Below are 108,696 nucleotides of genomic sequence, written 5' to 3'. Positions count from 1 at the left end.
TCACCTGTGATTAAACGTAACCTTTGCCCTATTGTTTTAAATATTTTTATTGCTTGGGGTCCAAACGATCTACAGGTGTCTGAGACTACTGAAACAAACAAAAGATTATTAAGGTGGCTATATTTATTTGTTTTTGTATTTTCAGCTTTCATGATGGGTTGACATTGGCAAAAAGATATACATTTATAATACTAAGCGAGGGATAAACCTTGTTTCCAGGGAATTAGCGACATTCCATCTGGTCTGATTTGATTATCAGGGCTGAGACAGAGGGTTATAGCGTAGGAATATTTGTGGATTTCAAGATTCTATTTATGATCGTAATGATGGCATTGTGCTTGGATAATATGCCTATTGAAAAATGACAGTGTATGGGGGTGGTGTTTAAGGTTATCGAAGTTTCGCATTGGACACATGATGGTGGCATTCGATTTCACAGCGCAAACAAGACCTATAGCTATTCTAAGTTATTCGTTAGTTACAAGTTTAAATTAGAACTAGGTATAGTGTCTAACCATTCAGAACCAAGATGGCATATGGCTGGAATTATTTGATCCGGCAAAAGAGTCTTATTGTTGTCATTCTGTATACTCAGGGTTCGGTTTAAGTAGAGAAAGAGAGATGAAGATTTTCTTCGAACAGCTTTGAAGTGTAAGTATTCGATGCAATGCTGTATCAATGGTACTGATCTTTTTGTCTTATAGAATTTGGATATGGGCGGCTTGGAGCATTTTTGCTCCAGATGTTTAATGCTGCCCTATGATGTGAATCGATAGCATCCATGTTTTAAAGTGTGTATCGAAATTTAGCAACTGAGGATAAGGCTGAAATGCTTAAGGATATGGGAAATGAATACCTATACCACTTATCTTTGGTGGAAGGGCAGCTTACATCCAAGAGAGTGATGGATATTTAAAATGGACGAGTATTTTAATGAACGTCAAGGTATATTTCAGGAGCATGAAAATTGTTGATGAACGAAAGACATGTAAAATTTTAGGAATGAATAAAAAAATTTAAATAAATAAAAAGCCTGATGAGCAGGTAAATGTTTTAAAATATTTTTCATTCTTTTGAATTTGTCAAGAAATTCATCTCTGAAATGAAATATAGCACTTTTACCTCCAATGGGTGAATCTAGGTGGGACTAGTTTTGTCACTACGATAAAATTTTCAGGTGGGTAAACCGATCAAAGGGCAATAATATTCACATTTATTAGGATTTATTCTTTTTCAATGGGTATTAATAAATCTCGCCACTACATAAAACAGTCTTCTCTCGCGGTTTTTTTGGACAATCGATTTATTTAGATTAATAATCAAGCATTGACAAATTAAAAATATTTATCTAGATACAGATAAATATAAGTATTTAAGGGTAAGGGACAAGATGTTTTGGATATTGTTTTTTAAAAAAATTGCTAAATATACATTTCGTTTAATATGTTTTCATATAGGGCTTATAATGTTAATGTAGTATTACAACGATAATTATATATAAAAAAATTTTGTTTTAAAATTTTATTAAAGTAATTTATTAGGACAATGTGATAATTCGTATATAAAAAAAAATACCTAAACTACATTAAAAATTTTATAAATAACTTCTTAATATTATTAATTTCTCAAAAAATTTATCTGACAATCTATGCCTATTATAGTCCATTGACAAGGTTTGTTAGCTAATAGCCATTCAGCTAGGGCTGAAGAGGGCAAAATAGTGCTATACTTGACAAAAATTTCTTTAATGTATTTATATTAATATAAGATGCTGAAGCATCTTTAGTATACTATCCCCAATTCAATTTCATTAACCTCATTATTTTTAAAAGATATATAATTAAAATAAAAATAATCATCTTCTTCATTAATTTATAGGCTAGTCAAATGCTTTAACCTTGTCCTTGATAATAGCATGTACTTCATCAAAAAACAGATGCAAATATTATTTTTATCATCATTATAACCCATCTGATTCTAAAATAAAGATTTAGAATGGTGGCTGAAAAGGCCATTTTTTATTTATAATTAAAATTAGTGAGTTTGACGTAAATCTATACTTCTTTTAATAAATAAAATTGGGACAAAATTCCCTTAATAACAATTATTTTGGCTTTGCAGCTTATCAATAGTTATTCTTAAGGGATATGCTTTAGCATATTCCTCAGAATTATATTTTATATTATTGGTTTTGCGTTGAAGCAGAAGAAAACTATAAATATTTTTATTGTATATTTATTAAATATTATTCTTAATATTTATTATATATTACCTTAAAAAAATATAAACATATCTAACTGAGGAAGAAATCATTAAGATGTTAATAATTATTGGTGCGAAATTTTAAAAAAATGTTTAATAGTTTGATTCGGATTTAAATTAAATATTTAACTTTTAAAATTAAATAAACGTTTAAATTTATATTAAAAAAATAATGAAAGATTAAGTTAAATAATCAAGAATTTTCTAATATTTTCAAGGCATATTTTTTTAAATTTATTATAAAAAAAATATTTCAAATCACGATTTTTATCAATTTGGTTTACTCTATAAATAGTTGAAATTTTTTTGTTATCCGTCAAGGTAAGAAGCAATTTAAAATGTCAAGATTATTTTTTTTTAAAGTAATATGTCAAGTGTGTAGCTATCACTAATTTACATAAGCCTGATGCGGCCAGGGGCTAGTTAGTCTCCATGAGATGACGAGGGTATAGGTCAATAGATGATTTCATAATTTAAAATGATGCTAATTTACTAACCTGCCCCTTAATTTTAACATACCTAAAAAAAAATAATCCACTTAACAAGACACCAATATATTTATTATAGTTGTTATCGTATAAAAAGTTTTAATAAATTTAAAATATATTATGTAAGTATTTTTTGTTTTAAAATCAAAAATTTGCGAGTAAATCTGCCAAATGTTTAATCCTGTCATCTATTTGATGAGATTTTAACGTGACATGGAATTCTCGAGAAAATGCTTGAGCTAAAGTCTGGTAAAAATTCGTATGGGACGTATGATTTTGCACACTTTTCCCGACAATTTCGCTAGCTCGAAAGTGTTTGTATTGCAACAATAGAAATTTATCCATCTCTTTCGTCCATACCAATGATAGGTCCGCAGCGCTTTCCTTCTTTCCGTGAATTTGATGAGATCTATATTATATAAACTACATGGTTACATTTTTTTTATTGTTAGCGAGAGATAAAATAAATAGGTGATTGGCATTTTTTTTATGTTAACTAAAAAAAATATCAATATCTTAAATCACTTTCTTCTTCTAAATTTCAATCATGATGATTTTAAGGAATTATTTATTATTAAATAGAGAAGAAAAATTGAAACTCACATTAAAAGATTTTATAAAATTGATCAGCTTTTGCATACAAAAATAGTAACGAGTTACTTTTACCGTTACTTCGTGAATGGAAAACATGGTATACTAATAATGATATTTCCATATACGTTATTTTTTGTCAAATGGCGGAGCTTTGACCAAATCTAAAACAGCACAGCCAGGTTATCATATTAGTCATATAAATCTTTAAGTTGAGACTAACTTAGAGGACTCAAGTCAATTTATTTGGGCCAAAATTTCAAACTTATAGGTTTAAGGTGTTTAATTGTTTTTTTGGATATTACAATATTCATACTCAATTTTAAAAATTTAATCGGGTTCGGGTTGGTTTAAAAAAATTCGAATTCAGGGTTCGGGTCGGGCTCGGGCCGCTAAAAAATCACCTTGCAAACCTCTAACCACACCCATTCATAACCAAAAGAATATGCCAACAAATATTAACCAAAAAAAATACAAATGCTTAATTAATAATTGCACACGGCTAAGAGATGATAAATGGACAGACCATAAAAAAAAGATATGGTTGATTATTCGGAGACTTACGATTCAAACTCGAAAAATTATTCGCTTATTTTACCTTTACTTTAAAAATATTCTACTTTACCTAATTTATCAATTTTATATAAATATTATTAGCCATTCCTACTGCCTCACATACTGCCAAAAAATTAACTGTTCTTTCGGGGAGGGGGAGGGGGGTATTTTGCTTCCATCACTCAGAAAGTGTAGGGGCCAATGTTTCAAGAATACTACCATACTATATAAATTAAAATTAAAAGTTTTTATTGGAAATAAATGAATATTGTTGCAAAAAAAAACTGTGAACTAGCCAAGTGCATATAGGTTGCTATAAAACAATTATTTAATAAATAAACATTACCATCAAAATGTAAAAGATTTTCGCTTTAAAAAATAGGCTTAAATGGCGATGTCGTGTGCCATATGTCTTAAGAAGATGACATTAACAATAACAAAGTTAAATTGGCATAAAACCCAAAAATATTTAGTTATATTTTTTTACATTTACCGGATTTTTAAATAAAATTTACCCGATGTGGTGATGGTCAGGTTTAGTTTGATTAAAATTTTGTGTAATACCCAATTTTTCGTAATCACAATAAGGAGCGGCAAATTTGAATTTTAAAATGGACTTTTGGTTTGAACAAAATGGATCGTAGCTATCTTCGAGATCCATCGTATTCTCCTTGAATTTTGAATTTGTTTTAGTTACGATATATCTTGTAGGCCAAAAATATGATTGTTTACTTAATTATTTTTTTTGATAAAATGGGATAGGCTAATTTTAAAAATAAATAATAATTCAGAAATAACTTTAAATTTTGAATATTCCATCTGAAAGTTGGAAGCAATCGGATTGATCCCAGGGTTGGGAGGAAGATTTGATAGATCGCGGGTTTTGTTAGTATTCTCCAAGTTCAAAAACTGGTGGTTTACTGTTTTTTGATCGTTGAGTACTCGAGGCGAGTAAATATTTATTTTGACGCCAGCGTCCTCTTTCGGAGTTCGCTTCACGCTAGGCTTCAGGCCACTTAAATCAACTTTAATAACTTTGGGCAAAGACGAGTCGGGAGATTTTGCGAGAGAGGAAGAATCCTGGGTGTAAGGACGGCTGACACCACCTTGAAGAGGATAGATTCTAATCTTACGGTCGTCGTCGCCGCCAATTTTTTCAGTGCCGAAAGATGATTTAAGAGAGGAAAGTTTTAGGATCTTTGCCTGTTTTTTTTTCCAGCAATTCGAATAAGTAAAAACCATTTTAGGTCAAACTCAATTAAATGTTTTTATGAAGTTTGGGTGGGTACATGTAATAACAAATATACAAAATACATTCATAAATAAATGCATAGTTAAATTTAGTAATATTATGATTTGTTCTCGAAATGATGTTTCGTTTTCACTTTCTCTGGCAGAGTCGTTTTCTGGTTCAATTAATCATTTTCTTTTTTTTGTCAGATGGACCAATTTATATCCAAAGAATAAGTTGACCTTGAAAAGGTTAATAAGACATTTGTCACTTCACTTAAAAGACAAGGTGGACAAAATATTTTGGTTTATTTCAATTATTTGATGACATTGCTATTTTTCGTTTTTCCATTCTTTTTTCTTTCTTTTTTAAAATTTTTTCCTTTGTTATTTTTAGCTATTTAGCCGATACTTAAAAGACGGCAAAATAGTCGGCTATGACAAAGCCTTAAAGCTCTTTTGCAAATTTATGTTTATTGCATATATTTTATTATTAACAAAACCTCGTTAAACTAATTGTAATTTAAAGTAGATGATATGGCATGATGGTGCACTTAGTATATATTTAACATTTATTTAATAATGGATACGTGAAACAAATAACTACTCGCTCAAGATATAATATTTAGGAGTATTTGACTAGTCAAATACACTTTCGGTCAATTGAGCAGCTTACCAACCCTGGTATAAACTAATAACTGGTATTAGAAAAAAATAGTATTAGGCAAAATCTTTGTGAGAAACGTCAACGTGATTGTTAATGGAGATGGATGATATGATCAATCATTTCAAAACGAAAATAGTAATCAACCTGAATGATTATTTCATTTTATTGTTGGTAATGAATATTTTAAAAATGCTCATTTGGATTGACTATTTATTCGCGAGAATAAAATGATCGTTTGTTATTATTTATCTTCGATGTACAATCGGTTTATGTCATATTTTTTTTAATCGAACGTTTGTCATAATTTTTGAGAGGAGTGAGGGAAAATATTCGTTACTTATGAGAATGCACTGCTTTAAGAAGTAACGCAGTTTTTTTTTCTATTAAATTACTCTATTCATAGCACTAAAATATTGAAAAAAAATCTTCTTTACATTTAAATTATTAATTTATTATATATATATATGCAAGGTGTGCATACTTTGGATGCCATTTTATTGTCCGCTGGATTGGTTTTTCCGCTCCCAACTTCTTTTCGATTATTGTCGCAATCAATGTCAGCGTTCCTTTTAGCGATACTCACGCCCGTATTAAATTTATAAGGAAGGTTACTGGAGCGATTGGAAGGTCTTTTCGATTGGGGGATACGTCGCTTGGTGCCAGTTTTAGCGGGGAGTCTCACAATGGATATAGTTTCAAAATCGGGGTCCGAATCGTAGCATTGTGGATTTGTATCGCAATCCCGATCATCCATGTTTTCGGGGTTAAACGCTACGAGAATTTGGTCATTTTTAAGGGGAAGACTAGGTTTCTTAAGAGAGGTCAAATCGATTTCTTCGAAATCTTCGAGATTAAAACTTTTCACGATATTTTTTTATCATTTAAATATTTAAAATGTTGATAAATGAGGTGGTTAAATTTTTTATTATAATATAATCTCAATCAGAGATGCGCTACTGGTATTAACCAATCCAATACTTTTTTATCAGCTGACACCAAATTATTAGACCTTACTAAAGGTTAGCTGAATAACTTTTCGATACAATTTCACACGTAATATAAATTACTTTTTTAGAAAATTCTTATAAGGTTGCCCCTCTCGCATTTCTTTTCGCTGTTTTTTTTAAAAAAAACTGGTTTTATTACTTTTCATTCTTTTTTTCTAAGAAATAAAATTTTTTATATGTCCTTTATCTGGCAAGCCACAGGGATATAAAGTTTGGTAATTCTAGTAATGGGAAACAAGAAAAATAAATTTCCACAATATATATTTTCTTTTGATAACACAATCATGATTTTGAGCACTTTAAAAAAATTCTTTTATTTAACTCCAAAATTGATTGCCTAAAGTTCATGTATAAAATGTCAGATTTAATTTGAAAAGAAAAAATGTTTATTTGTAAAGATCTTTGATAATCAAAAGTTATTGGCCTCAGCCCGCTGGTGTACTGGTGACAAACAAAAAATTTCAGACTTCAAGCCCCCCCCCCTCAAAGAAAATATATCGAATTCAAAAGTCTATATGTATTAATTTTTTCGATAATTCAAAGACGTTTAGGAAAGAGGAAATATAATATGAAGAGAGATTTGGGGTAGGAGCCTTTAGCGATAATCTTGTCCCGCTCATATCATTTCATAAATCCTATCTCCAAGAAACAAAGGTCGTGAACCCAAATTTGGGTTCGGAAATTATAAAAATCTATTTTAGCGGATATTTTGAAAAGAGGAACTCAATCGAAACAATTTTCTGAGGGTCCATATTACATCGGGTTCGATGGGTTGCCCATAAATTGGTCTCTGTATGGTCTGTGGTCTCAAAATGCCCAAACAAAAAAAAAATTTTATTCGAGTTAACACAGCTTTGAACATAAGGTTAATAAAAACGTAAATTGTCGCGTTTTTTAAATATTTTTTTTACTGTGATAATGGAAGCGGAAAATCGTAGAATATCTTATTAAAGCTCTGACTGAGGAAATTGTTGGATTTACAACTCGCGGATAAAATACTGTGAAGCTCTTTTAGGGTACCGGAAGATAGTCTCCACAAGTTTAATCTCCGGATGATTTTTCTGTAATAATTAGGAGTTTTGATTAGGTATACCTAATTTTTTTTAAAAATAAATAGGAAAAATCATTTGTGGAGACGTAAAAAGTGAGAATAAATTTCGCGAGAAACTAAAAAAATATCCGATGGAATATAAAATAAAATGAATACTTATTCTAGCCCTATCAATTAGTGATATAGACTAGTGATCTGCATCGCAGCCCGAAATTTTTTTTAAAAAGGTTTTGCCGGCCCGGTCAGAACCCGAGATTTTTTTAAAAAAAGTTTTGCCGGCTAGGTCTGAACACGAATTTTTTTTTAAAAAAATTTACCGACCCGACCCGGCCCAAATTAATTTAAATATAGAAATTAATTTTTATAATTACTCAAAATAAAAGGCATCTGTTATATGTCGTTTAGTTCCAATAAATAAAATCAAATATTTTTATTTTACATAAAAAATTCAATATAAAATTGATAAATTTAGATATATATAAAAATATTTCAAAATCCAACCCAACCAGGCCCGGCCCGAACCTGATTATTTTAAATAGAATTAGGTTTGCAGATATCTAATATACACTCCCTCTGCGCAAGTCTCCAATGACATACAAAATATATTATAAACCTATATCTTCATCATGGACCTTTTAAACTTTCCGGGACTTTCAAAAATGTCCAATTGTTTTTTTTAAAAGATTCTGGTATAAGATAATCAACTAATGACCCAACCCATAAATTTTGACTAATGTAATATTATAAAAGTCAGGTGGTATAATATTAAGTTACCTCCAATCTCCTTAAGAATGTTCGAATTTTATCAAAGGTCAAATTATGATACATTGCGTCACACTCGTTTGTATTTTTGGGAAGGCAGTTTTGATCTTCCCTGAAAAAGGTCTCAAGAGGAATAAAAATGGCGAATATAGAAAGCAGGTCTGGTTTATCTTTCAGGATGGTAGACATTTTGTTGTAAAGCTTTGTATAAAAAAAAGGTGAATAGTATTAGTTTCCAGAGGCAATGAACCTTAGAGAAAAAAAAATCTATCATGAAGAGCCCTGCAAAAACAAGAACAGGTCCAAAATATGGCGGGGAAATTTTTGGTCCAAAATCTTATGGAATAAATATTTTGTAAAATTATTTAGTTCGGGTAGTGTCAGGGTTTCAGATATGCTTATAAAGCTCTTGTAAGTATATATCATCATGCTTTTTATTTACTATTATTATCATGCTAATGTATCTATTTTAAAAAAAACCCCTAGAAGGAGTAAAATTTGGACCATGAGCTCGTAAGATTTATTGATCCAACTCATTCCCCTCATTCATAATTAGCGCGATTTCGCGGCGAAATACACAAAATATGGTGCATTTTTGAATTCTTCACCGCTAATTCACGCTGACTGCAAATGAGGGGTTATATAACTACTAGGGTACAAAGGACCCAATAAGGTTTTTAAAATCGTTACTTTTTTCTCAAAAAAAAATAAAACTAAATTTTAAAGGGGAGGGGGGAAAGGAGAATTACCTCCAAATAGCTAGGTAGATCGTTTACATTCGGGTTGGATATTATAGCGTCGAGGAAGACTTTATATACCTCTGGACTCAAATTTTTTTTGGCTTGACTCAGGAAACATCTGGCTATCGCCATTTCATTGTCTCTTTTCTAAAATCAAATATATATTTTTTATTTTAAAAAAAATGGAAATTAAATTAGTCATTATCCGTTTTAAACTTGAGAAGGTTAAATCGGACAGATCGGATTTTAAAAAAAGCCAAATCCACGAAAATTTTTTGGTCAGAATTCGAGTCCAAAAACCAGGTTCAAAATTGACCGTTGTTTTTTTTTAAATCTGTACTCATTTATAAGATAAACCAGCGTTTCCGATTCAAGAAAAATGGCTTTTGGACCCGATTCATGGTTCCGAGTTCGAAGCCCTGCTCTAAAACTTTATAAAATTATAAAAAAAATATGAACGGTCCGGAACGTTTCAATTTTATAAACCATTTTTAAGTCCGGCCCGTTCCCCTATTTGGAATTAGTTCGCTATTTCTTTTTAATCCTTTTCCCTCGTCTTTCATTAAAATTACATTGATGGTATCTTGATGAGTCATGTTCTCCTGGCTTAGCAATGATAATGTTTGTTCCAGTTCTTTCCTCGTTCTGTTGAGTCTCCTGAATTTGACGCCGCTCAAACCTTTGGGCAAAAATCCGACCGTGCTGGAGGCCTTGAAAAGCTGGTCCAAATCGGAAGTGGGGCCCTTTTTACAACTGACGAAATCGAGATTGCGTTTGGTGGTCCTGGTAGAATCTTTGGCCATGCTTTGACGCGAATTTTCATTAAATCTCCGGCGAATATTAGAGGAAAGGATCTTGGTCGAGGGTATATTTGAAGCTAAAATTGATATGTTGGAATAAATAATATTCAAATGTAGAAAATAAGATTTAGGTTTTATTTAAAAAGAGACGAAAATATTACAAATCGATTTTAATAAAGGAATAAAATAATAACAAAAAAAAACAATTAAAAAAATATAATATATGGTTCAAAAATTTTACATTTGATGGAATCCGTTATTAGGTGTTCGATTTTACGACTCCGCAATTGTCTGGGTAACTCATTATTGGCCAATCGGTGGCCCTCAACCTCCGCTATCACACACGATTCTTCAATACCAATCTCATTTTTGTCCCGAGTCATGGCGGTATTGGTTTTCTCGCTCAAGTTATCCGACGTTATTTGATCAGGATGATCCGTATTATCGTCACTTTCGATGAAATCGGGTCTATTAAGGAAGCGAGACGATCTAAATCGCTTGTACTTGAGTCGTATAGACCTGCACAATCCGAGTTGACGCTTGTTAAGGCCGCCGGGTATTATCGCTGACGATGGCTCATTTTCCTGGTCACGAGGGTCAACATAATTTACATTATTTCGGCCCGTTTTTTCGAAACTCGCGTTTTTGCTATGTTCGCTCATATGACTATCGTCACCCAAAATGGTACCATAACCGAAATTCGTGATTGGACCATTTTTCTCAGTGGTTCGATCGAATTCTTCCGTTTCTGGTTTATTACTCTTAACATCGAGAGTTAAGAGTTTATCCCCTTCCTTCATGGTGAAAGAGAATTGCAAATCTTCGTAATTCCTGACGGATGTTAAAGCAATCTCGCTTTTAACACTATCATCAAGTAGCGTATTTACCTTTTGGAAATCGCCATAATATTTGATCAACCATTTAGGTAAATATGGTTTACAAAGGCATCTGATGTCCTCCCGTTCCAACATGCCCCACGGATTAGAGAGTAAAGATGGATCGATGTTATACACATACCGAGTTATGTTAGGAATCCTACCAGTAAGCAAATAAATTCTTATAGGACCCCCGGCTCTCATAAATTCGTTATCGAGTACGACTTTCCCATTTTTCTGAATATTCCTAAATTTTTCCAATAAAGTCTTGGCCTCTCTCTCAACTCTGCCCAATATGCTTCGGCAAGATTTGCATGGCATCACCAAATCGTGAATTGCCTGGTAATATCGGTTCCAGTGACATTTGCCGGAATTTCCTTCGTTATTTGAGTACACATAAAATAATATAATAAAAACAATGATACTAATATAATTTCGATTTCCATAATTTTGCATTCATTTCGCCATTTTATTTTAAGTCCCGAAAATTCGAATTTACCATAGGCATCGTCATTGGAGTTGGATATGGTGGAGCTTGGGGAATCGGTATTTTTATTACGATGAGTGATCGGCACTATGCTTTCGATAAACTGCATACGTTCGACTGTAATTTCATTTCCCGTGATGGCTATAACGTCATCTTTCGAAATTTTCGAGTCACCTATGGAATCATCGGGGCAAGTGATGGGCTTGACCCAATAACTTAAGGCCAGGGTCAAGAGAGTTTCCTCGCAACCTAAAAACTTGGTTCTAGATGGGGCTATAACCGCGCGCATATCGTGCTGAGAACTATATGATACTTCGGAATCTTTGAACCTCTTCAGCTTATCTGGTCAGTAATATAGAATATAATATGAGAATAATTTAATCACCTTCTTAAGAAATAATTTTTTTTATATACAATTTTTATCCGAGATGTAAATATATATATATTATAAACATTTTTGAATTGCTATCGTTTGAATAATTTTTAGAAACATGATTATTTTTAATAATATTTTTTAAAAAAATAAAATTTACTATTAAATAAAAGGTATCTAACATATATAGTATAAGCATAGGAGGATTAAAACGTTTATAATGGATTTAGCAATTACAAAGTTTTGTAACGGAATACGAGATATCACAAAAATGCTTTATTTCACATAAACATTTAGCACCCTTTAATATAAAAAAAAATTAATACTGATAACAAAAAGAAATAATGTTATTAGATTATCAATGAAGGAAATAATATTATTTTGGCTAAAATCGGTAAAATCTACTTAATGCCATATCCATGCAAATTTTAGGCTGAACTAATAGATATTAACTGAATAAATGTATTGTATAATTAAATAATACGAATCCCAAGCACAATATATGCAGGGTTGGCAAGTCGGTCAATTGACAGAAGGAGTATTTGACCTGGTCAAATATTCTAAAATGTTATTGGTGAATAACTATATTTATTTAATGAACTAATATGTATTTAAAGCATATTTATCAATCTAATTTGTTTACAAATTATTTAAAAATATATTTATATCTTCAAGGCGTCGATTTAATTATAATTTTATATAAAAATATAAAATTTTCTTATTAAAATATTAGAATTTCAATTTGAAATATATATAAAAAAAAAATTTCTTATTATTAATTTGATTGGATCTAAATATATAAAAATATATAAATTTTACTTAAGAATGGTTTGAGACAATTACTAATTGCCAATTTATATTACATTATGATTATGTACAATTATCCTAACAAGATGGGTATCCTAAATAAAGTGTAATGAACAAATATAAATATGCAAGAAAGCACTGAAAGCAGCTATTGAAGAAGTTGGATATTTGTCCGTGAGAAATTATCAATAATATATTAAATGATATTTTGGATAGAAAATTTAAAATTTTAAACTATTCATAAACATTTAGATATCTAATTGACCTTGGCTTACGTAAAAAACGAGATGCTTAATTTAGAAAACACATAATACAATCATGTCCATGATTTTGTAATTTACCAACCTAAAGAAAAATATTAAAGATAAGTTTAAAAAAGAAAACAATCCAAATACATGTGCCCTCACTGCACTGCTGATTATTTATTGGATTCCCAATATAAGGGGAGTATCTTACTTTAGTTTGATGAAGCATATGACATAATACAAAAATTAGTAGTTTCATAAAGAGATGATCATAAAAATATTTTAATTGAAATCATAAATTTCAGAAATAAAAGCGGAGTATTTAGTAGCCAAATTATGTGGAAACCAGTAAACTACATAAAAAACAATCAGATTTCGGGCTTAAGTTGTTGGAATGGACTTTGTTCACATTGAATTTAAAAGAAGTGTTTAAGAAATTCGATTGAAGATCTCGATAACCAGAAAATTGGTAGGAGTATATCATAACATAAGATTGATTAAAAAATGTTAAAGAAAATGATGAATATAAATTAGAACAAGGCTCTACCATAAAAAGCGAAACATTCATTATAGAATTTAGAAAATAATTAAATATACATACATTTTTTACTATTATATATAAAACAGAATTAATATTGTCTTAAAAAACATTTATTTGAATTTGACCATATTTGACTGGTCAACCCTGATATATAGTTGTGACTACACAAATAAAATCAAATTTGAAAAATCATGATATTAGTGATGATTCATAAAGTATAGTTATTTTTTTTTAAATTTAACGACTCCCCCAAGTTTATAAATAGTTATTCATTTTGGTGTTTCAACAACATATATTTTGGTTCAGGATCACGTTTTTTTAAAGAAAAAAAATAGGCATTATTTAAATTTACTTGTCTTCATCTTGAAAACGTCGAAATACTTGTGATCCACTTTGCTTAAAAAGCAAAAATAACTTTTAGAAAGATCCAATGTCTGTTTTTTGAAGGCAATGGTAGGCAATAGTTCAGGATATATAAGAGCTTGGCAATGGGCCATTTCCTGCATCGTTTCCAGACTGATCGGTTTCTTCCTTCTGTTTGAATCACCTAATTTTTTTTTTTAAATATTGTGTTGAAGAAAATTTTTTTAAAGGGAAGCAGAAGAGAGAATATAAAATGGCAGCCAAATGTTAGCGGAAAATTATTTCTTCAGCTGATTAGAAATTTTTTTATACCTGCCGAAATGAAATAAAGATTTTTTTTTAAAAAATACAATTTTAGACCTGTCAAATTTTTGGACTGGCTCAATGGTATATAATATTACCTATACTTGACGATTCATATAAATGTGTTCCATAAGAATCAGCTGAAAACAATCCATTTTAGTTTTTTTTTAAAAGATTGCATTGTGGTTGGAAACTCTTTAATTTTTTTATCCCCTTTTTATTATTCAATGAAAGTTCGATACTCTATAATAATATCTTGGTTTATAAAATTAACATAAAATGAACGAAGAATATAAAATTCAAAGCACCAATAGTCACATTATTCATGAATGCATCCATCAGGTTTATCATATAAATGATTTATATTATATAAACTTTTTTATATGGGAAAACTAAAGACACCAGCTGATATCTATTCAAGGACACCTAAAATAAATGGAATTTATATATGTCGTTTGGGCCATACATAATTTATAACTCTTCCCAAAATAATATAAACATATATACTCTTAGCAGAAACCAGCCGACCAACCCGAAACCCGAACTTAGAACGGACAGAAAAATTATATGATTTTAAAAAATCAGGACCGGGCTTTTAATAAGTTAATATACGGTTCATATTTTTTTAAATTTCTCTTCGAAAACGATTAGCAAAATAATTCCCAATATATAAAATTTCAAAAATTTTAGACATTGGACTGGGGCAGAAAATTAGTCAAAAAAACCGGACCATGCCAAAATATTTCGAGCCAGGCTTAAAATATTCTTTCACAAGTCTAGGCCAAGCCTGAAATTTTTCCACCTATGCAAGTCCCTGGAATACATTATATAAAGGAATAGAAAACATCAAGCAATCTAACTGTTTATTGCCCTCTCCATTATTATCTTTTGCAAAAGGTGCATATGGGTGGACGGGTAAAAAAAATTTTAAGGGTCAAAATGTATACCTCCACTTTTAAAGATACTGCTATTGTACAGCCTCTTTTAAAAAAATATCACTTCATTAGAATAGATAACTAAGGTTAGAAATATATGTGGTAAGGTTAATATATATAAGTGCTTTGTTCTAATCTTTATTAAATAGAAAGGGGGGGGGGGGAGTAAAGAAAGAAATGAAAAAGAGAGAAGAAAGATTGAATGGAAGAAATAAATATTTTTAAAAAAAGAAATGATTATGTTTAAATAATGGCTTAATAAATTGCTAATTTTCCTACAAAAATGGTGGCATAGCCCGTTTTTTTAAAAAAAATACTTTGGTCCTTGGGCTGGTGATATTTAATCGCAACTCTATCAGAATCTGTCTTGATAATTTCCATGGCATGATGCAGATTAATCGGGTTAAACAAAGAATTCGACTCGGTGACCAATGAAGCCTTGGAAAATTTATCCAATTCTTTCTAAAAAAAATTTAAATTTATTTAATAAATTTTAAAAAAAAATTGAACTGTGTTTAGATTAAGCTAAATTTGAACAAATTCCCAATCAAAGATCGCGATTAACAATTAATTAATATATATTATTAATAAAAGACCTATCAGAGACCTTCGGAGGTACCATTTACACAGCCCGGCCCAGATTTTTTTAAAAAAAATTGTATTTATTCTTAATTTTTATAGCTAACCGGCGACTTTAAAATATAAGCCCGGTCTGGGTATTTTTTTGAATAAATTCTTTCAGAACCGGCCCGAGTAGTCTCTGAGACCTATACTAAGAAACTTAAATTAATAATTGATTACAATTATTCGGAAACGGATATTTTTTTAATAAAAAATGATTGCATTGCTAAATAACTTCCTCGAGAAAATGTATTGACATAGAGGACATATATCATTATATCTAAATTCCAAAAATAAACATCTGAACCAAGGGAATTCCTATTCCTCAGACAGAATATACGAATCAATATTTTCAAATTTAACCATTGTTTCTTTTTAGGAACTCAAATATGTTTTTTCTTAGGACTAAATGTTTATTTTTTTTAAGAATATATATTATTATTTTTTAAACACTCTTATAGATATTATATATAATAGTCTTAAATAAATGATTCAATGATAAAAAAATGGAAATATAATAATTTCCTAATATATAAATATGAATGAGAAAATGAAAATAATTTGTTTTATTTTCTAAAGTGGGGTGTATAATCTTTTAATTTTTAATAAACTACCTATGATAATTCTTAAATATCAACTATATGATAAGAAATCCAAATTTATTTTTCTTCTTCTGGCAGCCTTAATTATCGATATTTTCTCATGTGACATGGGTAAAATGTCCATTTGAATTTATAGCCAGTCCGCCAATGCTGATATATTCAATCAAAATCATTTATTAATAATCTTTAGAAAAGTCAGGATATCAAGAGTTTCAACCAGGTTTACAGACCTTTTTAAAGGTTCGGTTAATAGGAGGAATGTAAAAAAACTTAAAAAAAACTGTTTGTTTTTTTTATTCAAAAACGAGGATTTAAAAAAAATGGCAAATTTCAATTTTTTTTATTTAAACTCAACAACAAAATAAGCGAAAAATATGATTGCTATAATTAAAAATTTCCAGCAAAATAATTGGTAGATAGAAAATTTGCAATAAAATTTTGGTTGATTGGATTATATTTTCCATAAGGTTATAGTATCCATCCCTGTAAACCTTTAACGTGTTTCAGTTCTATGATTAATAAAATAAGCGGTGGAGTGCCAACGTCTTTTGGCTGCTAATGGAAGTTTAAAAGGTTCCCTGGGGTCTAGAATAGGATAACCGTCTCCTCGACAGAGTGTAAAACCCATTTAAAGGGGTTGATGTCAAAAAGGGCTCCGATAAAAACCTTGCTACAAAATTTCCTAATGATTAAATCAGAAGGAAAGCCAACCTGGGTAAACCTGGAAATCGCCATTAAACGGAGAAGAAAAAGAATATCGTCTTAACAATTTGGTACAGGTTTGCGTAAGCATTTTACATATTGTCGAAAAAAAAACATATTGAAGGCAATATATTATCATTAAATATATACTCTTTACCTTTATAAATCATAAAAAATAAATCGCTTAACTACGAATATTTGAATAATAATGATTTAAATAGAATGCATGTATAATACAATATTATACTATGAATGTTCTCGCCACTTCCTTGATCGGGTAAATACATTGACTTTCACAGCTCAGTAGGTAAGTTTGAGTCAGCAATTGAACGTGCTTCAGCATTGAATAATAAAATAACAAAACATTGCAATTAAATCTGAAAAAAATACGCTTGCGAGAAATTATTTGACTTTCGATATCATCCATTGGCTAGAAAAACATTAGCCTTAAATGCCTATGCCACTTTTTTTTAAAAAAAAATTCTTTATATATCAAAGATGTGTAGGTCCTGATGATCCAAATATAAAATGTTTTAAAATTTTCATCAAGTTAAAAAAAATCCCGAGTAGGGCCTAAAAAGCCTGCCTGAGTAGGGGCTTAAACATTTTTTTTCTTGCAAAACCCATGCTAGACCGCTTTTTTTAATAAAAAAATTAATTTAAATTATATCAAATAATTAGTTGGAAAAATTTATATAATGGAGGGTTTTATTAATATATACTCTATCGGCTCCTATTTTCAATTTCTATTAAAAATAAATAAATTATGAATCTATAAACCAAGGCCAAAATCACTTCAAAATAAACAAAATTTTAAAAAATTTGGAGTCTGGACAGTAATCCACAAAAATTCAGGCTGGGCTTAATACTAAAAACATATGACATGCAAACGGATTTTATTTTCTCTCTAAAATCTTGGCAGGATTGGGTCAGTGGTGTACGTATATATATATACTAATAGATTCACGATTCATTAATTAAAATGTCCATACATGGGAATCAACTGTAGCGCTATTTTGTGGTCAGCATGCCGATTAATTGTTTTTAATGATTATACGAATGCACATTAATGTTATTTTGATCGACGTGCAAATTACGAAATGGCACTACAGCTGACTCCTATATATGGACGATTTTTAATGATTTTAAATAAATGAATCGCCAATCTAGTAGTATATATACATCAATGGGTTGGGTCTACTCAATATTAAGTCTGCAGTTAGGATTTTGTATTTTCGATCATTTGAAAGTCCAGCATTTAATTTTTTTTTTCAAAATGAGAAATATCAGCAGTATATGAAACGGAAAACGCTTCTATGATCTTTCAACTGAACCAATTTAATATACAGTGAAACTTGTCAAATTTGGGCACCATTATGAATCAAAATTTTTGCCCAACTTAAATATCTGGAAAAATTATGAAGACCTTTTAATTAATAAGAATTTGATTCAGACTCAAAATTTTGTTCAAATTAAAGTTGTCCGAATTATAAAGAGCCCAAATTAGACAAGTATTACTGTAAATTTATTTTTTATTAAAAAAAATTGCCAGTCACAGGGTTTGAGTTCGACCAGGTGTTACAAAATATTTCCTATATAAGTGAATATAAAAGGCCACCATTTTATAGTTTTTCCATATTTTACGATTGATTAATTGAAATTATATTAATTCATTTATTTAGCACGTTGGTCTACAATCCGTCCTAAAAAGAACATAAATGACATAATCGCGCAGGTTTTTTTTCACAAAAAGCTGACCAAAATCTTGTTACCCAGATAAGGATAATAAAGGGAAAGGCACTAAAAATCCCTTAGTTGTTTATATATATTAAATTTTAATATATTATATAAAATCTAACAAAAATAAATTAGAACATTTAGAACCAAATTAATTATGCAAACAGTTATATAAACATTTTTCCTGAAAGCAGATGATATTCTCTGATAATAAATGTAAAATATTTATTTGTAAAAAAAAATATGCTTGACTCAAGTGTTTTAAAAAAAATTACTTTAAAGCCAGTTTTTAGCCAGGCACTCAGAGACCTGCAGAAGTACCATTTGCATGGCCTGACCTAGATTTTTTTAAAAAAAACTAAAATACGGTCCAGCCTGTGGGGCTGGGCCTACTGGACTCTGATATATTTAAGTCAAAATTGCTTAATAAATTTTATAATCAAATTTATTGAACTTTTCTCATCTGATCTTTCAATTGACTGATTTCAATCTCGTTCAATGTATACACTGGTTTTTCGGCCTTACTATTTTCGACAGATAGATCTGTTGTTAATTGATTATTCACTTCCGCCAACGATGATTGAACGGCTCCATCTTTTTTTGTAAGGACGGCGTCGACATCTTGGAATAACTCGTTCCAGAGCCTGTTGAGCTCTTTCCCTGTATAATATACGTTTTTTATTATAGGAATGAAAATGATAAATATTAACTAAACCATTTGAAAGGAAGGACAAAAAGCTAAATTAATAAATAATTTTATTTTTAGTGTTTAAAAAAAGTTACTATTTAAACACCCCCCGTCCCATCTTTTTCAAGTTGGTAAAGTAGATGGGATTGGGAGATACTAATTAAATGGCTTGCCGGATAGCTACAGAGGTTCTCCGTGATATGGAGTTGGTTTATATATAAGGTATGAGCAAGGTCATGATTTGGGCCAGGGTGGAACCTGCAATTTTAAATAAATGGGCAATGCTCGGTTTTCAAAAATCTGGTGGGGGGGGGGAGGGATTTATTTAATGTATAGAGGTAATTCCAAAAGAATATGTTTTATTAAAGAAAAAAATGTCTCAACTGATGTTTAAGAAATTAAAGAGCCAATTTGCCAAAAATTCCTAAGAAAGGTAGGATACTAACTTGAAACTACCGTAGTTCTATCGTTCCTCGTTTCTTCCGGATCCTCCATGTAATCTTCCAGTTCTGCAATAAGATCGTAATCTTCATCTGCCCTTTCCTCGTTTCTATCACTACTTTCGCAGGACAACTCATGACCAAAGTTACTGAAGAACTTGCTAACTTCGCTGTTCTCTAACAATGTGGTGTCCGCCGATTTGTTGATACTATTTCCTTCAAGACCAATCAATTCGGTTATTGAATTGCTTGTTTTTGAGACCATGGTTTGGTCAAGCGACATGCCGACTACAGTTTCCGTCGATGTATTAATGGCATCAATTTGAGAGGTGCGATATTTGTTGGAAGCTATTATTTATTTTTTGATAAAGGATGAATAGAATAGTGTTAAATATCGTTTGTGTTGTATGATAATGTAAGTATTTTGAATAATAATATAGGAAAATTTTAAAAATAAATACTCGATTTTGAATCAATATTTTAAACCCACTTGATGGCACAATTAGTAAATTAATGCATTTGAACTATCCTTTTATGCAGTTTGATTTTTGTAAGACCCATTTTGGGGATCTTTCTGAAGCTAATCAACACAAAAAGTTAGTATATATTGGAAAGATAGTAGAAAAGTTAGAAAAACATGGGTGTAGGGTTAATATATATATTAAAAGAGGTTCAATAAAATTTGTCAGAACAGTCATAAGAGATGTTTATCATCACTCTGAATAATACGGATATTAATCATATATTTTTTTTAAACCTGAATGGGTGAAAAATAAATTGTACATGTTATTACCAAAAATAATTAATAAGCTATTGTATTTAAATTAAGGATTAGAGCATAATTTATTAAATGCTATTTTTAGATCATTTTTTTCATGGTAATCAATTCAAAATAATTCATTATAAGTATAATTGGGTAATTATTATATTTTTAGCTATATAAGCTAATTTTTAGCCGGCTAAAAAATAGGAAAGCAAGTTAGTTGCCAAAAACTATCACTTTAGTTTCGGGGCTTTTCTTACAAAAATAGTAGTTCAAATTTGGAAGGAATTAATATAAATTAAAACGTTTTAATGCTAACGGATTTTCCCCGGCAAGCGCCTGAAGATTGTGCTGGCCGGCCAACATTTCACTACCCAACTATAATTATAAGAGATTGTTTAATAGAGTTTACTTCTTCTCTTAGGTGGTAGATTTTGATCAACTTTAACATCCTGGATAAACAATTCTTCAATCATATTATCATAATCATCTGTTATGGCTTCATGCGATTGATCAGAGTATTCAGACCAATCAGAATCAGCAAATCCTTTGGCTGTTACGATAGAATCTGGCCCAATATTTTTTTTTTAAAAACTTTTATAAAAATACTGACCAGGAATACAATTAGCATTATTAAAGAAATTAGTTGTAACCTCAGTCCAAAGTTTGGGTCAATTCTTTTGATTAGTCAAAATTTAGGACAATTTTTCTACTTTAACATAAAATATATATTTGACCTATTCTCACAAATTCATGGTTAATTTTTATGACACAATTCCAAAATTTACCCAGGCCTTATCATGATAATGGTAGGTTATAAATAAATAATAATGAAATGAATAAACATAATTGAATAAAATAATGCACTGTTTGACTTGATTCCATTTTAAATAGGCCTATGTCTAAGTTTAAAAAAATCTAAATTTCGTTTTCGGTTGTAGTAAAAAAAAGGACCAAAATTTTAGTTGGGGTCATTTTTGTCAATCAAAGTTAAATATAGGCAGTAGTAGCATTTTTTTTAGGTTCCCCCAAAAATTGGGGGTATATCAAATTTTCTAGGCGTCCCCAAAAATTGGGGATATATAGAATATTTTCTAGGTGCCCCTAAATAGATGCTTTTAAGCTTATTAGATACATATATTTAAATTATGGGGGCAATAAGAAAAATAGATACTTTTAGGCTTATTAGATGCATATATTTAAATTATGAGGGCAATAAGAAAAATAGATACTTTTAAGCTTATTAGATACATATATTTAAATTATGGGGGCAATAAGAAAAATAGTTCAACATTTAACGACATGTTGTACAAAAATAATAATTTTTCCGTGGTTTTTTTATAACACTTAAAAAAATGATACCAATTAAGACATATATCACACATGACTGAAAGATCATCATTTAACAATATATGACACTAATGACATAGCCATACTTCTGCTAGTATATTTTTATATAAAATATAAAGTAATTCCCATGCTTCCTTCGTAAAATGTTTTTCAAGAATAGTAACATATACATCATCTTTGCAAATTAATATTGTTTACAAATTTTTCTATAGCCTTCAATGTACATAATTTTTTTATAACCCACAAAATTTTTTCGATTTCTGATAGTAAGACATAAGCCTTAGGTTTAATTTCTGAAAAAAATATATTAATATTTTATAGTGCTGTAAACATTTTTAAAAAAATCGAACGCGTTCGCGTTCAACGTTCATTGACAAAAATCGAACGCGTTCACGTTCAAATTCAAAAAAAGAAACGCGTTCAAGTTCATGAACGCGTTCATGCGTTCAAAATTTTATGATAAATTTTTTTTAAAATTTAATTTAATATAAATAAATGCCTTATATTTTTCAACCCAATATATTAGCCATGATAAAAAATAATAGTTTTATTTTGATAATATAATTATAAATACAATATTATAGAGCGATAAAAAAATAAATTTATAAAAAAATTTTCTTATTAATTTTTAATAATAATTGCTTTTCAAAATTTTAATCTGATAGGCATGAACGCTTGGCAGTTAATACAGCGTTAGCTATACTAAAAACTATTGAATTACCTTTTGATTTTAAAACAGTGAAATATTTATGATATTTGGGCCATGGTAATTCTAATTCATCTAATATTGAATTTTGATTTTCAGAATCGATGATGAAATATTTATATCCATGCAATTAATAAACTTTAATCTTATCTTCTCTAGCAGTAGCACGTTATGGTACGTTAATTGCAATATGAAAGAGGAAAAAGTAAAAACAGCTGATTAAAAAATATAAGACTTTTTTGTTAAAAAATTGGATTAAATATTAATTTTTCAAATAAATAAAAATATAAGACTTTTTTGTTAAAAAATGCGGATTAATATTAATTTTTCAAATAAATAAAAATAAAAAGTGTTTTTAAAATTGAACGAACGTAAAATTGAATGCGTTCATCAAAGAAAAGGAATGCGTTCACGTTCAAAGTTCGTCAAAAAAAAGGAACGCCGTTCATCACCTTTTTTCAAAAAAACGAACTTCGTTCACGAACGCGTTCATTTTGAACGCGTTCGTTTACAACACTAATATTTTATAAAAATAAATTACTGATAAGCTTATTAGATGTATCTTGTATATTTTCCGAGGACTCCTGTAAAATGCGGTTATCTATATAAAATATAGCCAATAAAAAATAAATATAAATACTTGAATTTATTTTATCTTTTAAAAAGAAATCAATGAATTCTTTCTGCGAATTTGGTGGGTATGCTATCAAATAAAATAATGTAAATAATTTTATATAAAATAAAATACCGATTTCTATATCGGTACTTTCTATATTTTTAAGAATTTTCATCAGATATTTCAATCAACAGTCATACTACAAAATATAATCCCAAAAATAAATTATCACAACGTGACAAATATAATAAAATTTATCAAAAGCTAGTATCACAAGCTCAATACATATCACATCTACCGCAAGATAAATTTGATTTCTTTGATAAACAATTTGACATTATCAAAGAATATATTCAAGATGATCGTTTATTCTTTGTGATACAATCATTGACCTCCTCTCCAAATATTATAGGTATTTTGAAATATATATAATATAATATATTTTTTCATTTTACTTTAATTATTTCAGACCTCGCTCATATCCCAACTAAATTTTCCTCAGATATGACTGCCTCTCCAAATGAGAGAGGTTTTTTTATATATATTAATATATTATAATTTTAATTTTAATTAGACTTCGCTGATGTCCCATCGAATTTTCCATATGGCTTCCTCTCCAAATAATATAGGTATTTTGAAATATATATATTATTTTATAATAATCTTTATTAAGATCCTCAAATTAATGAACTTGATATAGAAGTATTTACAATTATCTTAAGTATTTTTTTCATTTATATTTATAAATCTCTATAGATCTTAGATATGATTACTGATAGAAGCAAACAACAAAAAGAGGAAGAATGTATATATTATTTGCAATTTGCACTATTATATTTATAATATTTTCTTTTACTAATTTAGATAAAGAAAATATGGAGATTAAATTAAAGAATATCAAATTGCCAGCTAGGATGAAAAGACAGGGAAGACATAAAAATTCTGATCTTACAGTAATAGGCTTATCAAGAAAATTTCACAAAAATAAAATTGTTAAAAATATAGAAAGTACCGATATAGAAATCGTTATTTTATTTTATATAAAATTATTTACATTATTTTATTTGATAGCATACCCACCAAATTCGCAGAAAGAATTCATTGATTTCTTATTAAAAGATAAAATAAATTCAAGTATTTATATTTATTTTTTATTGGCTATATTTTTATACAGATAACCGTTACAGGAGTCCTCAGAAAATATACAAGATACATCTAATAAGCTTATCAGTAATTTATTTTTATAAAATATTAATATATTTTTTTCAGAAATTAAACCTAAGGCTTATGTCTTACTATCAGAAATCGAAAAATTTTGTGGGTTATAAAAAAGTTATGTACATTAAAGACAATAGAAAAATTTGTAAACAATGTATTAATTTGCAAGGATGATATCTTAGTTCAAACATCATTTGATATATGATGCATAGAAAATAATGATGTAGATATTACTATTCTTGAAAAACATTTTATGGAGGAAGTCTGGGAATTACTTTATATTTTATATATAAATATACTAGCAGAAGTATGGCTATGTCATGAGTGTCATATATTGTTAAATGATGATCTTTCAGTCATGTGTGATATATGTCTTAATTGATATCATTTTAGGTGTCAAAATATTTTAAAAAAACCACGGAAAAAATATTATTTTTTTACAACATGTCGTTAAATGTTTATAAGATTAATTTTATGATTTTAAATAAAAATTTTATGAATAATTTTTTTATTGCCCCCATAATTTCAATATATGTATCTAATAAGCTTAAAAGTATCTATTTGGGGGCACCTAGAAAATATTCTATATACCCCTAATTTTTGGAGGCGCCTAGAAAAAATTTGATATACCCCCAATTTTTGGGGGAACCTAGAAAAAATGCTAGAATTTTTGGGGGCACCTAGCCACTGCCTACCTGAACTTTGGGTCAATCACTAAGTCATTTGAAAAAACTAATCATATATTCAATTCACAATATAATATCTTTCATAAAAAATAAGATTTTAGAATATTTTCAAGCCTCTATATTTATTATTTTAATTAATATAATATTATATTAATAAAATATGAATCTTTAATGTTTACTATTCATAATAATATTCTCATCATTAGTCTCTATTTTCTCAGTCTCCACTATAGCATGCTTTAAAGGAATATTTCATCAAAATGTACACATAATCTTTATTACTTTAGTAATTTTGTCAATATTCAATATATCATCAAACATAGTTTTTTCACAGTGGAAATCTATATCACTTTCATCTTCAGATGGATAGTCAACATCCCCAAATTTAATGACATCAACATTATCTTTATTTTCATTTAGAGTGTTATGATTATTAATTTCATTTTGATAATGTGGTATAACAACAGGTTTATGTAAATTTGGTGGTGAAATGGGCCACATAGAAGAGCAGAGTGCCTTAAATATGGATAAATTATATTAAATATAATTTTTGAAACTTAATATAATAAAATAGTATAGAATAGATAAGTTTTTCTACATGTAAAATAATATGCTTTATTTACTCCTTTATTTTTTAATTCCCTCATTTTTAATCTTGTTATTCTGGGCTGAAAATCACTATCACAAATATGCTTGACAATATTTAAAATTTTATTTTTATATTCAGATTTTTCAATGTGAATTGTTAAATTTGAGAAATAATTATCAGAGGTACATTCTTCATCTTCATTAATATATTTTTTTAAAAACTTTTTCACTTTATCATCAGTTATAAGACACTATAATATAATATATAATGCACATTATTATTTATATATAATATTGTACTTTTAGAATGTGTTTAACATTCAAAACACTCAAATTATTTTTACTGGCAACATCTTCAAGTAAATTTTCTAACTTTTCAAATTCATCTTCGTTTAATTCAGATCTAATATCATTTATTTCTTCTGTCATTGTCAGATCAATTTCGAAACCCTATAATTATGATAAAGGGATTTTATTACAAATAACAAATTCAAAATCTAATGTAGGGTTTTGCATACATGATAGTAAAATCATTTGATCGTAAAGTTCGCCCACATTTTTGATTGGTCTATTTAATCTTTTTTAAATTTTATTTAGCGGTAAATTAAAATGATTTAAAAACATTATAACACTTAAATATTCTTTATTCATAATTGAAATTGAAATTATAGCTTGTAAATTTAAATTATTGTTTAAAATTAAAAGTAATTTAATACAAATCTCGATCTAGAAAAGGATAGAACCCTAAGAAAACTTATCTGATGGTCGTTACGCCAGAAAAAGGTTCCCGAAAAATTTATAAGAAAAATAGAGGATATGTGTATGGGCCATATAACAATTGTCCGTAGCACAACAGGAACTTCAGCAGGCTTCACAATAGCCGAGGGAGTTCATCGAGGGTCGGCTCTCAGCCCACTTCTCTTCATTTAATAGATGTATTATCACATTCTATACCTCAAAAAGTCCCGTGGAATATGATATTTGCAGATGATATTGTGATACTTGCCGATTCCAAGGATGAAATGAAAGAAAGATTTGGATAAATCTCCTAGAAAAGCACGGACTAAAAGTAAATAGAGAAAAAACTGAGTATATGGTGATAGGAGGAGATGAAACAGAGAGCATTGATATAAATGAATGACAGATATCGGCTTGAAGCTGCAAATATTTGGGCTCCACTATACAAACAAACGGCACAGTAGAGAAAGAGATAAAGAGTAAAATTAATCAAAGGTGGTTAAAGTAGAGATCTTTATCTGGAGTGCTCTTTGATAAAAAAAATCCTACACAAATTGAAGGGAAAAATTTATAGTTCCATAGTACAACCAACTATTCTATATAGTTCAGAAACATGGCCAACCAAAGAATTAGACGAGAGAAGTCTAGAAACTATGGAGATGAAAATGCTGAGGATGATTGCTTGGGTAACAAGAAAGAATAAAGTGCGCAGTACAAGAATACTAGGAAGTTTAAAGGTAGTGCTCATTAAGACGAAGATAATGGTAAACAGACTTAGTCTGGGCACACAATAAGAAGGCCTATGAACTACTTAGGAAATTAGGTTGATCGTTTGGAAATGATGGTCAAACGTAAAAGAGGAAGACCAAAACTTCAATGGGGCTATAAAGTTAGAGCCAATATGAAGAAGTATAAATTAGATAAATGAGATAGTATGAATAACATTAAGTGTAGAATGATATTGAAGGAGCTTACCACCAGAAAAGGTGAAATCTAAATAGGAAAAAAAATATATCTATGTTATTTATAGGTTGGTTAAAATTAAATCACCCCTACTATATTTAAAACGATGTACATCTAAAAATGGCTAACAATTTTTTTGAAGCAAACCACTTGGCATAATTTTTAATCAAACATAGAATTGAATTTATAGGCCCTTTTTGAATATATATTAAGCATATTGGACATCTGTATTTCCCCCATAACTCTTAACTATAGCCATTGTAATATTATTCACTTTTTTATATAATAAATGCTCATTTGTATTTTTTCCTTAACCTTTACCATAACCGAAAAGGTATTGTATAATAAAAGTTTTAAAAAATATATAAAATAGATAGTTGCCATGTGTATAATTAAAATCCCATGTTATGTAACTCACCAAAAAATACCACAAATTGTTATAGATGTTTAAAAAGATTTAATTTTAATATTAATTAAATTATAATATTATAAAAATATACTATAAAATTAATCTAAATAAATTATAAAAATATAATATAAAATTATTTAAAAATCATAATATTATTTAAAATAATTTATAATAATTATAACAATTATAATAATCGTATGACCTTTTATAAAATATATCGCCATTTTTACTAACTTATTTCATTTTATTTTATATTCTAATTTATATTAAATAAAATTATATAAAGTGGAAATTTTGTAAATATAGTATCACAATGTAATTCTTTATTTTAATTTAATAAGATAGTTTTCTTAATCATACTTGCTAGTGTTTGCAATGGTCCGGTCCAAGGCGTTCTCATCAGACTCTTGTGTCCCACGGGACGGTCCGGTCCGATAAGACGGTTCGATAGTTCAGTCCGGTCCGACCGAAGACCGATTAAAGAAGATAAAAATTTACTATACTACGTTTTTAATGTGCATGTACATGAACACATAAAACAAGATTATTTAATTAACACTTTATGATATCTCATTCTCTTACTGTTTATATTCTTCCGTTTCATTCAATTCATTCGTCGTCAAGTAATTTAATTTAGTAGGGTAGGTGGTATTATATTTTTATTTTTAGAAATGGATATTTAAATCATAGAAGTTGATAATATTATCACCACACTCTACAGGGGGTGAAAAATGACTATTGATGTAAATGAAAAAAATCCATCAAATTCTTTACATAATGTTAAAGAATTATATATTTTAAAAAGAATAATGCTGGGAAAACATGTAAAATATTTCTACAAATCAAATATTTTCCAATTCTTCAAGCACAAGTAAATTAATCATATAAATGGAGCTCAATAAATATCTATATTATAATTTTCCGATGTCCTCACTACGTCATCGGGACGTCATGTCATCGCTACGTCATGTCATTGCTAAGTCATGTCATCGCTGCGTCATGTCATCGTTACGTCATGTCATCGGTACGTATTTATTTTTTATTTGTTTAATTAATTTATTTATTTTATACAAACAGATGATCCTATAACTTAAATTTTCTATGCAACTGTAGGAGCCCATATTAAAACCAAAAAGTAATACATTATTTACTATTGTTGATTTTATTTATTTATTTTATACAAACAGATGATCCTATAACTTAAATTTTCTATTCAACTATGGGCGGCCATATTAAAACCAAAAAGTAATACATTATTTACTAATTACAAATTATTAATATTTTATATCTCTAGGCTTGGGAATTTTTTTTCAAAATTAATGCAAATGTAGGAGGCACAATATTACGAAGCATATAATTAAGGAAGCATATAATTATAAAAAAAGTTTATCAAGCCCAGCTACCCTTAATAATTTGTAAAAGATATTCCCATGTCCATTGATCAAGTCTTGAGTTTATACCAATGTTTATACATAGGAAAGTAATACATTATTTATTAAATATCACAAATTATTAAGAAAGCCCAATGATGGGGAATGAGATTTTTATTCATTTTTACGATAGTGTCATGCCAGGTCCAAGCTCACAATATTAGGAAGCATACAATTATAAAAAAGTTTATCAAGCCCAGCTCAACCCTTAATAATTTGTAAAAGATATTCCCATGTCAGGTGCAAGTTAATATTAATTTTGAGGTTCCAAGCCCAGTCGTATCCAATATAATTTTGAAAATTTTTTCCCACCTCGGAGATATTTAAATTTTTAATTGATTTATCATCACATGAAGGGTAAATATTTGATTTACCAATTAGTTTAAAATGTAAAAAAAACATAATTAATATTAGGTCAGACCTTATTTTGTCATAATTCTCTTTTATACCAATGTTTATACATAGGAAAGTAATACATTATTTATTAAATATCACAAATTATTAAGAAAGCCCAATGATGGGGAATGAGATTTTTATTCACTTTTTACGATAGTGTCATGCCAGGTCCAAGCTCACAATATTAGGAAGCATACAATTATAAAAAAGTTTATCAAGCCCAGCTCAACCCTTAATAATTTGTAAAAGATATTCCCATGTCAGGTGCAAGCTAATATAAATTTTGAGGTTCCATGCCCAGTCGTATTCAATATAATTTTGAAAATTTTTTCCCACCTAGGAGATAGTTAAATTTTTAAGATTTATCATCACATGAAGTGTAAATATCTGATTTACCCATTAGTTTAAAATGTAAAAAAAACATAATTAATATTAGGGCAGACCTTATTTTGTCATTATTCTCTTTTATAATGTTTATACATAGGAAAGTAATGCATTATTTACTAAATATTACAAATTATTAAGAAACGGGGAATGAAATTTTTATTCATTTTTTACGATAGTGTCATGCCAGGTCCAAGCTCACAATATTAGGAAGCATAAAAAGTTTATCCAGCCCAGCTCAACCCTTAATAATTTGTAAAAGATATTCCCATGTCAGGTGCAAGCTAATATAAATTTTGAGGTTCCAAGCCCAGTCGTATCCAAAATTTTGAAAATTTTTTCCCACCTCGAAGATAGTTATATTTTTAATTGATTTATCATCACATGAAGGGTAAATATCTAATTTACCATTTAGTTTAAAATGTTATCAACAAAAAAAGGAAGCTTGAACTTATTTCCTGTTTGAGATAAGATTTTGACAAAGAAAAGATAGATTCGATTCCTTCCAAAAACAACACATTACAGATTATTTTATAATAAAGATAAAAAAATAATAATTGGATGAAAATATGAATGAAGAATCTTTTGATTATGAACTTAGCTTTTTACAAATTAAAGATTACTCTTAAATTTAATTTTTATTTATCGAATATAATATAACCCTCCCATTCTCTGTACCATTTGAACGGCACTTTTGTTTATCTGATCAAAATTTTAAAAATCAATTGTAAAAAAAATAAAAAATTATTACACAAATATCTTATCTTATAATATATTTTTTTTGTATTATTTTATTTATAAATTATATAATTTATTATAAAAAGATATCTTATTATATATTATTTTTTGCATAATTTTATTTATATAAAATCTAGGAGGAAAATTTTTTTTTTGTATATTTTTTTAAGAAAAGAGTAACCCTGTTTTTTTTAATAGCCAGTAATGTGCGTTCCTTTTTTCATAAGGTAGCGAGTAATGGTAACGCGTTCTATTTTACAGAAGTAAAGAGTAACGCGTTTCTTTTTTGAAGTAACGTTTACACCACTATTTTTTAGTGATTATTGGATATACATTTTTTTGAATTCTTGAATGTTTTTCACATTGAATTGCTGGATATTAAATTTTGTATCGTATTTTAAATTGCATTTCAACTATCTTTATCTTCTCTAATCCACAAATAGTCTAGGTATTTAGGTATATAACATGTAATTTATATATAATTTAAATTATAGGAATAAAAATAGAAATGAAAAGAAATTATAAACTAAGGGAAAATTTTATTTAATAAATCTAAAATCATTGATTACATAGGCGTGTCTCCAGGATTTTCCTATTGAAGAGGGGGGGGGCACTAATAATTGGGGGTTTATGCCATACATTTTATCGTAGTGGGACTTTGAATATATTGTATATATAAAAATTATTTTGGATTTTTACTTTTTTTTATAAAAATGCTTATTTTTTAAAAAAAATACAAATTATAGTCATTATTTTAAAGTAACTAAATTTTACTAATTCTTAAAAATTTATTTTTTAATAGTGACACATTGTATACATTTATGGGGGAGAAAGGTGTGGTGGGGGTTGAGATTGTATAGGGGGAATTTGCATAAAATGATATACGAGAACAGACATATTTGTGATCGATAATCGTGAGAAAGCGTAATTTAATGAATGGCGTATAAAAATCGGGACATCTGACAACCGGATTTTGCCCATGTACCCCCTCATGGTTTAAAAAAGAAAATTGAACCACTTGCTCATCATTAATCTATAAATCTTGTTTAGCCCGCCAACCTAATTTTTTAAGATTATTTTATTTTTCTTGCTTGTTGCACACCTCTTGTGTATATTTTTATTAATATTTAAATTATTTGTCGTCCTTAAACCATTTATATCGCTCTTCCATTTAATTTTGGACCGATTTCGCCAAAATTGTATTACGAGATGTATTTTTACCTTGTCAATTTTGAAAATTTTATTGCCCTTGAACTACCTTCAATTATTACTTATTTGTTTACCTATGTTTTCCATATAAATTAAAAAATATATATATTCATCTTAAAATTACGGGGTAGGTGTACTTTACACATATTGGCATAGATGTAGCTTTAACCGAGCTCCCTAGACTCAATATTTGCACTACCAACTGATTAGAACTTGAAGATATAAATTTCCTATTCCACTTAATCAGCTTACCTTAAAAAAAATAATAACTGGTCATAACACTTTTAGATGATCAATCTTAACAGAATATCTTTAAATCAATGAATTTTTACTTCATATAACAAAAGAGGCGAAAGTCAGCCATAGGAATCTATTTCAAGTAAATCAGCATTAAAGAAGATAAGAAAAATAAATGAATTCTTATGGTGTAAAATGATTATCATAATTTATCTAATCAGTTTTCTTTTAATTAAAGTTTTAAATGTAATTCCATCAAAAATAAAAAAACTGTAACCAGATTCACTTTTGAAATATTCTAACAAAATACAATTTATTTTATACATAGTAAATTATTATATGATGCCTGTTGGTCTGAAGTCAATTCCGGGGACGCTGCCCGGAACATGAAAATAAATGTAAATTGCCGGAAAAAATAATTTCTCAAATTTGTACAATATGGCTAAGATTATTTAAAATTTCTTATAGAAATATTCCGACCTGAATGTTGAAGAATGTTTTGTTGGGAGTGTACTGATAGCCCATCTAGCATGGACCTTTTTTTTCCTGTGGGATTTAGACTTATTTTCTATTTGAGTGTTCGAATTGCAGTGAAAGATGCTAAATAATTGAACGACGTAACATTTGAAATGCACCCATGAGATTTAGACTTGGGGGTTTAGATTCTAAAGACATGCGGGGAAAAGTCTAGTTTAAAATAGAATATTAGACGTCGGTCTTGGAGGAATTGCTTTGTAGTTTGGGTATTAGTAATAGGGATTTAGCTCAATTTAAATATAAGGAAGATTTCTTTATTTTATCAATTAAGTATAAAAATTGTTACTATTAAACAATAATTTTCTCATGAGCTTTATATATCATTAAAAATATATCTTTTTTTATAAAATTTAAATCAATTACTTTTATTAAACATAACTGCAAATTCATATTAACAATTTTAAAAGTAATATAAATTGAGTAATAATAAAAATAAAAGTTAATATAGTACATATTATGTAACAGATTCAGAATAAGACATTATTAAAAACGTAATTGGTCCATAAAATGTATCATAAACATAACCGGGGGAGGGGGGGGGAATAATAACTTTACAAATTTTTTAGTTTTCACAAATTTCATTTTAATATTTAAAAAATCAAATTTGTCCTATAAATGTATATTTAAATATGGCCATCCCAACTATAAATTTTTTTTTTTAGAATTTTAATTTTATTTATCTAATTTATCTTTAAAACAAGTAAACAAAATATAAAAATAAAAAATGAATATATATATATATTAAAAGTGAATGTATATTTTAAAAATATCGATGGCTCTAAAAAGAGCTTATAGTAAAAATGTTCCTGAAAAACAGGTATAATTATGTTTAAAAATTTCTAATTGGAGTTTTTGTTTAAGAAAAATTGATTCGCATTTTTTGTTTGTAATGTTAAAAATTTTACGTGCTAAAATTAAAAAAAAATAATATGTTGATTGTGAGAAATTGCCATTAGTTGCAATGACTATGGGTTGAAAAATAAAGTTATTTAGTATTGAGTATTTATTAATTTTTTTATTTTCCCCGCTAGTAAGAGGGTTGAATTAATTGATGAGGGAAAGGAAGAGACGCAGGTTGCGTCCCAAATTAGGGATTTCTCATTGGACCATGGGGTTCAGGTTAAACCGTCAGGTCTGAGACCATCTTGTAAAGAGAGGTTTGTTGGTTCTAAGATGTTAGGTATTTTAGCCTTAATAAGAGCGTTATGGATGATAATATTTATAGCTTTATGCCGGAGGTGGCGACCTTGTCAACTCCATTTTTATTTTGGAGTAATACTGTTAACTCGTATAATTTAAATAAATAGGTTTAAATATATTTAATATGACAATAATAATTACATATTTTTTATAAACAATTTTCATGCATACCTAAATTACTAAATATATAATGCCATCTTGAGAAAAAAATAAAATATTTTTTTAATAATATTTTATTTAAATTTATTTATCTAAGATTCATATTTTTTAAAATAAATAAGTATTAACAATATTTTATAAATATATTAAATTATTTTATATCTTTTAATTTATAACTTGTCAAAATTAAATTCACCAGGGGTTTAATGAAACATATATTATATATATTTCTTTTTAAATGACTAATATTTAAAATATAGATTACATGTAAATACAATTTCATTAAATATACATAATCAAAGTGATTTATCCTTTCAAAGAAAAATTTAATTTTCTAAAATCTTTAAGATAATCCTTGAAACAATGCAAAGCAAACCCATCAAATAAGAAGACTTCTTTAAATTCACATATTTTACACCTTATTAACGCAAGTTATGATGATATGAATTTAAAAATTTTATATCACATCATTACAACAAGTCATGATAATATTTTTTCCAATTTTCATGTCACATTTTATAATTAAAAACCAATCATATTGATAAAAAAAATTTAATTTAACTGTTTTGCACCTTATCATTACACAAATCATAATGATAAAATTTCTTTAAATTTAAATGTTTTACAATTTTTCATTTAAAATGAATCCGATTGATAAAATTTCTAAATTTAAATTCATCACCTCTATCATTTAACAATAAATAATCATATCATATGTTTCATTTTTTGTAAATTACCCAATTATACAAATTTATATCCTTGCCATAATTATAATCACTAATTTTACATTTCTATAAAATCATATATATATATATATAAACACATAAAAATTTTCTACCACAAAAATTTTATTTTATATATATTTTTATAAGAAATTTCCCATTTTCACCACATTAAATACTCCGTATAAATTCTCTACTTCTGTATTCTGATAATTCCTATAAATACCCCTTTCTGAATTTTATATCTCATTTAATAAATATAAAAATTTAATATACCTTTAAAATAACTCTCTATATACATGTGAAATCCTGTCATAAATTTTAACAAATTTTATTTTATTAAATTAAAAATATCCAGCCCTGTAACTCTTTTTATTCGAGTTAAAATTCTGTTTACAAAGATCAGACATATATGACTCTTGTTTCTTTTATAACAAATTTTAATTGTGACAATATTTAATGCTCTCTCCATATTTTGTCTAAATATATATTTTATCCCTTCCCTACTTGATAATAACTAATTTTACTTAACATAAATATTCCATTTAAAATAAAAAATATTCAAGTATTCATGACCAAAAATTCTTTAATTCAAAGGTTAGGTATACTCTACACATGCTGGCATAGGCGTAGTTAGAGTGGTAAATAGGACATTAGCTCACTATTTGTAAACTCTTCAAAATCACTACAGGCGCGTAACAAATGGGTGGGGGGGGGGGGGGATGGGGATTTTACCCCCCATCGCAAATTTGAGTGTTTTCCTAAATATCATTTTAAGCTAATAAAATATAATTATTATTGATTTATGAATAATTTAAAAGAATAGCTCAAAAATATGACCCGGCAGAAGGTGGGGGAAAAGCTGGCCGAAGGTCAGTCAAGGGTGGTTTGGGGGCTTTCTCCCCTTCCTATAGGAAAATCCTGGATACGCTACTGAATATCTATAAAGATGTGTGACCTTTGAATGAAGAAAAATATTCAAAATTTGCTATTTTTATATAAAAAAAATTTTCTTACATTGCCTTTAAAAGAAATGGTTTAATGATGTATGGAGGTGTTATTTATCTTTTTATGTGTTTGTATGTTAAATACTAGATAACGTCGCAAATTATTCTTATCCCTTTTTACAAATAAAAATCGCAGTTGTGACGTGTTATTATGTTGAGACGCTAGAGGCATTGATTGAGGGGCATTATAAACTTAGATCTGGATTAGATCCAATGCGGGACAGCTTTTTCTGAAGCGAATCCAAGTTATTTATAAAAATGGCATTTTTATCGCGCGATTACATTTTACCTTTTATGCGTTTATAATACATTAGTACATAAAAAATCAATGAATAAAAAGTTAATAAATTTTTTTTTGTGTTTAAATTCCTTCCTGCAAATAAAAATAGGGTTGCGAAATTTACTATTTAGGACTGGATATTATCACCTCATTTAGATTCTAGACCTTATAGAATATAATTAATAATCCAGTATTTTTTTTTTCTAGTACAAAAGTGATAAATTAAAAATTACTTTATTAAATGTTTCTATATCTGTATTTTTTATTACTCTCTCTGATTTGCGTTCCTTCGTTTTTTTTGGTTACGAGAATATTAATTTTATTCGATATTTAATTAAAAAATGATAAAGGAGGGTGGGCATTTATATTATCATATATAGCGAATTTGTTATTATAAAAATTAAATATTTATTTTATATATTTTTTGAAATATGGTTTTTTTTTAAAAAAAATATGTAATATTTGTAAGTATTAAAGTCCCAATTCAAAGTTACAAAGAAGTTTCATTTTCCGCTAGGACTGACATTCTCTTGCCAACTTGTACATACTTCAATCCATTATAGTTTCGAATATTTGCCGATTTATTTTCATTTTCAAAATATCTGTAAATTTTAATTATGCCCAAAACAAATAATTTTATCATAAAATGTTAATCGTTTAGAAAATATTTTAAAACATGTGGTGTTCCTTTAATTTATAACCAATGATATCTTAGACTGAGGATTTGTCCTTTAAAATGCATAAATAAGTGTGCATACATTGAAATCCGCAAGTGAAAAGATTTTAGTATTTCTTTCTTTCTTTCTTTCTTTCTTTCTTTCTTTCTTTCTTTCTTTCTTTCTTTCTTTCTTTCTTTATTTTCTTTTCTTTCTTTTCTTTCTTTCGACGAACGTATACAATAAATGAATTCGCAAGTTTAGCATTACATTGGGTCCAACAAGATTAATAAATGTGTATAAAACGCTTAATATTACCCTTTCGATATTTCCGTCATATTTTCCAATTGCTTAACTTTAACACCGGAAAATATCAATTCTTGTTTTAGCTTCCATATTTGTGTCTTGCAGGCCATATTATTGCATTTTTGTCCCACAAATTTATTTCGAATTTCGATGACCGTCTTTTCGAAGCTTAAGGTTCGGCCCATATTCTACCAATAACAAAAAAAATTTTGGACATAAATAGATCTGTTTAGTATAATGATATAAAATAAATAATGATCCTATTAGGATATATTTCTTTTTTTGAAAATATAGCTCAACTTTAAAAAAATTGGAAATAAATTATCTCGCATCGCAATGCCTGGCGGATCTTATTTTAAATTGATACGCGCCTCTAGATTCCGAATTCCCTATTATCCAACGTCCATTATTCTTAAAAGATGCAATTCCGAGTAATATATCACTTCTATAATTCCGCTTTTCTATGAACCCCTTTAAATAGTTCCCTCAGGGAAAGATGAAATATTTTGAAAAGTTCTTAATTACTAACCAGGGATATAAGGCTGCAAATTCCGTGTTTGTCAATTTTCTTTAAGTGCTTTCTCAGGAATTTAAAATAAATGTGCTCGAATCCCAAGAAAATGAGACTCAAGAATAGACCAGCCCCGAGCAACGTAAAGGCCGATATGAAATTCCGCAGTCCCAACGGGTGACTGGAGTCGTTTTGATTCTTTTTCAATTTACAATCTCCCGACAACCAAAAATGTTGCAATCTACCCATGTCCCCTTAAAAGTGATGTGCGTATACGTATATAATAGTGAAAGCATATTAAATATAATATGCGTTCTTAAAAAAAAATTAACCTATTTTACTCGTGGGTTGTTTATTTAATTTTTTTAGAAAATTAGATAAGAAGAAAAAACTTATGAAAACCAAACTAAGAGCACATACATTACATTACATTATATTATTTCACCGGTTTTGAGAAGTTTATTCCCCAGATGATTAAAGTTAAATATAATAGAAGTGATTAGGATAGGATGAGATGGGATAGGGTAAAATGGGAGAGGGATATTAGAAAATAAATAGTCTCTTGGTTATAAAAGGTTGCAGAGTTCCACATCAAATTAAATAGCACCAAAATAAGAAATTATAATTAAAAGCACCCCCCCCCCCGTATCTTAGTACATTAACCTTTAACTTGCTTACGAAAATTAAAGAAGGGCAAACAAAAGGCGTCATGATTTGGATTGTTCGAAAAATTATAAGACCGGATATTAGAATCCATTTTCTTTTTGACAAGGAAACTATATCGTTCACGTGATATTCGACTTCCGATCAATTTTACACATGAAAGTATCATAATATTTTTTTTTTTAAAAATAGACCCCTTTTCAAAATTAATTATCAATTTTAAATCTTAACCATTTTCTTGGTATTTCATGAGCATAGAATCAACAGCTGTTTTTAATTCCGAACTTTTGGGAAAAGCTATTGAATATCCGGTCATTGCGAACCATGACCCAACCGTTAGTATTTTGCACTCGTCATCTCGACCCACCAAATATTCCAATACCCTTCCATCGTAAATAAAAGCGTCTAGTGATCTTATCACAAATTTATTTTTTTTAAAATTTAGATTCTTTTAAAATTAACTAACGTTTATGTATTGTATAGTATATAATTTTAGTATCTTAGCTTCTTTTATTTACTTAAACCGGGTCCTGATTCGTCTTATTTCTAAACAGACATCTGTTTAGTCGTCTATATATAACTTATTCTAAACAGAATAAAAAGTAAAGAAGCTAAAGTAGATTTAGTATAAACTTGCAACTTAGTTGTTTCGACGGCTCGTTTTGAGCTGATTTTTAAAAACTGCTAACTCAATATTTTATCCAGAAAAAAATATTATAGAAGTCCCGAAGATTTTGCTCATAGATGGCACAAACAGTGAAATTCTCGAAGCTCAGGCAATATTTTTTTCTGGCTAAAATAATTGAGTTAGCCCTTTTTAAAATGGTGCTCAAATCGAGCTGTTTTAACAACGCTACCTTACAACAAAATAGAATAGGGTGTCCTAGTTCAGACTCTGAATAGACTGTCCTACGCAGAAACATGTTTAGGAGAAGGACTTGAAATTTTTTCTTAAATCTAGATAAAATTTTAAAGTATTTAGTTTTAAGCAGGGTTTTAGCTTCATGGGATCATTTTGAATATTTTTTTTTGCACAATATTTTAGCATGAAGATCAAAAATATATAGATATGAATACAATAATCTATGAAATATTTGTAGAGATTTTTCAAAAAAAGAAATTACTTAAAAATAAATATTTTAAGGAGTTTGTTAAATTCATCTTTTTTAAAATTTTATAATAATTTTATTTTTAAAACGTAATTAATTCCCCTCCAAAACTTTATTTTTTTATAAAAAAAATTTAACGGCCTGGTCGGGGAACTTGTGTGTTTAATGACCAAAGCTTCTCGGGTTTTATAGATCTCGAATATATATATATATATACCCATTTTTAACAGCGCTAATACCATTCTTAACGTGGGTGCGATTGTGTGTCTTCATATATGAATACATATCGGGGTAATTATTTCTAATATTCAGAGCCGATGAGCTAAACGATACTGTTCCATACTTAAATGGCGGTTCTTTGGAATAAGGATTTCTAAGCTTTATATTAAAACATATGTTTTTAGATTCGTAATTTTAAACAAAAATATTAACGATAAGTCTGCATTCATAGTGGCATCCGATCCGGATTTAACACCTGATCGATTTTTGAAATTTGTTTATGGGACCATTTTACTTATTAAAATAATTATATTTTAGATTTCTATCATGAATTGAATTGAAGATAAAATCTATATTAATAAAGAAAAATTTATCTGATAAACAAATTTTAAAAATCTATCAGCTGTTAAATTATGTAGAATAAGATCCCACTATGAATGAGGCCTAATTTAGGTTTAAGATTTACAATTAGTTCTAACATCATCCTCTCAACACGCATATTATATAATATACATTTGTACAAAATAACCGAAATTTAATTAGTACGATTAACTTAATTAATAAGATATCTCAGTATACAATGAGCCCATGTATCTGTTGAATTGTATATCTATCCACCGGGGAAACAAAATTTGAATTTTAAAAACGCTAACAATATTAGTTTTTGTTTTTATATCTTCAAATTTGTAAACCCCCCCCCCAACCATCTTGTATCTTATTATTTTTTAGCGGTTTTATTTTTTATTTTTACCCTGGTATCGTGAATGCCCACGAAATCGTAATGATCTTCTTTTGATATCATGAAGGCTGCTAAGTTAGCCGTGTAACTAGCTATAAACACCATGGCTACCATTGACCATATGGTAATTAAGTAGCGGCTCGTGTGACTTTTAGGTATGTCGACTTGAACCGATGCACCGAATAAAATCGCCCATGCTAACCAAATGGCTCTGAATACCGAAAAATTTGCTTCTCCTATGTTCATTATATAAAATATTAAAATAGATATATCGTCGGCTGAGTATTGTAATGTTCTATCTACATTTTTCAAAAAATATTTCAGGGAGAGCATTTTTTTAAGAAATAAAATATTTTTTGGGTGCCCTAGCTCAAAAGATCTCTAGCCTATACTAAAAAACAATTAAGTATCCAAGTTAGGTCGAACTAGGACACAGAATGAAGGATCGATTTATCGAAGAAAAAGAAGCATTTTGTAATTAAAAAAAAAGAAGCGAACATGGAACACTATAATACTCATATGGTTTAATAATTGTATTAGGTAAACCGAGTTAAAAAAAAATATATGAGGTGGAATTTGTCCATAAATCTTACATTTTTAAATTTAACTTGCGAAAACTTATATTTTGTCAGGAGGTATACAGACATCTTAATAATGGGGGTGGCCCCCAATGTCCTCCATGAAATTATGGTTCTAAGTTAGCAAATGCTACATTTTAAAAGTAACGACGACTAGTTTCGCGTTTGACATCATTGTTTATTAGACCTACAAAGGTGTGAATCGAATAATAGGCTTCATAAATTGAGCATTTACGTTTTGCCGTAATTTTTTAATAAAAAAAACGTAACGCATCCCTCGTGTTTAAATTAGGTTGCCTCTTTTTATTAATATCGTTGATTCAAAATTTTGACTAAAAAAAGGGATTTGTCTTTGAAAATTATATTATCGTCTGCCTTCTTAATTATTTAATTTCTAAATATTCCATTTTAAGATATGAGTTAATTTATTTATATAATAGTATTGAAAAAGCAAACCAGCTTGCAATTTTTTTTAAAAAAATGGCTGCTAATGTCATGGGGTAATTTTACCTATTTGCGCGAGGCCATTTGAATTTGCATTATTTACGCTTACATCGCATGCGCACTAAAATGCTATTACTATTATTCTACTTATTCTGATGCATACGAATAATAACAAATATTATTCGATTCTTAATTGAAAATTAAAATTTAATTTCTCAAAATATTTATTAAAAGTGAAAAAAAAAAATAATGAAGGAATTACTAAATTTGTGGAAATAAAAAAGATTAAAAAATTCCACAAGAAACACAATGAACACTTACCAATAAATATATTTATACCAATAATTTCAAATATTTACGCGAATAATTCAGAAAAAAATCACATCGAATCTAATGAAAATCCTATTACTCACAGCGTATAATTTTGTTTTTAAGAGTCCTGTACATAAGTACTAATTGCATTGCCCTGCCCAAATATTCGAGTATTTTTTTAAAAAATAATTTTTAGACTCTGCCCATGTGCCCGGGCCGGATATTGGTCCAAGTCTGGAGGTCACTGATTTTTTAAATTAATCATATACGATTCAAAATTTGAATCGAATACCGGATAATTGACTAAGGCCTTAACATTATGTTATATCATTGTTTTTTCGAATAGTAAATCATTTCCTTAAACTGTTTTTTTTCTACAGATATAATAAATCATAAATTAACTAAAAAATATATATTTTAAAATATATAAAAAGGATCGATGATCAAGTCATAAATTTTGTGTTAAATAATTTTAACTTATCTCTTTGTTTTGTTTGCAGAATCCCTACAAATTTTAATTTATGATGCCAGAATTATAAAAATCAAAGAAAAAAGAAAAGAGGAAGAAGTTAAAATCCAGTTAAGTCAGAAAGTTTTATAACCTTCTATTAATATATTTATTATCTCCAGGAGGAAAGAAAAATAAAATAATATTTATATGTTTTTGTTCAACGTACTGTTTTAAGATATTTTATTCTATTTTGTTTATGTACTAAATAAAACCAAGTGATAAGATGGTTCCGGAATTTAAAAACGCTTGGGTTTGAACATTTTGAAGTCGCTAATCAAACAGATACCGATTTATAAATAACCCCTCGAACCTGGGGTAATATGGACCAGGAGCGGGTTAAGGCCCCTTTAAAGAAAATGGTTTTAATTTAGTTCCTGTCATAAACAGAGTTTACAAATTCCTTAAATCTATTTGGGGTTCATATAATCTTTTTTAAAGAATAAAAGAAGTTTATTATGTTTTCTTTAAACTTGTAGGGTTGCGTTTCTTCATGTCGAATCCCATAGGACTAATATATTCGTACAGAAAAATGGAAAAGGCTGCCGCGTGTATACATATCAACAATATCATGATCCAGGTCACATAATCGAAAGGTTCTGAAAAATTAGGAAATAGCGCATGAAATACTGGTGCGTTTTGTATCCCTTTCGGGAAAAAGTAGAGAAGAAAAAAAAAATTAATCAAAATGGCTTTCAAAAATAAGAAAAATATATAGAGCCAACTAAAATCTATTTTTTCAAAGAATTAAACTTAAATTTAGGTGATTGATACCGCTACCGAAATTTGATATTAGCCCTAAAGATGTTTTTAAGATATAATATTTTTTCAAATTTTGTTTTTTGATAAAAATTAAACTTATCATGGTATCATTCTAAACTCGAATTGTAGCATTTGAATCACTTGTGCAAAATAAAATATCAATATATAATATATTACTTATTTTGCATATAAATTTGAAATTATAAGGGTTTTAGTATAAGTTTTGAAAAGCATATTTTACAGATTTGAAACGTTAATATTAAATTTTAAAGTTTAGAATGATATACTTTACACGTTTGAAATAAGCTTTATATCAGAGACGTGCAGAAGTACCATTTGCATCGCCCGGCCAGTATTTTTTAAAAATATATTATATTTAAATTTTATAGCTAATAATGACGATTTAAAATATACGACCCGTCCTGGGTATTTGAAAAAATTTCGGGCCCGGCCCGGTATATTTAAAAAAAATTAAAATACAGTCCTGCCCGTGTAACCGGGCCGGGTTTTGGGTCGGACAAGCTGTAAAGTTCGCATAGGTTAAATATTAATTATTTATTACCTAAAAATGCGATGGGAGAAATAGACCCAGTTCTTAAAGACACCACAATAGCAATACCGGTCTCTAAAAAGGGTATCGAGAAGTCTATGATCTCCGAATTTTGCGATGTTATAGTTAATCCTATCGCCATTTCCGTTTTTTCTTCTAGCAAGCTATCGACTAATATATTCGATTTACCCTTATCAAAATAAAGAATAATAATCAATACACCAGAAGATTCTAGAAGGTCCAACTTCTGCCTTCTCAATATATAATCAATATAATTACTTTTTCCGAAACAATGGAATGTTCTTCTGTGGTGTATGTCAAATCATAGGTGAAACCCAGATCTTGGCTTAATTTTTCGAGAATGTCTATAAAATAACCTGAACAACAAGTCCAAACATTGGAATAGGTACGATTATTAATTCTAAAAGTAAATGATTGGCATTAAGGATTTTAAAAAACATATAAAACATTTATTTTTTTTTAAACTGTTTTTTAAATCTAAAAAAAACAAGGAAAAAAAACTTGCCCAATATTTTAACAAAATTTTTAAAACACTAAAAATTAATGTCAATTTTTTTTAAATACTCAATTTTAACAAAATGAGCAATACGCATCGATATTTTATACATACAACAAAGTAAACATTACTTTTCAATTGTCAAGGTGGTTTCATCCATGATAGGCTTGCACAATATCCCGCCATTGCAATAATTATTTAACTGAACGCCTTTCGTTTTATTCTCGTTTTGCGTTTCAGCATCATCGTTATCTTTAGCCTGGCTCTTCTTATCATCATTTCTTTCACGATTTTCGTTTCGATTCGCTATCTCCATTATAATAACGAATGGGGGTTCCTCCAATGTGGTGACCTTTAAATGAAATTGTTCTGGAATACCCTTCGGTGGGAGATGCTCGTTACCTGGCCAAACTATGTCCTTTATCTTCAGACCTTCATCCAAATTCCATTTCCCTATCTAGTAGACACAAAAATATAAACTCCATTATATGGTATATATCTAATTTTCAAACCCTATTAATATAGAGAACTTAGCTCCCAAAAGATAAGGAGAGGATTTGTATGTGTTATTACTCAAAAATTCGTTATTTTTAAAAAAGATTTTTTGAATAACTTTCATCCATTGCCGCTCTGTGTTGAGATTTATGATATCTAATTGAATATTTTTGGATGTACCATCCTCGCCGAACGAGACATTCTTCTTGGAGGAGGACCCGAAGTTGAAATTAGCATTTAGGAAATAACTAAAATTAAATTTACGAATTTTAATTAATCCTACTTCAAAATAGAAATATTTTTATTTTATATTTAGCTGTAAATAAACCTATAACAACCTACATCAACAAGAAGAGAAAGTTTTTGAATTAAGGATCTGTTAAATAGGTTTTAGTTGTAAAGAATATGCCCACTAACAGCATAAACAAAAAAAAGAGAGAAGTTTCTGAATTATTTTTACTATTTCTAGTTTTCTAAATAAATAAACATTAGAGGTCCGCAAAACCCCAACTCCACCCCCAGAAAACCGCAACCTACCGATCAGGAGGAGAACCATGTTTTTTAGTTGTATATTATTTTGCAATTTCTTTTATTTTTTGTTTGTCGGAAGTTATAATTTAGTTTTTTTTAAATGCTATATCATTTCTGTTCGGGACCAATGACATATAATAATACCTAAACTGACGATGCATTCATAATAATGCATTTGAGATCGTCGTTGAATGCAAATCAGCTGGACCCGCCATTTTGGTAACCCATATAGTAATTATTTTCATGTTATATTAAATTGATAATTTGCTTCCTTATTATCTCGATGATCAGGCAATTCTTTAATAAAGTTTGCTTCAGACATAGGAATTGGCCTCTCGTTTAAAATTTTTAATAATGATATTGGTAATCAAAATGACGTCCACAGCTGTTTTCATTGGGGCATAGTTTTAATGAATGTATCGTCAGTCTAGGTATTATTATATATCATTGGTTTGGACTCGGGAAATTGGATCGAAAATTTTGATTTTTTTGTAGGTATCTGAATATAAATTTTATTGCTACTGACTAGAAACTATTATTTAAAGACCGAGAATAGTTTTAAAAAAAATATATACGAAGAAACGTCGTAAAATAAATTGAGTGACATTTATGGGGGGGGGGGGGGAGGGGTGGTTATTATAATATTCAAACTCAAATTGTGAAATTTTATTCGAGCTCGGGTCGGGCTGGGCTGCGGAAAAATTACTTCGCAGACCTCTAGGTATATGCCCTAAAAATTAAAATCCTTCATAGTAAAAAAAATCACGGTTATTGGTGTTAATATGATATGGTATGCCATTATTTATTTTACTCGTAAAGTAACGAGCCTTCTTGGTGAGCTATCAAATCGCTGGAATAAGGATTATGGCAGGATAAATTTGATTTGGTTAGTAAGAAGTTGTCGATTTTAGCCAAGTTTTCCTTTATAACGAAATCGTGAACTCCGTTAGCGAACACCGCAGTACCTATCTCTATTTGTTCGACCAGCGATTCGGGAGTATTATCGAAGTATACGCCGAATATCCCTACAGGGTAGATCTTATTTTTAACAACAACAAAAAAAAATATTTTGGAGAAAGACATTTATGAATTGTGCTGGGGATCAAAATGATGTCTATTTTAAAACTTGTTGTTTATCAAAATCCATAAATTCCTGAGTATTTCCGACCACGGATTGAGTAACTATCCACATATAATCTTTACCGGTTAGCTTCAAATCATTCGCAACTTAATATATATATAAGAATTTTTTAAGATAAATTATTTCATACTTATAATTATTAAGGTCTTCTTGCCCTGTTTCGTCTTATTATTTTTTTTGAAACTTACGAGCTAAACAGATTCTGAACTAAAACACTCTATATTAGCTCCGTGAAGTTGGCCAAACATTTGGAAGCACTAACGATGAATCATATGTCATTTTTTAGTGCTTCGTTAGTGCTTATTAGTGCTCCAATCACTTTTGTAGCCGAATTTAAGAATAAAAAAATTTTGGCGAAAAAAACAAAAATAAACAAATATTGGCGACGTTCCAAAACAAAAACTTGAGTAGTATTAACATCCGGTTTTCGCCATTATTTAGTGCTTAATTAATGTATATAAATTCCGTTATTAATTTAGTTAACCGCCATATGGAAAAATAGTTATTAGCTAAATAAAAATTATTACTATATTGATTCATTTCAAAGTTTATACTAAAAATTATTTATTATATTTCTTCTTTTTTTCAGATAGAGATAAATGATATTTTAGGTAAAATCTAAATAGCTTCTTTCTTTTCAGGCTGTTTAAAGGACGCGATGTGGATGGTTAAACAGATGACTGTTAGAAATAAGACGCACAAGGACACGGCCTAACCCTTTAATATCAAGCCTTTTTTTGATAAATTTCCTATAGTAAAAAAAATACCATTTTTTTAGGCGTGATTATTAGATAAATAGCTTAATCGGAACACAGAATATCAGTTCTTTCATGTTTCAAAAATATCATAGATTAGATTATTAATATTAATTGTAAAGATATCAGTTTGAAATAATTTCTTTATTAATATAATTTATTATCTGAAAACGAGGTTATATTTTATCTGATATTGGAAGAGAAAATTGATTTAATTTTTTTTTTTTTAAATTTAAAGAATTTGGATTGGTTTAATATAAATTAGCTAATAAAATGAAATGAAGTAATTCATAAAACCTTTCGAATTTCGAGGGGGGGGGGGGGGGTGATAAATAGTTACGTTTGGCAGTTCAATTCTACTGGTTTAGGAGTTAACACCTATTTTAATTGTTTATCATTAATTACGATGTGATCGATTTCGAATAGGATTGTGATCAGATCAAAGTAATCTGATTTGCATATTTACCTTGTAGATCAACTTTGCTAAAAACGCCATTGAATTGACAGAGTTATTATTGACACTGGTTGGCATTTATATCTCTCCCATTATTAATCTTCTAAATCTAGTAAAAATTTATTTGTTTATGATGGTTTTAGTTTTGTAAAAAAATTTTTAAGAATTCCTTTTCTTTGAATCACATATTTAGGAAATCTTATTTAAATTACTTTTTTTTATCACTGGGTGAATATGAACAATCCCACACTACGTACCTTATTTACTTTGGGATTTGTATACTGGCACCTTAATTTTCATTGGTCATCGTATAAAGAAATAAAACTATGCTAAAGTGCTCTCTTGCATGCATCCCCTAGATCGATATTGTTTTTTAGATGTATTCTGGAGTTTAAGAAAAACTATTTCGCGAATATTTTAGTTTTTTTTGAACATCTAAATGAAAGAATGATTCTTTTTAGGGAAAGTATTATGTTGTAGGTAAAATACAACAAATTCCCTCAGGCACTTTAACATGAGAGTGGGGGGGGGTCAATATTTTCATTGAAATTGAAGGGATTGTGAGTAAGGAGTTGTGAAGATGCTATCGTCATTAGAATAAGAAAAGAATGCGAGGGGTTGGGAAATCCTCCTTTTTTACAAATTTGGATTTGGATTTCCCAATTTTGTGCTAATTTTGATTTGAAATTTTTTATCGTTCTTAAATTTCCTTAAAAATATACTCTAATTAATTCTTCCTAGTTGCCTGGCCTGCGACTACAAAACTAATGTATCTTTTTTTTTAGCGTGGATGGTTTTTTAAATGACTTGGGCGCATCTGCAAAACCTTATTATATATAAAATTGTTATGAGACATTTCTAAATTGGTTTTAAGTATGCGCCCAATACAAATTTTGAAAGAATAAGCTGGTTATAACCATTTTCCATGTTATAATTAGGAAGACCGAATTTTTAAATCCCCTTATCTGGTTGGTCTTCGGAGACCAGAACTTTTTTGGAGTGGAGAGTGTGAAGAACATTAAACAAAATTACCATAATACAATGTAATTATTATCTAAATTCCAAAATTAAAAATGTCGCCATATCCAAATAATAGCATGTAATAAGTAGGGTTTGGGGTTTGCCCTGTTTATTAATTGACCTTTCAAATGGTTTAAATTTGAAAATTATTAAACTTTTTTTAATATAATTAATAAGTTAAAATATCAAACTTAATTAATATAATTATGTTTATTACTTTTAAAGATTTTCGAGGCCTCATCCCTACTAGAGTGCAATACAAAAATTCGCGCGGTAGTTAGCGTCAGTGGGTATAGACTCGTCACTAAATCATTCTGAGTGAACGATTCCAATTTGACTATCTTCAAGATTTTAAATCTTGTTATATAAAATTCAATTATATTATTATTTTGACAGGTTCATTTCAAAATAAGAAAAGTACATTTTTGCAATAGTTTGCTTAATTCAAGGGGTGGGGTTGGGAATTTTAAATCGACGGTATTATATCTACCCATGTCAACATGAAGGGTAGGAGAAGGAGAATTACCTCCGTGTATCTTTCACGGAGGTAGGGGATGTTTTAAGGAGTGAAATATTGATGTTTTTGCCTTCAAATTAATATCTCTGGAGACCTATGGGGTCCCTTGAATAAAAAATTGGTCAACGAAACTAGAGGAATAGAATTTTAAAATAAAATTCGTATTATTTTTATTTTTAGGAATTTAAAAACTTAAACAAAAAAAACTCATTTTAATTTTTACAGACCAAAATACCCGGTTTAATTACCCATCATATAAAATATTACTTCCGATTTTGAAAATAAAATTTTTGAATATTAATTATGGTAAATAGTCATTTTTTCAGTAGTGTAGTTAAACTGATCGATTTCGTCAAATTTTAGTTTATCCAAAATAATATTATGCAAGCCTGAAAGAAAGAAAGAAAGAAAGAAAGAAAGAAAGAAAGAAAGAAAGAAAGAAAGAAAGAAAGAAAGAAAGAAAGAAAGAAAGAAAGAAAGAAAGAAAGAAAGAAAGAAAGAAAGAAAGAAAGAAAGAAAGAAAGAAAGAAAGAAAGAAAGAAAGAAAGAAAGAAAGAAAGAAAGAAAGAAAGAAAGAAAGAAAGAAAGAAAGAAAGAAAGAAAGAAAGAAAAAAGAAAGAAAGAATCTTTTTTAAAATAAATTCAAATATCAAAAGTTCGCAAATGATAAAATGAACTAGTATTGTTCGTTTTGGCATTATATAAATTAAATTTTGCATTTTAAATTTCATTTTTAAAGAATCGCTTGCAAATAGTATATTTCTTGGTAACGAATCGAATAAATTACCAACGATTTGTATTCATTTTATGAATAGGCCACCTCCTACTGATTGAAATTTTTCGAAAAGAAAAAAAAAATCCTATAATATTGATTAGCGGTTTAATTAAGTACAATATGCGGGTCTCCTTTTTTATAGATATAATATTTCGACTTGGAAGAGCCCTATATAATAAATTTATATGTTTTTAAACAAAAAAAAATACATAATAATAAATTAAAGTGTTGATAAAAGGCTCGATTTAAGCCGATATAGCCAGAACGAGATTTCGCTAATAGATGTCCAATCCAAACCTTTGTGCCATCTATGAGCAAAATCTTAAGGGTTGCATAATATTTTTCCTAACAAAATGTTGAGAGCCGTTTAACAACACTAGTAAAATTAGATATATTTTATTTTTAATAATAATCAAATTAATCGACCATTTTACACATAAAAAATTGTTTTTATTTTGGATCATTTAAAAAAAAATAATTTAGTTATATTATTTTTATAAAATAAAATAAATTTGTTTTGACTGTGGTCATTTAAATAGATAAATTTTTTAAACGAAAAAATGGGAAGATATTATATTTCAATTATGTTACAACTACAATACTATAAATTATTTTATTAGATTAATAAAATACAGTTAAAATAGTTTTAACCTTGAAAGAGGATAATTGTCAAGATGAAATAAAAAATTATTGTTTTTTATATAGAAAAAAAAACATTTTGTAAATAAATTTTCGGTTTTTTTTACATTTAAAAAAAAACGGAATTATTTTTAATTTTCAAATTTTATTTTGAAAATTTATTTTTATTTTTTATCGTTATAAATTGAGATGTATAAAAGTTCATGCATAAAATGCAAAATATTAGTAGATTCCAAAGGGAGACATGGTCTTAATTATATATATAGTCACAAGATACGCAGCAATTAATACAGTTATTAGCCGTTCTCTAAGACCTGAATACCTAACATCTTGGAGCCTGTTAACTTGTCATTAGATGATGGTGTAATACCAGATGGCGTAACTTCTGTGCCTTGGTATTTAGGTAAATCCTTTTGGGACTTCACATGTGTCTTTTCATTTCCATAATAAATTAAATTCTGACCCGGATGATATAACCTAGAAAAAAAAACAATTAAATATTCGAAATTAACAAATTTTATTATTTTTTACCAATCGTTCTCTCCCTTTTGACCTAAGTCATGCGGAACTTTAAAATTTTTACAAAAATATAGGTGGCAAAATTTATACAATTATTATTTTAAAAAAAATAATAAATAAATAGAAACTATATTAAAATATAGAATACAACATGAAAATTGAATAAAAATTTTAAAAAAATTAAAATTACAAATGTATGTGTAGATAGCAAAATGGAGGCGCCCAAAAAAATAAATGAAACTAGGAAAGGAAGATGACATTTACTAATTTTGATGGCTAATTTTTGCCGTTGATTAAACATCTTTCTTGGAGTCATTGATTGCTCAGTTGCGCTTTTCATGCTCTTTCAAACTTAAGAATTACAAAGTTTAATGGTCGAAAAAAATGAACTAAATAAATAAATTTGAAATAAGAGAGAGTGGGAACACTCCATTTCTTTTCTTCCGGTTTGATTATCTTTGGAGTTACGTTCCATCCTTCAGTCTTATAAACTAAATACCCTCACCTCACAGCCAAACATAAATAAGTTATTTTCGCTTTTATAAAACCTTTGCTCTTTACACCAAATTGATTGCTCTCTCCAAAAAAACATTTGGCTAATTGTAATTGGCACGTTTTTCTTAGGATATACAGTCAACCTAACTGATTCTTGCTTTATCGAGTATTCTTCTTCTTTACTCTACCCCTTTTTTCAAATCGCTTAGAATTTTATTGATATTCAAAGTGATACTATATCAAATATACTCCCTGTTCAATTTTTAATTCAAAAAAGAATTAATCATTTATAAGATATCGAACGATTCTCTTGGGTTACCCAAAGGAATATTTAAGATATTTCCCCCATACTTCATTTTTAGCGATTTAATTTTTAAAAAAAATTTCAATTTAATTACAAGTGTTTACACACGAAACGTCAAATCAATATCATTTTTATTTTCAATATTGCTTTAAAATTTTGTTAGGTAGGATATAAGCCAGATTACCACGTTATTCTCAATTCTTAGTGATTTCCATTTTAGCACCCATCCGTTCTTATCGAAGATAAATTGTAATTATTATTCAATCTTGATAAAACAAGAGGAAACATCCTTATCTTTGTCATTTTTGTTTCGAATTTCTTTATATTTTTCAAGCTCGAGCACCCCCTCCCTTGTAATGATTCACCAAATACATACAAAATTTTTAAGAATGACGGAATTTTTAAAATTCTAGACAGGGTCGAAAAATGATCAAAAATAGAAACCAGGCCTTATTGAAAAATAGCCAGGCTTGAAAATGAAATATTAAAAATTTAGGGCCAGACCAGTTCTTGGAACTTTTTTTAAAATTTAAGTCAAGCCTAAAATTTTGTTCTTTCTTTCTCCCAATCTCTGATTTAGATAATAAAAGTCATTTTTATATTTGTCTCATTTTTTGATAGCTTTATTTTATATTTGGATAACGGCCATTTTAAAATAAATGACTAGGGAAATCTGCGATAAAATATCTCATATTAATTGTAAATTGATTTATAATATATATCCTTTTGCACTTCTAAATTATTTTTAAAAAAATGTAAGAATAATTTGTATTCTTGTGCCGTCGGATTAAATGCTCGATGTTCCTATAAGGGAACAGCAATTACCATAATTTATCAAAATTATCCCCAAAAAAAGATTCAAATTTTATTAAAATTAAAATTGTATGCAGGCAAAAGCGTAAAATATAAATTCTAGTCTTCTGAATATAAGATAAGATTGAAATAATAATTTGCATAATCCCCCTTAATGAGACTTAACTTATATACATGTTAACGTCAATGTATTTTTTCCTGCAATGTGTTACTTTTTTCAACTTAATATCGTTTTTTGAGCTCGTTTTTTTTAAATTTTGATTATATCGGAAATGTATTCCAGCACTAGAATGCCTATCTTATGAATTGTAGATAATTTTAGGGGTAACTTTGTAGTCATTTATATAAAAAAAGATATGGAAATATTCAATATAAATTACATTAAGTAAATGTTCTTGGAAAAATTGTCTGAAATTTATTGGGGTAGGTAATATTCCAAACCTGAAAACATACATTTCGGGTAGAATCAGATTTTTAAACTTTAAAAAAGGCGCTCACAAAAAATGATTTGAAGTTGAAAAAATAACACATTGCCGGAAAAATTACATTGACGCCTAACATATACAAATTTTTTTTTAAAAAAAAATAGGATGATTCCAAAAAGAAAAGAATCTATTTTTTAAAAAACTTTCTGAAGACTGATTTAGGATCCAAAACGTAATATCGCATGCCAGATATTATATCTTGTTTTCCCACGATATTTTTGCTACTTATCACAACAAAACGCTCCCAGGAATATCTGTCTAATACGCTAAGGATAGCTAAAGTTTGATGTTTTATGGTCGGGGCTAGTTGGATCATATTAGTTTGGGACGTTTCCTGATATAAAAGAAAACGTATACGAATATTGTGTTTACATAATTATAGTCGAAACTCAAGAAAATTTGTCGTTGGCACAGCTGATTTATTTAAATTTCTATTCGTCCGTTTATAATCAGATTTGCCAGATTTAACAGGTTGTTAATAATAGGAAAACGATTAAAACTTTGAACGTCATTTTTTTAAATACATTTTACTCAATCCTAATCCATATCTCTCTAACCTTTAATTCCTACTCCTCACTTCGGATATTTGTTTAATTTCAAATATATTTCATCTAATTATAAAAAATTCCCTTCAGCTGAACATAACTAGAGTTCAGCTATTATCGTTCTACACATGATATTTTTTTCTATTTATTTAAAATTAAAAATATAGGAAAAACAAATAAAACAAGATTAAAAACATAAAATTTCTGTAAATGATAACTAATCTAAAAGAAGTTCTAAGATAGGGCTAAAAAAACGATTAGTTGAAGAATATTCAGTTTTATGATAAATGATAGTCGTATAACTATTGTTTATTAAACGGCTCGATTTTTAAAAATGGCTAATCCAATAGCCATAATATGTTCTGCAAACCTTGAGATTTCGTTAATAAATGTCCGAGCAAAATCCCCAGGTCTGCTTAATATTTTTTGACTAAAATATTGGGTCGGCTGTTCAAAAATCGAACCGTTTAATAACACTAGTCGTAACCAAAGGGAAAATATGAATATTTCCATCCCCATCGGAAATTTGCATGTTCTCGCGAATAACATTTTTGGCTAATAAAATAAAATAAAAATTGTAAACAATTCTATAAACATTAATTTGAAAAAAAAAAATAAGTAAAAAGTTAAATAATTTTTTTTTAATTTTATATTTAGCAAAAGTATTTTTATTTAAAAAAAAAGGTATTGAAATAAATTTCTAACTGAGTATACAGAAAAGCATCGGCTTAGATCTTATTGGCGATCTTTTGTTTTACCCCCACCGAGGTAGAAGAGGACTCGCTGCCCTTACCTAGCTACGGTAAAATTAAGAAAACAAATATTTATTTTATTCATATTAGGCCTCAACGCTTAAACTTCATTCGCATCATTCGTAATAATGATTTCTCGGAAAATTTTTCAGGCAAATCTATTCTCGTTAAATTGGTAAAAAAATCTTTCACTGTGATCGACACTCATTGCAATTCATTCGCAATAATAACTATTAAAAGATTTCTAATACTATTCTACTATACCTATAAATTTTTATCCTAAGCGCTATTAGTGTCAACTTGTGTCAAAAATTTTATTAAAAATTATTTGTCATATTTATTTATTTTTTTAAAAAACTAAAAGATGTTTAATATAATTTTATTCAAATGATTGTTATATAAAGATGCTAAAAAATTATTACAAAATTGTAAATTTCTAAAATAATATTAATAACTCACAACACATTTAAATTTTTAAATAATTTTTAGCTTACAAAGGGAATCAAAATTCCATTCTTATTCCCTAGAATAAAAATTTTTTTGACATTCTTTTGATATTCGACATGCATGAAAATTATCAAATTGTCATATGATATTGTATAAAATTAAATATAAAATCTACGAATCTACATTTAATAAACATTATTTGATTGACATTGGATAATATGTAAAGTTAGCTTAAATGTGTTTTTCCCGGCAATGAGTTATTTTTACAAAATTAAATCATTTTTTAAGCGCGTTTTTTTAAATTTAAAAATCTCATAATTTTGCTGTTAATGAGTCATTTATAATTTATATTAAATATGTATAGAAAAATTTAATATAAATTATATTAAGTTTAAAAGTTCATGGAAAAATTGTCTGAAATTCATAGGATATGTATTCCAAACATGACATCATACATTTTCGGTAAACTCAGATTTTTAAATTTAAAAAAACGCGCCCAAAAAATGCTTTAAAATAAAAAATATAACATATTGCAGGAAAAATTCACACGTTAATTTTAACATATATAATAATACACTGGAAATTTTTTTTAAAAAAAAATCCGGGCCGGGCCATATATTTTCAAACCAAATATTTTAAATCGCCATTATTAGCTATAAAAATCAAAAATAAATATAATATATTTTGAAAAAATCCGGGCCGGGCCGGGCCTTAAATTGTACCTTTGCAGGTCTCTGAAAAATATTAATAATCTTTCTATAATTTATATTTTTAAATTATATTTTTAAGAAATAATATTTATACTCGATAAAATATTTTTTTTATAATATATTCTTTTAGCGTAGTAGTAATTATGTATTTCTTTATTGGAAAGGAATATGAAATAATTTTTCCCATTAATCTTTTTATTATTTAATCCAAAATGTGTTTATCAACCTCTCGGAACATAGGGATTTTTGCATTCCTTTTCCGCTTGAATCCCGGCCAAAAAAAAATCTGAATTGACCAATGTATTTCAACATGTATAGAGCATTCACGCTGTAAATTTCAAACAATTTTGCGCAAAGACTATGGAAGTATTTTTAAATTTATATCAATTTTTAAATTGTTTTATTTTTTTTTCATATGAATTTTAAAGGAATATACAAAAGTTTGTGGCGAACATTGTCTGAAAATTTACATGGTACTACACAAGCTGGAATACATTTCCGGTAAAATCATATTTTTGATAGTTAGAAATCTATAAAATTTAGAAATTACGAATCCCAATAGATTTCTAAATATGCTAACTAGATTAGCCATTCATTAAATAAAAGTGTCCATACATGGAGGTCAGCTGTAGCGCCATTTTGTTGTTTGCACTTAATTGTCCTTTATTTATCATTATATAAATTTTTTGTATGAATTGTGCGACGCGGATTAAAAACTATTTACATGTCACCTGGCTCGATATAATTTTTTCTAATTTCCGGCCCGACCAGCCTCTTTTTATTTATTTTTATAAATTTTTCAGGCCTGCGGGATAGGCTTTTTGCCAGGCCGGACTTTGCAAATCCTACTCACTATGACCAGACGGGACAGGACCGACTTCCAGATAAAATAACAATAAATGCCACCTTGCGGATTAAATGTTATAAAATTATATATTTGTATTATAATTATTTTTAATATAATTGCATTTAAAAGATTTAAAACATCGATTATTAAATGAAATATCAAATATATCGTAATTTAATTTTTAATGACTTGCTTAGAAATTTAAATTTAATTTATAAAATAATATAAATAATTTTTGCCTGGAGAAGAGTTTACCTATTAGTTTAATCAAACCCAAATGACCTGTAAATACTTCTCTTGGCAACGATTCATTTCCAAAATATTTAAATTCTGACCCGGTTGATATAGCCGAGATTAACAAATTATATTTTTTTTAACAATCATTATCTCTTCCCTTGGACATACGTCAAGCGGAACTTCAAAATTATTAAAAAATATAAGCAGCAAAATAAGAGCCCTTACATCAGAACCTAAAGAAACTGAGATGCTCCTCTGATCGCCCGTTCCGTTGAATACCTTATATCGAACAGGCCATTTGAGGACAATCCCAATAATTTAGTATTATATGCAAGCTCAGGTTACGAATGGCTCGATAGCCATCCCCAGTTCTCCAACCTAGGCCTCTTATTGTCTGGAGAACAGCTACGCATTTCCATAGCCCCCCCCCCGCCTTAGCTGTAATGCCGTGGTTCCCCCATTTGCATCGATTGTGGCCATCCCATCGAATCGAAAGCTTACCATCCTTCACTGCAAGTTCTCCCATGGACGACAATCGCGTCATAAATCTATTAACAACATCCTCCTAGCTGCTCTTAAAAAAGTTAATATTCCACCCACCCTCGAACCAGTGGGCCTCTCAAACGAAAACGTCACACGCCCCGATGGCATATCTCTCATTCCCTGGACTAATGGTCTTCCCCTAGCTTGGGAATATACCTGTGTGGATTTTGCCGCCAAGTCCAACTACTCATTTTCTGCCATCGAAAAGGCCGAAATCCTAAAAAAACAAATATGCTTGCCTCACCAATACCGTGTTTATCCCAATCGTTACCAATACCTTAGGCATGTTCGGAAATGATTCTCTCAATTTCATCAAAACTATAGGAAAAAAATGAGGCAGATCTCAGGGGACCCCAATGAAGGATTTTACCTTCGTCAGCAGATCTCCCTGGAAATCTGCAGGTTCAATTTTTTAAGCATCCACTCTTCTTTAGGGTGATTTTTACCCTTTTTTTTAAATTTTATTTTATTATTTTTTTATCCCATTTCACTTTTATACATACTTATTTTTTAATTCCTTTTTTATATATTATTAGTTTTTTTATATATATATTTTTAATTATAATTCGTAAATGAAAAATTTGTGAAAATTTGTTACTTAAATAAAACTATATGATACAATTACAACTTTTAACATGTTTTTGGGGAACTTGTAGTCCCACCTCCGTTTTTATAGAATGTGGTTTTTTTTTCTTCATATTTTTATTTGTTTTAAAGAATTCTTTGTGTATAATTTTAAATATTTTATATAAAATGCCATGATAATTTTAAAAGTCGTTGAATAGTAAATCAGCTGGTAATTCACCATTTTGATTTTCCCATATAAGAATTTTTTATAAAATTGGAAATGAAAATTTAAGTTTTCATATAAGATTCTAAATGTTATTTATTTATATGGGATACCAAAATGATGTCACACCAGCCTATTTAGATATGCATTTAAATGAATGAATCGTCAGTGTAGGTTAAAAAAACGTTATACCATGTCTCTAGTGTTGCAAAGTAACGTGTATGAAGTAAAGTCGTTACTAACAGCGTTACCTTTTTTGAGGATCTATTCATTACTTGTTTCAAGGGGTAACGCGTTTCTTTTGAAGTAACGAGTAACGCGTTTCTTTTGAAGTAACGAGTAACGCGTTTCTTTTGAAGTGACGTTTACAGCACTACATATCTTTCCTAGTGCTGTTGAATGGCTCGATTTTTAAATACAGCCAACCCAAAGAATGTTACGCAAATCTGAATTAGCTAAAATCCTAATATAAAATCTATTAATTCGAGCCATTTAACAACTCTACTTGCGTGCAATAATGGCTTATTTTGGTAATAGGATTACTTTTTTTAGAATAGGAAAGTTATACAAATAATCTTATTAAAAGAAAATTTATTAGGTTATGCCCTTGTTCGACTCAATTTTGATGATACTTAATTGCTTTTTAGCCAAGACTAAACTGCTTTGTAACTAGGATACCCTTATTTGCTTTTTAGGATGTTTAGTAGATACTAAATATCCGGATAAACCGCGGTTGTTTAGTAATAAGTTGACTTAGGACATTGCCTCAATTCTTTAAGAAAAGATATACTTTCATATTTTTCTTTAGTTAGAAGAGATTCTTACCTAAGGCAAAGATTATCCATGCTAATTCAAAACTTTCCTACTTTGACTCCTTGTGCTAATCCTTTTACTAGCCCTCTTTACTCACCCCATGTCCTATGTTATATTCTATTTTTTTTTATCATCACATAACAACAATGTTAAATATAACTTTTACCGAGAATAAAGAAATATTTATTTTTTTAGAAAATATACCGTTTATATTTGTATAGTTTATAACCCTCAGTAAGGGGCCGTCCTATATATATTTTTTAAACAACTCTAACTCCTTTGATTATAAATGGAGTCGAAAAATTTTGATTTGGTCGCATTTCCCTTCTTTTTTGAATCAGCTGATATTAAAAAATATAGCTCTTTCCTCAGCGTTAAAACAACCGCAATTCATAATACAATACTATTTTGGAAAAGGTTGGGAGTGAGTTAGGCTAGCCTCCAACTCTTCTCTTCCTGTATATGATAAATGATATTTCATTCATCCATTTAAATATATAGGAAACCTGAAAAATGGATGCTGAATTATCGGCGTTCCAGATTAAAGATGGAATTCCTAAAAGGTCTAAAGATTTGAACAAATAACCAACGGTCGATGCCACGGAGGTTGAGTAAGCCGAATCGTAATTCACGAATAAGATAGCGCTTAGTTGAGTCGGCAATAATTTGTCGCAACACAAGTCAATTATATCATCGAGCTCCCAGCTGGTCACGTAAAATTCTTTGGCCATCAACTTGTAACTCAAGTATTTGGTCAGCGATTTTTCTGGCCGATACAAAGAAGATGGAAACGATTCATTTTTGTGAGATGACGCGGAACCGCTGTCATCGTTTTTTTGATTGTCCCTCTTATTGTCATAATAACGTTTCACGTATCTCCCATAATTTTTCCACGGATAACTACCCACATCCTTCCTACTAATAGAGGATACGTTATAAAATTCGGGACCCCTTAAGTCGCGGGTTCTTACGTGACTCTTGGTTGCGATAATATATCTACCTACTTGATCAATATCCCCCCGAATAGAATGCCCGGTGTCAATGGCATTGTTGAAGTTATCAAAATTATCAGCGTCGCGGAAAGGATCATTGTGGTCACTCCTAACATAGCCTCTTGAAGAGTCTCTTACAGTTTTAAAATTCGATTTGCCCTCCTGAGACAATGATACCACCACTTTAGCATCGTTATTTTGGAGTGCTACAACTTTTGCTATGCTCTTAGTAGATGCCTGTTGATTATGTTCTTTCAAAATACTTGTCAGGGCACGTCTATAGTCTCTCTTGAAGAACTCGTTGTTGGGTAAAATGGCCGCTAGAGTAAAAACTTTGTTGTCATTAACGTCGTAATATGTATCCTCGACATTTTTTGTTACTCTGACGTCACTATCGACTGCATCTAATCTGGCAGCTTTGACGTCATCGGGTAAGATTAGGAGCGCTAAAGTAAAAGGGATATACCTAAAATAACTACTAAACATTATTAGAGTTATATTTTATTATAATATAAAAAAACTTATCAGCTTTAAATTTTTTTCTTTTTAGAGAAGATAAGATAAAATAAAGGTTTAATCTAAATTCAAAAATTTGAATTTTCACAAAAGGGAAATAGGGAAATAAATTTCATGATAAAAATAATTTATAAAAAAAAATAACCATTTACCATTCTATTTATAAATCCTAATTATTATGAATTTATTTTTTATCAATTTTTTATTTTTAAAACTAATAATTTGTAATATAAAATAATATAAATTGCTCCGAATGTGATTATCACCAAAAATGAAAAATTACCGAATAATAGAATCCTTTTTACTAAAATAATAATAAAAATCCTGATTCTTATTTAATAAATTTTAAATTAAAATTCAATTTTAAAAATAATTTAAAAAAAGGAGTTAGAAATTGTTAATAAAAAAACAAACCATTTTGCATTAACAGATGGATGGATGATTAATTTTGGTGTAGGATCCCGTTGAGCACTTAGGCCCAATCTATGTGTGGTAATTGTGGTAGGGCCACATGTGTAGGGGGGTGGGAATTCAAGGGAAAATCCCCATCGGAAATTTAATAGTTCTAAATATTATCTTAAACTAATTTTTAAAAATCCATCTAACCCCCCCCCCTACTCCACCATCCACTACCCTATCCCCCAAAATTGTATACAATATAGTAAAGAAGTCTACAAAAGATAGATGAGTAAAAGTTAATGAATTTTTTTTAGATAACGGTTATAATTCAAAATATAAAAAAAAAACATTTTTATGATATTTAAAAAAAATGAAACGCCAAAATTATTTTTTAGAAAAATTCTAATAAAATTTTTGGTGAAAAACACCTATTAATAGTGCTCTCCTCTACCTTAGCAAAATCTGGAGTAGGAAATATTGCCTAAGTATTCGGGATCTTGCTAATATAAGGCCCGAACATTTATGTCATCTACCTAAATCTTAAGCCTCGGGTGATATTTTTTTGGATAAAATATTGAGTCAGCCGTTTTTAAAAAATCATCTTGCACTATCATAGAGCTCAAAGTAATGGGAGGAAAAAGCATTCTATCTCTGTTCTCCCAATTGTATAGCCTTTACAGGACTACTCTTTTGGTTAAATATTTCATCTAGGGTTATAATTGGATAGAAAATTGTGACAGAAATTTTTTTTTTTTGCAAAAAACAGCATCGGAAGAATCATATATTGATAAATTCCTCTTTTTTTTTACATAAAAAAGGGATTCCTTTCCGGAAAAATAACTAATTTTTTTTTCTTAGCAGGTGTACTGATTCAAATAAATCCTTAGGAATAATTAAATCCTTGACTGCCCAATTATTTAATGAAAAATTGTTTATATTTAGGCTTTATGTACAGATTTCCCCCCCCCATCTTTGTTCTTGATATATGGTTTATAGATATAGTGATTATATCCGGCCTGTGGAAAAACATTTTTAATCGAACTTTCCGACCCGATCATCTGGCTCTCTTCCCCAAGGAGAGTAGAGTTTGGCTGAACCGGCTTTGCCGACTATCTATATTGATCATGTCATGTCAAGCTTAGGAAAATCGGGGCCTGATACCCTGATCAAAGTTTGTAGCAAACAATTAATTTTATCAAAACGAAGGGATTAGAATATAATTATTTCTCGGGGATTCTTAAAGAGTTAGTAGGTAAGTGGGTAGTTATTGAATCAACTTCCCTTTACTTGATAACAGGTGGGGCCAATATTTTTCTAAAAAACAAGCCTTACGTCGATTAAGGTTAAAAATATAGATCTTGATTATGATTAATATATTCACTTACCCAAATAATAAAAAAAATTTTAATCTTTAAAAAAAAAACAAAAAATAAATTTAATTTCCTATTAGATATACTAATTGGGAAAACTTTTGTAATACTATATAACGGAACCGCGCTTAAATCTGAAAAAAAAAATATAGCAAAATCGTCTTATTCGATGGGAACGTGTGTTGAATAATTAAATAAAATAAAATTGCACATAAGAAGCTTCGATTTTGGTTTGAAAAATAATATATTTATATATATAAATAATTGAAAATTTTTATTTTAATCTGTTTTTTGGGGGGAGATATATATAATTTGTTCCTTTGACGAATCGTCAACTCGTTAACTCGTTCATTATAGACGTGCTCAAATCTTCTTCTTTTGCTCTTATTATTTTAGGTGTGTCTCAAATTAAAGTTGTAAGAGTAGTGTGCTCCCAACATTATTGAAGTTCCCTCGCTGAGTCCTCGTTATAATATTAGCATTGGGCAATAGCAAAAAAATATGCTAAATAATAATAATGACAGTTATGGACAAGTAATAAGACAGTTATTAGCAAGTTCATTTATCTGACGTTACTCAGACATAATTAATTTTAATGGTTAATCAAATATAGGTTTTGATTATTGAGAGATGATCTCTTCTCCATACAATTCCTTAAAATTTTTGGGAGGAATTGTGATCCTCACTAATGGGTGGTGGGGGAGTATAGCCGAGGTTTTCAAACTTCTTAAAAACTTTTGAGGCTAAATTTTTTTAAAAATATTAATTTCTTTCAAATTTTATGCTAATTTTGAAAAAGCCATCAAATTAGAAATCTAGTGACTGACCCCACTAAAAGAGAGGAGAGAAATTAACGATGAATAAGCTGGCAAACATAAATTTATTAATGCGTCCTAATTTTATGCTTTATAATTGAAGTGTGAATGATAAACTTTTTTATTCATAAAAAAACTTCACACGTGATTTTCTATTATATCTAAGCATATAAAAAAAATTTAATTTAATTATCATCGCAAAAATTTGCAGAATTTAATTCTTCTTCTTCACAATAGAAATGAATAAATATTGATAACACTGATATTTGATTCTTAGCATCTTCTAAGGGGGTCTAATATTCATATTCTAAGAATAATTAAATTGGGAGACATTGTTCATCAAAAGTTACTTATAATATTAGTGACTCTTGTGTAATTGCTGTTGAAGTTTTTCCCAGTAATCATAAAAACACAACTAGTTCAACAACCATACCCAATAAAGAGCTTAATCACCCGAGCTATCTTATTTTAATGCTCGTGATCATAAATAAGATTACTACTTACTTTTCTACGAATATGAATAATGGATTCAGTTTTTTTAAAAGATTTGCTAAATGAAAATGACAATAATAAAATTGAAATTATAAATTATAAATATAAAAGATTCTTTTAAATCTTTTTATGTTATAATTAGATTTTCATTTTTTTTATTTTATTATATTGTATAATATTTTTATTTATCAAATAATATAAGTCAATACAAATTTTATATACGAAATTATAAATAAATTCCAAATTAAATAATAATGTTAAGAATAAGAATAAGAATAAGAATAAGAATAAGAATAAGAATAAGAATAAGAATAAGAATAAGAATAAGAATAAGAATAAGAATAAGAATAAGAATAAGAATAAGAATAAGAATAAGAATAAGAATAAGAATAAGAATAAGAATAAGAATAAGAATAAGAATAAGAATAAGAATAAGAATAAGAATAAGAATAAGAATAAGAATAAGAATAAGAATAAGAATAAGAATAAGAATAAGAATAAGAATAAGAATAAGAATAAGAATAAGAATAAGAATAAGAATAAGAATAAGAATAAGAATAAGAATAAGAATAAGAATAAGAATAAGAATAAGAATAAGGAAGAAAAAGTGAGTCTAACTAAAGTCTGTGGGGAGAAGACTGCCATTGAAACTTTGATAATACGCTTTAAGGATAGTAATAGCCAGTATCTGCCTGAGGAAGGATCCTTCTCGCGGATCTCAAGTATGTTTGATGTGAGATTCTAAATCCATGAAGAAAGATAATGCGATCTTGATATTTCCGAATATTTGGAAATTTTTGTTTTGAAGGGAGTTTTATGTATGTCTCTTCTGAGTGGTCAGCTAGTGAATCATAAGAAGAAGCCAATTTGAGAGCACCTTTAATATTTAAACAGACGATTTTCTTTAAAATAAGTTTAGTTTTAAGCTCAATAGGAGAAGCTTTTTTGTTATAAAAAATTGTGGGACTCTTAAACTCTTGGAGATGGGGAGATACGTTATAGGACTAGAGGATTCATCAGGTAGCCTAAAGGTATTATAACCAATTTAAGGCATTCCGTCTCACTGTTGAAGTTTTGCAATAGATAGGAGATGCAATCAGAGAGAGACTTAGCAACTTGTAACCTAGCACCTTTGGGAATTCTTGATATTATGTTAGGTTTTCTAGTAATGAGGAGTAGAGTAGGAGATTATATTGTTTCATAATACCTTTTTCCATAAAATTAATTGTTTCATTTGCAGTGACCTTTATTAGATGCTGTCATCCTACATTCATCATGAAATGATGGTTGGAATTTTTATATATTTATAAAAATATCTACTTTTTCATATTCAATAAGTGTTATTAGGTTATCGCAGTATAGCCGTCCAAATAATGAGTCCAAAAAAATATTATTAATAATATAATAACATAATTTATACGCAAAAAATAATATTGACATATTACATATACATAAATATATATTATAACTTAATATATTAAGGCATTACCATAAAAATACGGTTATACATAAATTATTCATATTAGTATATTTAGGTGTAATATAATATTTTAATTTTATAAAAAAATGTCAGAGACCTTCAAAATAAAAATATTTTAAGTCCGGGTCTACCAGCTCGGTGGCAAATTTTTTGAGATCTAGATCTCAGTCTGTGATCAGTTATGGCTCACGACCCGATTTTTTTAAAAAAAAAAATTTATAAAGGAAAGAAATCTCAACCTCAAAAAAAAATTTATATTTACATCTTCTATTTTAATGTTATGTATTAAATTTAAATATTCAACTATCACTTTAATAATTTAATTATAGGGAAAGGGAGGAGGAGACCTAATGTTGCTTGTCTTAATGATACTTTTGAGAGGGTATAAAATGCTATAATTTTATTAACTTTAATATTCGCTATAGTTTTCAATTTGATTTTTTTTATACATAAATTATTCGATAGTAAATTAAATCCGGAACAAACCGAACTAAGAAAGAGTCGCTATAATTAGTAGCCAGTTTAGCAAATAGGTCCCAAGGATTCGAATCTCTAAAAATTGTCGGTTTTTTATTTTGAAATTTTAATAAGCTATCCCCCCCCCCCCTATTTATTTCTATCCTTATTCTTAGAAATTTTAGAGTATGGGACTAGAGAGATCCGAAAAATAAAAACAGCAAAGTCAAAAAAAAAGAGCGATAATGGGAGCTTAGGAAACCCATTTAATTCAAATCAAGACCTGAAGAGGTACCATTTGCACGACCCGGATTTTTTAAAAAAAGTGCCGAACTTCTGTTAGGGCCAGGCATGCAGGTCTCTGATTCAAAATAATTCTAACCTTTATTTGTAGAGTGGGAAATCACGAAAAAATTTTATATTTATCGATAAATTAAATAATGTTTACATTATGTTATGTCATAACCTGATTTTTTTTTTCTGTAATACAGTAACTTTATTTATTTAGTAATATTTTATATTTATATGTTTTAAATTATTTACACTTCGGTCTTTGTCAATTATCATTATATTTTGACCTTGAAATTAATATATATATATTTTTTTTTGGTTTAAAAAGATGCTGAAATAATCTAAAATTTTATTGTTTTTATTTAAATATTTAATTTTGTCATGAAAATTCATTATTTTATTCATATTTTGTAATTAAATTTTATATCTTTTTTAAAAAAAAATACAAATTACAATGTAGTTTTACTTTTAATAATTTGTTTCATCCATATTTATTTTTTCAATATCCTTTTTTATGTATATGTTGTGTTGTGAAAAGAAAAGAAAAGAAAAGAAAAGAAAAGAAAAGAAAAGAAAAGAAAAGAAAAGAAAAGAAAAGAAAAGAAGAAAAGAAAAGAAAAGAAAAGAAAAGAAAAGAAAAGAAAAGAAAAGAAAAGAAAAGAAAAGAAAAGAAAAGAAAAGAAAAGAAAAGAAAAGAAAAGAAAAGAAAAGAAAAGAAAAGAAAAGAAAAGAAAAGAAAAGAAAAGAAAAGAAAAGAAAAGAAAAGAAAAGAAAAGAAAAGAAAAGAAAAGAAAAGAAAAGAAAAGAAAAGAAAAGAAAAGAAAAGAAAAGAAAAGAAAAGAAAAGAAAAGAAAAGAAAAGAAAAGAAAAGAAAAGAAAAGAAAAGAAAAGAAAAGAAAAGAAAAGAAAAGAAAAGAAAAGAAAAGAAAAGAAAAGAAAAGAAAAGAAAAGAAAAGAAAAGAAAAGAAAAGAAAAGAAAAGAAAAGAAAAGAAAAGAAAAGAAAAGAAAAGAAAAGAAAAGAAAAGAAAAGAAAAGAAAAGAAAAGAAAAGAAAAGAAAAGAAAAGAAAAGAAAAGAAAAGAAAAGAAAAGAAAAGAAAAGAAAAGAAAAGAAAAGAAAAGAAAAGAAAAGAAAAGAAAAGAAAAGAAAAGAAAAGAAAAGAAAAGAAAAGAAAAGAAAAGAAAAGAAAAGAAAAGAAAAGAAAAGAAAAGAAAAGAAAAGAAAAGAAAAGAAAAGAAAAGAAAAGAAAAGAAAAGAAAAGAAAAGAAAAGAAAAGAAAAGAAAAGAAAAGAAAAGAAAAGAAAAGAAAAGAAAAGAAAAGAAAAGAAAAGAAAAGAAAAGAAAAGAAAAGAAAAGAAAAGAAAAGAAAAGAAAAGAAAAGAAAAGAAAAGAAAAAAAAAGAAGAAAAAAAAAAGAAAAGGTTGAATAAATGAACAATGAAATGTTTGACAAACTTTTTAAAAGTCTCGATACAAAAAGAATAGAATAGATACAGAATAAAAAGAAAGAAAGAGAAAAAAAAAGAGAATACAGATAAATCAAAAGGAAGGTTCTAGATAAAGGAGATGATTTATCTATTTAATGAGGAATTTATTATAATTGATTTCAGAATCATATTCTAGTATTTATTTATTTTATATTTTTTTTCATTTCATAAAATTAAAGGAAGATTTATTGGGATATTTTTCTTTTTATTTTTTAGGGTGGGGGGGGGGGGATACATGACACCTTTTTTTAAAAAAAAATGTAAAATTAAGAGGTCAATGAATTTTTAATTAATATCTCATCTATTTTTAAACGTTATAAATATTAATGATGAAGTGATTAGATAGTTTTAAATTCAACTTGCGAAAAAAAAGGGAAAAATTTTAAATTATATCTATATTTTGACATAAAATTTATACATAATTATTTTATTAATCCTTAACATGGACATTTTACGAGGTATATTTGCCTTGGTTAATGCGTGTGTACTGTTCGATCTGATTACGGGGATGATGATAATTTTAAAAGTCTAACCAAGGCATTAACAGTTTTTTAAAAATATTATAAATCCGGGCTGAGCTAGCGTTGTTAAACGGCTCAAATTTTATTTAAATAAATACCAAATATTTTGGCTTTAGCCAAAAATTTTTACGCGACCCTAAAAGATTTTGCTTGTAGATGGCAAATAAATTTTAATACAATATCTCGAGACTTGAGTAATATTGTTTTGACTATAATTTTAATTTTAAAATTATCTAAATCGAGTCGTTTAAGAACTTCTAGGCTGAAGCAGGCCAACTTTTTAAGAAAAAAAATTGAAATTATATCGATTAATCAGTTGAAAAATCATACGTTTAATTATTCATTTAATGTTCGTATTTTTAATTTTCCCTTTTGAAATGAAACAATTAGCAAAATACTAGCCAAAAATAAAGGATATTTTAAAAAAATTCAAATCCGAACCAGGCGTAAAAATTTGACTAATATCTGATTTTACATCGGATTGTATTGGTATTATACCAAGGAAGTATTGGTATTATTGTCAGTCTTAGTAACGACGTTATTGTATAGCACTAGTTAAGCTGCGTTTGTAGTAAGCACGATTTACTCAACCACGTGAAATTAATCGCTAGCAAGATTACAGGTGATTTCGTAATAAAATTTTTGAATAATATATACGTAAACAGCTGTCGACAACATCACTTTGCTCCGTATTTATCAATTATAACAATTATGGATTTGCTTTCGTAAATTACGAATATACCTAAAACGAATTATCCGATATTCGATTCGTATTTTACGAATACGAATAACAAAATTATTCGATTCGAAAATTCAAATCGATTACGAATAAGGTATATGTATTAATCGTCGAATAATTTTTTTCCTATTATTCGAAGGAATTATTTGTATAATATGATTTTTTTCATATTATTCCAAGTTTATCGTATATCTTCGACATTATTCGTGAATATTCGAAACTATTCGTAAATCTTAAAACTTTCATAAATATTTAAAATAATTTGTAAGTATTTCATATGTTCCTTAAGGAATATTTTAACTTTCCAACTTTATTTTTACATTTTATAAATCATTTTTAAAATTTTAACAATCAGATTTTTCCCAGAGTTTGAAAAAAAAAATCCTCCTAGCCAGAATCTTTGAAGATTTTTTTTTAAAAAGAGAGATTTTTGATCAAATTTTCCCTAAAATTCCAAATATGTTTAGTAAAAAAAAAGAAAAGAGTTTAATAAGTAAACCTTCATAATTTTCATGAACAAGAAATCTATTCATGATGAAATCACAAGTTTTATTTTTAAAAAAAAATTATTCAAGGATTTATTCAAAAAAATTTTTTATAAGGGACTTTTCATACCCTGATTTTTTCCATTTTTGAAAATATTTTAAGGAATTTAATTTTTAAATCGAGTCGAAATATTCGACATATCAAATCGAATAGCGTTTTTATTCGAATAATACAAGTATTCGATTCGAAAATACGAATCGAAAACGAATAATGCAAATATTCGATTTGATTCGTATTTTTGAAGGTATGATTACGAAGCGAACACTTTTTTCATCGCTTGAAAAAGTCTAATATGAGGCGTTATTCATCAGAAAAGAATTCTAGATATTGGATAGATGATTTTTATTAAACAATCGCTTAGGCGCATCCATTAGATTTTTTTGTCAATTACCGATTTATAATAACGCAACGGCTTGAATATAGCCATTATTTTTTTTTCCAAGAAAAATGTGAATTAAAAATTGTAAATTATATTGTATGTCAGGTTTATGAACAATGAAAAAAAATCTCGATAGCTTGTAAGATAAAATTTGGCAATATTATCAAATAAAGGCACTTAATTATTTATGTGAAAGCTCTAATTGAGTCTCCAAGTCTTACAACGACCTGTCAGTGTCAGCTTGGCCGGCTGTAACATCATCATTAATAAAATAAAATAGAGATTGGCTCGTGATCCGAAAAATGTTGATGTTTATATTTCCTTCCTATGTTGGAAAAAAACAATAGAATAAAATAAATATTTTGAATTGATTTCTTCCCTATGCCCGTGTCGTGGATCGACTTATTTTTTGATACTTATAAGAGCTTTTGAATTAGGACACAGTAATTTTTTTTTTTTAATATATGATGACATTGTTATTTTTCGTATTTTTTTTCTCGTTTTTATTTCTCGTACTTATTAATATGCCGTTTAGTCGAAGATATATAGACGGCTAAATAACCGGCTGATCGGTATTAAGTCGATCCAAGACGCACCCTATAGATGTTTTTATTATCTGGTCACGGGCCACGCGCTAGACCAAGATCTAAAATAATTGCCAACGGAGCGGCGGGCGGGTTTGCGAAAAATTTGATTTTGCACGTCTCTAATGAAGTCCTCTTTTCGTGATCCTATTTTATATTATATTTGGGCATCATTTGAGTCTAACTCTGCTGAGAAGAACATTGCGCACTGCTCGGTTCTCTAATCTATGAGTTTAAACTGATTTTTTCTTGCAAAACGATAGGATTTCTATAGTTACCGGTAGATCTCACAAAAATAAAAATCGGTTTCAATTTTGATCAACCAATATTCTATCATTTGTTTTCGTTGAAACCCCATCCCCCAATTAAAAAGGGTTAGGCGTCTTTCTGGCACCATCTAAAACACCACCTAAGTGTTATCTCGTCTATATTTTTCTTCCAAAATATAATTGAACAATAATACTTGTTCTTATCACACAAAAGTTCTAATTATCATTTTGATATTAAAAAATATAAAAACATCATTTTCCATATTAGTTTTATAGAATTGGTTTAGATTCAAGCCTCAATCAAAATCCAATATGAATATAACAGACCGAGGCAATTAAAAAAAATTAATAAACCTGGACCAATTTAAATTGTACCGATAACTCTGCTGGAAAATCCTATAATGAATCGTTTAATATATATGTACTACTTCCCCCCCCCCTCAATTCTCCTTTGAAACAATTTTTTCTAAAAAAAATAGTCAAAATTATTCATAACACCGAATTCAAAGTAGCGCGAATAAGCAGCGAAGTATATAAAATTCGCGGGGAAGAATAGAAAAATACAGCATATTTTGTATAATTCACTGCGAATTGCGCTAACTGTGAATTCAGGGAAATGGCAGTAAAAAGATCAAAAATAAACGCAGCCGAATTTTGATGCCAACTTTGTTGAACCTAGCCAATAACCTTTATAGTTTAAGAGCTTATGATGGTATCACATTTCATTTTTAAATATTCACATAGTAACCTTAGATTAGATGTCAATGGAGCCCCAGCCCATGGGTCACCCCTCATTTAGTTAGCGCGAATTCGCAACGAAGTATACAAAAATACGATAAAAATTAATAATTTTACATTCATTTTTATTAACTTTGATAGGAATTATCGCTAACAGTGAAGGCAGGGTCAGACAACTTGTGCAAAGGAATTTCGAATTTTTTTTTAGCTTAGAACCTATTCAAAAATTTTTACCAGGCTTGGTCAACTTCTACCTTGGAGTTGTATATCAAACCAAACATGTTCAGGTCTCGTATCCAGCCAGTGGAGGGGACAAATATTATTTTGGGTAAGACTTTTCGGGATAAATAAAAAAATTCTTTAGGAATGGTGCCAGAACAAATTTTTTCTTGAAAAATTAGGTCCAATACAGATAACAAGTTGACATTGACACTATAAATTCGCAAAATGTATTTTAGAGCTTAAAGATTTTTGACAAATGTCGATGAGAAACTTCATAAATTAAGCATTAAAAGGGTTGGCTTTTCTAAATATACATATGGATTTGACACCAAATACCGACAAAATCATGGAAAAATTAAATCAATCACAAAAGCATTCACATATATAATTTTCCTTTACCTTGCCAGTTTTAAATTTTTAAGAATATTTTAGTGTTAAATTTTTCAAGTATAATTCATTATTAAAAAATCGGGCTAACTTTTCTAATCAATAATTCTTAATAAATTTGTAAATTTTAAATGAAAAAAAAATTTATATTCAATTTTTTTGGAGGTATTTTTTTTAGTAATTATCGCTTCACCCGATCCCAAAGTTGATAAACCCAAGTTTTTCAGCCGAAAACCTCTCAGTATAAAGGTTACATGCCAATTATATATATTCAATAATATTTTAAAACAGAATTTTGGCGCATAAATTTATATTTGAGATAATTTTACAAATAATTTAGATATTAAGTAATCGTCATCCATTTTTAACCATTTATCCTGAGAAGTAAATTTACGAAATTTTAGATGTTCAAAAATAACTTCAGGATGGATTTTATATTAAAATCACCACCATCTCTCCATAAATACAGCAAATTCCTGGTACATGTCTTATTTTCATTTCTGCAAAAAAAAGTAAGTATGTTTATCTTATATTTTCCAAGGCCCCCATATATTTACTAATCCTTAATTAACAATTTTATTTGCAGACCAAAATCTATATCAAAAATTTCTAGTTTATTTATTTTACTAAAATAAAGGTAATTGGTAAAATGTAACTAGTACTAGATATTTACTTAATACAAATATAGCCTTCATTTTTATAAAATCATTTTATTTTTTAGGAAATTGTTAGAATTCAAGGCCAGCCCACAACACTATAAGTCATTATTAACGAATATTTTAATTTATTGCAGTATTTTTCTAAAAAAACTAGAAAATAAAATATATAATATGAGATATCTAATTCTATTTATAAAAAGTTGGAACAGACCTAGAATAACAATTAAATATTTCAAAACTTATAAAAACATAATATTTAAAATCTTTTATAATCAAATTCTTTTTTTTTATAAATTATGCTTACAAAAAGTGGTTAAAATAAATGGAGGTAATAAAGTATTTACTAATTTCTTAAAAATTTCTTCTTTATACATTTATTTTTTTAAGTTAAAAATTCAATTTATTTTTTTTATTTGGTTTTAACAGTTTGATTAATTGAGGAATGATTAGCATATTTTCTCACATTTACAAAACACCTAGAGGAGATAAGTTAAATTTTTCAATTATTCATTCAACGATAAATCATTGTGTAGATGTATTATATTACCACATTTAAAAAATATTACAATTTTATACACATATAAACTATTTATAATATATTTGCTAAATTCTTTATTTTCTTCCCTTATTAACTAAATTTCCTTTATTTAACAAAATAATTTTAGCAAAATATTTTTTTTGCATTATCATTATAAATAAATCTTAAAAAAAAGAGGGTGTGTGCTGTGCATATTTATTTAGGTTAGTTTTAAATTAGATCAAATTATTATTTGATATAAAATTGTTTTATTGATTGATGTCTTAAATCAAGTCTCTTAAATGATGGGAAAATAAGTATAAACTTATTATAAATAAAAAGCCATTTATAAATGTTTTTTTAAAAAAAATTGCTTTATATAAAAAATAAAATAATATATGGGGGGGGGGGGATATCAAATAAAATTTTATATTTATAAATATATATTTTTTTAGAAAAATAATCAATAAATTTCGTAAATTGAATATGTGCTCAAAATTTGAGGAATTTTACCAACCCGAAAAAACAAATATAAATATGGGGATGGTGTATTATTATTATTATTGGATTTAGAAGTTGGATGGATGATCATATTGGTGGAGGATTTTTCATTAGTCGAATAATTCGAGGTTTGATGAGCTAAATTGAAATTGGGGTAATAAACAGCCTTCAGTGGTTTGATCAGACTAAGGGGATTCCCAAAATTATTCTCTGCTTTGTTAGTAGGTGTAAAGGTATCGATTTGTCTTGAAAGGAAGTTGGCTGTTTCTAATGGTGGCAATGCTATATCATTGTTGATTCTTTCATTTTCTTCATAATATGGATTGTAGTCAATTCTACCAGATGTTTTATGTGTTATATCATTATTTGTTGAATCTTCCGAACCTTGCCAAGAAGAGTTGTCTATAATACTAATATTCTGTTCAAGGTCACTGGAATATAAATTGAAGTTGTCTGATGTCAATAGTATGTTATTGTTGTAATGCTTTTGGACAGCATCATGTTGAGTTGAGCATTTTTGATTAAATAAGGAACATAAATCTCTCTCATCCTTCTGACTAAATAATTTGGGGTCATATAGGCTAATGTGGTTGTTGACTAATAATAATTCTAGAATAAATAGATATCAGATAATTAAACCTTTATCATTAATTCAATATATAAAAGATATAACCAAACTTCTTAAATAATTTTATCAAAAACATAAAAAATATAATACTTACCATTAGAATTTAGTTGAGAAATTTCCATAGAGCTCATTTTCGAATTTGAATAAAATTTTAATTATAGTTGACAATCTAATACCTAAAATTAAAACTAATAAATTATCTAAATTAGGATATTAAGGCGTTATTTATAAATCAATTTAAATTAACGGATGAGGTCATTAATTTTTTTATTTCGAATTAAAATTAACATTTAAATCATTATTTTGTTTTTAAAAAAAAAAATTTAATAATAATTTAAAGAATTTAAAATATTTAAGCGTAAATTACTATAACACGTGTACAAATAATATTTAGAAATAGTAAAAAAATAAAGTATGCCGCCTTAATAGACATTAATGAAACTTTCACTATCAGTGGCTTTTTATGATTGGTTGAATAAAACGACTATAATTCATAAAAATAATACTACTACTCATCGGAATGTTTACGTTTATTTAAAAAAATTAAATAAAAATATTCATTTGATAAATTCGATATAATTTATTCTTTTATAATTTATAATAACATTAATTATTTTATTTGTTGATTATAATAGTAAAATTATTTTAATATTTGTTTCATGAAATAAAAACAAGAATATATAAGCTAGGATTGCAAAATAAAAAAATATCCAAGCATGATGATTTAATTTTTACTCATAATTCATGAATTTCATTAATTAATAAAATAAATAAGACATTTTGAGTACCAGGCATGACCATCTTAAATTAATGGGCATAATGTAAATATCAGCTATGTAACATGAGATGAGGGAGAGGGGGTAATAGAAGGTTGCTATTTATTTAATGGGTAGGGTAGGTTAAATTTATTGAAGGGGGGGAGGAGGATCTAAAATAAATTTAAAGATAAAATGTGGTAAATTATATTGTAAAATTTATTTAATACTTTTATTATAAACCTAAGAAATATACATGATTCCAAATCTATATATTGCTTATATTATAGTCAGCGTCTACATGACAGGATTTTCACTGGATGCAAACCCCCTTCAAAAACTTTTGCCTACCCCCCTTAAAAAATCGCCGCAAGTTTTTTTAACATTATTTCCACCTATTTATTATTGATACTCTTTTCAAAGAATTTATAAAGGACAACTTAAATTAATTTATCTCTACTACCAACTATCGATATTTTGTGAATATATAGAATTTATTTTTTAGATAATAAATTCAATTAAAACCTCCATTATTTACAATGAATTAAATATTATGGCATTATGAGCTTGCTAAAATATCTAAACCTTTTAAATTACATTTAAAAGGATAGTTTATTTGGAAAACAATGTGCATGATTGTTTGCAATATATAGATTTTGTCGATGAATTTTATTATAATAATACTATGATTATTAATTTTTACAGAAATAAATTTTGTCCTATTTCATCTCAAAATTTAATAGATAACCCTCCAAAAAAATTATTCTACCCCCATTAGAGCAGCTTATCCCTTACCCCCTCAAAAAATAGGATGCAAACTGTTCCTACCCCTCCCGCTCATGTAGACGCTGATTATAGTTAATAGGTAATTTTACAAAAAAAACTTAGTTCTAAAAAATTTTCCTACTATATTAAAGATAATTTAAAAGGAAAAAGACGCGATTCTATCAAACTTAAATTCATACCAAACAATATACTATAATTATACACTCATCATAAATAATTGCAAGGTTTTTAATTTAATATATATCCTAAGAAATAATTCATTCAAATCACAATAGGTTACAAAAGAATATTCAATGAATAATAAAGATTATTTGTAAAATATCTGAAATGAATAAATAAAAATTAAAAACTCATGATTAATTGGGAGTAGGTCTAGATTTTAGAGATTGGTTTGCCTCTAATAAATTTTCTGCCATGAAGTTACGGCTAATGAGATAAAGTATATGTGGGTAAACAGGCAGAACAGTGGTAATATAAATAAAAAACAGCATTAAAAATTACCTAACAATATCATGCGTTACAGAATATACATAGATACCAAATCATAATATAAATTTTGACAATTCAAGATTACTATTCCAAAATCAATTATTTCCCTTGATTAATAAGAGAATTTAACAAATTATGAAGGACAAATAGTTATATTAAAGAAGATAATCATCTTTACCAGATACAGAGAGCGTTCTAATTAATTTTTTATTATATTTAATAAATTAACTGAAGATGGTTACACTTACAATACAATTTAATATACCCAAAATATGATATTTCATTAATTTACCTGATAAATTAATTTTATTTACAATGAAATTCATGAATTAAATAATAATTTAATTATATATATTGGGATAAACATTTCGCATTAAAAACTTAAACCCAGCAGTTTTATTTATTAACTAGTTCAATTTTATACCAAATGTTAAATTATATAAAAATTTTAAATTATACTAAATCATTAATATTCACTCATATTTTCAATCACAATTTTAATCTCCATTATCTTCTTTGCATCCAGCAAAATGTCATGGAAAATAATTTACAAAAAAAAAATCTTAGCAAGCGGTTTCTAATGCATTGCGATACTTCCCTCCTATAACGCATTCTATATTGGGTCCGAAATTTAAAGAAGAACTCATTTCGTACGGTCATATATACATGTATCGATTTAGGCCAATGAAGTTAATAAATTTCTTGTTATATATAAATTTAACATTTATATATATGACAAATCCATTATGTTCTTGTTTACATAATTGCACTTCCGATATTTTAAGTCAAAATATATCTGTATCAATTGAATTACTATAATAAACCCATTTTAATTGTTACTACTACTATATTGTTTATATTTACAGATACATTACATGTATACTTCAATCCAAATTTAACTATTTAGTGGCATGCGAAGCAATATTTTTAAGTAGGGTTTCTAACCCTGATTAATGGTTATAAGAAAAAACATTTAAAACCCATATTTTGTTTATTTTAAATATAAATTTATAAATCTTGTAATACACCAGAAGATTTTTAAAAAAATATATGATTGTAAATGCGTTTATAATATGAATCACACGATTTAATATATTACAATGTAAATAATTTCAGTTCAAAATTTAAAAAAAAAATTTATAATATACAAAGATGGGGGATCATTATTTGTTAGCTTTGTTTTCTTTCTATAATATAAAAAAAATGATTTTTACAGAATGTCAATACAATACCGGTAATTTACAATTCGACTAGAATATTCGAAATAATTCTTTTAAATAAGGCATGGATTTTTTTTAAAAAAAAATTATATCCAAGTCACTAAAAATAATAAATAATTAAAATTTAAGCAATATTAAAATATTGAAATGTGATCTTTTAACATTCGCAGAATCAGAAAGGATGTATTATAGTGATTCTTATAGCGAAATAATATGTTTCAAGAGTGGTTATATTAAGAAATATGGCCCAATAGGAATTTAGATAAAATCAACTAATCGTAACGCATTATTTTTTTCACTGCGAATTTAAATCTTGTAAATAAGTCATTATAATTTTTGGTCCAATAAAAATAAAATAAAGGCTTTAATGTGCCCAATTAACATCACTCTTGGGGTCGTAAGAAAAAGAACTCCAAGGGAATACTGGTTGCACTCCGCCCTTAACGTATAAATCGTCGCAATAATACAATTTTTGGTCAAAATTTTGGCTATAATTCGCGTTGAGTAAACAGTTTAATAAATTTTTATCATTTATGGGTGTCGCGAAGTCGGATATTTCTGGAAATCGATTTAAAATTCGTTGGCTACTACCAGGTGAATCGACTATTCTTCGGTTTGAAACTAAACAAAATTGGTCTTTAGAATAAGAAGCCTTTAAGGTGCCAAGTGATTCTAGTCTCCAAACGGCGGACACCGTCAAATCGATCCAATACTTTAGGTCCCGCCAGTTATTTACATGTTCATATCTGGATAACGCGTTTTCATATGAGTATTTGGCATTTTTATCGGGTTTCGTAGTACTACTTTTCCCGCGATTTTTATCTAGGGACAATTTTTCAATAAACACGTTATCCCTCGTAAATTGATCGGGCAAGAATAAAATTCGCGAAAGCTCTTTTAAATTTGATTGGCTTAATTTTTCGATACTCTTGTGTTGATGCATTTTGGATAGGGGGTCTAAAAAATGGGAGTTAAAATAATGATAAAATTCTGGGTCGCCAACATCATTTTTTTGACTTTCTTTCGTAGAGAAATAGGGAGGTAGTAGGACAAAATTTTTTTCGTGTAGTAAGGTTAGGTTGTGGCTCAATATGGCGGCCAAGGTCCAAACACCTATAAATAAATAATCAATTAAATACATTATTTATTATATTTTTAATTTTTATTTTTAAAAAACGAAAAGAAGAAAAGAAGAAAAGTGTCTAATTAGTAAATAAACTATAAAAAAATAACGGGTTAGAAAATTACTCGATAATCATCAATTATTTAAATTACGTCATAACTTTATCCAATTTTTAAGGCAAAAAGTTTTTCTTATTGTTACTTCTTTATATAAGACACGAGATTTAAGATGGCAAACTAGTTCCAAGTAAGAAAAACCTTTCAAACGAAGTTTACGTATACTTTATTAATCATGTGACGCATTAGATTGATAGGTTATATTTATCATTCCGAATAATTCAAATATTCTATCAATTATTCGAATAATTCGATTCGAATACAATTAAATATTCGAATAAAAAAATTATTTCAAATAATTCGTAGAATATTCGAATTATTTGTTTTATTCGAATCGAATAACTATTTTTTCGTATTCAAAAAAAACGAATAATTTACTATTCGTATTCATTTCCCATTCGTTTTTGAATAGACCTAATCCGTGGTGCAGACAAGGAGACGATGGGCCAATAAAAAATCAGAAAATATTAGGACTAAAAGAGATTCGATGAAATTGTTTAAATTTATATTCATAAGGAATTTAAAAGTTAAATCATATTGGAAGGCTAGGAAAGATTTAAAGATTTCTCAAGAATTAGATAAAGAGGAAGATTGTTCAGGGAATTAACAAGGGCTTGATTTAAGTTTTCAAAAAATTGAAAAATCGATAGGAAAACCTAACTAGATCCAATTTTTTAAAAAAAAATTTTTGAAAAGCAAGTTTAATCTACGATGAAAAAAAATAATAAATTTAAATTGTAAATTTCACTCTAATTCCCACTGGTCTGTAAATAATTAAGAAAATTTTCTATTTTAATATTTTTGAGCTTAAAATACTATATCTTATTGACCAAAATAAAATTTACCTGGCAAGAGAGCCTCTTTATGGCTCAACAATTTTTCTGGTCTCATAAAATCAACCCTGTCGTTTAGTTTTTCGCTTTGTCCAGCGTCTGGAGAGGTGGAATAAGTCCTATTTTCCGAGTGCTGAATTATGCCCAATGGGTTTATCCATAGATAAAGTATGCTAATAGACGAGTCTTTTTTAAATAAAAAAAAATGATTAAGAGATGATACATTAGGAATTCTTTATTAGTTTGGAAGAAAATAATTTTAAATTCCAATTTATATTAGTGTATATATATATATACAATTTTTTTTTAAAGAACAATCTGCCTAGCTTTGTTCAACGGCTCTATTTGAGCTGATTTAAAACGACTAACTCAATATTTTATCCAGGAAAAATATTATGTACCTTAAGATTTTGCTCATAGATGCCACAAAGGTTCTGACATCTATTAGTGAAATCTCGAGGCTTAAAAAAATATTACAGCCGTTTTTAAAATAGGCTCAAATCGAGCCGTTTAACAAGACTAAATCTGCTTATTGTTTTAAATATTAGATCCAACCATATTTATCTTCAATGGGTCAACCCATTAGATATCAGCCAGTATTCCGGATGACCATCTCAAAAACAAATGAAACTCGGCATATTAGTTATTTATGCTGCGAATTTTAATAAAATAGAAATTTTTAGAGCGCTAGCTCAACCAGATCCAAAGATATACGTCGTCAAAGTCGAAAATCAAAGCAATGAGTGATTTCACTAAATATTATTTTTTTTTACAAAATACTAAAGATAGAGTTATAATTTATATATCATTTGATGGCCCGTATAATAGAGAATATGCAAATTCCGGGGCGAACCCATTTTTTACGGGCCGGGTCGGGCTTTGAAAATTTATGAATATATATTTTTTTAAATATCTCATTTAGGGAGATAAATAAAAACCTTCTGAATTCTTATTGTTGTAGAATAGTTTTGAAGCGTTTCCGGTGAATTCGACGATAAGTCGGAAATCGGATTGGGTAGATAACATAAAACCGTAATTCCTGAAAAAGTTTTCCTTAAAATCGCATTTCTCGCCAACCTAAAAAATAAAATAATTCGGATAAAAATTTTTTTAAATTTGGTTTAAGGGCAGAAATAAATTTTAAAAAAAAAATAGTCATGCAATAATTGAAACTCCCTGCCTTCATGGTTAGCGCGAAATTCGCGCTAAATGTGAATGCGGGGTTACCCAGCCCATTGATAGCTATGCTATCGTGTGGCCATGAATTACGTGTATCGCATAATCTTTATCGCGGTTAGTATAACAAGAGGTCTTAAGTATATTTGAAATAAGTAATTATGGCTTAATTTGGGATGGATACTTAATTGCTTTTTACATTGTTTTTTTTTCTTCTTTCTCTTTTATAAAGGAAAAATTTTTTATTTTGCTTTTTAGCTATATAGCATTTAGCCGACCTAGAACTAGTGTTGTTAAACGGCTCATTTTGAGCCGATTTTTAAAAACGGCTAACTCAATATTTTATTAGGAAAATTATTATGCAAACCATAAGATTTTGCTCATAGGTGGCCCAAAGGTTTGAACATCTATTAACAAAATCGCGTGTGGCTTAAACAATATTTTTGTGGCTTAAATATTGAGTTAGCCATTTTTAAAAATAGGCTTAAATCGAGCCTTTTAACAACAGTACCTAGAACACGGCCTAGAAGATTTTTTTTTACTAGTCTTAATTTCAAAATAAAAAAAATTCCCAAACTTAAGCCATAAAAAAATGTTATTCAATATTAATGTTTTTTGTGCATTAATAAAACACATACGTATATAATAATAGGGATGGAGGCGATATAAGCCATTATACAAATGATCCTATGAGAGAGATTAAACTGACTCTTTCAAAATAAAAGACCTGATTTTATGATCAAAGCCAATTTTAATATCTGGGGGGGGGGGGTCATAATTTTCTTTTATAACCTGGCGAACCGGTATCCGGCCGGTTTTAAAATTTGGTTTCTTTAAGTCACGACCAGATTGTCAAAAAAAATGATTTTAGCTCAAACCTGTCAGCCTGATAATTCTCTCATATATTAAACACTATAATACCGTTTTACGATAAAAGGTATAACTAACCTCGAACCTGGAGAAGAGGTCCCAACGAGATGCGTATCTTTCGACAATCTCCTTTGGCTCGAAACGCGCCAAAATTTCGAAGGTAAAAGATTGGGGTAGGGTTGTTGGCGGTAAAAACTTTTTGGAGCGTTTTAAGAGTTTGGCGTCGGGGTTCTGACGGGACAACGTTTTATAAGTCAATAAGATTCCGGTGAATTTGTCTTGATAACTTTAGTTTTTAACAATAGGTTGAATTTACATTTGCGATAGTATTATTATTATTTTATATGTCATCGATATGCCTGGTTAATATATTGTTGCATTCCTGCATTACCCAGTGGGAAGGAGAATCGAGTCGGAATTTTTTTTAAAAAAAAAACGGTTCCAGAAAATTAATTTCTATCCCATTTATGTATAGTTATAGTGGATACTAAAAACTACAAACTTCTAAACCAATAGGAAATAGGTTCTTATTCATTTGTTTTTTACTTTTATAAATTATACCATGAATTCTAAAGATTTTGAATTTTCATTATTGTTTTTGATAAATCTAATTTATTTTAACAAAACAATTTTATCCATCAATTTTTAACCTGATAATAGAGAAAGAATAAATAAAGAGTCGTTAATTTTTGTTTTTAAAATTTTATTTGAATAAAAATGCAAAAAAATTTTAATTCTTATCACGTTCCACATATTTTAATCGTCAAGTATACCGTGTTTACTTCGAAAATTTATTATATCAGCTAAAATGACTTGTCTATCTTTTGTGACTTATCGAGTAATCGGATTAAAAATTATATTATATTTATAAACCAATCACCACAATTATAACTATTCCCTTATTATCCTTCCTTCTTTTCTTTCTTTCGAGAAATTTAATAATGGGTAATTAATAATAAAAAATAATAATTTACTTATACAAATCCACCTTTAATAACTGGGTTTTATTGACCATAATGTGGTAATATCTATCGAGAAGAGTATCATCGTCATCCAAACCGAAACACAGAGAGTTGGAGCAAAATGTCTCCCGAAAGAACGAATCGAAAAACAAACGTTTAACAGAGTTGACCGAACCTCGAAAAAACTCGTTATCTGGGTCATCGTAAGCCAGCGAGTACAGGTTAAACCAATAGGAATCGTAGTTTGGGTGGTCTTTTATTTTTTTTATTTTTTTAAATTAAAATAAACAGATTTTTATAAGTGGATATAAAATAAGGGAACCCCCTGACTAAACCCGATAGTCACGTGTTTTTCATTTTATCGAATCAGAAGGCATGTTTTTTTTTAAACAATTTAATATGTTTTGGGAGAATAGTCATAAAATTTTTTAATAAAATAAAATTACAAAAAGAGCATAATTCAAAATAGCGCTTAGGATTTTAATTTTTTTTAAAATATATCCGGGCTGGGCAAGTCCATATATTATCACCAAATATTTTAAAACGCCATCATTCTCTATAAAAATTAAAAATAAGTACATTTTTAAAAAATCCGGACCGGGTCTGAAAATACAAAACCCGAACCGGGCCATGCAAATAGTACCCCTGCAGGTGGCATAATAATTACTCTTCAATCAGAACGATATCCAATTTGCGACAGTAAATTCACTTTTTTTTTAAAAAAAAATTTTTTTTACCTATAAATTCGTTTCCGTGCAAATGCCTTTCGACCTCTTTCACGATATTTTGATCTATGAGCGCTTCGAATTTTCTGGCCATAAATTCGTCGGAACTTTTTTTCTAATATTTCGGTTTGTTTAGGGGAACGAAAATAAAGTTTTAAAAAATAAAAATAAAACCCCTTTTATTAGGTAATACTTTATAAATTAACTTTAAAAAAAATTATCTTCGTTAAAGGTCTGCAATGCCTGGCCAACAGGATAACTTCCGAAAAAAAAATTTTTTAGGACGGATCGGGCAAAAAAAATTGGAAATAAGGATGACAATACAATATAACATTATTAGGCCTTTTTTTTGCTCATATTTTTTGATCATAATCTTGAATTTTTAATGTAATCTCGCATGATCAAATCATCATTGATAGAAATAGGGCATATTATATATTGTATTTGGTTTTATTGATGAATTCCGATATTTGATAGAAGTAATAATCCATAAGGTATAGAGTTTTCGATTCAACCCACTCTCCAATATTATAAATAATTGTTTATAATTGGTGATCAACTACATATATTTCGAGTTAGGCCTTGTATTTAAAAAATCGGGCCGAGTAATCTTTAATGAAACCAGGCTGGGCCTGGTGCTAATTTGGCCGGACCGGGCAAAAACTAAATCCCAACCGGGCCGGGCTTAAAAATTCTGCCATTTGTAGACCTCTAATATCCATACACTCTTCACTCTTATTCCATCTCACCAAAAAATAAATGACATTCATAAACAATAAAAAAAATTTAGAAACAAAGAAATCAAAGTTAATAATTTTTAATTAAAATAACTATTAAAAAATTTTAAAGTAAAAAAAATAATGAAAAAAACTCCAAATTTTTTTTAAAAAATATAACCCATCATAAGGCCTGATATAAATAGACCTATCACTCCAATACAATTTATGAGAGGGGAAAGAAAGCCATTCAAAAGTTCCGTCCCTACCCCCCTATTTAGGAAAATTTTGGCTAAGACCACTTCCAAACACAACGTTTTTTTAATGCATATGATTTTGCGTTATTTTTAATATCAAAACTAGTTTGATATTTTTTTAACGATTAAATGGCGTCTTATACGATTGAAGTGAACAAGCTCCTTTCTAAATATTATATTATGCAATAATTTTGAACCAGGTGAAACAAACTTACTCAAATAAAGTATTCGATGAATTATTTAATGAATTGTGGATTTTATATGGTAAAAGAGTTATCTTGTTGAGTAACACCTTTTTATCTATAATTTTTAATCAAAGGATTTTTTTAAAAACTAATTAAGCATATTGATATAAATATATTAATTTACATTTCTGTTATTAAATTAAAACAAGGTATTCAATGAATTTAAGGAAATTATGATAATGGAATTATTAGATAACTATCCATGATCATTATATTATAAAAATAAATTTAAGCAGATCAGATATTACATTTATCCCAGAATGTCTTAGAACAATTATAAACCTTAGCTAATGTGACAGATATATTGTTACTGAAATATTTTTTACAATTTGCTTATATTTTTATAGAAATTTTTATATAATTTAAATATATTTATTAAAATATTATAAACAATTACATATTTCGAAATAAAAAACTTTGAATTATTCATTACACAGTTATGTGGATACCATTTAATATAATTTTAATTCTTTATAAGTTATAGCAGCAAGAATAGATTTCTATCTTTATCCCTTACTTTTCTTAAATGCATCTCTTAATTCATTATTGAAAACATGTATTATATATTTAAGATATATTGCCTAGATTTTTTTTATGTCATTACAGTTAATAATGTAAATTTTATAATAAAAATGAATAATATTTTAATAATCCTCTAAGTATTCAGTTTGCTTATTCAGCTTGTATAGGCTATTTGAAAATTATTCTGTAGCTTATATGCATTTCATATTTTATTTAATAAGTTAATATTATCTTTGAAGTAACATTGGTCCTCCCATTCCTGGGGATATATAGTACATTTTGCACAAATTATTTATTAAAATATTTTGTAATGTAAAAAAAATTAGCTATAATATAAATCGTTGGGTGTTTGGAAGTAAAAAATATTGCGAAAAAAGTGCCTATGAAAATGTTTTGAAAAAAAAAACGTTGTTTCGAAGTTATCTAAGCCTATGAAACTACTGTTGTGATAGAATATTTATTTTTTTTTAAAAAAAAAAATCATCGTGGGAAATGGGGGTGTTGTGTTAAAAGGCTCGATTGGGCCAGGGTTCTAAAAACGACTACCTCAATATTTCTCCAGAAAATTACCAGCAATCCTGAAGATTTTATAGATGGAACAAATGTCACTGCAGAAAATTTCGAGGCTCAGGCAATATTTTTCTGGCTAAAATATTAGTTGACCGCTTTTAAAATTCGGCTCATATCGAGCCGTTTAACAATACTAGTTGGGTTATAATTGGCGTAACATAATTTTTGAATTATTAATGATACTTAATCGAATGTATTTCTTTTTACTATGTAAATTTTATTTGTTCAAATTAATATTTATCATCTTAAAATTAAATTGATCATAATTAATTTTAATTTGAAAATATTAAACACCTATAAAACGTATTAAATTTATAAAAAGATCCCCACTACAATCTGTATAGTGGGCACTATGGTGATCTAAACTTGTAAAAAAAAACAAATTAAAAACTTTTAAAGATAGAAAAAAAATTGTTTCGGGTAGGGCAAAATGAGCGAAAAAAACTGATCCGATGCGTGACACGGTGCTAATATATAATATAATGGAATCACTTTGATCAATCTCTCCAAATCCGATGTCCTAAAATTATGAGGAGAGCAACCACACCAATCCACGAATTTCTTGTACTCGCAAGTGCAGCCAGATGGCCTTCGCCATTTAATGTGGTGTAGATTGTTGGTGATGAAGCGGTCACAAAATCTTGAGTTCAACAGTAATGTTTGAAAGAAAGACTAGTTTTTGTTTTTTTTTTAAATGTAAAATTATATATTTTTAGGAGAAAAAAATTTGCTACAAAAAAAACATAACATACAAAGATTTAATATATCTGACATCGGATCGGAGAGGATTTTAGTTTGTTGAGGTTCAGTCAGCTGGTCATATGACAAACCGGGTTTGAGAAATTTGGTATATTTTATTTAAAATCGCACGGCGGTTTAGATAATATGATATAGAGTAGTCGTTTTATAACATAATTTGCTGACATAATTTTTTTTCGTATCTCATGTTCGGCTACCAGGATAACAAATTTTTATTTGACAGGGTAGAATAGTATATTTGTAATAAAACATTAACAAAAAAATGATGGGTGTTTATATTTTTTGCACATTACTTGCAAAATAAATTACGATCATATTTTTTTTACGCGTAATAATATGGACGTGTAACATGGCGCATGTATTTGAGTTTGGATTATATTATTTGTAAGACTCAGGTTGAGTCCTGTTTTATGTTAATTTTGAAGAATTATTTATAGGGTATAAAAGGGCAAATTTGTGCCAAAATAAATTATTACTACTACTTCATTTTTCCCCCATTTTATTTTAAAATATAATAATTAAACATTTTGCGATTTTTGGGTTTTCAAATAATTAGCTTTGACAAACTATTCTATCGGAAATAACCAATGGAACAAAAACTTCATAAGTTAAAAATTTACATCAAATGTATACAATTTTAGTTTTTACATCTGTTTTGTTATATTATATAGCAAGCGTCATTTATTTTATAAGTAATGTGCAAAAATATAAAAACACATTGTTATATTTTTTTAAATGTTTTATTACAAAATATACTATTTTACAGCAAAAATTTGATGCGCTTTTCGTTTAAATGAATATAAATGGGGAGGTGGAAGTTTGGGGGAAAATAATTAATAAAAAAATGTTACTTCTCCAGGCAAAAGGGCCTGAAAGAAGAAGGACTTGAGTGCCGTCAAAACGTTCATGTCCTCTTCACTAAATTCTCTCTTAGCGAGCCTACCCGCATCGTAGAAATCTTTGTTGACCAAATCCTTCATTTCCTTTAAATCGTAAGCCTCCCGATCACCGAATATGTCGTTGTAATAATCGATATCACTGGTTATCGATTGATTATCGGCTATTAGGTATCGGCCAAAACTGCGAGCCAATATTAGCCAATCGCTGGCACCATCGTAGGCCACGCCTCGTATCAAGTCACGTTTCCCGAGTCGCCAGAGGTGGTTTTCGCATTCGTGGAACAGGTGTTCAATACCTTGTTTTTGGATAAATCTGTCGAAAATATTTTTTTATCATTATAATTAATCTTTTCAGTGTCAAACCAACTCCAAACATTGTATTTCAGGCCTTACCCCCACCCCCATAAAAAATTTTTTTAAATATGTTAAGAGTCGCCATAATACTAAAATTTAAATCATTTCCTAAAAGTAAAATTTACCGAGTCCAAAAAATTGTATAAATAAATCTACATATTCATATTTGAAGACCGATTTGATAATCCCTTCCTCTTCCTTCCATCTTAGGTATATTTATTTAAAAAATTAGCAATCCGTATGACCAAAGCCCTGGTAACAATTTTTATTTTTAACTCTCACACAGCTATAAGCTGGTTTGGTAAAATAATTGTAATATGAAGTTTCCGAATGAATGAGGCTAAGATACACTTTACAAATCTTAAGGGTAGTTTGTGCAATGCTGGATCTAGAGTGGTCATGTGAACATTATGAGCCAATTATCTTTTAGGAATTCGTTGTAATATTTATTAATAGAAATGTTGTTTTTTTTAAATGGCGAATTTTTTTTCTTAAATTGTGATGAATGAATGAATGAATGAATGATCTTTTATTTTTTTATTCTTTTTAAAATGTAAATAATAGATGTAAAAAAATAATAGAATAAAACCTGGTAGAACTTGAACCTTGATGAGCTTTTACGAAATTTGTTCCGTTATTATACGTCAAAAAATTAACGAGTTCGTCGAGCGGCCTAAAATTACAGGATAATTTAAATATTTTTCCAAATTTCTATTGGTGATGGGTGGCCTTATAAAAGGGTGTTCTCAACACTGGCAACAAATTTGGATCTTTTTATCCATCAAACTTTATCACTTTGATATAATGTCTTTCTTTCTAAAAAAACTCCATTTTTTTTTAAATATTTCATGGTGCCTACAAATTTGAGTCAGTTTGAAGATCCGAGCTATCATTTCTTCTTCATTAAAAACGATTATGTAAAAAATATTAAATCACCTGATGATGAAATCGGATTCGCTAAAGTTGATGTAGTAGTCCCAATTCCAGTTCCGGGCAAGGTAGGAGTCCTTAAGCAAGAGTTCGAGGCAGTAAAGCAAAACTTGGAGCAGAGATGTGCCACCCCATATTGGGGTGAACCTCTTCGCCGTAAGCCTAATGTTAGCAGGCATGGGGTGAGAGGAATTGGGTCCGGTGAATGCACCAAGCAAACGGTTGTACAGATATTTTCGTCTCTATAGCATTTTTGATTTAAAAAAGACAAATCTTATACGTAGAAGTAGCAGTCATAGATAGAAGTGAGGTATACATATCCATTAACTCCATTTACATTTACTTATAGCTATTTTATACCTATTTTTAGTCGGCTAAAAAAATGGCTGAACTTCTAGCCGAAATTTATCACCTCAAACCCCTTAAAAAAATATAGCATAACTTTTAAAAAAAGCAAAAAATAAATTAACATGTCTCAAGGCTTAGCGGATTTTCTTTGGGAAGCGCCTGTTGAATAAACCGAATTATACATTTACCCAACTTCAAATTATGAATTGTAATATAATTGTTATTACTCCCCCCCCCCCCTCCTTCCCATTCAAATAAAAAAATATTCACATTTCATGGAGGATTAAAAATATTTACTTACAGCATCGACGTGTATCAAATAATAATGGTCAGGAGTGTAAAGAGTTCTTAGTAGCCTAAGAACTTGTCTGTCTGCCCTTCCGTTGATAACAAACACGAACACAATTTTTACCCTGGGTTTAAGGTTTTTGTAGTCGTAAGGCTTGGAAGCTTCTTTGAGACTGCGAGATATGGATTGTATATTTAAGGCATTTTTGTCTTTATAATAAAAATATATTTAAATTGCCACAATAAAAATATATAAAATAATTTGAAATCAAATTAAAATTACTCAAGAATTTCGATATATTTAAATTAATATAATGTAAGAGTATGCTTAAAGAATTAGAAAATTTTAAATTTCATTCATTTCCTGTTTAGATGGAATATCGTACAAAGAACGCTGTCTGGGATAGACGCGTCAAAAAAGCATTTACTCTAAAATAATTTATAAAAAGATGATAAAATACAATATGACAAATCCCTTAGTAGTGCGCTCTTGGTTAGTCCGCATACATAAAATATAAAAGACCGATATCGGACCAGTAGTTGCTGGTTCGGTCTTTTTAGGGTCCCGGTTAAATCCGGTTGTACTTCGGTAACTATGAAGCATACCTAAAAATCCGGTTTTAATAGTGATAGCCGAGCCGGCCGATCCACAAGCTTGACTAGAGTCGCCCGCGCATTTATTGATTTCGCAATCCAGGGATTCATCCTTCGAGACCGAGATCGTAGAAGCGTTTTGGGAGATGGGGAGAGACGTGGGAGGCACGTAAGGGCCGAACGAGTTATAGCTAAACCCGCAATGGCATATGTAACCATTCATGAGATGAGCGTAAGTGTATTCTTTGCGAGGAAAGAAAGAGTATAAAAATTTTGGTTTAGTTATATATAGGGTAGGGTACTTTTTATGAGGGGTGATTAGATATTTATATAAACTACAATAAAAACCATACGGCTCATGTAATTTAAACATGATTGGCAGTTAAGTAATGAATAGGAGAAATAGCGTGAGCATTTTCAGGAAATCAAATATTATTTCTAATCTCGCAAGTTTGCCACGATAGCATTATTTGATTTTATCGGCATAATTGTTTTTTAAAAAAACACAGATGGTCAAGGTGACAACACAACACCTTAAAATAAACGTAGCCAATAAAAAAAATTTCCTAAGCTAATCCCGACTTTTAGTAACGTCAATCATTTGTTAGCTTAAACCGGAAACCGGATCACACCAGGACAAAAAAAACCAACCATTTTACATATTCTAATCCCAGTCGGTAAAAAAAATGAAAATCGGACCAAGTCGTAAAAAATTATCAAAAAAAAAGATTTAACAAATTTTACCAACTATGATCCGGATCGGATAATCGATCTCTTATATTTTTATATATCCGTGCCGGTTAGTGTTGTTCAACGGCTCGATTTGAGCCGATATTTTAAAAAGGGCTAACTCGATATTTTAGCCCACAAAAAAATATCGCCAGAGCCTCGAGATTTCATTTAAATAAATTATTCAAACCTTGATTCTCTGCGAGAAAAATTTTCAGGCTGGTGCATAATATTGAGTTAGCCGCTTTTTAAGCATCGATTCAAACCGTGAACCATTTAACAACACTTGTGCCAAGTCCCGTAAATGTGAAACATCTTACAGGTCACTAAAAAAAATCTTACGTTTTTTGTAAATTTATTTTATGGAATTGAATAACATTTCCACAATAATTCTTCTTATTACGAGTAATTGTTCTATTTAAGTAAAACCATTTTAATAAAAAAATTAACAAAGGATTGATGAATTATAATTTTAAAATTCAAATCAAAATTTGGACTAGTTTTTCTTTTAGTTTTTAAATTAACAATTAAATAAAAAATACCTCAAAGAATTTTCTAGAAACAATCAAAAAAATAATTATGTATGATAAACCTGAAAATAGATTATCTTCTAAAGTAATCTTCATAATTTTTTTTAAAGAGGTGGGGGGGGGGGGGGGGGGATTGACGTGCCGGTGTTGTTAAACGGCTCGCTATTTAAAAAATGGCTAACTCAATATTTTAGCCCCATAGGCGTTACGCACGCATGGAGATTTTGCTCATAGGTGGACAGAAAGGTTTAGACATTTTTTAACGAAATTTCGAGACAGGCGTAACATTATTTTGGCCAAAATCTTAACTTAAAAATCGGTCACATCGAGCCGTTTAACAACTTAGTCGTCACTTAAGGGTTTATGGTCACTTTAAGTAGCGTGTCTAGAATTTGGAACAGTAAAAAAAACTGAAACTTCCATTTTTTTTAAATTTATAGGAACCGGAACCCATTTTAAAAAAATTTTGGGAACCGGTTCAGAAACCAGTCTTAACAAAATTCTAAATTAATATATATTACATAATAATTTAAAAATTTTGTGATTCATTTTTAGACCCATTTTTCAAAATTTTAAGGTACCGGAAGTACCTTTTTTTAAAAAAATTTAAATTCAGTTTAAGAAACAAAAATGGCGCAAAATGTTTAAAAAAAATAATAATTATCCATTAAGCTCAAATTAGTGTTTGTTAAACAAGGGCCCGATTAAGATTTTAGTCAAAAATAATATTACGTAAGCCTAGCGAATTCGCATTCGAGGTCTATATACATAATGCAATGACGTATAATAATACCTAGACTGACTATGAATTCATTAAAAGCGTATATCAATGAAAACAGCTGGAGACGCCATTTTGGTTACCCCATATCATTATTAAAAATTTAAAACGAGAGGCCAATTTATTACTATACCTGACGCAAACTTTATTAAAATCCATTTAATAGTAGTTTTTATCATGAGAATAATTACTATATGGGTTACCGAAATGGCGGGTCCAGCTGATTTGCATTCAATGACGCTTTGCATTATGAATGCATCGTCAGTCTAGGTATTATAATATGTTATTGCTATGCATTATGTTTATTTTAGGTAAAATCTTAAATCCGGCCCTTTTAAAAAATCGCCCCAAATAGAGTCGTTTAACGCGATAAACACAAAATAATTTGTATCTAAAAAAATCCCCGCGATTAGCTTTTGCGACTCAAGTCGCGCGATCGGTAACTATAAATGCGATATGATGCTTAACTGTATTTTGTATTTATCGCGGCTAAATCGCTATCGCAATCGCGCCACTATGAATTCGAGGTAACAATACTAGCTAAAATTGTACAGGGTGTTTCGAATTACCCAAAGCGCTAAAGCAAGTTTTTACTGTATTAATAACTTGGTTGCTTCTATTTTAAGAAGCGATCATTTCATTTACTCGAATGACATTGATTCGGATTTTCCGAATCAATATATAAATACGTATTCTAATATTATATTTGACATTTATATTCATGCGAATATTTTTATAAAAAATTTCTTACATTTGAATATATTTTAAAATCTAAAAAATTTACTAGATTATTCGTTAGGAGTATAGTTGGGTACGGTTAAATGTCGGCTCAATTTTCAGAAGCCTTGCCGGAGAAAATCATTTAAAATTTAGGCGTTCTAATAAATTCAAGCTGCTATCTTTTTTAAGAAAAACCCAATCAAAGTGTGATAATTTTCGACCAAAAATTTGGTTTAGCCAGCTAAAAATTAAACGGCTAAAAAAAATATAGTAATAATCCAACTATAGTTTGGAGTATATTATTTCAATAAATTCTATTTACTACCTGGGGTGATTTGGTATTTACTTACCAAAAATAGTAAAAAATAATTAATTTTTTATAAAAAAAATGCACATCATACAAAAACAAATAATTTTAATATTTTTTTTTCACTTTTTTCCATTTCGCGGTTCAAATTTAAAATTATATAACAATTTTTATTTCATTAAATATTTGCGGGGAAAAAAATCCATACTTCTTTTCGTTATGAATATTTCCGCCTGTCAGATTCTTCCCAATCCAATCCGAATCGGACTGAGATGAGATCGTATAGGTGTAAGATCCTTGAGAAAAATATATAATCAACGGATTGGATTGGTCGCTGAAATTTTTTGCTGAATCAGGTCCATATACTTAATTACTAGGGGTGAACCCAAATAGGGTTCATGAATTTAAAATTGCTTGGATGGACATTTTGAGACCACCGTCCAAACAGAGATCGATTTACGAAGAATCCCTCATAAAAATATTCAGAATTGGAACATTTTTGAATCTCCAGGTGATTCCAAACTCTATAAAATATTTAAGAAAACAGATAGTATTAGAACAAAAAGCAGAGAACCACCATGGGCCTGATCTGGATAGAGCCATCCTAACCTTATGCTATGCCACTTTATTTGTCATATTCTAAAGATATTTAGGAGAGACTGACCTGGTCTGCCCTTGAAGACTGGTCTGTGGATTGGGCAAAAATATTTTAAGAAACTTGTATAAAAAAAACCTTTCCAGGGTGGATCAAATTTTAATCATATTTTTTCATTCATAAAAATTTTTTAAGGGTCAGAAAAATCTTTGTCGGCAAGTTTGGATCACTATCACTCTTAAGGTAATATGTTACTTCAATTTACTACAATATCATTCAATATTCAGTTATAATAATATGATTATGCTAATTATTAATAATTTTAATTTAGTATTTTTATATTTTGTATTGCTTTCTAAAATATTTTTATAAGTTTCAATATCAGTATAAATAATAAATTATTAATAAAATAGATGTAAAAATTGGTCAGAATTTTTTTTTAATTGTTCAAAATTTATAATTTGTCCAATAAATAATAAATTTACCAAGTAAAAAAATAATTTATCTGTAAAAAAAATACATTTACCACACAAGCTTGGCTTTTTTAAGCAAGTCAAGGAAGATAGGACAGGGTTAAGGATATAGATGGTAGAGAGTAAAAACTAATATTAACCAATGAGGAGTCAATATCCAATATATCACCCCCCCCCCTTCTATACATATGGTAAGGGCTTTTTAAGATAGTAGGTAATAAGTAGTTATTGTTATAATGCTATACTTTTTTTATAGTAGGCATAACAATATTGCTTATAATTAATATTAAACAGATTACAAGCATTTAAAAACTAAATAATTTATTAATATATATATTTATATATAAAGAAAAATATAAATAATAGATTTAAATTATAACATACGTCTATTAAAACAATGGCTAACACATTTTTCATGAGAATTTACTACAAAATTGACACTTTCATCTCTTATATCTGGACTATTTGGAGGTTCTATAAAACAACCCAATACTTTTGGTTTAGCTAAAAAAAAAAAATTCTAATATATTCTATATCAATATTAATGTATTAAAAATTACAACTCATTGTTATTATCATATAAATTTAGAAATTTGGCTATAAATATATATTACTCAATAATAATGGACATGTTGGTTTTATTGAAGAAGGGTAAAATGACTTATATTTACAGGCAACATTTATTAATGCTTGTTTGCATTGTGTAGTTTTAGCTCTTTTTAAAGCATCTTTAGTTTCTTCTGAAATATTATTGCATATATATATTAATTCTTTGTTGTATATTCTCTTGGTATAAATATCTTCAGGTTTGTTTGAATTTATAGGCAGATTCAGGGTTGTCTAAACTACAGTTTATAAAACAGTATATCACAAAATCTTACCTGAGTATCAATATCATTGTTCTGAATATGTTTGATATTAATAATTTTAAATGCTAGGAATATTTGTATTGTCAGTATCACTAAGATAATATATATAAACTTTTTTTTGTTTAAAAAATATCTTATGTTAAAGACATTTCGCATTTTATAAATATAAGATTTAAATATTTATATGCGTAGAAAAAGTAAATATGATGGGTTATCATATTTGTTTTAAAAATATTTTGCTTAATCGCCAATATTTACGATTTTGCAAAAAAACATGTTTATTTAACTTTTTAAAAACAGAAAAAAAGACAGAACATACTAAGTGAGCCTTAAAATAAAAGAGAATACACCTGTCAGATTTGACATATATTAATGACATGAAAAGTAATTAAAATAGGTGGTATTATCAGAAGTTTTGGTTAGGAGCATGTACTTATGTATAAAATAGGCTGTTTTGTAATATATTAAAATAAGAATCAAATGCGATAAAATTGAAGTTAGCAGTGGTCATCTTTAATATGGAAGATTTTAATTAGGTAAATACATATTTTTTTTTGGTTCTAACTCATAATATTGGATCAAATTATTTATACAGAAAGTGAGAATTTTTTCAGACTTCATTTATATAACTATATAATTGTTTTATCTTTATAATATATTAATTAAAATTACCTATTTTAAATTTTATTTTTTATTCTCAAAAAATAGGCAATTTAATAAAATAGTCTTGTTAATCAAATTATATTTTTACTTATATTGTATATTTTCTTCTTTTATTTACATTATGTACCATCAGAGAATAAAAGAAGCAATAATAATGGATTAATTTTCCTCATTAGAATGACATCTATATTTAATAATAATGGCAAACATAAATAAAAAAACCTTTTTTTATTTTTATTATAAATTTGATTATGAAATATATCAAATTTATTTTTTCAATATAAATTTGTGACCCGATTTAGCGAAAAAATAATATCTATTTTAATCTATTTTTATTATTATAATGAGTATTACCGGAAACGGACATGAAAACAAGTTTTTTACTATGAGGAATATATTGCAATTTATCAGGGATCCAAACCGAACTTGAATAGAATTGCTAAAAATGCTTGTGAACCATTAAGAACCTCCTGATTTTATATTTAAAAAATAAAATGAAATTTATTACTATCCTGTTGCTAAAATTCTAATTTATATCCGAATTATTATAAAGATTGTTATCAATCAATTTTGATCGATTAGTTTCAAATACTATTTTTATGAATTTTTTATTGCTATTTCACAAAATTTTTTATAGTTATTATTTTTTAAGAACCGACCCTTAACCGTTATTTTTAACCCAGTCTTAACCAAACTTATATTCTTTTTTAGGATCTCTGGTTTCTATCTTAAGTTATTACTGTTATAAGCTATGTTTGCAGAGATTTGTGACTATGTCAACTTCGAATTGTTATTTGACAATTTTGGATGAAAGTTTTTTCAAAAATATTAATATTATCAATAATAAATATTATAGTGCGCTAAATGCAAATTCAACTCAACTAAAAACTCAATACCAAAATTGTAAAGAGAGCGATTTCATCCCCACCCTCCAACAATTTATTATATGCTCCGATGATGTTAATTATATTTGCAATTATTATATAATTTATGTGGTATGCAACATCTGCAAAAATAAATAGAAAATGGTTTATAATTAAAATATTATTTGACAGGACATGTGCTAAAAAATTGACTTGCAAAAAGTATTCGTCAAAGAATTTATTTGTGCAAAATGTTTTCGTCAAAATATTTGTTGTTAAATACTTTGAAATTTAATTGTTATATTTTAAATACATATTTTTTAAGTAATTATATTCAAATACATTTTTTTGCATAACCATGACTATTTACAGTTACAGGATTAGAGCTGGTAGGCAAATGAAGGTTGGTAGGGCTAGCGTTACTCATGTATATTTTGAATAATTTAAAATGTGTTAATTTTAACACCTTTTTTTATTATTTAAAATTTGATAAATTTAAAAAAGTATATATGAGTGATTTTTTTAATTTTTTTTATACAGGGGACTTTCTAAAGGTTGCAGGATACGTAAGAAGATATTTTAATAATTTAAAGACACTAAAAACTGGAATTTATATTAAGGATACCCAAATTAAGGGTTGTTCTACCCCCCCCCCCCCCAGGCAATTAAAATTTAAGTTGAATTAGAGATGAGATATCTAATTGCCACTTAGGTAAACAGTTTAGGTTACACCACCTTTCTACTCAAAAGAAATTAGGGGTGAAATACCCAATAATATTTGAATGTTGAAATTAAAATTACTATAAGACTATTGACCATAATAATTGTATTAAAATAGAAATAGAAATAGAAATATTAGTTTAAATACTTTACTTTAAAGTTATTCACTGGTTTATTATTGTTATATTACGACTTTAACTTAATTTAATTTGAATTGAAATACTGTAATTTTTAAATCCTTTTATATCTATAAAATTTATCCAACAAAAAAAATGATAAACAATTTATTCAAATAGTAATGCATATTTATAAATTTAAATATAATAAAACTTAAATACGTTAAGATAATATTTTAAATAGCACGAATATACTTTATTCAAATACTAAAAACAGTTTAATTGCAAAAGCTTGAGACCAAAATATTTAGAAATTATTAGATTTTTTGAAATTGTACTATAAAAATCAATAATTTATTTATTAAAAATCAATTTGTGTTTTTTATAAAATTATTTATCATCTATATATATTTCAAGCGCATAACCATCAAACTTAGTAATAAATACAATTTTTAATTAATGTAACAACTATATACTTAAATTTGAATAAGTTTCAAAACTAAGAAAAAAACATAAATTTTAAAAATTAGCCTAGTATGTTTAACATTTGAAATTAATTTTTCTCACGTAAATATCAAGAATTTTAAAATAGTTGGATTATTCGATATTCAAATGATATTTTTATGATTACCATATTTCGATAAATTATTTTATACATTTAAGCAAACTTTATACATATAAATCCGTATAAATCCAACTTTATAATTGTATAATTTCTACAATATTTGATTCGAAATTATTTTACTGTATACATAATATGATTATAAAATACAGATATTTTTTTGCTACCTAAATTTTTTTTTTGTTATATAAGTTATCAAAACTCGGTGGTTAATTATTTTTATTGTATTCTTTAGCTTTCATAATGAACCATGTTCCCTTGGATAATCTAGTGTATATTCAAAAAAAATATATCCATAAATAGCTTGATTTTTAAGATTAAATTATCAAATATCTAGATTCCCTTTACCATTTTAGAGATTTTATTATCTTCTACAAAAAAATAAATTAATCTTTTTAAAATAATTTAACTTATAAATTCTAATATTATAAATTAAATTGTATTATTAGGCCACGCCTGAATGAAAGTCTATTAATGGTTTGTGTTTTCATAATACATTATTATATATACATCATAATTATTATAAAATAATGTGAGATTTAATAAAAATATTGTGATAAGAGTTTGGCTAGACTCTGGAGTAAATAATTCTCTTTGTACTATATTCTCTGTAATTCTTAGTGAATCTTGGTTCCTTCTATGATCATGAACATATTCAAGAAATGTATAGTAACCAAAAAATCAGATATCTCTAGATTCCCTTCTTCATTCTCAGATCTTCCAATTCTAAAATCTTGTATGAATACAAATTTCCTGATCATCCAATATGCCATGACAACTAGCATTATCATTGTGTAACGCATATTCTACAAATATGTAATAAAATTTATGTTATTCGTTGTCAGTTAGTGTCATATAATCCCCCGATTCCCATTCAAATGCATAGACTTATCAGATAAACTAGTCTCAATAAAGCATTTTATGATTGTGGTACTTGTCACCTTACCCCATGCAAATTTTATTAGATTGGGTATTATAAAGTGTAAACCTTTTATAAAAAGAGGTGGTGACATTCCATCAATATTAGCATCTTTCTCATGATACCTTTTCTATAATGGCATTTGAAGGAACTAATTACACCCATGTCCAACTCCAAAATTTGAATAAAGATGTGGTATTTGCTGGTAGAAAAATTAATTTCATATTATAAATGTTAATACAATAAAATTTTAATAATTAATGAGGAATCCCATTCTCTTAGGATATCTTTAAAAGTTGAAGATATCATCCAACTGCATTTATTAGATTTGTATTCAACTGTTATTTTTTAAATTTTAAACACCTAGGGTTTTTAAATTTTCCTGCAATATATAATTATCAGATTCATCCCCATTTATGATAAATAGAAGTGAGACCTTTTCTGTCTTGTTTGAAGCCCAGTGGTTGAGTTCCACTAAATTCCACTATGCCCTTTAGTAATGCTCGATAGTATAGCCCTGTCTCATTATAATTAAAAATATTACTCCTTTGATAATTTTTAATCAGAGTTGGGAGTGTATTTTGTTCCATTTATTTGCATTAATAATATCTACACTTCAGTTATCACTGCAAATATTGTGAAAATAATTTATATTTTGTCTCCTAAATCTAGTAGAAATGTCTGTAATTTATAATTATGCATATTATAAAAACTTAAATCCACCTTCGTTGAATGAATGTTTGGTAAAAAAAACATAGCTTTTTCTAATATCACTGACACATAAAACAAAATTTACTTCACATTTGGGTTAAACCAATAAGCTGATTCTTCCTTTGGTAACAACTCATTCTAACTCTTTTAGTTGTAGGGAGTTTATCCAGAAATTGTGAGCCTATACTTGCTTTAAGCTTCCAATCTATAAATTGAGGAAACATTACATTTATAACTTAACTCTAATTGTGTTTAAGAAGTAGTGCTTAGATATTCAATGATTTTGCTTCATGGTTAATGTTTGAAATAATGTCTTATTCCAAAAATAATTTTAGCATGATTGTAATATACAATAAAATTATAATTTCTGTATTAAAAAAAGTTTAAAGTTGCCGCTCGTAAAAAAAATCATTGAATAATTTTTTTCGATAATTTTTTATTTTTTAATTGATCCGATTAAATTAAAGTTAATGTCATACAAATGTGGCTTTAAAATTTTGTAATTATCTGATATCTTGCAATTAACGGATTCGCATTCATTAATTTAATTTATCAATTTTTATCAAATTCATGAGATTTTTTAATACTTTATTTACAATTAACAATCTCTAATCTGTTATAAGTTATTTGAATATAGAAAATAACAAGTCAACAATAAAGCCTTTATTTATATTAATTTTTGAATTAAGCAGTCTCAAATTCTAATATATAAATATAAACCCATTTCGAATTAATGAAAACTATTAAATAATATGTATTACCTGGAGAAATTTATTTTAAATAAGAGAAGAGAACACGTTATTTTATTGATTTTTTTTATTTATAGAAGAATAATTATTAGTTTAAACTCAGCATTCAAAAAGACGAAGACAAGCCTATAGTTTTCTTGAAAATTTTTTAAGCATCAAAGCTTCGGGTCAACAAGATATATTTACCAAGTTGCTTTAATCTATTTTACCAATGACTATACAGCCAAAAATAATGAACGATTTACTACAAAAAACAATTTTGAGTTAAAATATTAAAATGAAATATGGGTAAAAAAAATGAAGCACTCATTATTCGATATTCTTGAACATGTAAAATAATTTAAGCATCTTTGATAATATTTATTATATATATTAGCAAAATGGTTAATAGTAGAAATATATATTAGTTATATTATTATTTTAAAAAATTATCCTGGATACGTTTTGTACTTCCAAAACCTATTCCGCAATTTGCCGGGTTCTCATGATCGAAACGTTTTGTATATTAAAAAATGAACTCTCGACTGGATGAATGCCAATAGGCAGAAAAAATATTTTGTGTTAAAATTTTTAAACCAAGCAGAATGACCGTTATCTGAATCCACGTTGAAAGATTTAATTTATCATTTCTATTGATTAGGATCACAAATTAAATTCATACGTACATTATGTGCAAAAATTATTTTGAATCGTGAACAATTCATTTGAATAATATAACTTATAAAAAATATTAAATTTATCATTTAGTAAAGCCAAAAATCAACTTTACCAAAAAGTGCAATAAATTCACCATCTCAATGAGTGTTTGTTTTATGCAAATTCTATTTTCATAGTGCATTTTAGTCAATAATGTGTATATAATAAATTGGCGATTCATGCTTACACACAAAGGAGTCAGTTGCAATACGGTAGGTACGTTCCAGCTTAAAAAATTATAATATATTTATATAGAAATTTTCTAAACGGTATTTTCTAAAAAAATTAAAAATTTTAGGGCATTTTTTCATGGGTTTTAAGTCCCCCCCCCCCTTTTCATGCAAATAATTATACCGAGCAATTTTATGGTTTGCAAAGCGATCTATTGAGATTATTATGCATTAATAGAATTATCAATAAGATTATTCGTGCAAACTACAAAATGACGCTATAGAAAACTCCAGTTGATTTCAATATATTATTTACTCTAATTTAATTTCAATACATATGGTATGAATTGGACTCAAATACAAAGAATTAGCAGAAGCACGTTCAAATCTGCTTTTTTAAGAAATTATTTTGTTAGCTCCAATTAACTTTTATACATTGTCCAAACATGATTGTTATGTAGTTGAAATAAGGATATAAAGTTAATAAAAAGTAAGAGTTAAAAAAAATAGTTTTGCAATTAGTCTAAAATAGTTTTGCAATTAGTCTAAAATATATTTGGAAGAAGGAGGTCTGTTTCCTTAAAATTATGTTTTCACTTAAAAAACGTTGGAAAACGAAAAGATATTTAGAATATGATCATTAACCCTCTTTACTGAATAATTAAGGCTATTTTTTTTTATAAATTTCATTCATAAAATCGTGTGCATTTGTTAAATAAACTGACATTCCAAAATTTTTTGGCGATGAACATATGTTGAGATTTATGAATAAATATTGCGTATTGTTATTTTAATAAACTGTTATAGTGATTCTTTCATTTATCAATAACCCCCACCCCCCACCTTCTCCCTAGGAAAAAAACCAAAAATATGTTAAATTATACGTTAAAAAGGTTCAAAAATTATTTTATAATCATAACAAATAGTACTTTTAATAGAAATTTAGTTATATATGTTTTTGAACACTGAAATTATCTCTTTAGAAGAATATTTATACCAATTATTTAATATGGAGATATTTTTTAAAAAAGTCTTTGATAATAATCTTCTAAATTATACTTAGATACTATTGATATCTGCTATAAAATATATTTGTTTCTTATCAGAGATATGGTTATTAAATATTAAGATAAAATAAAATAAAATAACACATAAGCGACAAGCTGAAAAATTCCTAGTTAAGCCACAGATCTCCAAATATTCCTAGCTTAAAGTGACTAAGCGTAATGTTTACTACTAGAGAGACAGTTAATTTTTTTTGTTTCAATATCATATCCGAAAATCAAAAAGATATGTGGAATAAAATATTATATAAAATTTGATTATTTTCTAAGAAATAGGATGACTATGTTTACTTGGTGAAATAATAATAACATCTCCTTTGTATATTTTACAAAACAATTTAGGTACATGAAAATAACAATATTTAAATTTTACAAAAGTCAACCATCTCAACAAATTACCCATGTTTGAATTGAGCTTGAAAATTACTAATTGTTTAATATATCTGATGATAAACGGTTGTATATTTAGTTTGTTAGAAATAAAAAATTATTTATATTGCTATAAGCCTGAAGATTACTAATTGTTTCTAATATCTGATGATAACGATTGTATAGTTAGTTTGTTAGAAATAAAAAATTATTTATATTGCATTAAGCCTGAAGATTACTAATTGTTTAATATATCTGACGATAACTTATATATTTAGTTTGTTAGAAATAAAAAAATTATTTATATTGCTGTAATTAAGCCTGAAGATTACTAATTGTTTTTAATATATCGTATGATAATTATTTATATGATAAAAATATACTTAATTATTACCAGTAATTTATTTTCTTTCTTCAAAAATATTAATATGGTGAGATGTTATTATCCAAATATCTGTTTTTTTTAATATCTGTAAAATTCTATCGATTTGTTATGGTTAAAATATTATGCTTTAATAATACCTTTTGATTTTGCTGACCAAACGATACATTGAATTCCATCTGATAAAAAAAAATCTAGTCTTGTATTGTAGATATAAAAAAATTATTACATTATCATTGATAAACTTTAGTTAAGTATTTTGACCAATAACGCATTCATTATTATTTCTACTCAACCTTATAAGGTTTAATCTCAGCTTTAAAAAATTGTTGCCTTTGGTTCAAAATTTTATTCATATACTTTTTGCCTGTCAAATTTGGTACTTAAAATGGTTTTGGGAAATAAATTTTTTTCAAAAAGGTCAATTCCCACAACACAACGCATAAACTCTTTCGATTGATATCCCGTCTTTAATCTCCGTCCCGCAACTCAACCCAACGCTCGATCGATCCATTTAAGTAATAATATTTTTCGATCTTATCAATTCATAACAGTATTGATTTTGATGTGTAGCATACTTTTAAACAATTAATTAACTATTTTTATATTTATTTTAATAAGAATAATAATAGAAACCCCATTAGAGTCATCATTTTAATAAACTGTTATAAGTAACTCTATAGTTTTATCAATAGTATATAAATGTAATCCGGAAAGATTACATACCCGATATTAAATAATGAATAAATATATATAAATAAACTAATCCGCTTATACTAAACAATACGTGTACAGGTTTATTCAATATTTGATATATACATTTACAAGGCTTGTTAATTATATGAATCGATTGCGGGAATTATAAATATAATTGATGCAATGCGTGTAAGGTATTTAACTCACACAATATTTTATTAATCATAAATATATATAATATTATAACCATATTTAATTGACAAATATAATAATTAATTTATAGTGGATAGATAGTATATTGCAAAATATTCCTACATTACTGCAATAATCATTATAAAACATTCCTTACTAACGAGTATACTAATTTATAATATAAATAATATTTTATATTATATTCATATATATATTTTCATTGATTTTGTTATATCAATATTACATATATATGATCATCATGCAATTATAAATGTAATTTTCAATATTATTCTAAATATAGAGGTAATCAGCTGGATAGGATCTAACATGATAAATAACATATGATTTTATGAATGTGTCCCATCTCGAAAAGGTATATTTTTTTTAAAAATTAAATATTATATTAATAATGTAGGCTTATATAGAAGAAAGAAAAAGTGATGAGTTTATTAGAAAAATCGATATTGAAAATGCTATATCATGCTTGAAAAAATCGAAAGGTATTACGTATTTATACAGTTTACAGTCAATATCCCCCCCCCCAGTCCCACCCCAATTTTTATTTTTTAACATATAAAATTTCATATGACATGTCAAACTCTTTTAAGACCACCTTATCTGCCAAAAATTGGCTTAACCTACCCCTCTTCATAATTATATGAATTAAAAATAATAAATTGTTATGCTTTAAATAGTTCATAGTAATGTCCAATTAGGGATTCAAGTTTGAGTTTATAATAGAATATGACTGACTTATGTTGATAAATATTAAATAAATAATACTAAATATTTTGATTTAGAAGAACTAAATTTAGCTATACAAGATGATGCTAATGAGAGTATTAAGACATTTATAAATTTGAAAATAGAAAATATTACTAAAAGGATTAAAATATATGTTGTATATTTAAAAAACATAAATTTTAAAAGAATGCAATATCAAAAAAATATTAAAATCAAAGGTAATGATATGTTTTGCATATTATATTGTTGAAATATATTTCTTAGATGATAAAGATCTATCAATTGATGAACTGCAATTTAAAGTGAATAAAATTGCAAATAACAATGATATTGCACTGGCTAAACTTTTTAATCTTTTAAAAGACAATAAAATTGAAAATAATAAATCTTTGTTATTTAATCAAAACCCTGCAATGTATGATATCATATAACTAATTTTTAATATAATATTCTATGTTATACTATTGAAATCTTTTTGAATTAATGTACAATGCTTCTCTAATTATTCTTAATCAATTTTAATTTTATCCGTTGAGATTAACACTAACTTTCTTACATTATTTTAATTTTTTTTTAAAACTAATTATATTTTAATAAAATAAATGAACTAAAATTTCAGATTATCCTTTCTTGTTTGCAATAATATATTTGTCTCTATTAAAAATGGTTAATTTTTTTTTATCACATTCATCTACCCAAAAATAAATTGACCTCGAATAGTCAAGATATAGAGGTTTTCTTGTCAAATATATACCTAATAATTTTATTTTATTTACCAATATTTCACAGAGAAATAAAAGATTCAATTTATACCAACATTACAAACGATAGAATCTTTAATTCTGCTTCTAGCCTAAACCCAAATTCTGAACTACCCAACCCAGTCTTGGATTTGGTCGATGAGTTGAGTCAACAAAATCAGGAATTAAAGGGTTGTGTGTTTCTTTTGTTAAAAGACTTGGAGTCAACTAAAGACGAGAACGCGTTACTCAAGGAAAAATTAAGCAAATTACTACATAACAATCACAATTTCAAGCGTGAGACTATTGGAGGATTTGTTTACCCCAAAGAAATAGATAACTATTCCGGCATGCTCAACCAACACGGAATCGGCAAAACATTTGGAATAAAGATGGACGCTAATTTTAAAGAAGATTCATTAAATGCGAACCATATTTTGTCAAATATCGGAGAAAATAAAGAAGATAAATTATCGAATCTCGACAACGAAATTACGACAAATGCTAGCCACCAAAAAAATTTCCCCGAGGAAATTGATGAAAATGAGCATGACAATTTTTTTTATTCCTCATCTCCTATCATATTAGCTCCCCTGGAAATGCCTAAGTTCGATCTAAGATTTGACCAATCATGAATTATTTGAGACAATAATATTATATAATAAAATACAAATTTACTATCATTGTAATATATTACTTTTTAAATAAACCAAAATAAAAATATTTTTATTATTAAGATTGTAAATTGATTCGCAATAGACGTTGTAAATATGGTAATATAGTAGCTATACAGAATTTTTGTTACTTTATTCATTTTTTTAAAAAAAATATAGTGAATTTTGGGTGTACACTCCAATTACGCTGGACATTTTTTCCCTCTTATAAATTTTTAAAACTACTAAGAAATAAAATTATAGTGTCTTCACCCTTCGTATAATGATATATTTTTAATAAAAGGCTGATTGAAAAGATTTTTTCAAAAGAACCATTAGAATTTCTCTTTCCCCAATAAAATAACGTAGATATAAACTTTTAAATACCATTATGACCTTCTTAGGAAACCAGGTTAAAATTTTTTTTATTTGTTTATGTATGTGTTAATGTGTTAGCGTCAATGTGTTTTTTTCCGGCAATGTGTTATTTTTTCAACTATAAATAATTTTTTGAGTGCGTTTTTTTTTTAAAATGTAAAAATCTGATTTACCGGAAATGTATTTCATCATGTTTGGAATACCTACTCTATAAATTTCAGACAATTTTGCCATGAACTTTAGAACTTAACAAAATTTATATTAAATTTTCCATAAATTTTTTTATAAGTTATAAATGACTCTAGGTATTCCAAACATGATGGAATGCATTTCCGGTAAAATCAGATTTTTAAATTTAAAAAAAACGCGCTCAAAATATAAGTTGAAAAAAATGATACATTGCCTGAAAAAACACATTGACGCTAACATATGCAGTGGTGTTGTTAAATTACCTAACTTTAGTTAACTATAAAACAGCCTAGCAATGTATATATCCAAATATATTCGAATCAATTTTCAAGTTGAGACACAACTTAGAGGCTTAATTAATTTTTTTAGGCTAAAGGCTTGACTAAGCCACAATAGAGACGGTCAAAGTTAGGTAATTTGTACTTTGACCTTCTATTTATTTTTATTTGATCTATTCAAAAATTATTGTTTTTGTTTTTATCTAATAATTTTCTTTTTGGATAAGAAATAAAATGTATAATGGGAATAATAATAAATATTATTTAATAAACACTAAATTCGGCATAATAGGAACATTAAGATGGTGGTGTAGATTCTGCCGTTGTTGCAAGGGTCAGACAAGCTTGGAAGAAGTTCAGAGAAATGTCCTTTATTCTTACAAATAAAAAAGTCTCTCTAGAGAAAAGTTTACGTAAGCTGTGTGAGAGTTGTTTAGTTTATGACGGCGAAACATGGGCAATGATAGCGACTCATGAACCCAAATTATATAGAACAGAGATGAGGATGATTAGATGGATGTGTGGGGTATCTCTGAGAGAGAGAAAAACTAGCAAAGAATTGCGAGCAAGATTGGGTATAGAAATGATTGGAGTGGTAATGCGACGAAATAGACTAAGTTGGTTTGGGCATGTATATGACAAAAGGTGACTGGGTAAAGAGATGCACCTTGATGGAAGTAGGAGGATCAAGACCTAGAGAAAGGCCCAAGGTGACATGGACAAATGTGATAGTGACGGATATGAGAAGCATGAATCTTACAAATATTGATGCTCAGGACCGTCAAAAAGGGGAATAAAATTCACAAGGAAACCTGGCCTACCCGGGTAAACCTGGAAATCGCCATAAGAAGAAGCAAAAGTTCCATAATTTTTATTTGTTTTTGAAATTCTATTTTTTTGTCTGTTTTCCAGGCCTAGAATTTGGTAAATGAACGTAATATAAAATATTTATTATGGCCAGACAAGAAATAAGATAGAAATCATTTAAAATTATATACTAGAAAAGTATTTGCTTATTTAAATAAATATTATTTAAAATTTTTTGCAAGAAACAAGAGGGCAGTATTTTTATTTATTTGTGGAATTATCAAAAATTCGATAATGTTCGGTGTAAAAATGTAAAACTCTATTGAAAAAAGATATTAATGTCTATATTTAAAGAATTTGGAACGGGCCGAGCGGACAATTTTTATTTTGTGTTGGACTTTTAGGGGCAAATTATAAAAATGTTTTGGGATAGGTTAGGGCCATATATATATTTTTTTTAAAAATTCCTGGATCTGAAAAATTAAGCCCGATGCAGATCACTTGCTATTAATAGTATAAAAATAGTATTAAATAATATTTATGATTATTATATTACAATACATTTTATTTTCAAATATTTCTTAACTTTAATTTTGACCCGATAAACAGATAGCACTTAACTTAGCGCTCTGCAACAAAGATAGAAGTCAATGTTTATGTCAGATGAGTGGATATATTATTTTATTAAAGACCAAACCTACCATATTCTATAAAATCTAACAAAAACTAAAAAATAATTTTATTTGAAACTGTGAAAACATAAATTAAAATTGAGACTAATTATTTAAAACTGTATATTTCGATTATCTACAGTCCAATTAAATGATATATCCTTTATTTTCTAGTGAAAAGAGATGTTATTATAAATCATTAAAGCAGAGGTTGGAATCTAGATTAAATAGGAATTCGGCTCTTGTTAAAAATAATTTTTAAACGGCTCTTGTTCCGGTTTAAAATTTTTAAAGTGGTTTCGGTTATTAAATTTAGCAATCTGGTTTCAAACCCAAAAATTAAAGTTACTTAAGGGCCTTTATATTTTGGCTGCATTAAGGTTGTGGGGGACTATAGGAAATATTGATTCAAATCATTATACATAGTTACGGGTATAAGAGTAATGCTCCATAGGTGTAGCCAGGGATGCGAACCCAGAAAAATTTTTGGCCAGGTTCGGTTTAAGGTTAAAAAATATAAGTGGGTTCGGTTCAGGGAAATATTTATGAAACCGGGTTTGATTCTGGGTTCAGCTTGGGTTTAAGAATTTTTGAATTGATAAAAAATATTCTATATTTAAATCATAATTAAAAAAACTAGACATAGATTTGGTATAAGTCATGTATCAATTTTAAAATTTTTATTTAGATGTATTTCTTTAAATTAACAATATCCAATATAATAATTTTTACTTTGACTTGTTCACTTTCATTTTCCTCTAATTTATAGTCTTTGATAATAAGTTAAAAATTAAAACTAAATGAATTTAATTCTTTAAAATATATTAGCATTCCAATAGGAATCTTCGGGAATAAATTTAAAAAAATTTAAAAATGGCGTAAATTAATTAAGTTGTTTAAAATTTATAAGCACTTCACTTATTTGGAAATTTGAAAATCTTATAAAATCTTAATTAAATTATTAATATTTGTATTTACAATTATACAAATATCTTATATGATTTTAACAATCTGAACAATTTTTTCTAAAAATTTTGAATAATAGCCGCTATTTGAAAAAATTAATTACT

At 27.9% G+C, this 108,696-nt stretch overlaps 4 protein-coding genes and 1 long non-coding RNA gene across 10 annotated transcripts; 1 reads left to right on the top strand and 4 right to left on the bottom strand.

Annotated features, from left to right (window-relative positions):
- Positions 1-2,839: 2,839 nt before the first annotated feature.
- Positions 2,840-26,228, bottom strand: LOC135931030 (uncharacterized). Its single transcript, XM_065467888.1, has 20 exons — positions 26,100-26,228; positions 25,835-26,050; positions 25,494-25,727; positions 25,391-25,448; positions 21,048-21,203; positions 19,879-20,220; positions 19,199-19,404; positions 17,255-17,341; positions 15,400-15,544; positions 13,834-14,028; positions 11,528-11,857; positions 10,395-11,405; positions 9,926-10,230; positions 9,363-9,500; positions 8,626-8,814; positions 7,712-7,893; positions 6,275-6,650; positions 4,695-5,099; positions 4,412-4,566; positions 2,840-3,159 (listed from the first exon to the last, which is right to left on the bottom strand). The coding sequence occupies exons 1-20, from the start codon at positions 26,226-26,228 to the stop codon at positions 2,895-2,897; spliced, it is 5,124 nt and encodes a 1,707-aa protein (XP_065323960.1). The 3' UTR covers positions 2,840-2,894.
- Positions 26,229-36,473: 10,245 nt separating this feature from the next.
- On the bottom strand, positions 36,474-63,934 carry LOC135931190 (glutamate receptor ionotropic, NMDA 2B-like). 6 transcript variants are annotated; one of them, XM_065468125.1, is made up of 17 exons: positions 63,306-63,357; positions 59,216-60,167; positions 53,169-53,359; positions 48,696-48,835; positions 46,235-46,335; positions 45,920-46,146; positions 44,696-44,825; positions 44,214-44,539; positions 43,845-43,986; positions 43,578-43,755; positions 42,727-42,900; positions 40,424-40,647; positions 39,671-39,831; positions 38,576-38,757; positions 37,700-37,935; positions 37,183-37,358; positions 36,474-36,810 (listed from the first exon to the last, which is right to left on the bottom strand). In XM_065468125.1, the coding sequence occupies exons 2-17, from the start codon at positions 59,438-59,440 to the stop codon at positions 36,699-36,701; spliced, it is 2,925 nt and encodes a 974-aa protein (XP_065324197.1). In that variant the 5' UTR covers positions 59,441-60,167; positions 63,306-63,357; the 3' UTR covers positions 36,474-36,698. The 6 variants fall into 6 exon arrangements, with proteins under 6 accessions (XP_065324197.1, XP_065324195.1, XP_065324198.1 ...); XM_065468126.1 differs by lacking the exon at positions 63,306-63,357 and adding an exon at positions 63,912-63,934 and having other exon boundaries at positions 36,497-36,810; positions 59,216-60,147; XM_065468123.1 differs by lacking the exon at positions 63,306-63,357 and having other exon boundaries at positions 36,496-36,810; positions 59,216-60,246.
- LOC135931192 (uncharacterized) lies at positions 55,716-65,650 on the top strand. Its single transcript, XR_010572965.1, has 3 exons — positions 55,716-55,845; positions 55,908-55,980; positions 65,406-65,650. It is a non-coding gene; the product is annotated as an uncharacterized LOC135931192 (long non-coding RNA).
- Positions 65,651-72,567: 6,917 nt separating this feature from the next.
- Positions 72,568-74,080, bottom strand: LOC135931569 (uncharacterized). The gene is made up of 2 exons (XM_065468790.1): positions 73,791-74,080; positions 72,568-73,677 (listed from the first exon to the last, which is right to left on the bottom strand). The coding sequence occupies exons 1-2, from the start codon at positions 73,825-73,827 to the stop codon at positions 73,031-73,033; spliced, it is 684 nt and encodes a 227-aa protein (XP_065324862.1). The 5' UTR covers positions 73,828-74,080; the 3' UTR covers positions 72,568-73,030.
- Positions 74,081-77,108: 3,028 nt separating this feature from the next.
- Positions 77,109-94,329, bottom strand: LOC135931022 (xylosyltransferase oxt-like). The gene is made up of 15 exons (XM_065467870.1): positions 94,247-94,329; positions 93,980-94,205; positions 93,750-93,869; positions 89,246-89,476; positions 88,653-88,849; positions 88,010-88,245; positions 87,663-87,746; positions 86,672-87,032; positions 85,554-85,733; positions 82,764-82,866; positions 82,039-82,279; positions 81,143-81,350; positions 79,957-80,095; positions 79,031-79,204; positions 77,109-78,059 (listed from the first exon to the last, which is right to left on the bottom strand). Exons 4-15 carry the CDS (start codon positions 89,454-89,456, stop codon positions 77,311-77,313), a joined length of 2,883 nt encoding a protein of 960 aa, XP_065323942.1. The 5' UTR covers positions 89,457-89,476; positions 93,750-93,869; positions 93,980-94,205; positions 94,247-94,329; the 3' UTR covers positions 77,109-77,310.
- Positions 94,330-108,696: the final 14,367 nt, after the last annotated feature.

Source organism: Gordionus sp. m RMFG-2023, chromosome 1, assembly GCF_954871325.1.
Source record: "Gordionus sp. m RMFG-2023 chromosome 1, tfGorSpeb1-WG-v2, whole genome shotgun sequence".
Classification (NCBI taxonomy): Eukaryota; Metazoa; Nematomorpha; class Gordioida; order Chordodea; family Parachordodidae; genus Gordionus; species Gordionus sp. m RMFG-2023.
This window is presented reverse-complemented; position numbering and strand designations above follow the sequence as displayed.

Coding starts and splice junctions, on each gene's coding strand:
- LOC135931030 (XM_065467888.1), bottom strand. CDS start 26,228: ATGACAGAAGAAATAAATGATATTAGATCTGAATTAAACGAAGATGAA. Junction 15,545..17,254: donor AAGTGGCGAGAACATTCATA/GTATAATATTGT, acceptor AATTTTTTTTAG/AAAGAATTGGATAAATTTTC. Junction 11,858..13,833: donor CGTTTTCAAGATGAAGACAA/GTAAATTTAAAT, acceptor ATTACTGACCAG/ATAAGCTGAAGAGGTTCAAA.
- LOC135931190 (XM_065468123.1), bottom strand. CDS start 60,187: ATGTTTAGTAGTTATTTTAGGTATATCCCTTTTACTTTAGCGCTCCTA. Junction 46,147..46,234: donor TGGATTTTGATAAACAACAA/GTTTTAAAATAG, acceptor GTTAAAAATAAG/ATCTACCCTGTAGGGATATT. Junction 43,987..44,213: donor ACCACCTTGACAATTGAAAA/GTAATGTTTACT, acceptor ATTTACTTTTAG/AATTAATAATCGTACCTATT.
- LOC135931569 (XM_065468790.1), bottom strand. CDS start 73,827: ATGAGCTCTATGGAAATTTCTCAACTAAATTCTAATG. Junction 73,678..73,790: donor TTCTCAACTAAATTCTAATG/GTAAGTATTATA, acceptor TATTTATTCTAG/AATTATTATTAGTCAACAAC.
- LOC135931022 (XM_065467870.1), bottom strand. CDS start 89,456: ATGAATGGTTACATATGCCATTGCGGGTTTAGCTATAACTCGTTCGGC. Junction 81,351..82,038: donor TTAAAGGTGGATTTGTATAA/GTAAATTATTAT, acceptor TAAAAACTAAAG/TTATCAAGACAAATTCACCG. Junction 79,205..79,956: donor CAACAATAAGAATTCAGAAG/GTTTTTATTTAT, acceptor TATTTAAAAAAG/ACTCGTCTATTAGCATACTT.